Raw genomic sequence first — 140054 nt, 5'->3', positions numbered from 1 at the left:
TTTCCAAGCATGTTGCATCTCTTGGATCTCTTCACCTTTCCCCAGTACTCCAAATTGTGTTGTGACTTTTCATTTGCTAGTTCAGTGAATATTGTGTTGGAGAGGAGAGGGATGAACTCTGAGCTTGTAGGAGTGTGATCAACACAGCCTGGGAACAAATAACGTGGGATAATGCTCTAGCATCACATTGTGTTGGGGGGGGAATGTGTACAAATTTCCACTAACCAGGTCTTTAATGTCATTGGGGAAGAGCTATAGTTTTGCAAATCTTGCATGGGGAAGGAGCCAGCACAAGGAACTCAACTTCATGCAAGTGTGGTTCTTGGAGAACCAGGGTGGTCCCTCAGGGCATCCCAGTCCCCTATGGCCGGCAGGACTGGGGAGTCCAGATCCAGACCTACCCAGCTCCGGGTCCCAACCACCCCACGTAGCAGTGGCAGCCCAAAAAGCCAATCCAGGAAGTTCTCTGATTTCCACTAAAATCACAGTGAAGATTTTACCAGAGGTAAAATTGCTGGTGGTTACAATGGGGAATGTGAAGGGCATGAGAAAGCTGAGAGGAGAGAGAAAAGCATCTCATAGCACATCCCTTTCCACCTTCTAACAAGCACAGCAGCGAACTCACTGGTGAAATTATTCTGAAGCCATCCAACTTCCGTTAGAGTTTGATGAAGTCAGGGAAAGAAACGGGGCAGCTGCTGCATGCCTACAAACATAGAGCAGTGTTACAGGGATGCTCCAGTGGCTGGATCCCCTGGCAACATGGTCCTCAGGCTTTCAATCTCAAAGGAAACAGCTAAAAAGAAAATTAAAACTTGCACACATCACCAGACAAAATATATTACTGTAGTCCTGGTTTAAGCTAATTAATGTTTGTACAGTGTTTTGAAACCAAAAAACAAACAAACAAAAGCAAACCAACCTTACATTAAACATTAATAGTGTCACCTTTCACTTTCTAGCTGGTAGTCCAGAGGAAACTCACTTCTGCCTGAAAGCCCTTCTGTCTACCTCCCACATCTTCACGGTGAATTTATCCCATGACCACCAGTGCTGGGAATCAGCTCGTTATGAAAAACTCCTCCTCAGCTGTAGTGTGTTGCAAAGCTGAATGTTATTTTCTGCATTTGCAAAGGGCTTGCAAGCACAGAACAGTTTTCAAAACCAGGCAGCAAGTTGGTTTGCATTTGGCTGTAACATCTGGATCCTGGTAAATCTGCAAAGCTGCCAGCCAGCGCTGCGTTCAGGTAAAGCTGGAGCTGCTTAGTGCTTCCCAGCCCTTGGGCAAAGGCTACGTTCCCAGCTGGGAAAACAAAACCAGCAGAAATTCAGACCAGAGGAGATTGTGCAGCATCTTGCCGAATGTGCAGGAGAGCTCAACGACCTGAGCTCGGAAGCTCAGCCCTGCAACTTAATCCTTTACAGGTTTCTGCTTCGTAGCTACCAGTTCTTGCTGAGGATTCCCCTCCTTGCAGAGCCCATTTCTGAGAAACTGGCAACTCACTCTGAAATTCCCTCCACAACAAGAGTCATTTGCAATGAGGAAGACACTGAAAGCGGGAGGGTGGCAGACATGTCACTGTGTTGCAGACAAGCAGGCAGACAAGCCCCTTGTTGGGACCCAGGGGTGTGATGCTGGGAGCTGTGTGACGGGGTAGCACTGTCCTGCCAGATCACCCATGGGTGCCACAGTGGCTGCGTTCATTTTGTTGGCCAGTGGTCTTTTGGCAAGGCACAAGCAGGGCTAGTAAAAATGAAAGGGATCTGCTAGCAATTAACACAAGATTCTCTCAAATGATTTTTCTTAATTAACCTGCAAAGCAAAAGTAAAAGCAACTGCTTTTTTCCGTTTCTCTAAGCCCCAAATGACAAAGCAACCAACTGGGGGATTTTTTTTGTGAGGGGTCTTTTTACAGTTTCGCCATTTGCTTTCTTTTCTCTGATATATCAGGAAAACCAGGTCCTTGCTCAGCCTGGGGACACCAGCAGGGCTGATCCGCTGTCACCTGTGACAGTAACCCCAGCAACAGTTCAGCAGCCAGCAGAGGCAGGAGAGGATGCTGACTCACTGCCTGCCTCGCTTTCGCAGCTCACCCTTAATAAAAGGCATTGCCAGAAGAATCTTGCTATTCCTTCCCTCTCTGTATCCCCCAGCTGCCTCCCATTCCCCTCCCCCCCCCCAAAAAAAAAGAAAAAAAAGAAAAAAAAATCTCACTTATAAATGAACACATGAAAAAAGTATCAGTGCACACCAAGGCAAGTTCAATTTCACAAATGAACTCATTTCAGTTCAAAAGGCAGTACCCACCATTAATACACTAAAGTCATTAAAAACAGAAATGACTGTCGAGATGGATGGTTTTGCTGCAAATCTAAACCACTGAATTATTAACAGCCTACATATAGCAAGAAAAGGGGGGAAACTTGAGAAGACCATCTTAAATAACTTCAAAAATAACTGAAGGTCCCTTCTGTCCTTTTCTTTGACCTTATTTCTTTGCTGCTTGCTTTCCTTTTTAATGCAAATCTTGCACTTTTTCTGCTGCTTTGTTCCCCTTCCTCTCTTGCAGAAGCACAAAATGAGAACCAGAACAGCCGAGAGAGGAAGTCAGAGACTTCATCATTTCTCACAGCTTTTCCTCCTGGTGAAGTCATTTTGGATGGAGAGTAATGGGAGTCTGGCAGGAAGGGAGGGAACAGGGAGGGAGCCACAGGTCCCCACCGGGATGCACTCCTGCGGGTGCCACCATGGGAATAAAGCTCAGTGACACCCCTTGTAGGAAATACCAAATCTTGGAGATGCTTTTGGAATTGCCAGGATTTATTTCTGCTTTTGTAGGATCCAGTCCATCACGAGGAGGATGTCTAGCTGCCCCCAACACACTGTGAAACTGCTGGCAACTTCGCAGTGTCTGAGCTGGTTCCCCTCTTACTCTGACCCCAACTCATACCACCAGCAGCAATGGCAGACTTCACCATTCACTTGGAGGCTGAGTTTCTAGCCCTTGTGCAGAGCAACAGAACAAACCCAGCCCAAGACATTATTATCCTCCTCCAAAAGCCTCCTGTGGTGCCTGACAGTTTTGGGGAGGGGGAAGAGCAGAGGGTGAGCTCTGACTCACAGCTGGGGAATGCATGAGGGTGGCAAAGCCCAGGCCGTAGGGGTACGGAGGCTCTGGGGATTTGGGAGAATGCTGAACACCAGTTCTGCCTCCCCCGTGAGCTCTACCCACGCCCTGGGTGGCAGCAAGCTGTGATGCCACAGCCTGTCCCGTCTTTACAGCCACCGCTGTGATGGGACACAATCCTCCTTTCTCCCCTGTTCACTGGCTGGTGACAACCATCACATATTGGGAAACCTCCATAGGAGCCCCCGTGCTGTAAGGCCAGGTTCCTCTAGCATCCGCGCCAGGGAGCAATGCTGCCAGGAGATCCAGCCGCCTCCTCCTGCTCCACGCACGGGGACGGGGCGAGAGCACGCGTTGCCTACCCCACGCTCTCTGCGGCGGGGTTTCAGCCTGTACTCGTGCATGTCTGTCTGCCGCCTGCTTGACACGGGAGCTTTTAATAGCCCTATTATACCAGTGAAGACAGCGCGAGGCCTCTTTGCAACGCTGAATTGTAAATGCTTTTTAATGAGGATGATTCATGGCAGCTCCTGGCCCCACTGCCAGCCGTTGTGCTGGTGTCTCATCATGATGGAGCTGGGAAGGAAAGTTTACGGCTCCTGCAACTCCCAGCCTTTTGCAGTGTGATGGAGAGACTGAGCAGCGTTTCGGTTTGGACCTGAGGCTTATCCGAATCTCCAAAGCAAAGAGATGAAAGGGCTTTTGAGCTCTGAAGTGTGCAGGAATGCCCCAAAAGATGATGTGCAAACACCTCCTTCACCAGCTGGCCCAAGGACAGGGAGAAATTCAAAGAGCGGGGATAGTAGGAGCTGCTTGGCCATTTCCAGATGCCTGAACTACAAATGTTTGCCTGTGCTCTGCTTCCAGGGTCGGGGAAAGGCTGAAGGGCTCAACCAAGTGCCCAGATCTGGGTCTGGTTTAGTTCATTATTCCTTGGTCCATTCGACCTAAGGCTTTGGGACTGTTTCCAAAGGTGATACACAAAATCTCTGGGAATAAGGAGGAAACCCCACGTCCCTCATGCCTGACTGCCGTACCGGCTGCCAGCCATCACCCTACTTCCTTGTTGCCACAGACACTCTGTAATGACTTGGGGAAATGGTGCCGCAGTCTCCCCACATGTAAAATGGGCTGCAGCTGTCGATGGTCCTTTGTGGAGTGCACTGAAACTTAGGGAAGACATGGTGAGGCTGGTGGTGGTTGTTATCCACATGTTGTGGTTTAACCCTAGCAGGCAGCTCAGCACCACACGCTCGCTCCACTCTCAGTGGGATGGGAGAGAGTATTGGGAATGTACAAGTGCAAGAGCTCATGGGTTGAGATGCAGACGGTTTACCAGGTAAAACAAAAGTTGTGTGCGCAAGCAAAGCAAGAAACTTCACTACTTCCATTGGCTGGCAGGTAGTCATCCTCTTCGGGACACAGGGCTCGTCTGGTGTAAGAGTTTCTGGGGAAGACAAATGTCACCACTCTGAACGTCCCCCGCTTCCTCCTTCTTTACCCTAGCTGCTATTGCTGAGCACAACGCTACGTGTTCTAGGGTGTTCCTTTGGCCAGTTGGGGTCACCTGTCCCGGCTGTGTCCCCCCAGCTCCTTGTGCACCCCCAGCTGGCAGGGCAGCATGAGAGGTAGAAAAGTCCTTGCTTGTACGGCTCTGCAACAATGAAACTGTCAGTGCGGTATCACCACTATTTTCATCAAAAATCCTACACACAGCATCATATGAGCCTCTGTGATGAAAATTAACTCTATCCCAGCCAAAACCGTGACACTGCACACCTTAATTGCATTTTAGATCCCACTGTGGGTGTGGATGGATTTCAACATTTATTAGAAAAAATAAAAGCTTTCTTGCTGGTCAGTCCGAAGGCTTTCAGGCCCTCTCTGATGTGCTGTGGCTAACAGCCCCTTTATTTGATTCATTTTCACTTCTGCTGTCACTCTTTGTGAGCAGCCACACAGACTTTGTGAATGGATGGGAAAAGCCGGAGCTGCGATCCTCCTGAAAGCTGCTCCAGTTCTCATTAATGCAAATCCCCACGGGGCAAACTCTCAGCCCTGCACTCATGTGTGAGGAAGCTGAAAACAGCAATAATAATAATAATAATAATAATAATAATAATAATAAATAACAGGGTGGATGCTAGAAACTGTGAAGTGCCTCCAACAGATTTTGTGTGCGTGTGCATGAAGGTCCCAAAACACAAGTGACAGCAACAATCGAGGCTTTTGTCAGAGTGAGAGTGCTAGGAATAATTAAATCACTGCCTTGTTACATACAGACCGATTTAGCCCCTCATTATGCATTTGGCAAGTACTTAGCATAACGAATCAATTTAAAATGGCAGATGAGACTAAAGTAATTTATAATAAAGCTCCAAATCAGGATTACAAGGCCAGACTAAACCTCCCCAGCTCATGCTGATGGGATGGTGAAGCAGGTTGTGATGAGGGTGGGGAGAGTTTGGCACAAGCCTTGAAGACTCTGCCACCACCTCCTGCGTGTCCTTGGGTCAGACACTTGGTGTCCATTTAGTGTCCTGTGGCTTTGGACCCTTGTACCCCAACTGCATGGGTGATATCTGTGTTTCAGAGAGTATTTCGTGTCCGGCTCCTTTTACAGCTGAGGGAGGCAAGGCTGATCTGTGATACCTATTGGGTGGCCCTGGCTGTGCACATCTCCTCTCTTGCTATCCAAAACCAGCCCCAAATCTAACCCAGTTTCTTTTCCTGAATTTGCCTCCCATAAATCCCCTTTCTACCATGGCATCTGAGCTTATTGAAGCTCTGCCGTCCCTCTCTGTTGAGCAGCAGTACTGCCCTGCCTCCCAAATATTATGCAGTTCTATGGGCTTAAAATGGTGAGATGGGTAAGAGGCATCAGACGTGGGTGAGATGGGAAATCCAAAAGAGTATTGAGATGGAAACAAAGCACATAAACCCATAAAGGCTTTGCCAGCATCTCCACACATGCAGCACACTACAAGAGGTGCAAAGCAAGGTAGAGCCCAGTGCATGCAGTGCTCGACATAGGCTTTACTCATGCAATGCGGTGGAGGACTGCAACAGCATGCTTGTGAAGCAGCCGTCTGCTAGGGCTTTACCTCCCTGCCTTTTAGGAATTATAAAGCCACGATTAAAAATTACTCCCACTCCTTCATATTTAAATATAGGTTTTCAGGCTAAGGAAAAAAAAAAAAAGTAAAGGCAGAGACAAGGCTTTGCTCAACTAGATCTGAATAATTCAGGATGACTAATTCAATGTACTGTGGGAAAGTGCCGAAGAGGATCTTACCAGGATGCATGCAGACCCTTGCTGATAAAGTCTATGACATCCACAGGACAGGTCATCAGGGATTTCTGGGACATTGCTGTTTGCAGTTTTCAGCCTGTCTTCCTCCTGGGACTCCAAACAGGCTGCTTCGCCCTAACACCATGGGTAAAAGATGAGTTCATGGGGAGTTTGCTGGGCTGGGGCCACCTGTTTCCTCTGATTTCTTTGAAGAGGTCCCAAAAACACACCAGAGCCCCATCGGTTCTCTGCAGCTTGCAGGCAGAGCTGGGAGGGCTGGAAACTCAAATTTGGCTGAAGCACTTGGGTTACATGGGGAAAAGCAGAAAAGCCCATCCGAGCAAGTGCACAGCTGGCAAAATCACCTGGGTGGCAGCCCGGGAGGCTGCTGCACTTGGGGGATGTAACACTCCTTGCATGGGGAAGATGTTTCTGCAGAATCTCTTTGCTCCGAATGGCTCCCAATCAACCCTTACTCCCTACACAGAAAAATGAGGACAGTTTTCACAGGTAATCCCAAATCTGCTCCTCGTGTTTAGCCTAACATCTCGTAACAGATTCGGGCTTAACAGCATGGATCAGCTTTAAGGTATTTTCCAACCTTGCTGCTCCATTGCAGCAATTCCCATTTTTACAGGGATGCTGCTAGAGGATGACAAAAGAAAGTTAGTTCCTAGGCTTACAAAAGGCAGGTATAATCCTTCGTCCCTGTATAACAATGTAAATCACACTGTGAAAAATTTTTAAATATTAAAAATAACCTCTGTTATTCCCACCGTTGCAAAGCTGACACAGTGCTACCCATATAGCTATTGGATATGTACAGTAGCAGCTCCAATGTTTTTTTCTGTGATTCTATCATTCTATATGGCTGGGGAACAATTTTAGTTGAAAGACATCTCTGGAAGGATTTGTGCAGGAGCAGCAGTTCATGGTAACTCAAAGCAGTCAAGCATTGTGCAAAAATATTTATGGAAACTAGTTATATGTTGTAAGAAATCAAGCTGCTATTTTTGCTTTCAGTTTACCTATGAATATATATATATATATATTAAATCAATGCTAAAGTCCTTAGAGGCTCAGGATTTATCCCAGGAATTGTAGGGATGAATTTACAAAGTTATTTTGTATGGTGTTCAACATATAGCAACAAAATATTCTCTCCTTAGTATTATCTCTACTATGCAATAAGCTATACGGGTCATTTCTTACACAGTATTCTCAAACCTCTGCCATGCTATGCCGCTGCTGCATGTTACAGTTAGAACAGAACAACAAATATTTTAGTGCAGAGCATAAAGTTTCGGTGGGATAGACCCTGCAATCTCCAAAGAGCTGTCCCTGAATTCACAGCAACTTTACCAAATTTTAGCAAAATTAAGGTTCTTGTTTGCCATTAGGACAGTTGGATCCATAGGGATCTTTACATCAAATATCCAAATCCAAGTAAGCATCTCCTCATTTGTCCCAAACTATTCCTTTCTTGCTGAAAATTCTCAGGTTTTTTTTTTTTTCTTTTTTGGCTAAAGGCAACTTTTCCCCCTTCTTCTGAAATCTGATACAACTCAAATAAAGGTCTCGAAGATGAGAGACGTTCACTCCAAAAAAATTCATTCATAATAACATTATATAAAATACTTCATGGGAGTCAAAACCAGAAGGAAACATTCTGATTTCATTAAAGTTTGCACACCCTTATAAATTGATGTGAAAAACCACATTTCACAGGAAATCCCCCCAAAATCTCTAGGAAGACTAGGGAGTTTCAATGGAAAAATGTGAGCTGTTATCCAAGTCAGAGAGGGAGGGAGGTGCGTGTGCATGCACGCATGTTCCCCAAGCAAGATTTCCTCCCCAGGTAACTGGGGCAAGAGGAAGTGTGCACAGTAATTAATTGCTCCGCTGACAGTTCTTTGTTAGCATTTCGTTGTTTCCTGGGGATCTGCCTTCCCCAGCACCGGGGAGCCGGGGCCCTGCGGACATGCACAGCTGATTTCGGGACAGCGATGCCAGCTGGAGGCCGAGGCTGGGCTCTGAGGACGGGTGCCTCTCCCGAGCGCCGCCACATCCCCTCCGGCCAGGCTGTGCCTACGTAGGACGTGTGGCCTCCAGGGAGGCTCCATTGCTGATGCAGCATTCCTCATGGCTGAGGTTTGCAACATGTTTATGGGCAGATGGATTATCTGTGCCAAATCCTGCACACGGGGCTACCCAGCACGTCTCTTGCTGACTTCATTAAGCCTCCTGATCTTGCCGAGTGGCACAAGGTCTGTGTCCCCAGCCAGCTGTCCCTGCACATGATCATGGAGCACGGCAAGGGGACACAGGGGCAGGGGGACACCGCCACACATAGGGGATATCCCTTTCAGCATGACAAGGAGCATGTGCTCCCCCAGGCAACCAGGAGAGGCGGGAGGGAAAGAAGGACTGCAGGAGCACACATCAGCTCCCCAAAATATAGGGGTTTTGTCTGTTTGTTTGGTTTTTAGTCAAAGAATGAACTGGTCAAGACAAATTTCATCTCCTGCATTTACCTTGAATTGTCCCCAGATCCCAAATCTTGAGAGAAGCCAGGTCCCGGCTGCATAAGGTCAGCCTGTAAGTGCAATGATTACAGACTTTACTGAGGAGAATCTACCTTTCCACCCCCACCACGGCACAGTCGATGTGATCTATCTTGCTGACCTGGTTTCCAGCTGTCACCCCTCTGGAGCAGTGCAGGGAGGTGACACAGTTTGGAGACCCAGCTGTGGCATGCAGTGTATGAGCCAGTACCTTGGGCATCCTGCAAAAGTCATACTGAAATCTAGGAGGGGTGAAAATCTCAGCACTCATCACTGCAGTGATCTCTTCTAAAAAGCTGACTTGTTATTAAAGCACCCAAAAAGAGCTTCACACTACCAAAAATTCCTGTTCCTGGTCAACTATTGCTCAAAAATGCCAATAGCTTAAGTCTGGCTATTTTGGGGAAACTTCCCCCAAGCTGTGTCTCCAAAGCACAGAATAAATCCATTTTTATTTGACAAAGAACTTAAGAACATGATCTGGGCTTCCCCACATCTGCTTTGATGTTAGGACAAAACACAGACTTAAAGGGCAGCAGGAAGGCTTCTCCTTGTGTCCCCCTGATCAACACAGAACCAATTTTTTGCCCTGTAATTCCCAAATCAAGCCTGATTTGCGGAGAAGAGCATTACACCTCATCTCAGTGCAAAACTTCCTGTATGTTTTCCATTCCCTCTTTATTCCACAGCTGAGCTTATTTAGCTACACGCTGCAGGCACTCCCTTAAGGAGGTCCCTAACAACAGCAGAGGACAGTCCCTGAATTGCAGATTTTAAGGCTGCAGCTCAGAATATCATGGAAATGGGCCATCATTTTAAAGTAAAAGAGATGAGGAGGAGTCTCTCTCTGCCAAGTGTTTTAGCACTTGAAGCTAACATATAAAGTGCTGGGCACACAGTTTAGCCCAGCCCTGTACTGATTCTTTTTGAAATGCAGATTTTGAATGAAAGATGCAATTTTGCTTAGGAAGAAGGTTTTATCTCCTCAAGCCAGCCATGGCCCTTGGCATTGCCTTGGAGCCAACGTGGCCCTCAACCACAGCAGTCTGAGGTCGAGTTTGTTTCTTGTCTGTTTTTTTACACCAGCTGGGCCCAGGTGATGGAAAGACAGAACTAATGTAGCTGATCAATGCCATCGATTTAATTTCTTTTTGTCTCCTTCACTTTTGTTTGATGCTGGACCTATTGTTTTGAAACATCCCATGAAGACACTGCAAAGCTGCTGTCAGGAAGTGCTCCTGTGCGTTTTCAAAGCAGAGCAAGCTCAGCAGTGGCTAAATCCTCTCTGGTTCTTGTGTTAATCCCCACTCTCCATTTTCCCGAATAATCTCTGTATTGCTCCATTTATCCTACTCGGCTGACCTCCCGCTATACAGGCGCTCCTATACTCCCTGTCTAGGAAAGCCAGGGATTAGGTTTGTGAGTTCTTCATCCACGCAGTCAAAGACCAAGTGACGTGCTAAAAATCCTGGCTTCACACTCACAATCTCATATGCCCCCTTTTCTTTTTCCTTGTTTTCACAGGTACCAAGAGTTTGGGGGACGTCCTCGGACACATCCCCACCTGCACCAGGACTTGCTCCCAGCCCTGTCCGCAAGGTGGGCACCCAGGGGTGACAATGGGGACAAAGACCTGAACATCCCCAGGGTTGCCTTCTTATCTCAGATGGACCCAACCATATATGTAGAGAAAATAAGAGGAAAAATGGCTATTTCTAGTAATCACTGCATGGATGGGAAGGTTCACTTTTAGGAAGCATAAAATAGCCAAGCATAATGAGCCCATGCAGAAAGTCTTCTGCCCTGGGTTATTAGCTCTGCTGGAATACAAATGCTGCAGGACACAGCTCTGCTGAGAGTCAGGCAGTCTGCCCCTGGGGGGGCTGTGAAGATACCCAGACACCAGCTTAGTCTCAGAGCCGCGCAGTCAGACACCTCCTGGTGCACACACGCCAGCCCCGTCCCCTTCCCACGGTGACATGCAGAGCCTGTAATGACTCCAGGTTTCTGCTCATGTGCCTGTCTATGACAAGCATGGAGATGTTTTGCAGAGGGCAGAAAAGATCACTGATTTCACCCAGTCTTCCCCCAGCCACCTCTAGCTCCCAAACAGGACCTTCTAGAGTCATACACGTTAAAATCAGATGCAAATCTCCCTGCCACAAAAATATTCAACTGATACAAGCCTTTGTTCCTTCCTAGGCATAAATGTAATTTGAGGAATGCTCTTCTCTGTGAGAAATGCCCGTTTAACCTCTGTGCTATCTAGAGGTGGTTGAACCCCACGTGTCCATCTGCAGAAGCTGATAGTGAAACACTGAAGGAAGCAGATATGGACTTTCATTTCTCATCGGTAACCCCACAGCCAGCCTGCTGCCAGCCTACTCATTTTGTATTGTGCAAGTCACCAGCTGCATCCTTCCAGGTCCTAACAGCCCCCTTTAATATCCATTCAGAGCCTGTCAATTCTACCAACATCATTAATGAGAAGATTTGGGACAAAATGTTTTTTGCACCTTGGTTTTTGTTCATTTTTTGAGTCACAGCTGGGAGAAGGCAGCTTGTTTGTCACTTTGTAAAGGAAGCTGCTGGAGAATGACGAGTCTTTGTTCTTCCTGGGATGCTCAGAGAATAGGCACCTCCAGCATTCAAGTCCTTAGGAGGCCATTCAAACACAAGGCTGTTAGAAAATGGATTACAGAACCCATTCAGCAAGTCAAGATGAAGCAAAGCTGGCACTGTTGATAGCCAGCCCCGCTGCTCTCCAGCTCCCCAAACCTGAGACACCTAGGCACTGGCTTGGAGAGAAAACCTTTCTGCAAAGTTCAGCAACTCGGCTGGAGAGCCCCAACACAGAGACCCCAAACCAAACCTTAGGTCTGTCCCCAGCGTCTATGATATATCTTTTATTGGGCTTCCTGACTGTGGCAGAGCCTCCACCCAAGCCCATTTACCTCTTTCCAGATTAACAAACCTTCTTGCCAATCCTCTAGCAAGAGATGGATGATGAAGGGCAGCAGACAAGCAAGCCCACCGCCATGTCCTCAGCAGCAAGTCTCTCACTGGGACGAAGACAGAGCATTGAATGGCACAAACTGGCTGCAGTGGCTGCCCCAAGCTCCTGCCAAGGACCCCACCCCAAGGAGAGGCTCTCCCTCCTCCCCATGGGTCCCGTCTGGCCACGAGACATGCCCATAACTCCTGGAGAGCCTTCCACAGTGCAGCATGCTTGGAAAGCACCGCATCACCAGCAGTACTTCACATTGCACCCATCACCATCATGGTAAGGAGGCATCTCTTTACCTTTCAGCAGCCCTGCATGCAATGGGATGATGTCTTCTCCTGCAGGCTGCTGCTGGTAACCCCCCACCACAGTAAGAGCGGAGTGTATCTGTTCTTACTCCATACCTAAAAGTCCTCTGCCAGACTCTGCTGCCCACTGTGTGAGGTCTTGCCCACGGACCTACCGAAATACCATTTTCATTCAAAAAAGTTACAGTTAAAAGTGTTAACCCTATTTAGAGATAGGAAATTGAGGCATAAGGTTTCCTCCATCAGCTTCATCTCAGAAATGAGCAGCAGATCTGACCTCAACATCCCTGCCACCGAACCACAGGCACCTCCCAGCCCAGAGAGGCACACACCTACAGCAGCAGCTGTTGGAGCTGAACAGCAGCTCACTTTGGTTGCCTTTGCCCAAGGATGACTGAATCTCCCCCATTTCCATCACTGGGGCTGCAGCAGGATCTATTTCCAATCCAAGAGCCTGGCCAGCGTCATCTCCCCAGGTGAGATGTGATGGGGGATGTGTGACACACCAGCATGTCTCTATTTTAAGGTGCTGCTGTGCGACTGTTGGAGAGGTGTTTTTCTTTTTCCAAACCTTCAGTGCTGTGAACACGGCAGCAGGGAGAAGGTGGAGACAGCCACCTCATCAGAGCACAGCCAGGTGTTCAGCTGCATCTTTAACCCCTTCTGTCCAGGGGAGCACCATCTTCAACTCCTTCCATCATGGAGACCAGCATCTTCAACCCCTCTTATCCTGAGGATCATCATCTTGAAACCCTTTTTATCCCAGAGACCACCATCTGAAGACCCTTCTGTCCTGGGGATCACCAACCCAAACCTGCAGGAGCAGATCTCAGTGCCTAGCTCAAAGGTGCCCATCCCTATTCCATCACCTCTGTTTGTCTTTCTGCCACCCCAATTCACACCCAGCCCAGGGCTGAGCTCACTCTGGGCAGGTGGTGTCCCCTCAGCCCTGCCATGAGAAGGTACATTGTGCTGAGTTCCCTCCTGTCAGGCAGTTATTTGTCTGCAGGCACTTGGGAAGGTTATAAATGCAGAAGCAAAAATAAGCAGACAATAACCCCACAGTGCTAGAGCTGCAGCACATGTTCTTTCAGGAAACTTAAAAATCCTTCTTCAAAACCATCCTGGGACTACAGCCCAGTCATGGTTAAGCTGGATCTGTAAACATGGTTGTGTTTATTTTTAATATTAATTCTTCTATTAAACTTGCACTGACTGGTGTTTGGGAAGGCAGGAAAGTAAAAAAGGGGACATTGAGCCTTGGAGACAGGCTCCACTAGTTTCCTTATCCTGATCAAAATAATCCTAAAAACAAGGAAAAGCTTGTCTCCCCAGCATCCCACCCTTTCATTTGCAGTGGGATCCACAAACCCTCTGGCAGACCCAGTACAGCTAAGGAGAAAGCCCTATACGCCGTGTCTGATAATGAAGTAAAAGCACATTTATGGGATTAGCTGAGCTAATCTCTGGTAAACGCAGTTTTATTGACCCATGCTTGGAGTCAGAAAACAATCAACCATAAAAAAAACACACAAAAAGTGGAGGTGCAGGTATTCAGATCCAGACAGGGAGAGGCTGGGAGAACAGGCGATGATAAACACTAAAAACTAGCAATCAACCAAAAACTGAGCCTGGAGGAGAATTTGTGGTAGATGGAAGCAACTGAGAGAAGGTTTCAGGGTCTCTTAGGGCCTGGTTGTGCATTCAGTGCTCAACTACGTGGTTCTCATCGAAGAAGAAAATTGGGTCATAGGGATTCATTTTAGCTTGGATTGGACTTGAAGCCCACTGGAAATATGTTCAGGTGGGGCCGCACCACAGGTGCGAACAATGAGATGCTTCCCCAGATCTTCACGGCACACTTCAGCGGGGAACGCCAGCAGTGCTCAGTAGCCCTGTGGCAGCACTGCGGCTACTGAGCGGGAAGGCAGGTACCCGGCCCACAGACCAGGCACCAAGGCTGGCCCTGGCTCCCCACAACACCCTGATCTCTGCTGTACCCCAGCCTGCGCTCTCCCCTAAGGAAAGCTGCAGCGAGGGATGCTCCTTCCCCATCCCAACGCTGAGGCTCTGGAAGTGAAACAAGGGTGACACTGTCCAGTGCAACCGTGGCTAGACCATGAACACAAACCTCCGCTGCAAGCACTGCTGGATGCATTTCAAGCCCCAGACAGCGCTTTCGTTTCAAGCCTCCAGGAACCTATTCTCTTGCTTTAACATGACTTGACATGATTTTTCCCAGGTACACCGTCTGTCTGCTCCTCTCTCTTTCTGGTTCCTTGAGCGCTGCCAAGCTGTCTGCCTAATCCTGCGCTGCAGCAGGGGCTGACCCAGCTGTTTGGAGAGGGCAGCGATGTACAGGGGCACATGGGGGCTGTAGGAAGAAGACCTATGAGATGATGCTTTCTTCCCTTTAATTGCCAGTAGTGGGTCAGACCATGCTTCCATCCTTCCCTTCATGTGTTGACACAGCACCTTGCAGAGAGATACCATGAATCGCAGCTAGCTCTCCCCCAAATCCAGTCCCTACTTACTTCAGTGCAAAATAGGGTGATGAACAGCAAGAAGAGATCCTACGATACTCTGGTTTTGGCAAAGGGCTGCAGCACGCATGGTGCAGGGCTGCACTGAACAACTCGAAGTGCATGGAGAGCTTGAGACAGATGTTGAAGCCAAATGCCTCTCCCAGTTCCCAGCTCCCATGCCCTTTGCCATGTCCCCTCTCAGCGGCAACAGCCCAGCAAGCCCAGGCTCAGTATGCCAGATGGAGGGCCTCCAGGCAAGCAAGATCTAATGCACTAAGCAATCCCACAGAAATCCCAGGCCCAGATCCTCCATCTGCTCTAGTAGCCCCCCAGTGCCTGCGGTCAGCCTCCATGGGGTTCCCTGCATGCTTGGAATCCCAGCACAACACCAATACCCCAGGTGGCAAGGGAAAACAGGGCCCTGGTGGGGAAATACAGCTCTTCCCAGAAGAGTACCTTGGGGACATACTACGGTAGCCTTGCAGCTGATTTCAGGGAGGCCACCAGCCAGCGCCAAGGCCATAACACAGGGCTAGGCTGCTCTCCCCTGGCAGTGGCTGTGTGTCGGCTGGGACGCAGGTGACACAGCTGGATAGGGATGTCACAGCACCATGCAAGCTACAGACCCCAAAACACACCTGCATGAGATGCCACTGAAGCCTGCACTTTCATGCTCCATGTATACGTTTTCTAGTCCACTGCAGCAGGGCAGAGAAGTCCCAGGCCAGCCAGGTCTGGCATCCTTCCAGCTCGCTAGGAGCCGTCACAGAGGGAGGGCAATGGAGTTCTTGTGGATGCCGAGTGTGGCAGGATCCTTGATGCAAGCCCCAGCATGCTATCTTTAGAAGGAACACATGCTATGCTCAATTTCTTCTGCTCTATTTCCTCTGTGAAACCCTTCCCTGTGCACGCTCGCAGGGGCACAGACAGATGAGGGGGCTCTCTGTGTCCCACAGCCAGTGCTAACAAGACCAGTCAGTGACTACCAAGCAGGTTGATGTGTGAGCTACGATACCGCAATGCATCTCCTCCCACTGAGGACTTTGTCGTTGCTGTACACAAGCCATGGGGACACACCACTCTGGTGGGGCACGGAGCAGAGCCACCCTCTGCACGGCTGCTCTGTGGCCAGCAGCAGGCTGGTGTAAACCCTGGTGCAAAGATTACATAGAATCCATCCCCAAACTCACATCCAGCATACGGACACATCTGTAGTCTGGGAGCTGGTGGCTTCCATCCCTTTATACACTCACAGATGTCAACCTTTTAGTAACAACCATACAAGCATGCTCTATGGAAGTCTATAGTGCCAGTAGGTCTTTGAATGAAAGAACCACCCAGGAAATCACATCATCTCATTTGCCTGTGTGCCGTTACATAGGGTAAGCTTCTCCATCCTCGGCAGAGATGAATTTCAATGCCCTTGGCTGGGGAAAAGTCCTGGAGTCCTACCCCTGCTTCCTGGCATAGGGTTTTCACTGCCAGACTGCTATAAATGGGACCAAAGTGTATTGCCTGTCTTGCAGGCTCTGCCAGAAAAGTGCTGATGGTTTCTGTGGGATATGAGTGTGATCTCAGCCTTCCAGCTCACGGTCCTCCTGAGATTTAGTCATACAGTGACCCAGTTTGCAAACCCCAAAGAGGTCAATGCACTGGAGACGCTCTGAGCTCAGAACAGCTTCTCCATATTCCCTGGATTTTAGAGAATACCAGGCTTTATGGAAATCTGCCCCCAAAACCAATGTCAGGAGTAAATGGCAAGTATTTTCACCACTCAGAAAGGGCTCAGGAGAAGGAAATTAAACGCAAGTGCAAACACAAAGGAATGAAGAGACACACAGAACATCCCTGCACACTCCCACCTCTTAAAGTGTTCCCAGTCTTCCCTCACCTCTGGGGGTTATGATCCAGCCAAACCAGGTGAAGTAGAAAGGAGATGTTTGGAAAGGAGTTGGAGGCTACTCTTCTGTGGTGGCAAATCCCATCAGAGGTGCCAATGGCCAAAGCAGGGCTCTGCCAGCCCGGTGCAGGTCGCACATGGCCACCCACTGGCCGTAGACCCAAAACAAGACCATTTTCTCTATTGGGAAAAAAATAAAAAAATAAATAGAGAAATGGCTCATCTATTGCCTTCAGTGAATTTAAAGCACGATCAATACCACACTGGTGCATGATTTATTAGGGGGTGACAAGGCTGTCACCTGTACTAACCTTGCTTGTTGTGTGTGACAGTGACCCAAAGCAAGCACGCAGCCCCATGTAGGCAGGTGACAGCTCCAGCAGCTTCTGAGCTGCCGTGTCGGCAGAGGGATGTGATCACAGGAGCTCGTTGCCGTGAGAGCCATTCAGCAGAGTTTAAATTCCTCTTTTGCAAGATGTTGCTCGCTGCAAGGTGTCAGCTCCTGATTGTTTGCAGAGGTTAAGAGAGGGGGAAAGTGGGAATGCTGCAAAGGGATCCAAACTGCCCCAGATCTGGGGAGGGAGCAGAATCCATCCTTAGCCCTGGCAAAGCGGAAGTTTGCCTCCTGTCCTCCCTGAAGCAGTGCATACAGAAGGGGTGCAAATGGCTCAGCAGTTTGCATTACAGCATCCAGAGCACAAGTCTGACAGACGCTGTATCTCACTGACCCCAGGAGGGATGGGGAAGAACACAAGGCGCCTTGCAGACATTTATTCCTCCTTTTTAAGAGGAATAGGAACAAAAAAAGCCCCTGCAGTCTTCTACAGAAAGCCGCACAGCAGACCCGCCAGCCAGGCAAGCAATTAACACATTGTCAAGGAAGCAGGAGAACAGGCCTAATGACAGCCTCTAATTTCTTCCTTTTTGTTTTGGAGCCAAAGGGAAACAGAAGAAGAAGATGCTCACCCCGTAGGCCACAGGTCCAACTCGAGGTGGTGGCATCAACACAAAGCAGCCTGGTGTGCCCCAAATCCCAAGCAGAAATGGTGCAGGTGGCTGTGGCCAGGCAGTCAGTGCCGCTGTGACAAGTTTCCTCTGCCTCTGCTAGGGCCCGTACATTAGAAAGGCCACTTTGTTATTCCAAGATGTACAGCTGTGCCTCCAGCCAGCTGGGGCTGCCCTGACTTTTCTTGCAGCTTCCTCCAGGAGCTCCAGAAGCACCGCCAGAACTCCAAAGGAATAGAAACAAAGTCTGGAGGTAGGAGGAGAGGAGTCATTTCTCTAGGCGTTTCTGCTGAAAGTGTCTGAGGGAATTCTGGTTTCAGATCTCCTCCGGCACCAAGGAGGCAGCCAGCAGACCTGTTCTGGGGGACGCACAATGACAGCTGAAACTTCTTACAGAAAGCCACCCTGACCCACCCTGTTACTGGCTTTAATGTCAACATCCTGCTCCATCTGCTACAGGGGCTGTGAACAGGACTTCAAACTCATTTTCCATCTCTACAGTGGTAAAGAAACTCGGACAGCCTCACGGGGCATGAGCAGTGTTTGCAAACAGCGCAGCTGCTGCCGGGGAGCAGGACGGGCAGTGCTCACCCCAGGGTACTCTGATCCTTCACGCACCCGCAATAAAAACCAGAAGAATGATGGAGCCACAGAGGAGAATGTTAAACTCCTGAGAGAAGGAAGATCACAACCCAGGACTGGGTTTTGGGATGACACAGCAATGCTTTTGGCTCCTTCTGCCCAGGAATGCTCTTGAACATGGCTGAAACAAGGAGAAATTAAACTGGGGGAAGAGGGCTGTTTCATTAAATATTCATACAAAAAAAGCACTACTCTCCTTAATAAATAACAGAAGTGTATTCCTCCTCGATTAATATGCATCACTACTTACTTCTCTAAGGAAGCCAAGCTCTATCCCAGGGACTGAACACTAATGCTTTCTGTCAGCAACCCATAGCAGCACTTTGAGATTATTTTTCAGTCTTTTTTTCCACTTGTCCTCACAAGGTGATAGTTCTCAGCCTGATTTTTTTCTGAACAGCACAAGCTAAAGACTCATAGGTACAATATTTAAGAAAGAGCATCATGCTAGGAATACAGAAGCAATTTTGCTGCACCAGGTAGTGCTACCCATCCCTGGTGGGCTGTTCGTTTTTGTGTTTTTTGTTTTTGTTTTTGTTTTCTTATCTGGAAGTATAAGCAATACCTCTTGCTGATCTATATTTGGACTGAGATGTTTAAAACCTTGAAAAGAAGAAGACACAGAAACCTCCCTGTAGAAGGAGGTAGGTATCACAAAAGATGAAGACTGGGGGGAAGCAACACAATTTGTATGCCATAATGCCAGTTTGACAGTTCCCAGGGGATGCTGAGCAGGTGATGATGCTGAGGTCCAAGCCCAGGAGCACTGTAACCTACCCCAAGGCAGAGCCCACACCCAGCTCTCCAGACCCTCGCAGACGGGGTCTCAGGATGTTCCTGGGGAAGTCACAGCGGTACCTGAATACGATCGATGATGTGGGTTATGGTTCAGCTGAGACTCGGCTGCACATCTCCCCACAGGTCCTCCAGAAAAGGTCTTTGACCGGTTGCTTGCTTGAGCTTTTTACTTTGTGTCTCCTAGATAAGCTACTCTGGCTCTCTCCAAATCCTCTCTGATTGCCTGGATCTGCCCTTTCACAAAAGGCCAGCATGCTGCTGCCCGCAGCAGCTCTCTGCCCTGACACACATCTGGCAGCTCCGTCTCTCACCTCCCCAGCTGCTGTATGGCACTGCCCAACCTCAGTCACTGCTGTTCACAGCTTATGCTAACGGGGCAGGCTGTAAAATGAAGCAGGGGGTGCAGGCACACGAGCACTAAGCTGGCTCTGCTGTGTGGACAGTCACCCTCAGGCAGCCAGAGAGGTAACTCCTTCCACAGCACCAGCAAGGTTCAGAGTCTTCATGTGCTGGAAATCAGAGCTGCTTCACATTCGCTGATTTCTCCTTAAACCATGCCAAAAGCTCTATGAGTGCAACTTGTAGTGCAGCATCGTTCCTGCTGGTCACAAATCCCCATCGCTTTGGTCGCAGAGAGTTGATTCTGACAAACATCAAGCTGGTAAGCCATGTCCAGCAGCACAGGACCATCACAACAAGGTCATTTGCTTGGAACATTAGGAACAAGGGAACATTACAAATAAACAAAACCAAAATGACTTAAAACCTTCTTGAACAGGTCCTGCTCAGGAGTACCTGGAATTGATGGATCCCAAATTTTCACTTCACTGAGCTGCCAAAACCTTGCATCTACTTGAGAGTCTGCAATATTACAAAGTCAGAGAACCAAGAGCAATTCTTCTAATCCTGCATTAACAAACATGACTCACCCATTTATTTTCACTGGTATGTTCATGGTTATTTTAAGCTTTGTCTAAAGAATGCCAGCTACTATATAATAACTGGAATAAAAGATGGCAGTGTTTTTATTTTGCTTTACAACTAAAGACTTATTTTTTTCCCTATTAAAAAAAAAAAAAAAGTGAAACTGGCCTGTAAATTATTGTAAATGCTCTGGCACTGATTTGGTAAAGTAGAACCACATGAGGAAGTGCCGCCCCCAGGCCAGAGCCACTGATGGGAAAATTGGTGGCCCAGCTGCCACCAGCTCTAAATCTGCCTTTGCACTTCCCCGGGAGTCAGCCTGGCTACTGGAATACCCCAAGCAAATCCCATCTCACAAATGAGGGCTTCCGAGAGAAGGCTTCGGCTTGCAGGATATTTAGTTCACACCCAGCCCCAAACAGCCCTGATGAGCTTCCCCAACCTCACCCTGGCAGGCCACCTGCACAATGCAGAACCTGCTGGTTACACAAATACAGCATCAATTTCAGGGAGGCTTCTGAGTTTAAATATCATATGAGGAATTATCACAGAATCACAGAATGTTAGGGATTGGAAGGGACCTTGAAAGATCATCTAGTGCGATCCCCCTTCCAAAGCAGGAACACCTAGATCAGGTCACCCAGGAACGCGCCCAGGTGGGTTTTGAATGTCTGCAGAGAAGGAGACCCCACAGCCCCCCTGGGCAGCCTGTTCTGGTGTTCCGTCACCTTCACTGTGAAAAAGTTTTGTCTCATATTTAAGCAGAACCGCCTATGTTCCAGCTTGCACCCGCTGCCCCTTGTCCTATCATTGGGTGTCACCGAGAAGAGCCTGGCTCCGTGCTCCTGACACTCACCCTTTCCATATTTATAAACATTAATGAGGTCACCCCTCAGTCTCCTCCAAGCCAAAGAGACCCAGCTCCGTCAGCCTTTCCTCGTGAGGGAGGTGCTCTACTCCCTTAATCATCCCCATGGCTCTGTACTGGACTCTCTCAAGCAGTTCCCTCTCCCTAATTATACACAGTATCCTTGTCTCTCACAGTATCATTCTGGAGAAAATGACCACAATACCATTAGGTAAAAGCGTAAGATGGGTGAACAATTGGTTGACGGGTTGGACCCAAAGGGTTCTTGTAAATGGGCTTACATCAGGATGGTGACCTGTCACTAGTGGGGTTCCCCAGGGCTCCATTTTAGGACAAGTCCTCTTCAATATTTTCATAAATGATTTGGATGTAGGACTTGAAGGTTTTCTGAGCAAGTTTGTGGACAATACCAAATTGAGTGGAGCTGTTGAGTCCATCGAGGGTGGTGAGGCCTTGCAGAGAGATCTAGACAAATCAGAGAGCTGGACAATCACCAAAAGTATGTAGTTTAGTAAGAGCAAGTGCCGGATTCTGCACCTGGGAAGGGGCAACCCTGGTTATATGTACAGACTGAGGGACAAGATGCTGGGGAGCGGCCCTGCAGAGGGGGATCTGGGTGGGGGTTTTAGTAGATAGCAAGCTGAGTATGAGACAGCTGTGTGCCCTGGCAGCCAGGAGGGCCAACCGTATCCTGGGGTGCATCAAGCACAGCTTGGCTAGTCGGGCGAGGGAAGTGATTGTCCCGCACTGCTCTGCGCTGGTGTGGCCTCACCTCGAGTACCGCACGTGGTTTTGGGCACCACACTATAAGAAAGATATAAACTGTCAGAGTGTCAAAAGGAGGGCAACAAAAATGGTGAAGAGTCTGGAGGGGAAGATGTAGGAGGAGTGGCTGAAGCCACTTGGTTTGTTCAGCCTGGAGAAGAGGAGACTGAGGGGAGACCTCATCGTGGTCTACAGCTTCCTCACGAGGGGACAGGAGGGGCAGGCGCTGATCTCTCCTCTCTGGCAACCAGCGATAGGACCCGAGGGAACAGCCTGAAGCTGCGACAGGGGTGGTTCAGGATGGATATCGGGAAAAGGTTCTTCACCAAGAGGGTGGTTGGGCACAGAACAGGCTCCCCAGGGCAGTGGTCATGGCACAGAGCCTGCCAGAGTTCAAAAAGTGTTTGGACAATGCTCTCAGACACATGGCCTGATTTTTTAGGCTGTTCTTTGGGGACCCAGGATTTGGATTCGATGATCCTCATGGATTCCTTCCAACTCAGGATATGCTGTGATTCTATGAACAGCATGTGCAGGCTATCTGGGTCCCCATTTCTGTCTGTTCCTAAAAAGAACACAGTGCTGCTCCGCCCTGGGCCACACCAAGCTGCAAAACCCCTTTTGGTACAACGCCTCCTGCTGCAGCACCGCCGCTGATGCTGTCCCCAGGTCCAGCTGATGCCGGTCTCACCAGGCTCCAGGGGGGTAAGATGAATCCTTGGTGCACTGGATCCATCCCTGCTCAGCTTTCCATTGTGCCAGCTTGTGACCTGGAGCTGATACTTTGCATTGGGCTCGTGTCTGGCCCTGCACTTCCCCATCCCCTCCCATGGTGAGTGAGAGGGTGCAACCCGGGGGTACAACAAAATGGGAAGCTCCTCGGGACACTCTGCCGTGTACCCCTGCTGATCAGTGGTGGTTTGAGTGTCCCAGGACTGCAAGGCAGGATATAGCTCTGCTCCCTCTGTCACAGCATTTTCCAGGACAGTGCACTGGTGTGAACCACGGTCCCTGCTTGGGAGCTGCTGGAAGCAGGAGAAGCAGCACGTTCAGGACAAGAGGGGCTGCACTGTAGGCAAGAAAGGGAACAGCTAGCCACACTACTGTGCCCGCCCATCACTTCTCCACCATCCCGCAAACCTGAGCAAACACCCTCACATCTTCCACAGCTTTGAGACAGAGAAGATAAAGGATGTTGATTCCTAGGTCTTAGCTAGCACAATTGTATGTTAACGATCCGAAGATAAGGGAGTAAAAGGCTGTATGCATAGATAATGGAACCAGCAAGAACTGGCTTGACTGCTGAAGTCTGTCAAAGACAGGAAAGGTCAGAAGATAAGCAGCGAAGAAGACTTCTGGCTTTCAACAAAAGACCACCAGAGTATCCCGGAGGACCGCCCAAGGACTCCAGTACACATCCGAATAGAGGTGGAACCTACTTTAATGATTCTTCGGAGACCTGGTGAATATGCAAGAAACTTACGGGAAATGAAATGAATAGGTGTCTGTCCCACTAATAGAAGCATACTGACAGTAACACTTGGTGCGCAAGTTAGGTGGAGCTATCCCCCTTGCGCCCAGCGTGTGTGCGCAGCGCTGAAAAAACATACCTGCTTTATAACTATTCCGAGGTTATAAAGTCTGATTTCTGCAAATCAGCTTCATTTCTCCTTCCCCTTCTCCCCCTACTTGTGTCTAGACCAAATCCCCTCTTGTGAGTGGGGATGGACCTCGGTGTCCTCCCCAGGAGACAGGGATGAGGGCAGCTGTTCCTCTGCTCACACAAAATGCACTTTTCATACCGGGCTGCTCACAGCGGGGCTGCTTCAGTTGTTTTTTCTTTCTGCTACATGTTTATGCCAGCTCTTCTGGTGAATCCACAATACACTTCTGCCTCAGAGCAGACCAGAAGGTCCCCAAGAATTTTCCATCAAAGTCGCTGTCAGGCTCCCAGAGCCACATGCGTTCCTCAGCCATTTTCTGCCCTCTTGTGAAGGTCTGCAGAAATCCAGGGCTACAGCAGCACTTGCAGCTCTTGCAAACCCACGCTCCCACGCTAGCTTGTTTCCAGGGCAGAGAGCTGAAGAGGCTGTGTCAGTTGCTAACTCACATCACTAGAGATTTCCTGAGCATGAATGAAGGGTTTCAAGGACCACTATCTCTCCTAAACAAAGAGCCTGGATACCAGTTCTGCAACAGCCTGCACTGTGCTCAACTCTATTTTATTCCATAATTGATCACTTTTTAAAGCCCTGAGCCAGGAGATTCATTCCCCCTTGCACAGCTGGCCTTGTCTGGCACAGAGCTCTCGCTCGCTCCATCCAGCCTAGCCCAGGGCTTCCCAGATATCCTGTGGGAGGAAAGGCTGATCCATCTATTGGCTATAAAGAGTCCAAATGTAGCCATGTGCTCTTCTACCAACAGCTCCCTGGGCTCACTGGCCAGCACATTGCAGGGTTCATCCCTCCCACCTCTTTTCATGACCTTATTTTGTGTACTGCCTCCACAAGACTCTGGGATTTGGTGGTTTAACCCCAGGTTTAACCTGGAGATGTGGTCGGGAAAGAACAGGGGTGTAGTAAGCAACCTGGTCTCTGCATGTTCCTGCTTACTGAAGATAAAACACTTTGTCCAGAAGGAGCAGGAAACTTTGGCTCTAATACACGTTTTGTGCCAGGCTGGGCCACACCAGCATGGCCCAAGTTTCCATTTCAATCCCATCTCTCTCACCTTGGCTTAGTGTAGGAACAAAAGGGATGTGACTCATCCAGGAACCAGACAGACCACGGAGAGAAAGGGAGGTCTGGTGCCCTGCTGCACACCCCCCCCTCCATCTACCTGAAACCTCGCTGCTCCACCATCTGATCTACAAGTGATTTTCTTGTTCAGAGAAAATGCTTTCTTGCACCAACCCTCTGTAAATCTGTATCTGCAACTCCTCCTGCACCTACAGCAGCACTGCCTCTACTTTACAACAGAGGAAACTGAGGCACAGAGAGGGCTGTGACTGGAAAATACCAATCCCCATTAGAGACTACTGCATTAATCCACATGCGCCAGCTACAAAAGCCACCCTGAGGCAAACTCCGCACAGCAACTGGTATTCTCCTTCCCAAATGTGTCAGTGACAGATGCCAACAGCTCCCCAGGGCCCCCTTCATCTTCCCTGATACATTTAATGCTCTCATAGATTGTTACCAGTCCCATCAATTACTCAGCTTTGGCATGATGACGCAGTATGAGACACAGCACAACCCATTGGCTTTTAAATGCCACAGACATAAGGAGAACAAACTATTTGGTCTTCTCCAGTTATTTGTCACAGCCATAGCAATACTGTTGCTTCAAATGAAAGGTTTTATTCTGGACTGCATGATCGTATGCAATGACAATGACAACACCATGCAAAAGACTTTTTCCTTCCAAGAGCCAATTTTATCACTTTTTTTTTTTTTTTTTTTTAATCAGAGCCTTAGGCTCTGAACCACAGGTGCTGCCAAAGAGCTGCTTGTATCAACAGTGGCACCATCCCAAAAGATGACAATCAGCACGATTCAGTGTGACCAGAGCCATGAGCCAGATGGCACGGCCACCCCACTCCGCTCCCCGATGAACACTCATCACCTCACCGCCCAGCCAGCTCTGACAAGCATGGCAGGAGGAAGGTCAGACCATCTGCTTGTTCAGAGCTCAGTGCCGTATTTTAGTGCGAAACATTTAGAGACTGGAAAGCGGATCTTAGACTTCCTCATTATGTAATTGCTTTAGTCTTGCTTCTACCCAAATTTCCATGAGCTTACAATCACTTTGAGTGATAAAGCTGAACAGCCAAAACAGGAACAGGAAAGCACCCAACACTCATGAGAAGCAGCAGGGCAGTTGTCCCTCCTGGGCTGATGCTTCCTCGGTAAAACATTACGCTACAAGACAAAGCCAGAACTGACTGTATGCCTGGCACCAGAAAAGTACCTGTTTTTCATTATTTAAGGTTCTGAAACCTCTATTGCTAAAATATTTTGAATTCTTCCTACTGTTGCCATCCCCTCCCAATGCAAAGCAGCTGGTGCCTTTCCTTACAAGCAGCTGTATTTCATAAGACTGCAATTACTGCCAGGGTTTGGGGGAACCCTGAGACACACGGGCCCATCTACTCATGTTTATTAATTCCTCCTGCAAAGCAGGCTTCTTTTTGAAGCCAGCTGTCCCACAGACCTAAGGCTCAGCTTGAGCATGTTATAAATGACTGAGTCCCAAATAGGATTGCAATCAAAGTTTACAATTTATTAAACGAATAGAGGCAAGCAAGCAGCGCTGGGTGCGCCGGGAGTCTCTGCTCCCCCAGGACGCACACCCGTTACGTAAGGCGGCTGGTTTTTATGCTCCTAGGCTAATACATATTCGTTACTACTTCTAGAAGAGGCAGGGTTATTATAATTGGTTTCCCGAATCCGAAGTCCTCCCAGGTGCGCCTGCTTATCAGTCTCTGTTAGTCTCTCGGGGGCCGCTCGGACGGGGAGGCTCATATTCTTCCTCCTTATCTGGTGGTCTCTTGGCCGGCTGTCAGAAGTTACTGCACCTCCGTGCAGAGTCAGTAGTTTTTCTCTGAAGAAATCCCTCTGTTCTCTTCTCGCCTAAACCCAGGCCTCAATGTTAACCCTTCACACCCCTTAGTGGCACGAATTGCTGGACCATCCCTTACAAGCACTTGACCTGATCCCATGGCTGATGCTGCTTAGAGCAGCACAACGGGACATGACCTTCCAAGCTCTCCCTCATTCTGAGCTTTCCTGCTACCTAAGAAGATTGTCATGGCTGAACACGGAACTAGCGATAGGACTACAGGGAGGCCTCAAGTTGTGCCAGGGGAGGTTCGGGTGGGAAATGAGGAGACATTTCTGCTCAGAAGGAGCGGTCAGGCACTGGGACGGGTTGCCCAGGGAGGTGGGGGAGTCACCGTCCCTGGGGGTGCTCGAGGAGAGGTCGGGCCCGGTGCTTGGGGACAGGGTTTAGTGGGTGACACTGGTGGGGGGGGGAGGGATGGCTGGAGCAGATGATCTTGGAGGGCTTTTCCAACCTTAACGGTTCTGTGATTAGGTACGATTAACCCTGAGAATCGATCTCAGGCCTGCAAATCTGCTTGTTCCTTTGCCTTCAAGGCAAGCCACTACAAAATCCAGGAAGCATCTACGTGAGAGGCGGCTCCGTTCGCTGCCCAGGCCCCGCAAGCGCCTTGGTGCAGCTGGGAGCCCCCAGGACCCCGCTACCCCCGAGCCTGCAGCAGGGCACGTCACTGCCTCCGTTTCCACGGCAACGCGCGCACCCGGCGCTGCTCCGGAGCGAGACCCGGCGCGCGGCGCCCACCGCGTACACGAGGCCCCGCCCCCAGCACAAGCCCCGCCCCCTCCCCGTGACCCCGCAGGTCGCGTCGCTCCCTGACGTTCTTTCGGACGCGCCCGAGGGGGCGGGGCCTTGAGCGCTTCCTTTTGCCCTTTTCCAATATGGCGGGCACGGGCAAAATCCGCCGCACGCATGCGCAGCTCAGGCGTTTTTAAACGCGCGCCGAGCTTCGTCACGGGCGTGCTGCCGGCGGCGGGGCCGGGCCGGGCCGGGGCATTTCCCCCGCCGCCCGCTGTGGCACCGCGGCCCTGCGGGGCCCCGCTGCTTGGTTAAGCTGCCTTGTTTAAAGGTGCTCGGATCCTCCCCCAGGACCTGCAGGCTTCTGCACCTTTGCGCTGGCAGTGCTCTGGAAATTTTAATCGGCGACATCTGACTTGTGGCTGGGCTTTTCTCTTTCCAGAATACGCTCCGTGGCTGCGTGCCCGCTGCCCCGGCGGCAAGAGCTGTCCCTGCGGCCGTGCAGCGGGCACCTGCGCCAGAGAGGCTGGCTGCCCCCTTTGTGCGACGGGGCCGGGGCTCTGCCCAGGCGTCCGCTCCTGCCCCGGGAAGGGGGGTGATGTAGCTTGACCCTGGCGTTGTGCCGCGCGTAGTGCTAAGCTGGCTCGGTTTTGTAGCAGGGTGGTCTGACAGCTCTGGGAAAGCTAAAGAGTCACTGCTAGCCTGAAGTGGAGTAGTGTTTGCCCTAATTCCCTTAGACTGCAGGTAGCGATCTGCTACAGATATACCTGGGCGCTCTCCTTGAAGTCTTCGGTGAACAGCTGTGAGCAGGAAAGCGTCTACAGCAGAGAAGGCTCCGTATCACCCATGGCAGCGGGCTGTTTTGGCTGCACGCATCACGGCCATTGCCTGTAGCTGTAGGACATCTGTGAAGTCAGTGGTTTTCATCACGATCAGCACGGTTCATCCGTGCCAGCAGCCCTGGCTGCTGTGGGCAGTGACATCATACCATGTGCCTGGATGAGGTGCTTGTCGCATGAGCAAGGGAAGGGTTTCTGCAGCTGATGCTAAATATGGTATAGGCTGGAGTTTTGTATATGACGTTCCTGTTACAAGAAAAAAAAAAGTATGATGTGGCACCTTCTGGGAGCTGCCAGAGTCACAGAAATAACTGCGGTTTGCAGAGGAATGATTGATCTTTTTTCCTTATAATAAAGATTGTCAGTGAACTCTGGCAAAAACGTTGATCAAGTCAACTCAAGTAAAATTACGTTTTTGGAAGGAAGATGAGCAGATGGGAGCGTAGTTTCTGGGGCTGGTGTTGGCCTTTTCTGGTGATTAGGTGGTGTTTCCAGGTCGCCACTGTGTGCTGATACAACACCTGAGCTGGCTGAGAGGTAGGCAAGGTGTATGGGGTGAGCACAGCACACACCAGTGAACTGGGAGAAACAGTATTTCCCTTCCATTGGCTGGTCCAGACCACTGTGAGAGCCATGTCATTCTATCAAGCTCCTGTCGAGTGTGCTTAGCGAGGGAGGTGCCAAGGAAACTCCTTGATTAATCATTTTTACAGACTTTAGACAAAAAAAAAAAAAAAAGAGAGAGAGAAAGAAAAAAGCCTTCCAGAAAGACTGTCAATTGACTTTTGTCCAGATTTATTTGGCTTTTACATGAGAAGATTTCAACCCAAAATAAAGATATTATCTTGAATTTCTACAGTGATTCCACCCCTACCCCCTTTGCTTTTATCTCCCTTGTATCTGTTGGGAATGTCCAGTTTTCATGTTCTGGATTCGGCAGCACCACAGATTGCTTCTGGTCATTCACAGAAGCAGCAGGGCGATGAGGTTAGGCTTGTTGCATGTGGGAAAGCAGGGCATAGACCACAGGCAAGACTAATGAATCCTTTGGTGTTGGGACAGTCTCGCTAATGTAAATGGGAATACAAAGCAAGAATTTGTACCCTTTTTTTCCAGGAACCCTGACCAGAGGATACAGCCTAAACAAATCCCTGCTGACCCCGAGAGAGGAAACATGCTCCAGACAGCAAGGAGCAGTCTGTCTCTGCTCTGGAGATCTCAGAGTAGCTTTGCTTTTCTGGAAAGCCACGTGCCCTCTGCAGCTCAACATCTTGCAGTCTGAGTTCTTTTTTTCAAGTGCCTTTTGCATCAGCAGCTTCAGGGTTCAAAATGCTCCCAGATCCTGCACACTGTTTGTCCCTTCCAGGGGTCTTCCAACTGTCATGGGGGTTTTTAGATCAGTGATGGGCACTGCTGCAAGTATAGGTTGGTTAGGAAATTTTGGGAGGCGATTTGACACAGCTTGTCTGAGCTCAGCCCTTCCTAACCTTTGCCTTTTGCCCTGAACATCCTGACCAGCTAAAAGCTTCATTGTCCAGGATGATGAATTTAAAGTAGCTGGACACTGCTGTCTAAGGAGAGTGAATGTGTCATATATGGCCTACTGAAAAAACACTCAGGATACGGCTTTTCTGTTTTTTCTCAGTGGCAGTCAATGTTTCGGGACATCCAGTGCTCTGTGTGGGAAGCAATGCACCTACAGCTCACAGCTAGTTAAATCCTGCAAGGTACAGCAGTACAGGCTCATCTGCTGTGCATTTAATGTATTTGACAAATCATGTGCTAATGCTTAAAGTCTGACAAACCACACATCCGATGCAAGTGCTTCGCTGGCCCTCAGAAATGTACAGAAATTACTTCCTCAAAATCTCCTTCCTGAAATGACTTGCACATCGGAAACCATGTATGGGTTAGGAACACCACTGGATTCCCAGAACAGTGCAGCCACAAAGTCACAAGTTTTCATTACAGAAGATCCGTGAAAGAAACATTTTGCTCTGGCTTCAGTTCCGAAACATGCCATCTTTGGGAGCCAAGATAACATCTTGGCAGCCGTCAGCCTGTTCCCTGCTGTGTCCTGACTATAGGTAGGGTGTTGGGTGGGCTTGTAATTAGTTTTAACACCATAGGAAAAAATCGTACTTTGTGTATTGCCACTGTCATTCCTCTCATGAATGCACGTTTATGTCTTCTCCATTTGTCTACCTGAAGAGGAGCTTCAAACTGGCACACCCTGGATGGCTGCTTTGCTCAATGCCAAGCTTGGCTTTGTCCCCAGAGCTGGGATGAAGAGGCAAAGGAGCAAGTTTCCTCTGCTAGGAGCTGTTGCTCACCCCATGCTGAAGACGTGGCATGTGCCAAGCAGCATGAGGGCGTTTGGCCTGGTAAAATACAATGGGCCTAAAACTCAGGAAATCACACAGAGATGTACACAGATGTACACAGTCTGCACCCTGTGCTGTTGCCGGGCAAAGAGTGGCCATGAAGTACCTTCTGCAGTTCCACAGCAGGACTTCTCAATTACCATCAGTCATGTAACAGTAATTCTATCTGGGTCGCAGCTATTTATAGGTTACCTGGATTTCGCCTACATTGACAGCCCCGCTGATGAGGTCTGGGTACCTTGCACTCTGACACCCAGGGCTGCGTAAACAGTCTTGATTTTTATTTTTTTTTTACTAATTCTTGCTCTTTTCAAAAGCCACCAATGACAGTCTGAGGTTCTGAAAGACAAGGAGAGGTGGCGGTACCTGCTATTGATGGAGTAAAAAGGTGGAGACTTGACTTTCCTCTACTTTTCCATTGTAAACACTGTTTACTTTGTTCTACAAGACTGGATAAGAAGTTAAAACAAATGGATCTACAAGATTTCTCAATAATGCAGAAATGCAATTGAGTAAAATGTGGTCTGTGTGGCCTGATTTGTGCATTTGGCTTGTGATTTGAGCAATATACTTGTCTAGCTGTGTTTGTAAAGTAGTGTGATAATCTGTCACATTTCTAGCTCCCTATCCATGCTGCTGACTTAGGGGAGGAGGGCTTGTACCCAGGTCTGGAAGCAATGGCAATGTTAGTGCTTTTGCAAGGCTGGAGCTATTCCCCCACCCTCCACCCTGTCCTAAAGTTGTAAGTCACTTTTTCTTAATCTCAGAAGCTTTCTTCACATGGCTCACCAGTGGATTTCAAACTCCAAATCCCTCTTGCATGTGATAAACAGCACCGTCTGGAACTGACTCTTCTCGTAGAGGTTACACTAAAGGGTAGACAGACAATTATTTCCCATACTTTTGGTTCTCTTTGACGAGGCGTAGAATATATTCCTGTCATCCTGAATTTTCCATTTTTCTTCTCTCTTTCCCCTTTGCAGTTCAACACTGGGATCTGCAATGCTCATAAAGGTGTGTACAAGGAGCTTAGTGGCTTGGCTGCTGGGTGGAGCTGGGTGGTGACACACACAGCTCCCATGTGGAATTGAGGCTGGATTAACGCTGTGTCAATGGTGCTCAGACAGGAGTTAAGGGTTTAGTGGCGACAACAGCCCTGTTAGCACCAGCATGACCAGCACAGCTGCTATGCTGACACGAGGGTTGCTTTGCAGTCCCCTTACATAGATCAGGTCTGCACCCAGACACAAAACTAAAAGTACTACATCAACACACAGCAAAAGGAAAACAAACCTCTCCTAGGTGGTTTTGGAAGCTTTTGCACAAAGACATTGGATAGATCTTCATGCATCTTGCGGAGAAACATGTCCAAATTTTGTTATTTGTTGGACAGCTGCCTCTGCTCTTGCCCAGCTTTCGGTGCTGCTTTTCCACACGGTAGTTTCCCAACATGTCACCAAGCTGCAAGACTAAGAAGGCCTTGGTGGATTATTCCCGGGTGGATAATCAATAGATCACCATGTTTGTTGGACTTTTTCACCCTTTTTACTTTCTTATTGACTTACTGCTCTACTGAAACCTCAGCCATTTAGGAGGCAGATTAAGCCAGGACTTGTTACGTGTACTCTGAATTTTTACCATTTGTGAGCAAACTCAAACCCTAAAATTGTGGAACTAGGAAAACAACTTGAATTGTGATTTATTTCATAATCCAATCACCTTCTGCAAGTTCTCTACTCCATAGGACAGGGTTTGGTAACCTGTGACAAATGGGACGAGACAGTTTTGAGTAGCATCTTGCAAGACACTTGTATACCAGGGAATATTTGCTGCTTCCTACCTACCAATAGTCTGGAAACTTAGGCCAGGACCCCATGGTACCACTCACGCCATTCACCATTTTAGGGAGTCAGCTTTTCTCTCTGGAGAGCTCAGAAATGAGCCCCTGTTGACCCCCGGGCTGCTTCGCTGGAGACATGTGGCCCTCCACACTGCCTGGGGCTTTTACCCAGCAGCTCAGTGCACACCTTTCTTAGAAACATATTGCAACACAGTTCATTTATTTTAATGAGTGGCCTTAGGTATTAAAAGACATCATCACGTCACACGTTTCTGCCCACTTTTGTTGTTTCAATAGACATTTGTCTGTGAGATCTCTGTCATATAGAGAGATAAAAAGACACCAAGAGTGTGGCCAGAAACAGCCAGAAACGGCAGCAGGCTGGGACCAGCCAAGCATTGTCTGGCTTTAGGAGAGACTTGTGAGCCTATCCTGTGCAGCTGCTCTCTTGTGACTTGAGCATTTTGTGTCAGAAGAGGTAATGAAGATAAAGAGAAACGAGAGAAGATCTTTCTCTTTACTGCTGAGAGGCTGCAGTTTCATGCAAGTGTATGAAGCTGGAGTGTTAAAGGCTTTGCAGGAATTGTCACCTGAGATACTGAAATCTGCATCCAAGATCTATGGGGCATCTTCAGGATCGATTTTAGCTGCATTGGTATTGTGCGAGTGTGATATGGGTAAGGGCTATGCACTTCTATTTATTCTCTGTGTAGAGAGATCAAATGTCTAGATAAGCTGGAGCTGCAAAAGATCTTTTTAAATTGTTATCCTTAATCATCAATTAATTCCTCAGACTTTTACAGTAGTTAATTCCTCAGAATTTTACTTTGTTTACATCTTTAAGATTGAAAGACATGGAAAAATTAACCAGCACAGAGAAAATAAGCAAGGTATAGTTATCAAATAAGTCGTTGAGTCTTATTAATTTGAATTAATGATAAGTCTACCTAATATAAGAAATAAAAATGCCCTGCGTAATGTTTGGGGGTTTTGGTAGATTCATAAAACAGAAGGGAAAGAAAATATTGAATGTGGAGAGGATCGGTATTACTGTCCCATGAATTAAAAAGAAATTTATAGTCACATAGCTCAGAAATACACTAAGACATAGAGCAAACAAGATTTTCTTCCATATCTCCAAATTTTATTTTAAGATGGAGGAAATAGAGAGATGGGGTTAGAAAACAAAATACTTCTGCTTTTTGCAATGTTGAAGTTATTGGAAAATCTGGGTCCACACATGAGAGCTTCAGCCCTACTGAAGACAATGGCTCTTTATCAGTATTTAACAGCGTGGTGAAATGCCCTTTTTCCAGGTGGAAATACATCTGAGAAAGTACATAACTAATAATCGCTTTGTCTTGGCTTTAGATGAGTTGCAGAAGCAGTTCATCAGTGGTGATAAATACCGTTTCAAAGGGCTTTTATCCAGACCAGGGAAAATCCTTCACATCCTAAAGGATACCTTAAATAAACTTCTGCCTGTGAATGCCCACCAGCTGGTATCTGGGAAACTGCATGTTATCCTCACCCGCGTACACGACTGGAGAAGCGTGACGGTTTCGGAGTTTGCCACAAAGGAGGACCTCATTCAGGTGAGAGCCGCCCAGGTCCCCCAGGGGAGAGAGGAGGCTGAGTGCGATTTATCTTTGCCCCACGGGCATCCACGAGGGAAGCCTGGCTCCTTGCTGTGATTTGTCCTCACTGGCCTCTGAAGCTGTGGTGATTTTGCTCAACTGGGCAGCTGAGCTCCACCACAACCGCTGTCTCATTTCCCCTCCTCAAAGAGAAAGGGGGAGAAAATGCAACGAAAAGGGCTCAAGGATTGAGATAAGGACAGGGAGATGACTCAGCAATTATCATTATGGGCAAAACAGACTCATCATAGGGAGATTAATGTAATTTATTACCTACTACTAACAAGCTAGAGCAGTGATAAACTAAAAGCAAACTAAAAACACCTTCCCCCCATCCACTGTCTTTTATATGCTCCCCCTGAGCAGCACAGGGGAACGGGGAATGGGGCTGCGGTCAGTCCCTAGCACGTCTCTGCCTCTCCTTCTTGGCCCCCCTGCTCCCCGTGGGGTCCCTCCCACGAGATGCCGTCCTTCCTGAACCGAGCCTGCGGGGGCTGCCCTCAGACAGCAGCTCTTCAAGAACTGCTCCCATATGGGTCCGTATCATGGGGTCCATCCCTCAGGAGCAAACTGCTCCAGCACGGGTCCAGCATAGGTGGCCGCTCCCTCCACGGGCTGCAGCGTGGAGATCTGCTCCGTGTGGGACCCGTGGGCTGCAGGGGGACAGCCTGCTCCACCAGGGGCCTCTCCCCAGGCCGCAGGGGAATTGTGCTGCGTGCCTGGAGCACCTCCTGCCTCCTGCTGCACTCACCTGGGGGCTGCGGGGCTGCTTCTCGCTCCTCTTTCTCCCAGCTGCTGCGGTGCGGCAGGTTGGTTTTTTGTTTGGTTGGTTTTGTTTTTGTGTGTGTGGTTTTTTTTTCCCCTTCCTTAAATCTGCTCTCACAAAGGCACAAACAACATCGCTTATTGGCCTGGCTCTGGCCTGCGGCAGGTCCCTTTGGAGCTGGCTGGAGCAGGCCCTTATCTAACAAGAGACAACTTCTGGATTCTTCTCACAGAGGCCACCCCTGCAGCCCCCCACTACCAAAACCTTGCCGCATAAACCCAATACAGAAACCAGACAGGGCGGCAAGCTGAAAAAAATCAAAAATGATCCCTTTTGATTCCTGGCTGAATTATCTACAGGCCTGCGTACATGGGGAGCATAATAAGGTGTTTCACAGGTTACCTTCCGCCTTCTCTGCCCCTGGCTGTGGCTATCCTCTGCGGTCTGGTTTGCAACAGTCAGTGGTGCCCAGTGACCAAGCAATGGGTCCCATTTCAGTATACACAGATGAGCCACTGTCTCCAAAGCCAAGACATTTTCATGGCTCTTTGCACACCAATGCACTTGTTTTCTCTCCCGTAGGCCCTGTTATGCAGCTGCTTCGTCCCTTTGTGTTTTGGCTTCCTCCCTCCTCTGTACCATGGGGTGGTGAGTACTCCAGTGGTCCTGAGATCATGTCCTAGGTCAGGCCAAGGGCCCATCTCGCCTGTGTCCTTCCTCCTTTGGTGGCATTAGGTGTGTTTGTACCCGTGTTTGCCACCAAAGTTGCTGAGTGCTGTGCAGAGGGAAGAGCTGAACCCAGATGCCCCACTGCCTGACTACAGTACAGACCCAAGTGACCTCCTCATGAAAGCAGCTACCCTTAGTCTTTGGGGTTTGTGGTGTCTTTCTGCTACATTTTCCCACTAATCTGTTAAAGAATAAATGTTCAACAGGGAGACAGGATGTGGTGGTTGTAGACCTGGAGCACGTGAAAAGGACAGTGCTCAGGGCTGCTCCCTGGGAGACCTCCACAGCCCCCATCCCTCAGGCCTATTTGTGACTGGGTGGGGAAGAAATGCAATATGCACGTATGTGACACAGCTCTCCCCTCTTGGAGAAGGTGGCTCAGGGTTCCTTCTTTTCTCTCCTAGCGTTACGTTGATGGGGAACTCGGCATGTGGAAGGCCAACTTCAGATCCCAGACCATGATCACCGTGTCTGCTTTCGCTGGCGAATATGACATCTGTCCCAAAGATTGCCCAGCTGCCTTCTTCAATTTCCAAATCTCTGATTGTATTTTACAGATATCAAAAAAAAACATCTACCGTTTCCTGTGTATTTTCCAGTGTCCCACAAAGCAAGTGAGCTACTTCTACAGGTACCCAGAGCCATGAGGTCCCTATAGCTAGCTCATCTGTCCTGACTGCTACCTCCCTCCTGCAGGTTTGTGACCAGTTTTATGACGACGGCTACCGGGACGCAGTGAGCTTCTTAAAAAACCTGAGTAAGTGGTTGGGAATGAGGAGCAGGTAGGTCAGGTGATTCTCTTACAGTGCTGGTTTTCTGACAGAGGGTAAGGGATATGCTGCTGGCACATATAAAGTGACCGGAGGAGAGACTCCGGCATCTCTGACGTTGACAGGATTACTTGAGTCTCATCCTTCTTGTGTCCAATGCTGAAGCTCCCTGTTTACTCCTTCCCCTCTGAACGTGTTAGGTCACCTCTCTTCTTATGCCATGCTGGGAATGGTAGTTTTCCAGGGAACAGACATGAGAAGCATGGGCTCTGGTGCCTTGTGTGATGTTAGACTTATCATCCACTGATGCACAAAGCTGATGCAAACAAAAATGTTTGGTGGTCCCTAACCCAGAAACCCAACTCAGATTAGCTATGCACTGTGGTCATCAGTCCTCTTGTTTTCCAGTTGCCTGTGGTCATGCCTCGCATTGCTGAAGTTGACCCATAACCTGTGAGAACTGTCTTCTCTTCCTCCAGGTTTATTTGGTATAAATTATCTTACTGAGGACTTTACGCTTCCATTGGACAAGGAATTGTGTCAGAAAGGTGAAGGGACCCTGCACAGGAAGCCAGAAGCAAGAATACTTCACTCCAGGGCCACAGACCCTGAGGACATCACCAAAGAGAACATACTAAGCATCCAGACAGCACATGAAGTGGAGGAGGAAGACCCACACCACCCTTTGCAACCATCAGGAAGGTAGAGGACCAACCCTTTTTTTATCCCATCAATTTTCATTAGCTATGTGACACTTGCCCTGGCCTGAAAGGTTATTTGGGTTTTTACAGGCTCCATGAGCTGAAAACATCTGGAAGGGGAGAGATTCCCCTCAGTGGTTATTAGTGAAGCCTTGTGCTGAGCTTGTTTTGGGTGAAGTTTGAGGGCAGGTACATTTCCCCTGCTTCTCCCTGGCAGACTTCTGACAAATAGCACCCGAACTCCCAGCTGCCCACATTATCATTTCCCCCACAGATGAAGTACAGATCTTAGTCCGTGGCTAGCTCAGAAAGACCCTTTTGGAGGAGTAGCTCTTTCTTATCAGAAGGTGACTTACACTGTGAGGTAATAACTGGTTCTGCCCACACATCATTTAATTAAGGGTAAGGGAAGGAGCAGTATGTCTCAATAGTTCGGGCTGGCTTTGCTATGCCAGTCAAACCAAAATTTCTACTTAGTTATTCCAGCGTGCGACCATGTGCAAGAAAAGATTTTTAGAGCTGCAGATAAACCTCTGCCTGAGTAGGTTTTAAGCAAAATAAGCCAAGTTTAAACCCAGAACTTCTAGTTTTCTGAAATCCTGTGCAAAAATAATGCTCAATCCCACTTCAGTTTTGACAGGGAAAACTGTTGAACTCTAAACATTTGAAATTCCAGTTTGTATTTTTGTTACTAGCAGAATACAATGAACTACATGCTAGGGTGCATCATTGCTTTTCCCTTTATTATTTCTTTTGTTTTTCAGAGTCTTCCAGCATTTCCAAGTTTGTCAGTTTAGGGGAAATTACACAGCTTTTCCAACATGGTGATGATTTAAAATGTTACCACATACATTGAAGAAAAAAATGAAAAAATATACAAATATAGTGGCTTCTACACCTAGGAGGACCATACCAGATGAGAAATAGAGAAGGGGGAAACAGGACCCTCACCATTCCATATCTAAAAATAAAACCTTGGAAAATGAATGCAAAACCTTAAATGAAAGCAAAAAAGACATTTCATTTGAAAACCAGTGTAAAGTACTGACAACTCAACCTGTGGAAAGAGACCTACTGTGAAAATGCATAATAGTTTGCATGCTTGCTTGTTTATCTCAATCAGTCTGATCTACATGTAGCTTTTGAAAGCAGCAGAGTAGGAAACAGGCTTATTTGGATGTTGGACAGGGTCTGGACAATCAGGGGTTCCTTTGTCTCTAGTTTTGAGGGTAGGAATTAAAATGAGCTTTCCCTAAGCCAGCAGCTGGGCTGTAACAGTTTTCACTAACCTAAGATCACCTGTGGTAGGAATCAAGACTTATTTGTTAGGCCAGATAACAACCAAGACATTAGTAAGGGCTCAGTCTCCTGGGGAGAAGTGCCTCAGATTTTTCATGGCTGGGAAGGAAAAGCCCTGATTTAGGTCAGAAAAAGGCTATTTCATTGTCTACGTGTACAACGCTGTAAGGTCATTGGTGTAACTAAATAAGCAAGGGTATAAACCTGCACACAGCTCTCAACTGTGCTCCTGAATAAGCCAGAATAGCTCCAAAACGACTATTGTTTGTGTAAGGCTTGCACAGGAGCAAAGTTCAGGCTAGGTTACTGAGTTAATGACAAACATTTGCCTCTTTATCCATCTGCCCAGCAGGACATTTTGCAAGCCCTTAGTATCTAACATAGAAACAGAGTCAGTCCAGCATAAAACATCTGCAGCAAAAACCCTGAGACACAGGATAGGACACATTTGTTTTGTTTTCGCTCAGTTGCATGGATCAGGCCCCAAGACTCCCCTCCCACTGGATCTAGGGTGGGATCTAGCCTCAGAGAAAGTACCTACTGCTTGGATTGCGTCCAAACCTTCATCACAGCTACCTTGGGCTTCATATCTCTACGGGATTCAGTGTAGACTAATCCAAGCAGCAGAACAGGAATATGGGGACATGATTTTAAGGATTTCAAAACATGCTTATCCTATTACATTGGAGATAACAGGAGGGAGGGAAGCAGCCCTATCAGGTATTTGAATCCAGTTTGTCACAGAAGGGTCAGAAGAGTCAGTCAAATTGACCAATGTTGTTTTACTCCCTTTAGGGCTTTGCCAGCTACAGAAGATTGTTCCTAATGCATCTGCTGCCTTTGACCCCAGTTTATGTTTTAAAGAGAAGCGCGCAACTTGCAACCCAGCCTGCTGACACACACCACGATGCATCGAAGAGCACACTGGCAACAATGTCACCAGCACAGGCTGGGCCACAGCACTCCTCCTATCCCCCCAGGCCTCATTACCCTACCCTAACAGAGCTGTTTGAGGAGAAATACAGAATCTACTGCATGGTTTGAAGGGGGTGCATCTGGCTTTCCCAGCTTGTACTGCCAGGGGTGAAACAAGCTCCTGCATGAGATGATTCAAAGAAATGTCAAACTTTGCCTCTGCCCCTTGCAAAGACTCCTTTGTGCCATTAGCCCCAAGCTTGTGCAGAGCAGACAGCACCAGATGTGCTTGCTTGAAAAGATGAAGGCTTAATAAAGCATAAAGCAGCTGATATGTATGATGAGTCACTAAATACCTAGGTCCTAACACACCTCTGCAGGCTTGTGGTATGGGAGTTCTGTTTTAGGTGTTCCCTGTAGGCTGTTTTTTGTTAAAAGAAAATTCCTGAAGTTTTGCTAGCTTTGATCAAGCATCATACCACGTAACTGGGGCAGGTGAGATGCACTTGGTAGTTCAAGCTATGCTCCTGTTTTGTGGCTGCGATTTGCAGACAAACTTAGTGGATTTGGATATCCAGTTCTTATATGACAGCTTTCTTTGGGGGATTTTAATTCCCATTTGAGTGAGAGATACTGTAACTGTCTGAGGCTGACTGAAATGGCCCTATCCTGCTAAAGGGTGGTGGTACTTGCTAGAGAGACCAGGAGCCTGGTAGAAAGGCTGTTGCACAGTGGGGCTGTCTGCCTGGAAGGGAAGGCAGAAGTGCAGTATAAGGTAAAGCAGATGACAGGCTGACCAGCTCTGCTCCTGCCTGGGAGTGGTGGGTGTCTCTGTCCCACCTCCACTTTGACCTGTGGCGGGGTAGATGGTCATAGTTCACGAGCTGGTTTTGAGCATCCCAGCTTTAGCTGAGGGGCTTGAGTTATATAAATCTGTCCAGTATGGAAGGGAGATAGGAACAGGTTTTGATGGATCCAACGAAAACAAGCACCCAGGTTTCTTTTAGCAAGCTCAAAGGTGCACATTGCAGAGATAGTATTTCCAGGTCATTGATTTCAAGCAGAGATAGCAGAATGTAATTATATTGATCTTTGACTGCGCAGTCATAGTTAGCTTTGAATCTGTTTATATCAGTGCAGCTTTCAGCTATCCCACACTCAAGCCTGCAGTCCCCAGAGCTATTTGTATGAAACTTCCATCTGTACTATTTCCCTTTGTGCAATTAAACAAGCTGTTTATTCAAATAAACAGCTTGTGCTGTTGTGCTGTTTACTGCCCATCGGGAACCAACAAATGCGGGAGACTTGGTTGGGGATACAGCCAATCCGTCAGCATCTGATGAGCAAAAGCTGTTTGGAATAAGAGTGCTGCCATTTTTTTCTACTTACAGATCAGCAACAAGAGGTGTGTTTGCCTAGATTGTACACTGCTTGTATCAGCAAATGACAGAACGATAGAAAGAACTAATGTATTTGTGAAATGTCAGCTCTCCCTGTGTAATAGATACAGTCTCCAGGACTGCAATGCTTTGAAGAAGGAGAAGAGTTAATCTTTAGGCTTCTCCATCCTTCCTTCTTAATCGATGCAAATTCAGTGTGGTCCAAAGGTGCCCCTACATCCACTGGCACGAAAAGCAGGCCTCCAAGTGCATTTGGAGCTAAAGAGTAGGTAGTTGGTAAAATAATTTCAGGAAGCTAGATAAAAATGAATTCATGCCCAGTGCTATGCTCCCTAATGCCTTCCCATCTGTGTTTCACTTTGAAAGTTTTTGACACATTTAAAATGTAACATTTCCTGGCAAATGTCTGTCCTGCAATCTGGATTAAAGAAGGGAGAGGGATGCTTCTGGTGGTCAGTGGCTAGGTAAAACTGGCTGGGTCATACACGCATGCAAGTAAAGATGCTGGATCCCTCCTGTGCAGCCTGTGGTTTGGCTGCAGGTGCAGCACTGCAGTGCTTTTCCTTGGCCATCATGTTAAAGCTGGTCAGGCCTGGATGGGGAGACTGCAGCAATAACTCTAGAAACAAAATCAGCCCATTTCCCCAAGTGAAAAAGCCATCCCTGTAAAACTCCAAAAAGACAGCAGCCACACAGCCATGTGAAATGATCTCTGGTGTCACCCACTGCTTCCTGGGATGGAAAACTACTTGGCGTTGGAGAACCCCAGGGCCCATCCGGGATGGTTACCTATGGGAACAAGTGGGTGGTTAATTGAGCCAGGGTCAGTTAACCAGTATGGACAAAAAAAATAAAATAAAAAAATAAAAAACAGGGATATCTGACACTGAAGGACTGTTTCTTGGATGAGGAATTGCACAGCGATAGCTGCCTGCAGGATAAAATCTTTCTGTGTCAGTCCCTTTCCAGCTGCCTGCAGAGTAACTTGAAAGCAGACTTTAGGTAGGCACGGCTAAAAAGTCTTTGGCAAGTTAACTGCCTTGAATACTTGAGAGTTCAGTACCAAAATGCCACTTGGGATTTTGGTGGACATGCCTCACGTGTCCTCCTAGGACAGAGCCCAGCATGTAAATGTTCTGGAATACGTTGTCATAGGAAAGTGGCGCTAGGCTGTTTTGTAGCTTTTTTCAGATGTTACTGAATAAATAGCACAACATCCCAGGGTAAAAAATAGTTACTTTAAAGATGAAGTACCCCAGATTGGAATTTTTAGCCAAACTCAGCTTCAGTGACCCATGGGTGAGCTCCCCTGGGGTTTCCCTGCTCTGCACCCTGCCCTCCCTCTGCCCAGGCATCTCACCCCCTGGCCATGGCTCTCTTAGGCAAGCCAGGCACCACAGTTTGGAGGAGCTTCTGGAACTGTTTTGCCAGGGAGACGATGTCTTCCAGCAGCTTCCACAGCTGCTTCAGCCTGCAAAAGCAAAATAAGCAGGTGGAGTTTAAGGTCTGGTAAGTACAGCAAAAGGGGGAGAGTCAACAGCAAATGCACGTGGTGATGCTCTTTTCCATACCCAAGTAATCCTATGCTTGCTGCACCCACTCTCTCAGGGCTTGGCGTCAGAGAATACCAAATCTTCCTGCAGAGGAAGGAGCTGCTGCTAAGTTTACCTTGCAAAGGCAGTGGGTGTGCATCAGCTTGCCCTGGTTCATAGTAAAACAGGGACTTACTGCCAGCGTGCACTGCCCCAGAGGCTGCTCTTGGTGTTTCCTGTAGAGCTGCCACCTGAAGGATACTACAGCCTGTTACACACCCCAGCACCAGGCTTGCAGGGGTGCCTGTCTGCCCAGAGCTAACCTGGCACTATGTCCCTTCAGCCTCTCTTGCCACTGCTGAAGGCACAACCAGTTGTTTCTCTATCAGTCTCAGCTTTGATGCCTTTTTCAAGATGGTCTTACCCCTTCTTGACAAAAGCCGGCAGCTTGTACGGCTGCAACAGGACCTTTGACAGTGGATCCTGCAGTCTGAACATCTCCTGCTTCTTCCACTGAGCCAGGCCTGCTCCTATGGGTGACAACACCGAAGTAAATAAAGACCAGTCATTAGAAATAACCCAATAAAGGCAACAACTCCTCCTGTCCAGCCACTCTTGCTGCAGCTCAGCCCATATGTACCGAGCCCATGCCAGGATCCAGCTTGAGCCACTCTTACAAAGCCTCTTTGCAATGGCTACTGCAGCTATAGACATAGTTACCCTAATAAAAATCTCAGTAATGCCTTAAATATAATATTGAACCCCTTAAAGCATTTAGTGGCCTCAGCTACCCCCAAAACCCAAGGTCAGCACCCTGAATGCTCTACCTGGAAGGGAGTGTGGCACCAGGTACTGTGGCACCCATTTGCCCAGGCTGTTCAACATCCCACTGGGCTGCGGAAAGTCGCTCTTCCCACACATGCTGGCAAAGCGGAAATTGCCGTCAAAGTAGTTAAAGCCAAAGGCATCTGTGAACCATGAAAAGAAAGGGCTGATGTTTGGCCAGCCGCATTGGCTATGCGCTGCTGAGCAGGTCGTGCTTCTAGGCTGCGCTTCGGGTCCTGGGGTAATACTTACTGTTCCTGCACAGGAAAAGGGCCGTGTCCTGGTACCCTTGGGAAAAAATGTCGTTCAAGATCTGCAAAGAGAAACACTAGAGGTCACTAAAGAGCTCTCCATTCAGGAGAGAGAGGCAGAATGTATGCAAAGCTCTTTTGCTGTGGAGGGTTGGGAGTGACAATTTGGGACAGAATTTGGGTGGTTTCCAGCCACCAACACACTGGTCCTTTGCAGGCTGTCAAACGAGGCGGGACCCTGTCCCAGGCTGGTCACCCACCAGCAGCGTCCACTAAAAATACACTGCAAAAGGAGTGGGGACTGCCCCAAGGCAGTCAGGGTCCGACTCCTTCCCGTGAAATCCAATTAATTAATGACGGAGACTGATGTGAACCCTAAAGCTTGGGAAGGTAGATCCAGCACTAATTTGTTTTAACCAAATCAAAGGTAGGACGAGGGCCTGGTGTGCTTACCATGGTGCTAGGTGGAAAGAGGGCATAGCTGATCCTGCACAGGTTTTCTACCGAGATCTGAATGCTGCCATTAAAGATCTGGAAACAGTAGAAGATGGCGGGACAGTCCCGTGGACAGATATCGAGCTCTCCCGTGAATGGAGACACAGTGATCACGGCTTCCTCCAAGCTGGAGACAGGCTGCAGACCTGTGAATCCTCCATCAACGTATCGCTGAAGGGGAAGAGCAGAGGCAGGATTTGCTCCAAGGGTTGCTACAAAGCACGTGTGAGGGCAGCGTCACCTCGCCTAGATGCCAGCATCTGCCGGCTCCTTCTGCTGGGTGCCCTGCCCGCAGCACCTAGATGGCTCCCCAGCCACGTGCTGTATAATCCACAGCACTTCTTAAAACGGAAAAATTATTACTTTAGTTCATAAAGCTTTATAAAGTTGTTAAGAAGTCATACAGGGTCATATAAATTTAAAGTCTTGAATCTCAGGTTTGGTCTTTTTCTGTCGTTACTGTGAGCCCAATCAGTAGGGTGCCCACATTTAATAAGTGTCTGCAAATCCCTGGAGAATTACTCGCTGGGCAAGGAAAATGTTATTCACTGTATTCCAACAGGAACTGGAATTTAATGCTCAGCTTGGTGGGATTTGAGGTTACAAGGACTGCAGCATATCAGATTACAGGCTAGTGAAATACCAGTTCAGAGGAGTCTCATGGAATGATAGAAACACAAGGTTGGAAAGGACCTACAAGATCATCTAGTCCAACCGCCAAGTAGCAGCATCACCGGGCTCTGGGCTCTGCACACACTGTACGCTTTGTGTAAAAGCTCTGCAGCCTGCGTCAGCTCTGGAGGCCTGGCCACAGGCAGCCATGGACACCCACGGACTGAGCAGGGCCCAGCAGTGCAGATCGACAAGAGCTGAGGAAAGGCCCTGGCTTAAAACCAACTGCAAACCAAGTATCATGGCTTCGTGGGCTTTGACACACAAATGGGTCGTGATGCATTAACTGCTCTGTGGTCCGCTGCCACGCTGCGTGGAGAACGCGCGGTGCTGTGCTCCTCCTTCACTGAGGCTTAGCAGGAAGTCAGACCAAATCTGTTGACTTCACTGCAGCGTTTCATAGCAAATGAGCGCGCACATGGTTGAGGGAGGATCCTCCCACAAACTTCTGATGTTTCATCCATGCAAGTCTGCGCTTGAGTGAATGGAGACATCTGTGCTGCAGACAGATCCTGCCTGGGGTGACCGGATTGCGTGTCAACGTCCCGAGTGTGGGCGTCCTCTCATCCCACTCTGGAGACCTGTGAGGCAAGATGTAGTTATCCAGGCTCTGTCCGTAGGCAAAGCATCAGGGGGCTCTCCAGATGGCCATTCACCCTAGCTAATCATGGGATGGTACAAAGAGCATGCTAAAAGGCTTTATCATCTTCCATTAACAAAGGAAGATGCCTGGACAGGTACTAGACAGCCTCCCTGCTGAAGGGAACATGCGGTTTAAACCCAGGAACATACTGCTCCAAGCATATGTTTTCTTGAAAATATCACTCACCACACCTCGGTAGGATGGAGGGATGAACCCACAGTAGATAGGAAGAAAGCAGCTGCAGATGAGAGCCTGGGGGAGGAGATGAATTGCAGAAGTAAATGTTCTTATCTAAGTTGCCCTGAACAAAGGCTGCTCAGCTGGGTGCCTGCAAATTCAGGCTTGACAAATCATCTGGAGCCGGGCTGTCAGCACCACCTGGGCTTTGCATGTGACTGTGCCCAGAAGAAATGTTTCAAGAAGGCCAAAACATCTAATTTCAACACAGCTTCTCTGGATAAGGGCATACCACTTCACTTCTTATTTTGTAGCTGCCAGCAACATTAAAGTTGTATATCCATATATCACTGTCCAAATGCTGCTACTAGCAGTGGCAAGGCGAAACTTTGGGGTCATTTTTCAGACTTGAGGTTTTTGGACAAAACCAAAACATCCTCACAATGCATTTTCATTCTGCTGGGTGTATAACCATTTTTTACCAATCTCATCAGCTGGGAATGAGTATCTCAGGCTCCTGGGTTCCTCTGGGACATGCACCACAGGGTGAACACCAGCAGTTCTGCTGTCCTCTACTGGGACAAGCAAGTCCATGATCTCATGGTCAGCTTCATTAAGGTTTTACCCTGGGATTCTTTCCCTGGCAGCCAATTTGCTAGCTAATTAGCTATTTGTGGTTCGGCAACAGAGGCACTTTGTCCAGATATTTCCTCCCAGGAAAGCGCTGAGGAAGTTAGAAAAATTACTGCCAACAGGACTTGGCCAAGAAGAGACCTGTTCAGGAAGCCGAGAGGTCTTGTTAGCATTAACAGCACTCTTTGCAAAAGGTCATTAGCACTTAAAGCTGGCCAACATGCCAGCATCAGTTTTTTGAGGCTGGAAATAAACCTTCTTCTCTATAAGAGCATGATTTATTCCTGGCTGGCTTTGGACCTAACAGCATCCTTCTCCCTCCCCTCCCTCCCTCCAAGCCTGTAGGAGCTGATGGTGATGGGACCATGGCTTTGGCAGAGCTTCCTGACACTCTTCCTATCTTGGGTAGAAAATAGTGCAGTTAACAGCACCGATGTTTAGGTACTTCCACCCTAAGAGGTGGGTAGAAGTCTTCCTATGGGCATCAGAGGAGGGTCCCGTTACCTGAATGAGCTCCTCCTTGGAGCTGAACTCAGAGACCATGACGTTTTGGCCGTCCACTACCCGTGTGAGTGAGATGTGCAGCCGCCCCGAAGCCACCTGGTAGGAGTCCTCTGGCAGCCTCCGTTGCAAAACAGCCCTGATATTTGCCAGCAAGCTGCACTTGGGAGAGAGGGGGCCCAGGATGGTTTTCCTGGCTTCCTTGGCAGTTGCAAAGAAAAATTCCTTTAGGTCATCTGATACGGGGCGTGGGGGGCGGAGGAGAGAAAGACAGAGAAACAGTCAATATTGCCTCTGCCCCTAGAGTTATATTTTCAATCCTATTTTTAACACTGCACACAGTTAAAGTATTTTATGGATCTGAGCACTATACCCTGGGATGACACTGCTGCTCTAACTGGGGACACGGTGACGAGGTGGAAAGAGGAACTTCACCCCATGGTGTCCTCAAAGGACAACATGCTACTGAGCACAGCCCCATTGGTGACTTCCTCATGAGTGCTGAAGAGTGCCTGTCACGGGCTAGGGACAGGATCCAAAGTGCCCCAGAAAGGGGGAGGCAGTGCAGATGTGGGGTTGTCAGTGCCAGTGTGACTTGCACAACATACCCCTGCTCTGTGCAGGGCTTTCCTGCAAGCTGGGCATCCTGTCTGCAGTGTGCTGGGCCTCCCCCCCCATCTGAGCCCTGGCGACATCCCAGCTGGTGTTAAAAGCCGTTGCAGACATTTGCACATACCAGAAGCTGGATTAAAGGAGGAGAACTGCAGAGCCCCAGATGAGGGGGCAGCAGCCAGAGGTTTTGGAAGTAGTGGGAGGAAGAGAGTTTCAGTAAACCCCGTGGTCAGCACTGCTGGACTGATCCTTGGTCTGTTTGATGAAATGGAGAGGTTACCTGGGGGAATACCCCACCTCAGGCAGCTAAGTTGTGGCCTTGTAAAGCTTTTCCAGCTCCACAATCCTGCAAAGAATGATCCTTATGCCTGGGCAGGCTCACCAGGACTCTGCACGAGCTTTTGTAGGGGCAGAGGTGCTGTCTTGTGAGATTGCTTTAAAAGCACAGACAGACAGACGGTGTCCTGAAGGCAACTGGAGCAACACAGGTATTAAGAGGTGTTATAACTGTTTGAGCGGATGTTTAGGCCATGTGGTGCGATGATTAACTCTCAGTGGGTTCATGTAGGGTCCTCAGGGACAATGAAAGAGCTGGAGACACCCCAGGCATTGCCTGGCTGCTCTGCTCCCTGGCAATGGGGAAAACCTGAACAACCAACCTGTGAGCTGCTGGGCAGGCAGTGATAGCTGGCTGCAGCTCCGGAGGCTCTGGCCAAGGGCATGAGGTTGCTTGGGCTGACCCCCACATGCAGTGCCATCGCTGTCCTGCTGCATCAGCTTGCTGGTGATAACCACGTGCCCAAGAGGTGAGTGGTGGGATGGCAGGGGACAGCCTGGCTTGGGGAGCGCTGAGCTCCTCACCCAGCCCAGGCATGCAACTGCATCCACCCCATGAGACACCCCTCCAGGGGCTGAGCACGCCCTTAACCCTCATTCTGCACCTCTTCTTGGCTAGAAACTTGGCTAGGTTTGGGCCTCATTGCATTTCCCTTATTAGAAACCCAACCGGATACATCACTACTCAAAAGATCTTTTCTTCTGGAGAAGGTGCTTCGGATACAAGATCATCTGAGCATCTCCACTAAGGGGCCAGTGCCCAGCCAGCCCAGTGCCGCAGCCCCCTGTTCCAATGCTGATGCCACTGGTGAGAGCAGCTGGACCGACCTGCACTTGTGGGAGCCCCAGCTCCATCCCATTGCACCAGAGAGGAGAGCACTAGGGCCCTTGCTGATTTGTAGGGAAGTTCATCCCCACATGGGCAGAAAGGTTTCTGACAGAACATAGCCCGTTGTTTTGTCTAAATTTATTTGCCAAGTTCTGAATTATTTTTAGCTCCAGCTGAGTGACTCTAGTGCCCATCAGAGGTTATAAGTGTTTTACATTTCCTCCTTGCTTTCTCTTTTATTATTTTGACCCTAAGAAGAGTGCCTGGACCCTGATCCTCCTGAACATCCATATCGCTTGATGCAGAGGCTGGATCAGCATTCAAAGGCACGTCTTGCATACACTAGTTTACATACAGACTGCAATTAGAAACATGGTAGGATGTGATTATTTAAGTGGATTAACTGCTCTGAATTAATTCTACATGCAGATTTATTGCTAAGGGGGCCTATTTCCACATTGTCTAAAGTGGTTCAGAGTAAAAACCTCTTCTGCACCAATAAGAGCTCCAGCCAGGAGTGGGGACCGCCGTTCCCCTGGCACATCCTGTCCCACAGATGAGCCCTGGTGCTTCTGCCAGCAGGAAAGTTTCTCTGCTATCTAGAAACAGGCATTGAGCGACATCTTCCCTTGTGCTGGATCAGTTGGTTGGGCTGACCCAAGCAGCACGCAAGTGGGGCTGTTAACCCTATAGACACCCATGTGGCTGCCGCTCGCATCCCTAAGGACGCTAAGGGGTCTGACCCATAGGGAAAAGTGGGGGTATTATGTGGGCATAAGCACATTATATGTGCATATTATAATATGGCATAAGCTCAGCTGAACTTGCCTTGGGACACTTCTCGGCACTCCCTGGAACTGGCAGCAGAAGGGAAGGAGTTCTGCTCCTTCAGCAGAAGCAGGTGGATGAGCCCATGCAATATACAGGTATGTCCAGATTTGCCCATGTGGTATCTACCCAACCACCTGAGACAACGTTCAGACAGCACTAACTGGCTTTTTCAGCTGACACCACCCAAAATTGCTTCAGGGTGACTGCCAAAAGTGACATCACCTGAGGATTTCTTTTATGCCTTATAAGTGATATGAGTTGCACCAGTAACACATCCCGCCTCCCAGCAGTGCTTAAGACATTATCACCTCCCGTTCCATTCTGAAATAAAAATTCTGTAGCAAAGAAACCCAGGCGGTCATTGCCTTACCGAGGCTGATGCCACACACCACGGCGGCAGCGATGAGTGAGCCGGCGGATGAGCCATAGACCTTGCAGGCGGATTTGAGCAGCTCGGGAGCCAGCTCCAGGAGGGACTGCACCACCCCAACCTGGTACAGGGCAAGAAAGCCACTGCCTGAAAAGGATAGCGAGAAAGGGGTGCCCGAAGCCCGCAGATCCTCCACAGTCATCTTGAGGTCAAATTTCTAGTTCAATGTCACAAGCCGTCCTTCACCATGTAAACGTCAAGCTCTTATCTCCTCTGCTTTCCTCAGGCTCCTCTCTGGCTGCAGCGGAGTTCAGAAAATGGATTTTTTGCCTTTTTTAATGATCCCAAGGTGTTTACATTCACAAGCTACTTCAGTTGCCTCCTGTGCTAAAACCAGATTTCCCCTGGTCTAAACAGCTCCTGCAATCCTCAAGGACGGCCAAGTCCACTGCTCAGGGCTGAGTCAAGACTTCCCCTTTATAACGAGTGATCCTACGGCCCGTCAGCGGCCACCTGGAGACGGTCCCCACACTGCTGTGCCACCACGCCTCAGAGCAGCCACGCAAATTTTCCTCTTTGCTTCATGCTTTGTTCATCAAGGGTGTTTTTCTAAATTGGATTCACCTTCAATCCTGGCTTAGGCACAGCTCAGTACTGAGTGAGTAAGGGCTTGTATAAGACACTTAAAGCCAGAGGGTGTTACACAAGGAGTGGATGTGGGGTGTTACACAGAGTGCTGTGATAGGTTTGGAAATAGCTCTTGTAATTGCTCCGTTGGAAACTGTTTGTCTTTGCCTGACTTCTGGATGTTCTTTGGCAAGAAATCCAAGGAGCTGGATTTTCTTTCCTCTTCCCCCTGGCTCTGTGCTTTGTAAGGCCCCAGGAGGATCCCTGCAGCAGCGCTGTGCTCCCCAGAGCCTGGGATACCGACCCAAAGTGCAACTGCCTTCAGGCTGCCTCCATTAAAAATTAAAAACAGGGAAAAACTTAATAGATTTCTAGTGCCTTTTTTTGCCTTAATAACCTAATGCTGCTGTCAACATGCAGAATAAAAATTGTCATTTTAAATAGATTTATTAAATATTACTAAATAATGCGTCACTTATGTTGTCGAAACACATATGCATAGTGTTTAACGAATAGTACATACGTTACCTTCAAGGTTGTGTGTCTATTATACCCATATGCATAATATGGACACGTACATAACAGGCATGCTTCAGGAGAGACTTCTCATTCCCTGGGCTGGTGTGAAAGCCTGGCCAAAACACTGCAAGGAAACAGGACTGTCCCAGCATCCAGAGGAAACCTTCGCAATGCTGTTCCCCCCTGAATCTCAAGAACTTTCCTTGTCCTCTCCAGCCACGGCTGAGTCCCCTCTGTCCCGCTGGGGGCTGTATGCTGTGTGGTGGGAGCAGAAGCTCTGACCTCAATGTGTAAAATACTTCTGGATTGGAGTTTTGTTGGTAGCTGCCATCAGCAGATGAGCATCAATTGCAGGTACCCCTGGATCAGTGTCACTGCATGGCCAGGGATGCCCTGGGCCACAGGACGAGAAGCAGCAAGCTGCCAGCTCATAAACCTATTGCAACATGATCTGGCCTGTCCCAGCAGTGAACAACTGCTTTGCAAGAGGGTGTTTGCACGTGACCACTTCCTACTGCAGATATACAGTCTTACCGGATTCAGTCTTCTACATCCATTCATTGTCTTTTCTGTGTTTGATTTTTAGCTCCTCGACAAGTGAGTGTCCCACCCGCATGCCCCGTCCCATCCTTCCTGCCAGCTCATTCAGCCGTACCATGGCTTTGATCTGTGTGATTCATGCCTCCAGATCTTGGGAAAGGCAATTTGTTCACTAAAAGGCACTGGCAAATATCTGCCAATAGAAGAAAGGTAAAAAGCATCAGCTCTCACTGCAACTGATCTGAGCACACGAGTGCATCAGAAGTACATAAGTGTTTGCACACTGAAAGAAATTGTTTCCGTATGCTCTGTGAATTAAATCAGCAGTGAGTGTGAGAAGGTCCCCAGCAAAGAAAAGGAGTACAGCCCCACACCGAGCCAGGGCCAGTCCAGGAGAGAGGCAGAGGACATCGAGCAGGATGGAAAAGAGGATGAGGGTCCGCGCACAGGGAGGACAGGAGACACCCAGCCTGGCAGGGCAAAGGCAGCCCCTCGAAAGCTGGTGGCTCAGCCCTGCAAGGACTTCATGCCCAAATGCCCTGGGCTCCCTTTGGCTCAGGAGGAGACAGGCTTTGGGGGCGCACCTTGGGGTCTGCAGCCAAGGGGTGCACAGCCACATCCCAGCATTTCCCACCCTCCCCCAAGCCTGCAATGAATTATAAGGAAGATCCTCAGGGGGATGGGGGGGAGGCAGGGAGGCATGCAAAATCTGCCCTTACCCATTGCAAATGCTGCGGCCCCAGAAAGCATCCTGGTGGACAGAAGCCTACTTGGCTGGCTGCCATGCTCCCGTGAGATGAAGCCTTGTCATCATCCTCTTAGTGACAGCGAATTTTGTATTAATTGCCTCCTTAAGTGCTAGGCTGATTTTCTAAACCACCCTCCCCCTCCCGGCACCTGGCAAAGCAGGATTAGCAGGGCCTAACTACTTGGGACAGCGGGGTTCGGGCGTGCTTTCAGGAGAACCCTGTGTGCGTGGAGCACCAAAGCCAGCGTTTGCCTGGGCAGGATCAGTGCCCAGATGGCCAATGCCCATGATCCCAGGGATTTTCAGGAGAAGCGAATGCCTTAGCTTTTTGAGACCATAGCAGGGAGTTTAGGGTAGGATGAACGTAATACCCAGAGCTGGAAACTGTTCAAAACTCCAGGGGTAATAACTTGTCCTGCTCTAATACCTTCTTTAATATCTTCAGTGGCCACAGGCAAGCAGCGTCCGTAATTTTTAACCAAGAGATTAAACAAAGATGCCGAAGTCACTTGGGAGAAGAGACATGGGCTACACAAGCCACTCCTGTCTTCATTCTGCCTTGTCCTTGATTGGGATTTGGTTATTTGGGACCACAAGCCTGTTGTGCTTGGGGCTGAGAAGGTTTCACTCCTTGTTTCCCTGGCACCACAGCCCCAGCAATTCCAGGAGGAGGAGATTTGGTTCATCTGACATCAGGAAAAGCACAGGAAAAGTGAACGGGAGAGGGAATTCATTTTTCTTGACGGCATTTTGCCTGCTGGGCACATCCCACATGCTGAGGTGATGTCCTCTGGGAAGCCAGAGTGGATACGAAACCCACTCCTGCTCCACGCAAATACAAACCACGCCCGGCCGCGGGTGCAAAGCAAACAGGGGCACTGCGGCTCCTCCCGCCAGCCCCGCTGCGTCCCTGGTACCAGCTCACCCCAGGCACAGCCTCGGCACCGCCCCAGGCGCTGGGTGCCAGGCAGGTGACGGTCTGCAAACAGGCGAGAGCAGTTTCGGTTTCTCCGGCAGTAAATGTCACCCCAGGCTGGTTCCTGGCCAAAAGGAAACACGGCGCTGGCAACACTGGGCAGCGGGATTTGGCTGTTCTTCGAAATGTTTCCTTCGAGGCTTTGCAAGCAGGGGAATGGGACACGCAAGGCGGAGGGCTGCTTCCCTCTTGCAAGGACTCTGCTTCCCCAGATAGTTCTAGCTGGGGTTTTACAAGGACGGAGAAGAGCAGCTACCCCAGGAGAGGAGGGTAAGTGGGGGGTGCTGGTGGGAGCCCATGCAGGACCATCCCCCAGCATGGCACTGACCCCAACCACGGCTACCACCTTCAACCCACCAGTGTCCCACCGCTTGCACACTGCCAGCCCCCGGATTTTGTCCCCTTCACCCCAGGATGGGTCTGAGCCTAGCATGGAGATGCTGCTGCCATTCCCACCACCCAGAGCACCAGCACTCCCGGCTCCAAGCCAAGTGCACTGCCTTAATCCAGGTCCCTGCTTAGGGGTCTGGGCAAAGATTAACTGGGAACATTCCCCCTGATTAGGGTTTAATCTCTTAGACATTTCACATCTTCTTAGACATCATAGGTGAGACCCCAGCAGCTGTAAATCCCTTAGTCCTCAAGGGAGCTACAACAAGTGCAGTTTCTGGGCCACTTGGAACAAGCTTTACCCAGGTCCTGGTGTCAGATCAATCTGCTTTTGTAATTAAATCTCCTTTTTCTGGAAAGGGAATGGCCATAAATAGACAAAAGGGGAGGAGCGCACCATGTATCTGCTGTAAAACTCGAATTATGTCACTCTGAGTGGCTTGAAAGAAGCAGCTCACAACAGCTATAGCAAAGCAAACTTTATTTCATGTATAGCACATCTCCCACAGCCTTTAGACAAGCCTGGCCGTCACATGGGGACCAATTTATTTGCCTTTTATGTTTTTGTTTTCTGAACAGGACCCATGGCAGAAACTATAGAAATTATATTGTACATTCACAGATAAGTATAGAAAAGTAGGTAAATAAATACACATACACACACATGAACAAACCCTGAGGTTCAACACGTGAATTTATGAGGGCCAAAATGGAAGTATAGGGCAATCTCAGACATTTGGGCTTGACAGACTAGGTTGCCCTCAGATCTGCTGGTTTAATCACTTCATGCTACGGTGGCAATTGCTGTGGTTTTCCTTCGCAGATTTTAATTTCATGGCCCATGAAATCATACCACATCCAGGCCACCCACAGGGACTGTCCCCCGTCGTTACTGTGCACCCTTCAGTTCACAGGCACAGCCGGTGTCAGTCCGGGCTCTCACAATTGTCTGTGCTGAACTTTGTTCTGTCCTGCTGAGACAGAAGGAAACTTCTGTGAGGTCCCATCCCAAACCAAGCCCATGCTACTGTTCTCCTCTGTGGGTCAAGGAGGAATTTTCCCTGCACAGTCAAGGAGGAAAGTTGTGGTTATCCCAGATCACAGCAATGTGGTGCGCTATAGGCACCCCCTGGCTGCAGAGGTGCAGCAGGCAGAGAGCAAATCGCAGCCTCATAGACCAGCCCAGGTTGGAAGGGACCTCAAAAGATCACTGGATCCAACCTTCTGTGGGGAAAGGAAGCCTCGATGAGATTATCCAGCACCCTGTCCAACAGCACCTTGAAACCCGCCAATGACGAGGCCTCCGCTACGTCCCTGTGGAGGCTGTGCCACTGACTGGTTGTTCTCACTGAAAAATTACTTTCATATAAAAATACAAAACTTCTCCCACTGCAACTTATACTCATCACCCCTTGTCTTCTCCATGTGACTCCTTGTCAAAAGAGAGCCATCCTACAAAGGTAGCTACATTTCAAGTATTGGCATACAGTGATGAGCCCCCCTCACGAGCCTTCTCTTCTCTGGGGTGAAAAGACCCAACTCCTTCATGCCTTCCTCTCAGGGCAGGTTCTCCAGCCCTTTGATCCTCTCCATGGGCCACATTGAAGAAAGACTGTCCTGCAGGACTTCCAGCCTCCAGGAGCCTGTCCCAAAGCCCCTCCACCCCTGCGTGGGGCACACGCTGTCCCCACACCCACACTAGCAGCACAGGGCAAAAACCAGCACCCTGTCACCCCCAGCAAAATCCATTTTGCCTGCCACCCACTTGCTTTGTCCATCACATTCAAATCCCAGCCCTTGCCCTAACTTGTTGCTGGCAGTTCAACCCCAGCCTCGCTTCTCCTTACCTGGAGGATCTTGCTGTAGGACAGGGGTGCAAATGAGTCTTCCAGATAGCGGGTGCCAAAGCCCATGATCCTGTTCACTGCCTGGTTACAGATGCCGGCCACCTTGGCGGTGAGGTGTACTGCAAAGGCAAACTGGATTTCTTGGGGGTTGACGTTGGGCCGGGTGGCTGTCATCTCCTTGCGGACGTAGGCATCAGCCAGGTTCTTGAAGGAGCTGTAGGACATGTCTCTGAAGAACATCTGCAGCCGTGCATCTTCCTTTACCTGTTTAAGAAGCAAACAAATGCACACATTAAGAACAAATAACCTGGTGTGTCATTAGGTTGATGCCTTCACATCTCACTAAGACTGCAGATGAGAGAGGACAGACGGGCAGACATGATCACACCCAGTCGGGGAATTAAGAGGTGCCATTTCCTTGATTTTACTGAGCATTTCCCTGCACCAGGGAAACGTTGCACCATTTTAGAGCAGTGATCAGCCCAAATTCTCCCAGCTCTATCCAGCTGACCGCAGTTCCCTTCTCACCTTTCTGTCCAGCTCATCTCCGGCACTCTGGAGCAGGGCCACGATTTTCCTGATGGCTTCATCTGTAGAGAGAACACAGTCACTCCCTTGTTACCTCCAGCCCTGTGGCTGATCACCACGCCTGGATGTTCTCAGGGCAGTGCAGCTTTTTAGCCCGTCTGAAAAAACTTCCCAAGCAAAGCGTATCATCCTCCAGCCCTGGAAAGCCCATTTCAGCCTACAGCTGAATGCCTTGCTTTCCTCAGTCAGGAAAAACACCCCTCTGCCTTTGAATCTTTCCCTCCCCAGATCAAGCCCTGCTGCTGACAATCCCCACAGTGGGTTCATACGACTCTTTGGGTTGTATTAACTGCTGAGGCGAGACTGAAGCGGGGCTTGGGTCCCATTCAGGCTCCTCACGGGGACAAATCCCATGTTAGTGTTTTCTGTACATGCAAGGGGCAGCACTCACCAACCCCGTCGGCACTGCCCGACCTCGGCAGCTGCTCGCCCCCGCACTCCCTGCTGCTCTGGCTCTCGCTGCCTTGCACAATCAGCCCAATCTCCTCTGAGACGCGCGTGTAGTAACCATCCGGCTGCTCTGCCTCTGCTGGAAGAAGAACACATGTTCAGAATCAGGGATTTTTCTCGGCCAAGTCACTAACTGATGGAAAGGGGAACACAGACGCTGCTGGCGCGGTGCCTGTGTCCACGCCAGGTCAGCACACGCTACTGTGAACCACGCGCTGTGTTCCCTGAACCGTAGCCGAGCTTCTGCAACGGCCCCAAACCAACCAGGCTTTCACAAAGATCCCCTGGCCAGCTTTGTGGGAAGGGCTCAGCATGGGGATGAGGGTGTCACTGCCACAGCAGCTCCCACCCTTCCCTGCAGCAAAGCAAAAGCAACAGGTGATAGCCCTTAGGTGGTTTCAGGTTCCATCTCTGGTTTCAAATGCAGATTTAAACTAAATCACGATATCCCTCATTCGCTACAGGGGGAAAACCTGCGCACAGATAAAAACTGTGTATGGATAAAACCTGCATACAGATAATCACTATGGAGCAGGTTGCAGTAACTGGCTGCACTCATGAGTCCCAGTAATGATGCAAGCTGGTGCACCTCACCCAGGGTCATCTTCAACATGGGCAAATTTGACCTGTTCCTGGGGCAGCACGTCAAGAGTGGAGCCCTGCAAATCCAGCCCCAATGCCCCATAAAGCAACACGTGGGCAATGCTTAGTAAGGATTAGGAACTAGCACTCCACACTCACTGTTGCTTTCCCCCCCCCAAAAGAAACAGCTGAGGTCCCATTGGTGAGGGCAAGGGGGGGGGTCCCACCTGGGGGGGCTGGTCCCTGGACATGCCGCAGGGGCAGGCAGCTGGGGCGCTTGGCCCTCGCCCCTGCTTCACCCCGCTCCTCCTCTGCGTGCTTCTTGAAGGAGAAAACCCTCTTGAGGCTGGGTCTCCTCCTGGGGGCTTTGCCCAGTGGTGGGGACATGCTTGAGTTGGCTCTGGGTCTCCTGGCTCCTTCTGTTTTACTGCTGTAAGGAGTTTTGGCATCTTTTTCCTTTGCTTTCTGTCCTGCATTTTCCTTCTGGTCCTCAGGGCTCTTCTTAAAGAGGAAATTTAAGAAGCTTTTGAACCAGGTGCGCTGGGTTTTGCCCTGGGAGGAGATTTTTGTGCTTTTCTTCTTGGTCTCCAGTTCCTCCTTAGAAGCCTCCCCAGGTGCTGACGCTTCGCTCTCCTCAAACAGAGCCTGTTCCAGCTCCAGCACCTTGGGTGCCTCTTCCTGGCCCTTCTTCAGGCTGAGCTTGGCACATGAATACTTGCAGAAGTCGCTCTCTGACCTTTGCAGCCCGACTGCCTTCCTCCCTCGCCCTCTGGCTCCCTCTTGAAGCCTTTCCTTTGCCGCCTGCGAGTTCTCGCAGCAGCTCAACGAGCGCCTGACATAAATCTCCAGCACCTTCTTGGCCCCTTGCCTGTCCAGTGAGAGGATGGTCCTTGACGGCTGTCGCCCTGCGTCCCATGGCTGCTGCTCTGCAGCCAGAGCCTGCACCTTGCTGTGAAGGAAAACAACATTTTCAGCCTGGTTTTGCGGTCAGGTTGAACATGATGGAAATCATCACTGTTTTGGCTACGACTGCAATCCAAGAATGCTTTGGGTGTCCAAGGGTTCTTCTGTTCCAGCTAAATGATCAACCCCTTTTACAGTTGTTATCTAAGTGCTGTTTATGTAGACTGCACACTTGAGGTTTTATGATGGGCTTATAGACACTGCTAATCAAGGAAGTGAAACTGCATGGAAGGAAGGATAAGCTTAGCAGGTCCCAGAGGGGCTGCCAGGTTTGCACGGGTGTAATCCAGATACCATGCTGCTGCATCTTCCCATTGCAACATATCACCATACTATAACAAAAAAATTAAACAACCTCTAAGCCCAGATCTTTGAGCATCTCCCTTTGAAGCAAGGGCTGCTAAAAAAATAAAACAGGACCAGCCACTCCTGTGCTTTGCGCTGGTTCTGCACCCTTCAGAGAACCAGACTCAAACCAGACTTTCCCCAGCTGAGTGGCACACGGAAATCCCACATGCTCAGCCCTACAAACCGCCCAGAGCTGCTCAGTGCAGATGAGCACACGTAATTCACAAGCACACCTGCCCACCGCAGGTTGGCCATTTTTTTGGATCAAGAAGACAATTTTCATTAATCCAAGGCAACACCAGAGCCAACCAACCACCCAAGCTAGCACCAGTAACAAATCATTCAGATAGATTTAATCACAGCAGAGCAACAACCCTGTTCTGCTTCGACTGATTCCAGCCCCTTGGCCACATCATTCTTTACTTGCTCTTTTGGTATTTACCTTTCCATCAGTATTTCTGTCCTTCTAGACATATGTCAAGACAAGCTCCGCAGCAGTGGGCACTAAGGGTGTTCAGGCTCCCTCGGGAGCTGCCTGTTTTATAGCCAGGCTGGTGACCGGCTGACTCAACCCTATTTTTAGCAGCCACTCAGGAGTGCGGCCGGCACTTCCAGGTGCGTGAGTTTCACCGGAGAGGAAAACAATTTCCTTCTGATAACCAGCAGCAAAACAGCATAAAACATTCATGTCACCTGGCATAAGCACTGGCCTTTGAAACCAGCTATCTGAGCCAGCCGTTTGCTGGATTTCACTTGTTTATTGCTTTTATTTTTCTTGTGTGTGATGGCCTATAAGGGCTTTTCCAGGTTGTTTCTGTAAGGAGAAGCCACGACTTTTTCAGGGAAATGGAGGCTTAATACAGCAACCAGATCTCCCCAGTCACACCCCAGGGAAGCGGACGTCATGGGCTCATGCATGAGTGCAGACACACTGGAGCACAATGCTAACAGGATGTCTCCAAATGCCAACCACGACCAGGCTGCAGTGTCCTTGAAACCCACCCTGGGGTTCTTCAGACAGCCTGCTTGCCTACCCTAAAAAATGAAACAGGACCTGCTTTGTGATCCAAACACTTCACACCCACCTCACTCCCTGTCAGCCTTGTCCAGGGACAGAGCATCTCCCGGAGTGAAGCTGCAAGGCACAGCTCTGCACCTTCAGTATCCACCAGCCCCCAGGACAAAAAAAATCTTCAGTCTTGGTTGCACCAGATCCGCCTGTGCCCGTTGCTCCCTCCTGCAGGCTGCTGCCTGCCATCCTCACTGCTGTTTTGCCATCTGATGGCAATATTTCGCACTGCAGCTTACCGCAATGGTGCCGCACGTGGATGCATTTGCTGGGAGGTGGCAGTGACCTGCGTGACTGCTAGCACTTTGACTTTGGAAAATCCCACGGCGAGATTTCCGTGTGAGCAATGCTTTGTTTTCTCCAACTTTCAGCTAAAGTAATATGCTGTCCTGGTCTGACAGTCTCAATGGTCTTTTTGATAACTGATTCAGCTTGAAATTCAGTGGGTCCAGGATTATTCTCCTTGGTTTTCTTTCTACAAACTTTCTGGGCCATAATTTCTTATTGCTTGAAGAGACGCAGCCACTTCCCTCCTTTTCTCCTTAGCCTACACTGATGATTCAGCCTGGCATTCATTAGGAAATACCCAGCTCTGTTTTTCAGCATCAACATCTACTGCTGATAAATAATTAATCAGCCCACCAGGAACCCCATGGCGTATGACCACAATGGCTGAGAAGGACTTTCACAACCAATTTAGTTTGCTTTTTCTGCAACATCCCCATAACAAACAGCCACATCTACTCTGGCAATGGAGCACAGTTTGGCCATCTTCTTTTTGGAGCTGCCGGAGATCACCCTAGGCTGAATCTAAATGCTGGCCCCACCAGAAGTCCTGGTCAGGACTTCTCCTGACTAAATGGGGAATCATCACTGACTTACGACCTCTTACAAGCTTTTCGTCTTTGTACCTGCATTCCTGAACACATCCTGGAGATGGGCCACCCAAAGCAACTTTAGGGAAAATATGGACCTGAACTGTGATTCAGGAACCAGACCTTTATGCAAGTTCAGGCCCCTTCTGAGACTTAGGACATGCTTAAAACAAATGGGACAGAGGCATATGAAAGAGATGTTTGCAAGAAATGTGAGACAAATCAAAAGCCCATTCCCAGAATTGACAGGAAAAATCTTAATGTCTGGATCCAAATTTGTCCACTTTTCTCACCAAAACCAGGAGAGAATTATGAATGGTCACATCATGGAGGGAGTGTGCAATGCTGGGGTTGGTATGGAGATACAGCAGGAAGGAAACTGGATCATTTACTAGAATAGAATAGAACAGAACTGAACAGAACAGAACAGTATAGTTCAGCTGGAAGGGACCTACGAAGATCATCTGGTCCAACTGCCTGACCTCTTCAGGGCTAACCAAAAGTTAAAGCATGTTATTAAGGGCATTACCAAAATGCCTCTCAAACACTGTCTGGCATGGGGCATCAACTGCCTTGCCAAGAAGCCTGCTCCAGTGTTCGACTGCCCTCACAGTAAAGAAATTTCTCCCAATGTCCAGTTTGAACGTCTCCCGGCGCAGCTCTGTGCTGTTCCCCTGCATCCCGCCAGCGCCGACCAGGGAGCAGGGACCAGCGCCTCGCTCTGCGCCTCCCCTCCCCAGGGAGAGGCAGAGAGCACTGAGACCGCCTCTTGGCCTCCTTTTCTCCAGACCAGACAACCCGAACGCCCCCAGCCTCTCCTCACAGCACATGCCTTCCAGCCCTTGTACCAGCCTCATTGCTCTCCCCTGGACACTTTCAAGGACCTTAACATCCTTTTTACACTGTGCACCTCAAAACTGCACCCAATATTCAAGGTGAGGCTGAACCAACATTAAAACGAAGGAAACGTATTCCTGAGGTGAAACTGCAGGGTGCTGAGGGTTACAATGTGCTCAGGAAATAAACCCCCCGAATTTCTTGGCAACAAGACAAACAGAGGCCACAGCTGGGGAGGCTGAGGCTGGACATCAGAAAGAGCCTCCTCTGCAAGAGCTGTCCCACCTTCACACGGGTACCCCTGAGGGGTGGGGGATCACCGACCTTGGAGGTCTTCAACATTTGGATAGACAAAAGCATGGGTGACCCAACCAGGTGTTGGTGGCAGCTGTGTTTTAAGCGTGAGGACGGCCCATAGACCACAAAGGTCCCTCTGAGCCACAACTAACCGCCTGGGCACAGAGACATCTGCAGCTTCGGACCTGAACCAAGAAGTGAGTGCTGAAGGCAGCCACCTCTCCCCACACAGGCCATAGCTGGAAAAAGGACACAGCCAGCGCGTGGCACCCTCGTGGCCTCAGTGGAAGCCTCTCAGCCCAGTTGTGCAGTGCCTCTAGCCCAAGAGGTTGGTGGGCACCAAAGCTGGTGTGGGACACCCAGCTGTGTGTCACCACCCCTGAACTACAGCCACAGCTGAAGTCTCCGACTCGTGCACTCTCCCTCCCCACACGCCCACATCGAACAGCCCCAGCACAAGCAGCAGTTACAGGGCTGTTAACCAAAAGGGATGGGTCCTGTTCCAGGAAAGCAGTGTGCTTACAGTCATCCCACCTCTGCTTACCGCAGGAAGAAGAGCAGCGGCCACATGCTCTAGGATGGACGGACACAAGCAATTCCTGGAAGCTGAGAAGGAGCTTGTCATTGCAAAAGTGCCCTTTGCTTTTTGCTTTCCAAGATCACTCCAGCATGTTGTGTGCATTTGGCAGCTTCCCAGGTTTTAGAGGAAATCCCCGTCCAAGTCCAACACGATCCTTAGTCATCACTGGAGGAACAGGTGAAAAGCAGCAACACGCATGCTCCCTGTGAGCACAGCACAAGCACTGGGGTCACCACCAGTTCCAACAAAGCCACCCACACAAGCTTGAGAAGCAATGGGCTGCTTGGGAGTCGTCAGGTCTGTTTTCATAGCAAGAAAGTGGGTGGGATGTCATGTTAGGAGAAAAATCAGGAAAAATGCACCCAGGAGTGACACATAGCTAGGATGGGACGGTTTCCAGGGAACGAAGTCTGCTCTCCTACAAAAGCTGTCCCTCATAGGTGGGCAGACCTTACACTGACTCTCTGCTGGGTTTTACGCCAAGACCTGGTTTTAGGCTTCACTGAGACAAAACACCGCCTCTGTGCAAGGATGTGTGAGCTTCGGGTGCTTCACTACACCTTCCTGGGGTGGCACACCCCCGGGCAGCAGCTTGGCTGGTGCTGGATGATCTCCAGCCCTTGCTCCTAGCAGAGATTTTGGCATCACTTCCTAGCTAGCACCTCCCAAAGGCAGTGAGGCTAACACTTCTTTACCCCAACAGAGCTCCTCATTTCCTCCTCTGCCATTGTTTGACTTGTGTTTTGCTGACAAGCTACTGAATTTTCCGGAAGTGAAACTTTGCAGGCAGTGTATCTGGAGGTGTGTTGTGCTGGAGCAGGGATGTTTTGCCAACCAGCCGCTGCATGTCCCACCACTGTCTCCTGCTGGATGCAACCCACCAGCATCTTCAGGTTTCAGTTAATGGAGATACTTAGGAGGAGTACCACCAATTTACAGCAAAAAGGGCTGTGGTTTCAGGATGGCAACAAATACCTTTGGTGGAAAACTCAGTCACAAAGCTGTTAGTTCCCAGACCCACTGACAAGCACTCCTGCCCCAAAAATGGTACCAATGCAGCTCCGAGATGGCAGCCTAGACGTGGCAGCCAGAGGAATGATGCAAGGCAGCAGGATTATTTCTGCACTGGTGCAAGACAGGTGTTGGAAGGAACTCACCTTTTCCTAGCATTGTGTTCTGTGGCTGATACTTCACAGTGTGTCTCTGTGCTTGTCCACACAGCTATAAAACACCATGTGTTGGTGCAGTGTTCACCCAAGAGCTGCTGCACGCCATGCTGGGGGCTGCCAAGCTCAGGGACAAACCCAGGTGTCCACAGGAGCCAGTTACTTGCAGTCTGCTCATAGAGCTGGTTTTCTGGGTAAATGGGGGAGGCCTGCGTTTCTCAGTTTCAGAACTTCAACCAGAAAGATGCAGTATTTTCAACCATGCAGAGTCACAGGATTGTATCTCCTCAACTGAAAGCAATCTGAAACTATCACTGGATAATTTCAGATTTAAAAATGCATGCACATTGCTCCTTCCAGCACTCAGCAACAGTACCTGGGGTTGCAGGTATTCCTGCTTCATTCTCAAAGTAAATAACGTCTGACAATAAATGTGATCATGTACATTACTGGCCTGTTTCTTGTCACATTATTTAGTCAGCTAATTACAAAAAGCATTATTAAATGGAGGGAAAGAGTTAAAGGGAGTTAAAACAAGACACAGTGCACAGCCTGAAGTTCCAACCAGGCCGGATCCAGACAGATGCTTCAGCACATTCCCACCCTTAATCACAGGAGTGGCTCCACAGGAGGCAGATTACAACGTACAGCATATCTGCAAGGTAAGTCTGATCTCAAATCAAGGGAACATCTCAGATTCAGAGCAGCACGTCCACATTCAGGGCCACCACTTGCTTTGGCAGATGTTCAACCCAGAGCGCATGCTCTGGTGCTCTCTGCTTGGCACATCTCGCTGCAACAACCAAGCAGTCTTTAGCAGCAAGTTTGGACCTTAAAGACGACCATCAAGATTTACAGAACAAAAATATCATGGTCCCTGCTAGAGGAGGAAGAAGCAGTGAGCAGAAGACCAGCACACACATTCACCTGTGCTTTCTGGGCTTGGGGATACTTTTTGGGTGTGTTTTGCTGGTGAAGCTCCAAAGATATCACAGCTATGGCTCAGGGCAGGTTTTGAAATCCAGGACCACCTCTGTGGCCTTCTGTCCAGGAGGGCAGGAGATGCTGGTTCTCCCCAGCAGAGAACAAGTCCCTCTGCAAAGCACTGCAAATGCAACCTTCAAAGACTTCCTATGATGAAACCTCCAGTGGGTCTTCTTTGAGATCCTCATGGTCCTCATTCTCCAGCTGCTCCAGTTTGCTGGATTTCTCATGGACAATCTCCCCAGGAGTCTTCAGAAATCTGAAATCCATTTTAGTTGTTTTAAGTGCATGTCCAAACCAGGCTGTAAATGTTGGAGTCCTTGCCCTCACCAGCTGAGCTCTGGAGCTTACTGAAGGGTGTCTGACATCCCCAAGACAGCTCTTGCTTTGCCCTCAGGACGCATGGAGCCCACAGAGGCAAAGCGCAGCACACATCAGCCTAGCACTGGCATTTTAAGCTCAGGATAGTCCCAGAGAAGCAGCCAGCACTGAAAACGGGAGGCTCCTGACTTATTTCCACCTCTTCTGTTCAGAGGTGAACTTCAGACCCGATGTCAATGGGGAACAGGAGGGACATGTCCAGCTCAGATGGGCTCAGGGACATTTCCACCAGCACTAACTGGACCCCACTGAGGACAGCAGATGGAGCTCATCCCTGGGCAGATCGCTGGCCCACGGGGAGCAGATCAGATGGGATCCGGATCACAAGCATCCCAGCTCCCCACTTGTACAGGACACAGCCTGGATGCAAACCTGCCAGGGTGTTGCATTTGCAGGGGTGGATATAAAGAAAGAAATCAAAAAGTAACCACTGAGGTTTTACAAAATCAAAACCAGCCCAAGCTTTTTATCTCAACATGAAGGCCATTTCCAGTTCTCAGATAGATGCACACAGCTGCTGTTGGATGCCTGCATGCACAGCAGCATGAGGCTGTGCTGGGACCAGCCCTGATTTCCCCTCCAGCACCATAAACCCAGAGGACAGCCCACATTCCCATGCTTTTCCCCAAACATACAGCAAAGATGCTTCAACTTCAGCTCAGCTCTGGACCGTCAAGAATCCAGAGAGATGAAGCAGCTGCCAACATCTGGAGCCCTGCACCTTCCTATGCCCCATTTACACTGTTTCTCTGATCTGTTTTCTCACCTGAACAGCAGCTTCTGCCCCGGCTCCTTTCTGATGATGTTAAGTTTGTAGTAATGCCTGAGTGCTCGCGACATCTTTTCATACGTCATGTTCATCCGATTCTGGAAGGAGAAAGAACTGGGGAGGTTGAGTAAAAGCAAGCACCAACACCTGCCTTGAATCTGTCTCAGGAGGAACAAGTGTGGGACATTCAAGGTGGTTTCTTGCGCATTGCAAGCATTAGCATGGGTCTCTAACCCAAGTTTGCTTCCAGCCCTGCAGCTACCATGATTTGCTTTTCAGAGGATGATAACATCTCCCCCTTTAATGACCAGGAGGTTGGTGTCCCTCTGTAGCCCTGTGCCTGCTCTCTGTCTCATCCTCCCCAGTCCCTATGCCATTGGCTGGGAAGACCAGGTCAGGAAGGTGACAAGAAATTCCAGAAATGACAAGTTTGTTCTCAACTGCATTTACCTTGTGGTTCCCCCAGAGCTGGGCAAGTCCATTTGGGTTAACAATGCGGAAGACCTTGGCTTCCTTGTCTTCCCACTTGATGTAGGGCATATAGCGGCTGTCAGAGAGGAGCTGGTATACGTAATCCCACAGTAACCTGCAATCTGAGAGGTGGCACACAAGAAACAGTCACAAAGCTCACACTAAGGCACCTGTGCTCCAGTGGAGGTCGGTCAGCAACAGGACATTAGCAATAATAGTAAATTATGTATAAACATGTTAGCAATGATAGTAATTACAAGAAGAGCCCAGAGCTCATGTACAGCACTTTTATTGCTTTTCAGGTACTGAGGTACTGAGAGATGCACACTGTACTCAGCTTCGGTGAGGCTGCACCTTGAGCACTGTGTTCAGTTTCAGGTCCCTCACTAAAAGAAGGACATCGAGGCCTTGGAACGTGTCCAGAGAAGGGCAACAAAACTGATGAGGGGTCTGGAGCACAAGTCTTATGGAGAGCGGCTGAGAGAGCTGGGGTTGTTTAGTCTGGAGAAGAGGAGGCTCAGGGGAGACCTCTTTGCACTCTACAACTTCCTGCAGGGAGGTTGTGATGAGGAGGGGGTTGGCCTCTTCTCTCAGATAACTAATGATAGGACTGCAGGAAATGGCCACAAGTTGTGCCTGGGGAGATTTAGACTAGCTATCAGGAAAAACTTTTTCTCTCCAAGAGTGGTCAGGCTCTGGAATGGCCTGCCCAGGGAGGTGGTGGATTCACCATCCCTCGTGGCGTTCAGGAAGTGCCTGGACAAGGTGCTACGAGATATGATTTAATAGCTTAGTGGGCAGTATTGGTGATAGGAGGACGGTTGGACTATATGATCTTATAGGTCCTTTCCAACCTCATGTTTCTATGATTCTACGATTCACACACTGACACATGGAATAAATAGAAGGGAGACAGATGGGCAGACAGGATGAAGCACAGTCTCATTTTCCCAAGGAACGAGGCAAAAAAATCATATTCACCTGCAATTTTCCCATCCACTGGTGCTGACAGGGCTGTAGGAAATGAGCAGATAGAATCTGCCCTGCAGCTGCCCTCAGAGTTGTGATGGGAGAGGTTCAGGGGCTCCTCACAGCTGCGGGATGAGGACAGCTCTGTGTGGCCCAGGCAGGATGAAAGAGCAGCCGGGGCAGCCTCCACACCACAGTCCATCCCTTCAAGAGAAAAACCCATGCTACATTATGGTGGGTTCCAGAAAGTCTTTCAAAGGCCTGAAACAGGCAGGGAGGGCAAGCCTGGGGATGACCTGGGTCAGCTGTCAGCCCAGGCACCAGCCCAGCTGGATAAGGCAGGCGCTAACAGAAGACCAATGCTTTTCCAAGGCAGAAGCAATAGCAGAATGAGCAGAAGCTCCAGTGAGATTAGAGGAGGTGCCAGGTGCAATGAAGGCAGGACGTACATTCCTTAAAGGAGAAGAAAAGCTAAAATAAAGGAGTACACTGGAGGACAAGCATATGGCTCTCTTTGAAACTGACCCCACCTAGCTACTGACCCCACCAAACCAGACCCTAACCTGCTGACAGACTCCCTACCCTGGCCATGGCCTTATGTGGTCACCACAGACTCACCTAGTGACCACCAAACCTAGTTCTGACCTGTAAATTGATCTCAGACCCACTTGTTCACTGTGAATTTTCTTGATGACCTGGATTTTGTCGGAGCTAGCTGCTATCATCACGTATGTCCTACTTGCCTTGCTTAGGTACAGTGGGATGGGTTCAGCTGGCTGAGCTTCAAACCCCAGATGTGTGCTGATGTGACACCCAAAACGTTCCTGGTAGCTGAGGGAAGGCATTGCTTCATAGACAGCCACCATTCTCCATCATACCTTCCTCTGTGATCCTGGCATCTTGGAAAGGTGAGTTCAGCAAAGGGCTGCACACCAGAGCTCTTCTTTGAGTCTTAATGTACTGGAGTAATTCATATAACACATCACCTGCAGGGAAGGAAAGTGAGCTCAGATGATCTTATTTTATAGTAGGGACTCTCTCATGTAATATTGTTGCTTATATTTCTGCAGTACTTGCAGAGTAAGATGTTATTCCCCATCCCAAAGAATTTGCAGTCTATCTAGTTAAAGGAAAGAGCTTTTTCTTTGTCTCCAGCACCCAACTGGCCACACAGAGCTAACACCAGCTCTGCCAGCAACCATTCAGCCCACCTCAGCCTGTGCTGTACTCAGTCCTCATTCACACCCTTCTTCATCTGACCTGAGCTAGGAGCTCGGTATCTGAAGTCGTCTTTGGTAAGGATGCACAGGGCTTTGCCATTCATTTCAAACTTGCTTTCTTCGGTTTGTCGAAGGGAATACTCTTTCTCTGCCCATCTGAGCCAGTGGATGACATCGTCCTTGCTCCACAGTGAGGGCTGGATTCCTGAAACAAGGGGCAGTCCCATCCTCAAAACTGGTGAGGGGCAGTGTGGAACACACATCTTCTCCATCACCAAACATCCCCTCTAACATGGACCAAAATACCCCAAAGGAAATGAACCTGGAGGGCTGGCCCATCTTATATCCCAGCCTAGACAGCAGGGATATAGACAGTGGGATGCCACGGCTGCGCCCTCCGTGTCCCACCCTGTGGGAGCTCCCTTGTAAGCAGGGTCGACTTGCCCAAGAGCTACTCACTCAGCCTGCCTGGTAGCCTGAAGATTTCCCCTTCGCTGATGGGCGTGTGTCTGGCCTGGGGTGGTAATGAAGCTGTAACAACCGAGCTGGAAGAACCAACTGTCACCTTACCCTGGGGAAAAGAGATTAAACACATCACTGGGTGGAAATTCCCAGCTGTCCTGCTTTTGCTTTGGAAAGACCTCCACCATGGCAAACACTGCTCAGATTCATCAACCAGGATGAATCTCTGGTTGCCCAAGACAGTGTTAGAAGCCAGAGACCCCCTTCCTCTTTCTCCCCTTCCTTTCTTTTTTTAGCAGAAAGACGTGTCCTCATCCAGGCTGCAAGTGTGGGCTCCCAGCCACCCTCTGACCCGTGGCTGCAGGGAAGCAGATGAAGCCACGACTGGCAGACCTTCCTCTGATGCTCACCGGATGCCCGCAGTTTTAGGACAGTACTTCAGTCCTTTAGAGTTGCAAAAATAAAGCTTAGGTTTTTGTCTTGAAAATGCCTTATGAACAGATCTCTTATTTTTTTCCCTAGTTGTCATGCGGACATCAGTGGAAATAGCCACCTCATTGGGAGACAACCGTTCATCTTGCTCTCCTGCTGTCAAGTTCCAGCCCTCTCAGCTGCTCATCAGGGAGCCCCCCAGCCTCTCTGAGAGCTGAGACGCTCCCGGAGCCCTCAGAAATAGTCAGCACTGAAGGGAAAGGCAGCCCCAGCACCTCTGCAGGGCTGGGGAGGTGGCATTGCCCCCACGCTGCCCTCACACTTCCATTCGGGAAACTCCGGTCCTGCTTTCAGCTCTGTCTGCATCTTGAAATATTAGTGGCAGCCAAGCAGATAATGTTTCCCCTTAAAAGTCTATTAACATGAATCCCAGCAATTGCTCAGCATCATTCTCTGGAAAATTAACAATTTTGCTTGCAAATGTAATTTTCTGAAGCGGTTGCCTACTCTGGGCGCTTCAGTACCCCCTCAGGCAGATTTTCAGAGGTGCATAAAGCAGCTGCTTTGTAAAGGAGCTGAGCCCCCGGAAAACCAGGGGTGGAGAAAATCCCAGGGCGTACTGAAAGTAGGCAGTGGTGCTTGGGCACATCTTAACTGCGAAGCTAACCGCAAAGCAGAAGCACGGGGGACAGGAGCCGAGCGCCCTGTCCCTCCCAGGGCAATGGTGCCTGGGTCACACCAAGGTGCCTGGAACAGCTGGAGATTCCCCAGGTTCTTTCTACTGACAGAGTGCTTCGTATTTTGGCATTGTCAACAGATGACTATGAGGAACTAGGTTAACTGCTCAGTCTTTTTATGAAAAAGATGAAAAAGAGCTGAATCACTCCAAAACTTGATCTCAGAGGGTGATGGTGTTTTCCTCACCAGGACAAGCGTTAATTTTTCTGATAGTGGTGAAATAAATCGCCGCTAGCTGTTGGTCTTAGCAAAGCAAGAAGTTGTATGATATTATATGAGGAAAACAGAGAAAAAACAGTGAAGATTCTGAAGAAGCTTTATAGCAATGCAAACCGTTTCGGATTCATTATAAGCAATAAGCTACAAAAAAAATAAAAGCGAAAGAAATTAGCCGTGCATTTTGTCTAGAGCTGCCTGAAAAAGCTATTTTAGTTTTCTCTCATTGGCATCGTTCTATTACAACGAAATTTACCGGAAAAAAATCACGTGCTTGATACTTCTCTTGCTCCTAAAGATATCGAGGGCAGAAGAGACACATTCTTATATTTTATTACTTTGCGCCGATTCTTTAATATTGCTGGTTTGGCGGTATTTTTTTCCTGCTTAGCTGTTTTCAAGCGTATTTCTGAGATGGTATTTGTGTGCTTCGAGAGGAAATATCGTTCTCGGAGGTTTCAAAGCGGGAACCCAGGAGAAGAGTGGTGCAAAGCAGCCCCAGGTGCGCAGGAGCAGCACCCAGAGCGGTGCCGGCCGGCAGCGACCGAGTGGCTCCGCCGCTCCGGCCTCTGCCCGGTGCGGGGGGGAGAGGGGGGGTCTCCGCCGGGCCTTCAGGTGCCCCTCAGCCCCAGCGGCGAGCTCGGGGGGAGCGGGGGCTGCGGGCACTTACCTGCATCCCCGCTGCCGCCGGCTCGCCGCTCCCCGTGGCGGTGCTGGGCGCTGCCCCGGTGCCCCCGCGGCTCGGCGCTGCCCCGGCCCCGACGCCCCCCGGTGCCCGGCGCGGGCGGGTCGCGCTGCTGCGGCCGCTGCGGCTTCGGCGCGATCTTTCCGGGAAACGAAATCGAAACGAGCCGGAGCGCCGGGAGGCCGGAGAGCGGCGGGGGCAGCGCCCAGGGCCGCGTTCCCCTCCCGCCCCCCCGGGCCATGTCCCCGCCACACCCGGGGGCTCCCACTCCGCCCCGGGAGAAAGTTCGGCTCCTGCCGCTGCCCCTGGGCCGGGCCAGTCCGTGCCGGCCCGTTAACGGCACTGAACAGCGCCGCAGGCAGCAACCGAGTCCCCAGGCTCCCCGTGTCCCTGGGGGCTCCCCGTGTCCCTGGGGGCTCCCCGTGTCCCCGTGCCCCCCCCCCGTGTCCCCGCTCTCGACCCGCAGCACGGCTCCGGGGAGGTCCGGAGGAGGCTTCCGGGGCGCCGGGCCGGGGGCAGCCCTCGTGCCCGCTTTTCCTTTCCTCCCCTCGGGGACCGCCTCCGACCTCGGCCGGGCCGGGCCGCGGTGGGGAGGGGAGGGCCGAGGGGCGCGCACCGCCCCGCGTGCACCGGCGGCGGCGGGGGCCCGCAGGCGGCCAGGCCCCGCCTCCAGGCGGCGGAGGGGAGGGAGCGGCCTCGGCGGGGACGCGGTGAGCGGGGTCGGGGGCGGCGGGTCGGGGGGCTGCGGGGGGCCTTCCCGGGGCCCTGCGGGCGGCGGAGGGTCCCTCCCGCCCCTCTCGGGGCTTTTGGGGCCGGCTCGCGGGCCCGGGGGAGCCCGGCGCACGGTGGCGGCCTGCGCGTGCCCAGCGGGGCGCTGCTCGCTGGGGCTGCGCCTGGGGCCTGCGGCGGGGGCGGCCGCCGGGGGGCTGAGGGTGCCGGCCCGGCCCTGCCGAGCTGGAGGCCCGCGAGGCCTCCCCCGCGCAGCGCCTCACCGGGCCGGGGCCGCTCCCCGGGGGTAGCGCTGCGTCCCGGCCTCCGCCACGCGCTAGCCCGTTGCCCAGCGCTCCGCGGGGGCCTCGGGCCGTGCCCGGTGCCCGCTGGTGAAGCCGCTGCCCGTGCTCCCCCTGCGCTCCGGTGCCGGCTGGGCGCGGGGCCGTTGCCCGCGGGTCCCGGGGCTGTAGGCCGGTGCGTTATTATTGTTCTTGAGGCGTGCTTTTAGGCTTGAGTCTGCCTTCCCTTTCCTCTCTCCTTTTTGGCCCCGCAGTGCTCTGAAAGGGAACAGGAGTTTCTGAGGAATGTGATTAATTTTCCCTGATTGATTACCATGTGAATGACTTTCCCCTGGAAGAGGAGCAGTGGGTGAGACGTTAGCCTGGCTCTGCTTGCAGGCACCTTTTCGTTGCTGTGACTCCCTCCCCTTTAATCCCACTCGCTCTCTCTGTGCTGCCTTCTCAGTGACCTTAAGCTGTTCAGGAAAGGAGTAGCAATAATAATACTGAAATGTTGGACTGGGGGTCTGAGAACACGCATCTGTAGAAAGAGCACTTTGAATTGCTTTGCTAGGGTTGCTGCAAACCCAAATCCCATTCCGGCTGTAGGTTATGCCTTTAAAGAAGAAAATCCCCCTGTGTTCCACGTGTCCTTTTATCCTCACCGCAAAGTCACAATCCTTCCTGCTGGCATTGCCAGCAATCACAAACCATTAGTAGCAAGGAGGTTGTACCTGGGGAATTAACAGAAAGATATGGCTCTCCCTTTCGAGGTGTGTCCTTGTTTACCCCCGTCCCTGAACTGAGAGTCACTGAGACTTTGTGGGTTATAAATACTTATATCCTCAGTTCATAGGAATGTTTTTATTCATGTGAGCATCAAGATAGTGAGTTATCGGGCAAAAAGCTGCAGGTTAGTGTGTAAGCAAAACTCCTTGTAGGTGTCATTAGTTATTCTTCAGACTGGATTTATTCCTGTTTAGGAAAGCAATCACAGTTCAGTGAAATAAATGGAGTGATGCTGTTTACAACTTGTGTGTATTTACATCACTTTTACAAAGCAACCTGTGTGTCGATTACTTCTACTGGTGCAAATATTTTATGTAATAATATCCACACTAGAGGGTCTTCTGTGGTTCTTAGGGTTCAGATGGACCAGTTTATGTAGACTAATCGTAAGTGAATCCTGTGTATAAGACTTATGTCCAGAATTATTTGAGCTTATCTTAATGAAGTTAAAAGCAGGTTGAAGTAAGTTATGCTTTAACGGAAATAAGCGTGTGCCGAGTTAGCTAAATTGGTGTTTGTTTCAGGGTATACTTACCTTATTTGCAGCATGTGAAATGTTTCATGATCTTTTTCAGTGCCGTTTTTTGTGCTGCTTGTGTTGAAGTTGATGAGTTTTATGTTTTGGTCTGAAAAAGAATGTCCTTTCAGATAGGAGTTTATGGAGGAACCCTCTTATTTTAGCTCATTTAATCCTAAATCTGATCCTCTCTTGGTCTTTTTGTGGTGCCTTCGTGTCTTGGCATGTTCAGTCTTGCCTCCTCAGAATCCAGAGGTGTCGTAACCATCTGCTTTGAGTTTTCTGTTAAGCATGTTGTAAACGTTTTTCACGTGGCTCTTCAGTCTGTCTTTACAGGTCATGAGAAGTAACAGTAATGCCTGGTTTTATTACTTGATGCTTTCAGCACGAAGTTTGGGGCATGTTAGGATGTGTTTGTTGCTTGAACTCATCTTGAGCTCATACCATGTGCCCATGATGGGCAGCCAAGTGTTTGGTTCACAGTATAAGAGCATAATCAAAGGAAGCAGACTATAATATTGTTTAAAAGTGATGATATTAACTCCATTTTAAAAACCTGAGAAACTCCAAGTAGAAAACTTGGGTGTTGAGAAAGGTAAATAATATTTCAACCATTGTGACGAATTTGCTATAAGACCGCAGTGCTGTATAGCAGTTAACAACACGTTAGTCCCCTTTTGGCAAAAGATGTTATCACATAGAAATATTGGTCAAGAAAGGGGTAGCCATAGTACAGTATTAATAATGACATCACAAAGTTGCAGTCCTGTTACGAAGGTCCCTGCGTGATGATAGGCCAAGTCGGCAGCCAAATAGCTTGTGAAAGGAGACTTGCAGAGCTACCTGAAATAGCATCTTCCCATGCGGTCTACTGTAGCTATGTATCATTGCTAAAAACAGTCTCAGAAACTCTTCCTTTTAGTAGAAAATAAACTACTGTTTAATGAATGCAGAGTGGACCTCCCTAAAACGTTAGCTTGGGAACAGACTCAGGGACTGCTGTGTTCTTCTTACAGATCCCAGAAGAGCATGTAGAGGGTAGACAGGTAATGAACTCTTTCCAGGAAAAGACGATTGAAAGCCATTGATTTGGATGTTGCACTAGTGAAGAAAAATGTTGGTCACACAAATTCCTTGGGCATGCATTAGCAGCAGGTGGTAGAGGACCTTTCACATTACCACCTCCCAGAATAGTTCTCGTTTCAGATCCAGTGATGGGGACTGGGAATATGTCTACCCCTGTCTCTGCAACAGCATGTCCATTTTCAAATGGATGTGTAAGGCTGTGGTCAGACATGCTGTTCTGGCTGCCCTTGAGTGAAAAGGTTACCGTGACTCAGCTCTGCGTCATGGCTCCCAGCCTACTGCAGATGGTAGTCCCCTCACAGGACCATACGACGTGGCTCAGTCAAAAATGCACAAATTAATGTATTGGACAGCAAGGAAATGAGTTGAGGTGCAGTTTTGCTGTCATACTTGAGAAGCAGTGATAAACAGATGATTTTGAGATGGTTCACTTTCAATGTACTGTGTAAGGTATTGAAACAAGAGCAGGCTAATTATGCCTGTTAGCTAGTACTGGATGAGCAAGGGGGAAACTGGATTTCTGTTTACTGTCAATTATAAAGCTGTAGAGAGCTTAGTGCATTAGGGCTGTGCTATATATAAGTATATCCCGTCTGTCTGTCCCTATTACAAAATGTTCTTTGATAAGATCATGGAATGAGCTTCTCTCTCCTCTTAAAAGCTGGTTTTGAAACTCTCAGTTGTCTTCAGAAAATTGTTTAATATGCCATGGCATCTGTATCTGTCTTCGCTTTGCTCTGTTAAGTCGTTCCGATATCGTTTTGAAGGTGTTATGAAGATCTATGGGAAATGCCATTTCACCAGTTGTAGAGTGGAGTTAGTGCGCTTCAGAAAGATGAAACTGTTATTAATGCAGCAAATAGAATCTTGAGTCTCTCACCACATTTGTTTCAGCCAGCGTTATCTTCAATTAGGAGACTGTCACAACGGGATTAAAAACAATTCAAAACAAAACCTCTTGTGAACTCAGGCCAGCCAGTTTGACAGTCATGAGACTTAAAGGCTTTGCTTATCCCTGGAGCAGTTGGAGCAGTGACAGCGAGCGTTCTGGCACCCTCGTGCTGCCCTGGCTGTGTCCCGTGGATGGGGCTGGAAGAAGCGTTCACCTGCTGCTGGTGAGTGTGCTGAGACTTCTGCCCGTAACTCTGGAGTTTTGCACCAGGCTTACCACCAAGAGGGCCACTTAATGATGGTGGTTTCTAGTAAGTGTCTTGCTTAGTTGACGGCCACCTTGAAAACAGGGAACTCCTTTCATGTAGTCCGCATTAAGAGCTCTAAAACGTCAAGGTTTTGGTCACTTCTGATCTGGATTGAGTTGAAATCTTTGGGTGAGAGAGATCTTTTTTGTACATTAATAGACCCTTTAATTAGCAGGCTCTGCAGTGAGTCCTATCTTCATCTTAAAGATAAAATCATGCGTAAGCTCTACTATTGGAATAAGATTTATTTTTGAGTCTTTTGGATTATTCAGGAGAAGAGTAGAATATTCCTCACAGGGACAGACTTTGAAGATTTTCCTTAAAACAAATAATAATAAAAAATTCCTAGCCTTTCTTTTGCTTGTTGTCTTTGAGATAAACACTCTGAAAGCCAGTTGTAATTTTGGTTACAGCATTGATGGGTGGTTTGCTTGTCAAATAAAAAATGGGCAGGAGTGGACTGTTCTGGAATACATTTCAATTTTAGAACTTTTCACTTTCAAGAGCAGCCTTATTCAGTGCCCAAATGGATACCTTTTCTCTGCACAAACACCTCATTATGTGTGTTGAAATAGGCATCGTCTCTGCTTTTTCAATTTTGTATTTTCTGTGGTTATTTTCCTTTTTAAACCTCCACAAAATATGTCTATGGTTCCTGGCTAATTTTGCTGAAACATAATACTAGCCAAATATTTTTGTGAAAGTCTTATTAGTCACATAAGAAAGAATGTAATGGAATATTCTTAGAAAGTGTTTTGACTATGCTTGGTGTGTAAGATATGTATCCAGACGTGTAAACAAAGCAAGAGGTGTCTTGCCAACATCCCATCCTAAACCTCAGTTATTTTGAAATCTTGAGCAAGATGTTTTTCAGCTCTTGGAAACGGGGTATGAAGTCCTCTGCTGACACAAATTGACTGAGTACTAATGATTGGCTTTACCCAGCTGAAATCATGGCCCCCCACTCTTGCATCCCAAAAATAACTCAGGGATGAGCTTTCCTGAAGAGCTGCAATTGTGCTAAATAAAACTCTTCTGTTTGTTTTGGTGTAGGATTGCTTTAGTGTTACTTGCAGTTTACTAATGCAGCCACTCTCTAAAATGTAGGCTTATGTAGATCTGTTTTGCTTTCTGTTGTTGTCTGTGGCTTAATGTGTATTAAACAACTTGCTTGATTCAGTGAACTCAGTTACTTCCACAGACAGCACAGCTGCCCTTTGTTTCGCTTGTACCTCTGCTTGCAGGGAGTGTCCTGGTCCTGCAGCTCCATGGTGCGGCAGCAGCTTCAGTGGCTTTATCTGAACTGGTGGTTTCCAGCTGCGTGTCCTGCTGACTGTTGTGGTGAGATACGGCAGCGCCTGGTGGGGTTGCCAGATAAGTACCCCAACAGGGATCCCACACCAGCCTGCCTCTTACCAAAGTTAGGTAGAGGATCTGCTGTGCTGGGTTACAGTGCTTTGAGTTTTGCCTCATTTCTCGGTGCTGCCCTTGTAGCCTGGTCCTGCTCTTCTCCACTGGATGCAAGCTGTCCCTGGACCTCCAGTCACAGGCCGCGGACCCTGGTGTGGAGCACCAGGAGCGCCCCGGGTGCTTGTGCCGTGGGCAGTGGAGCTGGCTGGCTGGGCCGGCTCCCGTTCCCGTCTCCATTGTGCAGCCTGATGTCAGGCCTGGAAACAGGCAGGGCTGTGGGTAGATCAGAGCTCATTTGGGTATGTCAGTAACCACCCATTTCCTCCAGCTTCGGTACAGACTAACTACTTTTTCAAGGCAGGACGCTTTGAAATTTAATTGCATTTCATTACTCAGTATTTAGTTTTGTTGTTGTTGTTGTTGTTTTTATGCTGTGTTCTCTGTCTTTCTGAAATCTCCTTAGTTAATAGCTACTGTAACTGCATTCAACTTTCAAAAATCTGCTATCTTATTAGTTTCCTCAAGCTGCTGCCATCCAATTGGTTAAAAAGGAATGGCAGTTGGAGCTGTGGCAGATGAGCTAGGAATGAGTTAGCAGTCACTTGTTGGGATCTTTCCCAGAGCAGGAAGGTGGAGTTTTAAGCTGCTCACAGCATTTCCAAAATAAGAGCCATAGCAAGTAGGTGTTTTGTGTTACGGGTGACATAGCGAGTAACTTTCTGTAGGAAAGGGACAGAAAGCTCAGGAGTGAGGGGAGGAATTTTTCTTTATTCTGGGTATTCTCTCTAGCAATAAAGCAATCCACTTACATTAAAACTGTTACGTATTTCAAAATACACTGACTGACACGCAGGCCAAAAGCAGATAGGGTAATTTAAGCTCCATGGTGCTGCAGGCTGGATGTTGGGCTGCAATATAGGGTCCTAACACCAAAACTGCAGGTGGTGGCAGCAGCTCCAGGTTATGTGCTTCAGGTGCTGCCTGCGGTTCCTGACGCTGCTACAGGCACTGTGCTAAAGGAGAGCAGAGGGGGTGATGGTTCAGCCCCTCGGGTATGAGCTGAAGTGTTAGTTTGTACCCTGCTGTGTATCCTCCTTGCTGAGTTTGGGGGTGAATGCTCTAGTACTCGTTGCGTTGCTCTCGAGCACTGTGGGCTCTATGTGGAGTTTCCACAGTGCTGAATTACGACCACCCATCTCACCTTGTGCGGTACAATGTGCCTTAGGGTCTCGAGGCTGCTGCTCTTTCTTTTAATGTCCCCCAGCCTCCTTAATAGAGTACAGGTACTCTATTGCCCTTCTACCTAGATAGACTAGATAATTTGATTATAAAGAATTAAATGCTTGCCCCCGAACTAAAAATAATACTGAGTGCATGCAATACATTGTGTGTGTATGTACTGTGTAAACATGAGTTACATGGCGAATTAGTGATAAATTACTTTTATTGTGGTGGGTGTTTTTTTTGTGTGTAAAATATCTCTTAAGACGTTTTTCATTAATCAGGTGCCATGTAATGTTCAGACTTGAAAGCTTGTTAGTACGTACACATTGCCTTATCACTGGCATGAGTCAGGATAAAAACAGTTTTGTACTTCATGTTCTATTTCCATTAAAGGTGATATATTATTGATGATGTATACTACAGCTAATTCTGATCTGTGTAATTGCATTTGGAGCAATTTCTGGGCAATCCAGATAAATCAGTAATACGTTCTGTTGCTCTTAATGTTAAGATCTAACCTGGTAGAGGGTAACATTTCTAGACCACGTAAATGTCTAATGCTTCTGCAATGCTGTGCATAGACACCAGAGCTCTGAAGGCAGAAGGCACTTGTTTATGGGCGCTCATTAGCAGTAAATATTGAAATGACTTGTTCCCAGTTATTGCAAACTTTATCAGGCCCAAATCTAAGGTCTTCTAAACTGCGGAGTCTTTGTGCACATGGTTACGTGCGCATTCAGAAGTTCAGGTAGATGATTCCTTTCTGTCTGTCTCAGAGATGTGTGGCAGATGATTGGCAAGAGAATGTTTAACCACACAGCATCAAGAGTTTAATGAAACTGTACCTTTTCTACCAAATGATTCTTGCAAAAAACAGGCAGAACTGGGAATCCGGAGAGAGAGATTCAAGGTGGGGAGGAGAGTGGGTCCTGAAAGTAGGAGGCATAAAATAAAGCTATTTGTGACCATTTGGATTTGTATATTCAAAGTTTTCATGGATCAGCTGGGGAGGACTTTTAAACTGAAATATTTACGTGAATCAGACATCTGGGCTTTGGGGGAGTGACCGTAGCAGTGCAAACTGTTTAAACTCTGAAGCTTTGCGGTGACTTGGTGCTTCCCTCTATTAAAGAAGGATTTCGGGATATTGGTGCTGGTAGCACTGAGAACGTATGAGCCGCCAGTAAGTAAGGAGCTGTGTTGTTTGGGTATTGTCAGAGGGTTTGCTCCGGAATTACAGTAGGAAATGTGGGATGTTGTCCGTTCAGCAGTTCTGACTGTTGCAGGTATGTCGGACTTGGGGTTATAGACTTCAGAAATGCTGTTGTCTTTATGCTTTTTTATATAGCTTATAATTCAGAAGACTTGACTTCTGTGGTGTAGATGTAGGAATTCATGTGAATTTGGGACAAAGTTAGATTTAGCTGCTGAAGAAGAAAAAATGAGAAAGAAAATAGCATTTTAAAATCTTAATGGATAAGGGAGGTCTTGCTTATATACTTTGTTGAAACATGTTTTCTTTTCTTTTTTTGAAACCTTTCTAAGTAACCCTGCCGAAAATTGCGGAACAGAGAATACAGGGTAAAACTGTTGGCTGCTGTTGTTGCTCCTGTTGAAGATTTTTGTCATGTATTTGTAGCTTTATCTAACACAAGCGAAAACAAAATGTAACTCTGGTGTCATTTGGCCTAAAAACTTATTTAGCACAGTATTATATATGTTAAAAAGGAAACATTTATTTATTATCCTGCTTACGACCTGTTACAAACATCTTTCACCAGGTTTTTCCCCCTACCCTGGTCAGATCTTCTGCCTAGAAAGGAAGTCTCTGTTGGCATGTCCAGCTTTATTTAAATTGCTGACGGAATTCAGTTGGACAGCACTAGCAAAGCTGTCATTACCATAGTGTTAAGATGTTCTTTATGAGGATCAGCTATCATTTTTCATATAACTATTTTTAACCGAATAGTGAAAATGGCTTTTATAGGTCACCTGGCCATGCTCTCTAATGCTTGTACCCTTGCACCTCTTGGGGAGGGAAATAGCCCCAGCAAAACATTAACCGGTTGCCTTGTTCAGAAACTGTTTCCTTTTGAGACACCCAGTGGTAGGACACTATTAGATGCTCTTCGTCATTCCAGTTAAGTCTGCTATAGTATAACTTTCCTATTTTGGAAAAGTCTGTAATAGGGTGCTACTGCAAGTTAATAAATCGCAGTGAGGTTTCTGCATATATGAGTCCTGCTGCTGATAGTTTGGCAAAAGATATGATGCTGTCTGTGTTGGGCACTGGTGTGGCTCAGTGCCATCAGCAATGATGTGAGCTTTCAGCAAGTAAACCAGTCGCTTTCGGTTATGGAAGAATATGGCAAACCATGGATATTATATCAAGGTGTGGACGTGCAGTGTTAAGCCATTAAAACCATACTGCAGACTGCAGCTTTGAATTGCAATTGTAGAAACAGTAGATTTTTGTGAAGACTCAAGTAAACGGGTAAGACTGTAAACTTTGCTCACAGTGAAGCACTATGCACAGAATAGGAGAAAACAATCGAGCATTTCATCAGCCTTCTTGCTGTCTCTTGCCAGAATTTGCAGGCTGGCCTGCGTTGCATCAGTCCTGCTGGACGTTATTTTCCATCTATAATTCAAAACCAGATGGAAAATGAGTCCACTATATATTGATAGAGCTATTTCATAACAAGGGAAAAGCCTTTTGTAATGTGTTTGTGCTAGTTCAACCTATAAATCACTCATTTATTGTCTGGTTATGTTTGTACCTACAGCAGAAATTGAAGTGAAGATCATTAGTAGGAATGAGAAAAGCACGTTAAAGGCTCCAGGTTGTTTTTCTTTCTGATGCAATTTGGTCGAATGCACTTTTATGTTGTTTTCATATAGTACAGGCATATCTACAGGTGCAAGTGAGTGGGCAACATCAGACCTGCCAAATCTCACGTTGCCTTGAGCATTTGTGTATGAGTCAGCCTGGGCAGCGATGGGGGCTCAAGACGATTGTGGCAGCAGAGTCGGTGTCTTTCCTGCTCTGTAATCCAGCGTGCCAGATGCAGCTTGCTGACGGACCTTGGCTCTGACCAGTGAAAGGTGTCAGAGGCTACAGGAGCGCTGGCATTGTGCTGTGGTGGAGAGTCCATGTGGCAGGGTGCGTTCCTCAGGTCTGTGCACTAAGGTACCCTTGCCCCGGGCAGCCAGGTGACCCTGGCTTCCTCGCTTATGTGACACCTTCCCGTGGCACTTTCTGAAGGAGAAGAACTGATCTTGTAAACAAGTCTTATACTCAAAAGAGAGGTAGGAAGCGAGGAACCAGGTTTATGCTTGACAACTGAAAAAAAGCTTTTGGGGGAAGAAAAAAAAAAAACAACAAAAAAAACAGTCACTGAGAGACCTTCAGAATCTGCAGATGTTTAAAGACTATAGAATTTGGGCAAAAGCAGGGAGGACAGATTAAAAGCAGGGGCCAAAAGGGTTGTATGTCAGGGCATAAAAGAGAATTAATTTTTGTAATTCATTGGAATTGATTACAAACCCTTATGTTAGTTGTCCAGAGTTGAAGTGAGGTGTTAGAGAAAATCTTGTCAATTTGGAACCATGCGATGTCTAGAACAAATGGGAAAAAAACAGAGTTACAATGCACGGCATGTGAGAGAAGATAAACATAGAAATAATAGGACTTTTTTCTTGGAAGAAAAAACACTGGGTACTAATTTGAAAAGCTTTATTTAAATTGGAAATTGGCAAGCTAAAACAATACTAAATTGGAAAATCTGTTCCTGCGTGTGCACATGATATAGATGCTTCAATAGCAGTAGCTTCAGGCCTGTTGCAAAGTTCATTTTTGCCAAATTTTTAAGAAGTAACTGATGCTTTTCTTGTCATGTAAATTGTGCAATACTGACAATGTGGGTTCATCAACCCCTTCTTTATTTTTGAGTAGGTAAAGAGTTAATAGGATTGTGTTTATTTTCAATGAACTTGTAAAAGGAAAAGCAGCTTCTTGCAATTTAAACTCTAGATGGGTGTTATACAAATTACATTAAGGATGTTTTAATAGTCAGTTTTCATAGTTACTTTGTCTATTCCAATTTGTTAAAGGTGCTGTGATTCCCTCTTACTGGGAATATAGAAGGGAACAAAGCAGAGCATGAGAATCATAGAATATCCAAGTTGGAAGGTACCCACAAGGGTCATTGAGTCCAGCTCCTCGGTCCCCGAAGGACCACACAAAAAATCAGGCCATGTGTCTGAGAGCATTGTCCAAACACGTTTTGAACTCTGGCAGGCTCTGTGCCGTGACCGCTGCCCTGGGGAGCCTGTTCTGTGCCCGACCACCCTCTCGGTGAAGAACCTTTTCCCGATATCCATCCTGAACCACCCCTGTCACAGCTTCAAGTCGTTCTCTCAGGTCCTGTTGCTGTCCCCAGAGAGCAGAGATCAGTGCCTGCCCCTCCACTTCTCCTTGTAGACCATGATGAGGCCTTCCCTCAGTCTCTTCTTCTCCAGGCTGAATATACCAGGTGACTTCAGCTGCTCCTCGTACGTCTTCCCCTCCGGACCCTTCACCATCTTTGTCACCCTTCTTTGGACACTCTTACAGCTTTATGTCTTTCTTATACTGTGGTGCCCAAAACTGCACACAGTAGTCAGGGTGAGGCCACGCCAGTGCAGGGCAGCACAGTCCCTTCCCTCGCCCGGCCGGCGGTGCTGTGCCTGGTGCACCCCGGGGGACGGCTGGCCCTCCTGGCCGCCGAGGCTCTCTGCTGGCTCCTGTGCGAGAAGGGAAGCTCCGTGAAGGATAGAGCAGGCACAGGCTAGCAGTTTGTCTTTTTTCCTGTGCCTTTTTGTACAGTTTTCTTTCCATATTTTCTCCATTCTATTTTTTAAAAATCTTTAGAGATTCCCAAGTTAAACGTGGAAATGAACAGGAGCTGGAGCCAAATTTATTAGGGTGTGACTCTGATCGTGCCTGAATGATCATGCAATTTCAAGCCCACTGTTTTCAGGGATATATGAGGGATAACCCTCATATTTACAGAATGAGACCCCAGATGTGATCTCAATCTTTAAGAGAGCAGAAACTTACTTTCAGCCTTTCTTAATGACTGGATTATTCTCTCCTGCACGGTCCTCTGGCATGGTTTCTTGCAACTGGGGAATTTTTATTGCCACTGAACTGAGCTGATGAGCAGTACACCTTTTTCTTCCTCATTCTCTCAGGGGAAGTATGTATGTGGTGATCAAAGGCAAACGTAACTGTTTTAATGAAAATTAGAAACTTGGACTGCTGCCTCCTTACCAACATGAATTTTTTTTCATACCAAGTGTGATTTTTGGAATTTGGTTAAGTAAAAAAATAAAAATGCATAGGGGACACAAGAGCAGATCCATCGGAGTGAAGGCGAACGCGAGTTGCGAGTACTACATGAGAGAGGCCGGGTTTGCCAGCTCAGCCGTGGTGCAGGGCTGACAGCATCTGGCCTCCAGCTGCGGGCTCTCCCCGTTGTGTACGGCACGATGAGGCCTTGGCCCGTGGGTCTGTCCCAACGCGAGTATCCCTGTGCTCTGCTACCTCATGGCTGAGGCCTACCCGATGCTGACTCGCCAATCTTTACACACAGGAAATGCTTCTCATTATTTATCCTAATTATGCCAGTGAGGTTTCCTCTTCTTTTTCTCCAGAAGAGGAATTCAGTCATTGCTAACTTGTTTTTCTGCTTTTATGTTTTAAGAAACGTTTTGCATGTTGCAAGGATATGTTTTAAGAAATTGAAGCGAGGCTAAATTTTTCTGAAAAGTATGCCATTATATTAGAAATACATCTTGTTCTAAACTCGTAGACTGTAGAATTAGGTCAGGCACACCCTGAATGTGTGTGTTTCCTGCTTGCTCATGTTTCTGAGAATTGTACGTGGGAATGTTTTTGTAGATTTAAAGGAGTGTTGTCACCTTAAAAATGAGTTGTTTGGAGTTTTATTTCAGTCATAGTGGTTACGCTGTGGTTTAGTAAGAGTGGAAGACTGCTAACCATCTGATTCACTTGTTCAGCATGGTGGTCATTCTTCTCCATTTTCAAACCATGTGATGAATTAAGGTTACTTGCTTCTACTATTTCTACTGTCTTCTGACTTCTTGTCATGCTAGACAATAGTGAAGCAGTGCTTAAACTGTCAGTAGTTACAGTAAATGGTTTTGCTCTTGAACAGAATTTGGCAGCTCAGCTTTTCATGATTTTTTTTTATTTGAAGTTTCTGTGAAGTTCCCAAACTATTTTATAATTGCTCTTAAAATAAAATAAAAAAATAATTAATTAAAAATAAATAAATAAAAAGCAGGGGTAAGGATGAGGAACAACTCATACAATAAGAGGTTACAATCCAGCAAGTATGTACTGCTGGTTTTATCTTTTGCTTAATGAAATGGTCTGCAACTAAATCTTTTTTTTTTTTCTTTTCTGGGAATGTTCCTGTATTTGCATTCTTCCTTTGCTCACATCACCTGCATGCAGTTTATGTTGGTCTGAACAAGTTAGGCCGTTTAGAGTATTTCACTCCTAATAGCTGGGTGAGAACTACACCTTGGGAAGTACGTTTGGATGTCTGTTTGATTCATTAGGGTGGGGAAGGATAATCTTTTGAAGACTTTCCCAGCCTTTTTACGTTTTGGTATGCTTACTTCTTTCTTAAGGATTAAGTAGAACAAGGATCAGTCTCTTTATCTCTGCAAAAGGCTTATAGCATGGGTTGTGTTTGCCACAGATGCTATGTCAAATAAAACTTTGTTTCGAATTCCTTTGAAAGAAAAATAAATATCCCTGCCATATTTTTCTCCTGACAAAATTGTTAGCTTTAAACAAGCCCTAATAAAGATGACTTCACCCTGACACTCAGCATGTGGTTTGGAGAACAGAGGTGCTTCTTGGGTTGCACAGCTCATTCTTAACATGGTCTTGTTCTGGAGGGAGGAGAGACCTATGTGCTCCAAGCTAAGCAAAACCGGCACTGGGAGTCAGATGTGAATTTTGATTTTTCATTGTGACGCTGATTTGCTTTCCTAAAAATAAAAATCACAGCCTGTTTAGATCTGATCTTCAGTGCTGAACGTGATGCTAGGCTTTTGATGTTTGTGAGTTCCCAGCTTCTAAATCCAGCTGTCTGTGAGTCCTCAGCTCTTCTGCAAAGTGGGCCCTACCTGGCCACTCAAGGTCTGAGCATACAATTGAGTTATAGAGAAATGAGCTAAGGCAGTAAGGGTATTTGTTTACTGCTTATCATCGGTTCTGTGGTACCAGCCTATTCACACTTAACATGTGGTAGAAAGGTGCGTGGAAACAGACCTCAAAAGAAGATGGCACCCTGCAAGTATCTGTCCTGCTAACTGGGAGTTAGCTGCCTGGGCACAGCCAGGGAGCAAGGGCAGCGTCTTAAAAGTTAGAGTAGCGCCTGGTTAGCGGGCCTGATGCTCTGGTTGCTCCTGCAGATTGTCTCTTCTTTGTCCTTGTTTTCTCTCATAAAAGACTTCCCTGCAGTGCTTCCCAGGGCTGGTAGGAGGAATAAGCAGATAATATATGTAAAAAGCTTTGAAGATGAATAGTGCTAATAATTTTGTATAGGTATTCATTCTCACCCTGGGTAGTTCACCTTGATCGTAGGCATGAAGGGAAACCAGGATATTTGTAAGCTGGTCAGGTTTGAGTATGGCCTTTTGAAGTCTATGTACTAGTTTCCCTTCTGGGTTATGAGCATGACTGCAATGTATTTGTCATGCTAAACAACTAGTTTGGGTATTTATTTTATCAGCCAGATCCAAGGCATTAAGGAATGCTTCCTTGTTTGCCATAATTCTTCTGACATGTAACATAGGATTTGGACGTGCTGCGAGGGGACAGAAGACAGGAAAACAGCATTAGCCGGGCCCAAGTGTGATTATCAGCATGGCTGAACATTCATCTCTCTGTAGATCAATGATGAAAATCAGGCTTGATGCTGATGAGAACCACCACAGTTGTGAAGAGCATTTGTTTCCGAATCTTCTCTTAGCTTGTGCATCTTTCACTGGTGCTAAAAATAGTGTAGTGGAAAAGAATGAGGAGAAGGGTGTTAACCAGCGGAGGCTTTTTTTTTCCTAAAATCCTGTTAGGCAGATTAAGCAAAAAAGGGGGAAAACTAAAGTAACGTAGTGTCTACATATCTAATAATACTTGTGTTCAGGTGCCTTAGGGGGGGCTTTTTGGCCGAGCTGCATTGACAAAGTTGTCTTGACAGAAAGAGGCATAAGTACATTTTATGCTTATCGAGGTTGCTTCATAGAGTTCTCACTTCGCAGAGCAAAGTCTGTTCCCAGGCGAGCATGGTGGCACCTCAGTTGTACCGGGGAGCTTGTTTCTGTATGGAAAAGGTGGGGGAAGGGGGACCCAGGGTGCTGTTTGCCTTCCGCTGTGTGAGTAGCTAATCTCAGGCACTGATCACGTGAAGGGCTTTCCCAAGAAGATCCCTTATCTGTGCTACAAAGACCTTGCATTTCCCCCATCTCAAAACACCTTTGCCTAGGTAAATCAAACTGCAGCTTTTAGAAATATGTTTAAGCTTGCAGTACCAGATTTTAAAACATTTTGGTCAAAAAATAGAGCATAACTATGATGTATGCCATTCAGTGAATGTTTCAAACCACAAAACCCACAACATTAGTTGTATAAATAGGTTAATATCTGCAGTCTGGACAGCTCTGCTTCCTCGCAGTAATTACAATAGGCTGTATAAAATAGAGGAACGGTTTGTTTTTTCTGTTGCTTTTGAAATTGTCAGTTCTGAAATTGATTTAAAGTCTTTTTTTTCCTGAGGTTTTGTACAATTGTTTGTTTTAAATTGGGGGTAGAGGGCTATTCCAAACTTTTTTCTGCATGTTCTCTGTTTATTCATTTACGCAGATTGTTCCTCGGACGGTTGGTTTATCCTGTAGTTGTGTGAGTGGGACAGTTTGTGCGACGTGCATGCAATTCTTACGGTAGTGTGTTCTGCTTAGATAGTGGGGACTTTATCCTTGTGGGTCCCTTCCATCTCAGGATATTCCATGATTCTGTGACTCCACAAACCCATGGCCCACAAGAGGGCTGCTGGCCTTTCTTACTACCTCTTTGCCGCTCTGACACATGAGAGAAGAGGGCAAAAGATCGCAGGGGCTTATTCTAAGCAGGGTTGTGGTGCCCTTTGCTCAGGCAACAGGAGATGGGTTTGTGCATGCGTGAATGCAGGCAAGGCAGCCTTGAGGTTTCTGATGAGACTGCTGAGGGGGCTCCCTGGGGTGCACACAACCACAGCTCGGAAAGTAGTGGGAGAGGTTTTTTTCGGGATGTGATGACAGCCCCGGTCAGTGCTTGGTAATTGGTGAGAGTGGGATAGCGATGTCATGCAAGCTGTTAAGTTTGCTGGAGCTAACATGAGCCTTGTAGGCTTCTCTTGTTGCTGTTCTTACCAGCCAGGGCCTTTTTTTTTAAAAAAAAAAAAAAAAAAAAAAAGCTTTTCATGTGGTTTTGCTGTTGCCTGAAGTCTTCCTTCTGATGAATATCACATGATGTGTAAGCAACAGATTTTCTAAAAATATACGGATAATAATGCTGACAACTTAGTATTTGCTTTAGGCAACAAGAGGAAGGAATGCTATCCCTTTTAAAATTCCTAATTAAGAATGAAATGCTTTCACAGACTGCAACTAACAGTGGGCTTGAAACTGACCACTGAACTGCTCATACAGTCTTTATCGCCAGTATGTTTTGACCATAAAGCTTGCCAACTCTTATTTATCATTTTGTTTTATTAGACCTGTTTTTTGTCTGGTTTATGTTGAGCCATGTCAGTGCTCTGCCATGCTTTTTAGCTGGCACCTGTGAGCACAGGAGTCTTCAAGCAGCCAAGAAAAAAAAAACATGGGAGTTGGGAGAGTGTTACTGGGTAAATTCATTATGAAGAAAATCGGTGTTTTGTGTTTGAGAGAGTGAAAAGAAAACACTCGGAGCCAAGGAAGGAGAGCTATTTCTTGTCCAAGTCAATAGCAGGGGGAAAAAACGTGCAAGGGAGAGAATGAGGGAAAGAGACAGCAGAAGCAATCTGTTGGGAGATACAAAGTAATGGAGTGAAGTGAGAACAGAGCGGAAGAGAGTCTTAAAAACGGGAACAAGAAAGACGAATTTAACTGAAGGGACCAAAACAGTAAAAAGGAAGACGTCTAAGAGCATATTCTGGAGTGATATTTAAGATTTGAATAGCAATGGTTAAAGTGCTGTGTATATCAGGCAAAGCCAAGGTGTGATATGTATAAGGCTGCTGCAGTCATGGCTGTTCTGCCTGATGTTTTATTGTAGGTCTGTATTGGGTTCAGCAGTGGGGGTGAGCCCTATGTGACAGGAGGGGGATAAATCGAGGAAGAGGAAGACGAGGTGTCTGGGAGTAGGGAACCTTCTAGCCAAACCTGAATGCCTGAACTTTTATCTGGGCAACTGTTACAGTCCACGCTACAGCAAAGTTACAGAGCTCTCTTTTGCTAGTCCTGGGAATTGAGAGATTCATAAATATTTTGAAGAGCTGTAGTTGGCTGGAGTTCAGGCAATGGCTAGTAAGTTAGTTGCAGGAACGCGTGTGATCTGAAGACATCAGTGGTTTTAGACTTTAAAAAAAAAAAATTAAATAAAAATATCAAAGGGCTATAGGTGAAATAGACCCTTGGTTACTTTAACCCCCTCCTCCTTTTTTCCCTCTCTAGGTTAGTGTACAGGCATGAATAGCATCACAAGCCTCTCCAAAGCTCAGTTAAGACAGTAGAAGTGCCTTTTGACCCTGAGGACTTTGCTCGCAGTACCAGATACAGGGATTTGAGCTTTGCTGCTTGAGAGCTCCTTCCAAAACTAACAACCTGATGTTTTCCCTCCTAGCTCTTCTCTTAGGAAACGCAGTCAACACCTAACATCACGGAGGCCCAGCATGAACGTTAACTGTGCTGGTGGGACAGACTGGTCAAGAAGTCTGGAGTCCAGCTGCTCTGTGGAAGACGTAACTGCAGCAGACCACGAGTCAGGAAAAAGTAATGTGGTGCTAGGAGGTCATAGCCCATCTGCAGGTCCTAGGACTGAGGGTGAGGATAATTCTTTACCTTATGCTAATCTTCAAGGGAGGTGTGGTGGGTTTTTTTGTTGTTTTTGTTTTTGGTTTTTTGTGGGGTGTTCAATTTTTAGCTATGTGTTAGTTGTCAGTATCAGGCATACTGTGTTCATGTATTCCTGGCCTTCTTTAATTCCTGTGCTCCTGCTCTTTAGCAATGGAATCCATCTCGATTTTATAAGTAGCATTAAGCATGGGGTAATTCTTTATCCACAAGGCAACTCCTGACTCAGTTTGAAAATACAGCCTAGCCTTATGTCATATAACATCATTCTGACAGTTAGTATATTGACATCCTTTGTTACTGTATAATTCGGTTTTCTCATTGCAGTAAGAAGCATTACTATTAAATGAAGTTCTTCAGTAAACTATGTTTTACCTCTACAGTATTTGTCTCTATCAGGCTTAGATTCTGAATGCCGACATACTGCTTGTCCAGTGAGTCCCCAGATCAGCAACATGTTGTCTGCTTCTGAAGATACACACAACTGCCATTTTCAAGATGGAAGTAAAAGACAGACTGAATATTTTAATACCCAGGAACGCCATGGATGCAGCGCTTTGTCTTCAAGCATCAACTCACAGACAGTGACTCCAGAGAAAGTGACACTTGTGGTAGATGGCACTCGATTTGCAGTGAACCCACAGATTTTCACTGCTCACCCTGATACTATGCTGGGAAGGTAGATGATTTCCACCATTTTCAAGACACCTCAAGAGGGTCAAATGTTTGCTGAAGTGTAATAAACCTGTAATGTTTGTGTTATGATCTCATCTGTATGCACAAGTGGAGCAAGTTTGACTTCATTCAGAACCTGCCTGTTAGTAAGGCCTTGAAGACGTGACCAGATGTAGAGAGAGCGAGCGCCTTGGTAGTTCTCTAGATAATGTTTGTGTCTTCAGTCATCTTCCTTCAAATTGAGCACTTCTAGCTAGACACGGTTTGCTTTTGCCTTCTCCCCAAGTGTTTGCCTTGCTCATAAGTAGTACACCTGTTGACAACTGGTAACTTAATTCCTTCCGTAATAGGGAAAAAGATCATGCTTCATCTCCTTCTCCTGCTGTTATCTTTTAGTACTCTCCCACGGAAGAAGTCATTCAGCTCCCTGTAAGACGCATTACAGATTGGACTCTGTTAATGTAAAAAGAAGCATTTATTTTCTGTATAGCCAGCACCTTCACCCCTGTCCCTTGACAGAGAGTCTGATTCTGTTGGGCTGATGACTCTTGCAGGTTGTAATGTAAAGCAAGCGATCAAAAGGCATGTGAGCGTTATCTTGCATATCTCCAGTGAAAGGGCTTTATCCACAGGGAGTTTTCTGACCCAGGGTTGAATGGTCTGTTTCTTTGAGCTATGACTTGTTCCATGCAATACAGTAGCTATAGCAACAGAGTCCAGCTGTAGCAAGATTTAGCTGAGACAGCTCTTTTGTTTATTTACTATGTAAGAGATTCGAGTATTGGTTTCAAGTTACTGTGTATAGGTGTCACTCCTGGTTTTGTTTAAACTCATTGCACCTATTGGTCTTTAGAAAGAATGAATTTAAATTTACTTGTGCACTTATGTAAACTTATGTATATCTGTTCAGAATGTTCGGACCAGGAAGAGAATATAATTTCACCAGGCCAAATGAAAAAGGAGAATATGAAATTGCAGAAGGAATTAGCTCAGCTGTGTTCCGGACTGTGCTGGTAAGATGATTTTTGCAGAATAGAGGGGAGGAAAAAAAAAAAAGATTGATTTGTCACATGTGCAAAGCTGAGCTATCTCCCAGGCAGCTGCATACCCCCAGGACATATTCTTTTATTACTGTTTTGCGTTGTGATGATGAACAAGAAAAAGTAGTCAGTTTTGGTGTGAGTCAACATCACAGATATTTGCTCATGTTGCCTTTTACTTTTCCCATGTCATGCCGTTGTAGTTCCTGGGCTCTGTTCTGCCTTTGTAGTACTTATAAGTGCATATTGCATATGAGATGTTATGAAACTCTACGTCATGGGAAGTTTTAACTGGAGCTCACAGTTTATCAGACCCTAGAGGATCTGTGAAGAGATGTAGGTATGTTTTCAGACAGGCAGGGCTGTTTCTACTGTTTACAGAGCTATTTACAGTCCCTGAAACTCCACAAACAAAAAGTGTTCATCAACAAAACAAAAAGCTAATTAAAAATGATCAGTTCACACTATTTTTATTTTTCTCACCCAAAACTGGCCTTTTATTTGCAGGATTATTACAAAACCGGAATCATTAACTGTCCTGATGGAATTTCCATCCCAGACCTTAGAGACACATGCGATTATCTCTGCATAAACTTTGACTTCAACACAATCAAATGTCAAGATTTAAGTAAGTATAAAGATAAAATCAGCTCTTATGAGATTATCTGCATGGTGTTGAGCACTATCATACTGATTCAGTGTGGTTCTTACATGCTTTAGTCTAAACATGAGGGTGTGGACTCCACTAGTGTGTGTTGCATTTAAACAGCTTCCTTTTTTTTGTTGTTTCATCAACCAAAAGTGAACTGATTTAATCTTACAGAACAGACATTTTGCTCAGAAAAGCAAACTGAAATTGTAAAAATTCTTCCCAGCCTCTGTTATGAGAGGAGAGTAGAAGAGCTTGCTGTTACAGCCAAGTAAAATGAAGGCTAAAAGCAGGTTTATAATCCCCATCTAAAACATATCAGAAAATTGAGAATAATTTAAGCAGAAAGATGAATGGGCAGAGTAGGTGTGAAAAACACTGAGGTAGGAAAGCAGTAGAGAGTTCCTAGTTGTGAAGGAATCTGATTGGGAGAAGCTTTTTGGAGGGTATGCTTGGGGGAAAAAAAAAAAAGTACTTCTAATGTAGGCAAATCGGTAAAAGGCCCTATGCTGGAATGGGACATGATAACATAGCACAGGCCTTGGAATTTCCTACTGTTCTGATGAACAATCACAGACAAGGCAGAAAATGTGCTTTCAAGGTCAGAGATGGTTGCTGGAAATTCAAGTTAAGTATAAAAACTAACTTGTCTCTTATTTCACTTTATTGATTGGACCTTGGTGTTTTTTTATGGTAGTGTAATGGTTCTACAGTATAATTTGCATCCCATTCAAAATGCAGTCTCATATTTGATTTTTTTTCCGGTTCTGGAGACTATTGATGCATCTGAACATATGTTGAGGAGTTTCTGTAATGAAGAATGAGGGCTATGCTCTTGAATGTATTAGGAAACTGTAGGTCTGGAACATATTTTCGTACTGTATGCATATGTATACATGCATGTGTAAAAAAAAGAAAAAGCTCATCATGTGATGTACGTCTTATTAGGTGCTCTGTTACATGAGCTCTCCAATGATGGTGCTCACAAGCAGTTTGACAGCTACCTGGAGGAGCTAATTCTGCCTATAATGGTGGATAGTGCCAGGAAAGGGGAACGTGAATGCCATATCGTCGTGCTGACAGATGAAGACACTGTGGACTGGGATGAAGATCATCCACCTCCAATGGGCGAGGAGTACTCACAAAGTAAGGACTCTACATTGGAGCTGCTGGCTGCTTGTTCAGTTCACACACAGACATATGGCCACTAGGACCCATTGTCTAAACAGTAGTCTTTCTCCAGGAGGAGAGGCTGGCATATGATGTCCTGTTTTGTACATTCCTTCTGAATTGGCTGCTGCTAGAGTCAGGATACCAATCTGTCTAGTTACAGCTTTGGTTTGAGTGCCTGCAGTTGTAACAGACAGCACTCACTGCATCTTTTGCATTTGTTTACTGCCTCCCCTCCAGCCTTTTGCTGGCTCCCTGGTGACTCTTTTCTTTATACACCCATCACCACCCGTCTATCCAGAATGTAATGTGTATCACTACACTGCCACCAAGGAATCATAGCTAAACCTAGTGATGAGAACAGATACCTAGTGATGAGAAGCAGTTACTGGAAATCAGACCTGCTTTTTTGTCACCCCCACAGCCGAGTGTGTAACAGGGTGAAGGTCCTTCCTTGCAGGTTCTGATTACCCTCTTTATTTCTCAAGTCCTTTACAGTTCCAAACTGTACAGATTCTTCAAGTACATTGAGAACCGTGATGTTGCAAAAGCCGTGTTAAAGGAACGGGGCCTCAAAAATATACGCATTGGAATTGAAGGTAAAGTATTTCATCAGCAAGGGAAACTGTAAAACTGGTGACTGTAGTGTGTAAAGCCTATTTTCCTCCAGGTTTGTGTCAGGGGAGGGCTCCCATGGGGGTTCTGTGGTGTACTGCAGACTGTAATGCGTGGAGGGGTACCAAAAGCTCTCTTTTACTAAGCATTATTTTTGTAAAATTACTAAAAACTGAGCATCTTCCTTCACCTCTATCATGTTACACAGAAATTGGCCAGGAGGCTTAAAAGCTAAGGGAAAATATCCTGTACCAGTAAGCCTTCTCTCTTTAGGAAGATAATAAAACTAAAACCTTGCATCCAGCATTCCTGCTGATCCCTTAGAGAGCTTTGAGAACGTTGTGCTACATCCTGGGAGACTGTTGTACTTTCATGCTGTCACCCAGCACTACAAAGGACAGGCAGGTTCTTCTAGGGATCCTTGGCAGAATGAGTACTGGTTACAGGGTTGCAGTTACAGTTAAGAGATTTAGTATTAGATAAAATGTTAGCAAGCAGCGTAGCTTATTATTAGTGTAGCGCAGAATTTCTAAAATTCATAGTTACACAGACATTTCAGTTACCTGGACCAGATCAGGTCAAAATATTATTAACCAGTGTGTGAAACAGTAATTGAAACCTAGACCTAGATTTTACCTAAAAGAACATAAATTACTCAGTCCTCAGATGAAGCTGGAGGTGTCCCTGGTCACAGGGGGATCATAGATTGTGCTGTCCAGTAGCAGTTTAGGTCTAAGTCCCACGTGCTTGATGCTTCTTGATTTTATAGGCCCTATCTCATGAGCTTTTATGCCTTGGTTCCATGACAGGCGTCACCACTTTCTGACAACCCAGCACCTGGGCTTTGATTACGCTAATGGCTTAATTACCCTGTTAATGGGTGTCCCCATACCCTGGCAGCAGAAAGGGAAAGAGAAAGCAGGGAGGATGATGCATGATCAGCCTGCTTACATGTTATGAATGTTTGTCTTATCATTGGTTATGCTAACTGTATTACCAGGGGTCAGAAGCAGGGGATACGGGTCACATATGCCCACAAAATGGCTAATGCTGTGCAGCCATTGATTTTATGATTAATCACAGTGCTACATCATCTTTTCAGGGGAAAAGAAAGCAGTCTTGTAAGTCACTAATGGTAAATGTGGAATGTGAGCATTTGTCTACTCAGTTCACCATGCCCCTGTAATCGCTCCTACGTGGCCGTTCTTATGTGATCCTTTAGTGCAACTGACTGGCTGTCTGTGTTTTCAGGATATCCCACCTGTAAAGAGAAGGTGAAAAGGAGGCCTGGCGGTCGGTCGGAAGTGATATACAACTATGTTCAACGGCCGTTCATTCAGATGTCCTGGGAAAAGGAAGAGGGCAAAAGCCGTCATGTTGATTTCCAATGTGTTCGGAGCAAATCTCTAACAAACTTAGTCACTGTGGGTGATGACGTTTCAGAGGACCATGAGGTTATAATGCATCACCCCCCACAGGTAGATGAACTCGATAGGCTAAATGCACCATTCTCCCAAATGGCTGTTAATGATCTACCAGATTAGTCATGGCTCAGGGTGCATAGCACTGCTTGATGTGGGAATATCTCAGCATAGTTTCATCCCAGGAGACGGAACACAGACTTCTTGCAAGGTGCTTTATTCTCGTTCATCCTCTTACTGTGTTGTCGTATTTCATTTAAAGCATGTTAATAAACATCCACACTCCCTAATATATTTGTGCAATCAAAAGGAACATCTCATCAAACAAAGAGAAATTGTCATTTGTTTCCACTTAAAAAGCTTCGAGACTGGTAGGTGCTGAATATTTTGCCTAAACTTCTAAAAGAAGAGCAGAAGTATTTAGAAATGACATGAGAGAGGAAATTCTGGGCCCCTCAAGACAAAGCTTTCCTTTACCAATAGGCACTTATGTTTGCTCTTGTGATAATCAGCACCAAACATCAAAGCAAAGTAGATGATACTCTTTCATCAACCAACAGAAATGTTGCATGTTTATGGCAACAAAATACTGAGTGTGGGGGAATCTGTTTACACTGACACCTGGCTTTGCATCCAGCGTATACTACTGTTTTAGGGAAGGATGGAACTAGTTTAATAGGAATATATGCCTGCTCACAGGAATTTCCTGTATATACTTCTGCATAAGATGGAATCACTGTTTTCTGAGAAATTGTGAAATTGATTAAAACAATGAGACTATACTGAAGGAAAAAGCCAAAATGAAGACTAGTTGATTTTTAGCAACAAAGTCTGTTTAGTAGCCTAAAAGATGTAAGAAGCTTTTGAGAGGTGGCTGTGCATATTAAAGATTTTCAGTTGTATCCCATCCTTGCTAAGACAAAAAAAAAAATCCAGTGGAGCTGAGTAAAATCCCTGACAGCATAAACCTTAGTCAAAATTTCCATGGGCTCTCTAAGAAACACTCTACTCACAGGACCTGTTGCACCTTTAAAAGGCCAGCTACTTTCTTCCCAGTTTGGAACTGATCGGACCCTTTTGCAGTCACGCAGGTAAGAAATATCAGTAGTAAATGAGACTTCAGTAGAAAAAAATGCTGGGAACAACTCTACTCTGCTTCTCCAAATGTGTTATAAGAGTCTGTATTTAAGGCTCTGTTCATTTTAGATTTGAGGCCAATGAAGCTGTGACTGTAAGTATAAACACAATCCAGGATTCTCTGAATCATAGAATGGTTTGGGTTGGAAGGGACCTTAAATATCATCTAGTTCCAGCCCTCTTGCCATGGGCACAATACCTCCCACCAGACCAGGTTGCTCAAAGCCCCATCCAACCTGGCCTTGAACACTTCCAGGGATGGGGCATCCACAGCTTCTCTGGGCAACCTGTTCCAGTGCCTCACCAGCCTCATAGTAAAGAATTTCCTCCTTACACCCAATCTAAACGTACTCTCTTTTAGCTTTAAGCCATTAGCCCTTGTCCTATCCTTACACCCCCTGACAAAGAGTCCCTCCCCAGCTTTCTTGCAGCCCACTGTAGGCACTGGAAGGCTGCTGTAAGGTCTCCCCAGAGCCTCCCCCTCTCCAAGCAGAACAACCCAAACTCCCTCAGCCTTTGTTGGAGAGGTGCTCCAGCACCTTCATCATCTTGGTGGCCCTCCTCTGGACTTGTTCTAATAGGTCCATGTCCTTCTTATGCTGGGGGCCCCAGAGCTGAAAGCAGGACTCCAGGTGAGGTCTCATGAGAGCAGAGCAGAGGGGGACAATCCCCTCCATCACCCTGCTGGCCACGCTGCTTTTGGTGCAGCCCAGGGTACGGTTGGTTTTCTGGGCTGCAAGCGCACATTGCTGGCTCGTGTTCAGTTTTTCATCCACCAGTACCCCCAGGGCCTTCTCTTCAAGGATGCTCTCTTTCCACTCATCGCCCAGCCTGTGTTTGTGCTCGGGATTGCCCCGACCCAGGTGCAGGCCCTTGCACTTGGCCTTGTTGAACCTCATGAGGTTTGCCCAAGCCCACCTCTCAGTCCTGTCCAGGTCTCTCTGGATGGCAGCCCTTCCCTCCAGTGTGTTGACCACACCAAGCAGCTTGGTCTCATCAGCAAACTTGCCGAGGGTGCACTCAATCCCACTGTCCATGTCACTGACAAAGATGTTAAACAGTGCTGGTCCCAGCACTGACCACTGAGGAACACAGTTCTTCACTGGTCTCCACCTGGACATCGAGCTGTTGACCGCAACTCTGAGTGCGACCACCCAGCCAGTTCCTTACCCACTGAGTGGTCCAGCCATCAAGTCCATATTTCTCAACTTTAGAGACAATGATATTATGGGGGACAGTGTCAAGTGCTTTGCACAAGTCCAGGTAGGTGATGTCAGTTCCTCTTCCCCTATCCACCAGTGCAGTAACCCCATCGTAGAATGCCACCAGATTTGTAAGGCATGATCCGCCCGTAGTGGAGCCACGTTGGCCATCACCAGTCACCTCCTTACTTTCCATGTGCCTTAGCAGAGTTTCCAGGAGGATCTGCTCCATGATCTTGCCAGGCACAGAGGTGAGAATGAGTGGCCTGTCTTTTCCTGGGTCTTCTTTTTTTCCCTTTTTAAAAATGGGTGTTATGTTTCCCCTCTTCCAGTCAATGGGAAGTTCACTGGACTACCACAGCTTCTCAAATGTGATGGACAGTGGCTTAGCAACTTCCACCAGTTCCCTCAGGACCTGTGGTTGTATCGCATCGGGTCCCATGGATTTGTGTACTTTCAGGTTCCTTAGGTGGTCTTGAACCTGATCTACACGGGGCAGTTCATCATTCTTTCAGTTCCTGCCTTTGCCTTCTGGGGCCCAGACAATGTGGCTGGAGCTCTTGTTGGTGAAGACTGAGGCAAAATAGTCTTTAGGCCTCAGCCTTCTTCATATTCCAGGTGACCAGGTATCCTGTTTCCTTCAGGAGAGGGCCCACAATTTCCCTAGTCTTCCTTTTATCAGTGATGTACCGGTAGAACCCTTTCTTGTTGCCCTTGAAGTCCCTGGCCAAATTTAATTCTAAATGGGTTTGGGCTTTCCTAACCTGATCCCTGGCTGTTTGGCAATGTTTCAGTAGGCTGGTTTAGCTCAGTTATGCTAAGGCCTAGCTGGTCCTGTTCCTGCAGTATGGAGTTATCTCTGGGCTTGTTTAACTCCCTGCAGAGTGCATGGTGTTCAGCACAACCAGAGCCAAGCTGCCAGGCAAGCAAGCACAGGCCTGTGCTATGCAGCCACCATTTCTGGAGAGATTTTTGCATACCCAAGGCAGATTTGTAGCCAACTTTGGCAGAGTGCTGGTGCAAAGAAAAACTGAAACCGATTCAAAAAGATCAAGAGGAAGACAGCTCCCATATGTTCAGCACAAATGACTGGTGTTGAAACCTGTGCCGCTTATGCACCCAGTCATAACCTGATCATAATTAGCAAAATGGAGGTAGCTATCAGTCTGCCCCTAGAAGTTTAATTTTTTGTTGTTGTTGTCAGGGTTACATCAAGCAAATTTTTCATTATTTGCCACCCGTACAAACTGTAATACTTAGTATTGAAGTTTGTTGTTACTGTTTTGCTTCTACAGCTGTTTTATTTGTTTATTTTCCTCAGTGTAAGAAATGTGAACGCCTTTGTGGTTAAGAGTAACAAAATGATCTCTGCCAAGGCATGTACTTGCTGATACATTTAGTTCCCATTTGTATGGATATAGGTTCCATTATTTGCAGTGTTTCTGTTGTTAGCTTCTTTCCTAAGTGCAGCAAATAGATTTCTTATTCATTCTTATTCATAAGTGCCTATGGGAAGATTTCCAAAAGTGCTTCAGGCCCTCCTGGGAATCCCAGGGGTTTTGATGCCTGGGTCCGCATGACTACTTTTGAAAAGTCCTGCCCATGTGTTATCGGAGAAGTGTCCTTCAGTGTCTGCACAGAGGTGGTTTAAGTTGTGTGCAATCACTTTCCATTATTGCTGTAGATTAATTTGTATTCCTATAGTAGAGAAAGGAAGATGTGGCACACTAATCATCTAGCTAAGGGCCAGACCAAACCCACTACTTCCTTTAGTAAGTGAGATGTTCCACAAGTTGAGTAAAGGCAGTGCTGTGAGATTGTCGCTCCAACAGTGATGGAGCTTAGCTCCAGGCCCTATGGATTTTTTTTATTTATTTTTTGTGTGTTTATTTATTTTTACAGCAGTGTAAGTTTTAAGTAAATGTGTAGTGGTATTTACTTGGAGTTTACATTTGTTCTTCTCTAAGGACCTGAATGTGCTCGTTGTCGAGCACTACCCTATACTTCCAGGACTGTGTCAAGGAATCAGAAGCTGATCATCAGACAGCTTAGTGCTGTATTCTGCCAAAACAAATTTCACTGTTGTCTGTCCTTGATTCCAGTGTTAGCTAGGCCTGAAGGATTCAGACAGTTTGTTAGAAACAGTGACCCCAGCCACTTAAGTGAAACAAGCCCTTGCCTAAGGGCTAAAGGGTCAGTGTCTTGTAGGAACTTTCTGGTACTGTGTAATCAATTGCACTTATAGTAGGGGATGGAGTGATCTGTCTTCTGTGCAGTGTTTTGCAGACACTCCAAAAATCCTGTGTTCTTTATTGGCTTTTCCAAGTAATTAGAGATGCATTTTAGTTAGTTTGTTTAGTAGAGTGAATTCCATTGGAACACTGCGTCAAGTTGAGGAAATAAGCATTTGCTTTTTGTCCTTTTTTTCAGTTACACACCATTCAGGTACAACATCATTTGGTCTTATTCTAGATATGCTGAAACATTTGGTCTTATTCTAGATATACTGAAATGTTGACCATGGCATTTATGAACTCCTACAGATGTATGGTTTCTTCTGTGTATTAAAATATAAATTATACATGGCTTTTTAGGCTCTTTTATATGTTGTTTTAAATGTGGAGAATGGGTGTGGGGTAGATCACTAGGTGGTCGTGTTTCCTTGCTTCATAAAGTAAATGTGGTTTGTGACCCAGTCTTTGCTGTATATTGAATCATACAGAGCAGGGCTGGTTTGGCAGGGACCTCATCCAGCAGCTGCACAGAAGTATTGCTACCCCTTGTACTGAGAGGGCCTCGAGAAAGTTTGCCAACTTGATGTAGTGATGTCTTAAAAGCAGCACATAGCACAGGTACGAGACAGGGGTACTTAACCCACAAACTATGCAGCACATATGAAAGTGCTATTTTGGGTTAATATGCTGTGAAAGGAGCTTTCCAATTCTACCTTGTTCAGGAAAGCAGGAACAGGCCTGCCTTTTATTCCCTTCTTTAGTGTTAGATGTGTTTCAAGAGTTTTTTCAGTGGAGCTTGAGAAAGGAGGTGGAGTTTGTGAATAAGGTAGCATTTGTGAATAAGGCTGGAGGAAGCCCAGGGGGCATTTCATGGAGTTACTGAGGTAGATAGTAACAAGATCAGCACTTCCCTCTTTAATAGGGTGTTCCCTTATGTCAGCTCTGCATCTTTTAGAAATGCAATCTGCAAACATGGTCTACTATTGTAGTCTTATGCCCCAACAGCTGAGCCTAAAACCACTTTCAAGTCTGCCAGATAATCAAAAAGAAAGATTCCTTCCCTCAGGATTCCAGTTTGTAAAAAACAAACAAAACAAAACAAAACACGCTAGCAAAATTGTGTTTGCTCAGAGGATTTTATTTACACACTACAATGTAGAGATTGTTCCATAAAAAATTGGCTCCTCCAGCATCACACAATACATCTGCCAAGTTTTACAGTGCAATTTGGTAACAGTTTTTAAATATTTACAGAACACTTTTTCAAATTATAGGGTTAAGGCAGAATCAGGGCACAGTGATAAGAAACACTTAGTGCAGTTTTGTGTTAGGCATGATACAAAGGTGAACTGGCATCAAAACTCAAGTTCTGATTCATTGGAAATCCAGATTAGAATTATTCCTAGAAGTCCAGCTAAAAAAAAAGGGCAAAAATAAACCAAATAAACCCTGCTTGCAGCTTGAAAAAGAACTAAATACATAAGACAATATGCATCAATACGTAAGCCAGCAGCTAATAAAAATGTTTGGCTAACACACTGGTGAGGGAAGAGGTATACAAAAATCTTAGTCTGTTAGCAGTGAAATAAGGATCCTGGAAACAACAGGTTGTTGGTAAATGCCTGTAATAGGAAGCAGGCTTATGATGCAACTGAGATAAAACACCTACCACTGGAAAGTGATGTCCAAGGCTTTCACAGGATTATATGCAGACATCCAGCTCCTACTGAAAGACACAGGAATGAGGTACCCAACTGTTGCTTGCACTTCTGAAAAACTTCACCTTTTTACCTCAAAAAAAGTGAACAATCTGAGGTTTCAGAAGATCTTAAAACGTGTACACTAAAAATGCAAAATACATATTACTATAAAGGCTTTCACAGCACATTATCACAGCTTATAATTGTATAGTTTCTCTTATCTTTGGTATTTATAAATAAAAATTCCAGTCCCTTTACTAAAGGGCTATAATGCAGCTACTGTCTCAAAATCATTTACTCCTAATCCACAGCAATTTTAAAAGATTTTGCTTTGTTAAGTTTTCAGGCAGTAACTAAGCTGTTGTTTTGTTTTGTTTTTTAAGCATTTCAGTATTAATACCTCTCAATTTTCCAGTGGTTTATAAAGCAACATTTTCCAATGGTTAAAAGAAACTGCAGGATAAGGAGAGAGAACAGTTTGAGAAGTAGCTATCAGCCCTCCATGAAAGATAAAGAGGGTAGAGTAGGGTATTACTGACTAGCTGATAAAAAGCCTGATCCTATAAATCATTACCCCAGTTAGCCCTTATTCATATGAGTAATTGCTACTGACTACAGTATTCCTCGTACTTCTATTAAGGCTACTCTTGCAGTTCAGGTTTTTAGGATCCATGTGGTATCTACCATCTAATTACGGCAATTCATTTAACTCCTAGGACACACAATAAGCACAAGGAGATGGTTAGGGAGATGATGCTAATGAGTTATCACCCTGTCTTAGCTATATACAGTGCTTTCTGTCCCCCCGAGTCAGTCCTTCATGATGGCACTCAATTCAAAAGACATCTAGGTGAAAATTCCCTAAAAGCACCAAAAAAAAATTCATAACAAACCCTATTTTCTTCAATTTCCTAATCTAGAAAGTTAGGACTAAACATAACTGAAAGCCTTCCTATTACTATGAAACACTGCTCCAGCTTTGTTTTGTTTCTAAACAGCTTTTCTGTCTGTGCTATGCCTTTAGTGTTCAGCACCAATAAAAGTTTTCAAGAATCTTAGTTCAAATTGATAAATGCTTTTAGAAACCTCAAAGTTTTAAAAACTTCTAATTGCAAATTACAGGCTAGTACCAGGCAGGCCCAAAGGTTAATGCCACCTGCCACTGGAACTGCAGAGTTAACTACACGACGGATGCTCATGATTATAAATTATTATAAAAATTAATCAACATTATAAAAAGCTCAGCTGAGGCAGAATCCTCCTTCCCAAAATGCAGCGATGTTCTCAGAGATGTTTAGGCAAGGAAAGGCACCTTGGGGCTCTCCTGGAGAGCATCCTGACCATAACTGAATGTACTTTTATAAGTTGCATTAGACAAAATTCCAAGAAGAACATAGTGGGTCCCACCACTCCAAAGCTGACCCCATGAAGCACTGTCTCAGAGGACTACAAGGACAGCTGGTTCAGTCACGACAGCAAGAGGAGTTCTAAAGGAAATCAAGGAGGCCTTGGTCAGCAAGACTTATGGAATAATTTAATACTGTTTTGCTCAAAACGAAGAGCAAAAAGGCCACAGAAGACAGTTTTGTCTAAAAAAGATGAAGATGCCAATCTTAAAAGTGGCCAAAAGTTGGCAGCATCAGGATCCAAAAACCTCATGGCTGACCCAGCTGTACCCAGCATGCCTACTACCAACGATCAGGTTAAATGAGTTCTCCTCCCTTTTCGCTGCCCTTATTCCAGATCCACTTGTGTTATTAGCTGTAGTCTTCATTATCTGCATTGCTTATAGATCCATCTTTTCATACAGCAACTGAAAACTGCTGGTGCTTGGTGGAGGAAGTGGCCCGTTTCTCTTATTACTGTATAGGAAAAAAAAAAGTGTTGCGCAATTTTTTTAATTTAGAAAAATATTAAATGGCTTGAGGGTCACTTTTAGTACCAAAAGTAAAGTGCACTGCAACTTGAGGCCACTGCAACAAAATTAAGAAAGGCTATTGAAGAGGATTCCACGTAGCATTATAAAAAAAACACTATTACAAACTAAAGTTAAGGCAATACATGTTGTATCTTTCCACTAGATAGTTTACCGGAGAATTGTCTGCCTCAAGCTGTAATTATTGCTTTATTGCCATTATACTGAAGTCCACCTGGAAAACAGTGCTGGTAGAACTGGCAGACTGAATATGTTACTTAATGCAGGACTGGCAAAATCATCCATATAAACATCACATGCTTTGCAATGTCAAAGTGAAGGCCTTCTCAGATCTCCTGATGGATTGTACAGTCTGGCAAAGAATTTAAAAGGAAAACTCAAAACTCTTGCTCCTGAAGCAGCAAAACATGCTTGCAGCAGAGATGACATTTTGTGGAAGTTTTCAATGGTGCAGAAAGAACAAATCCTTAGTAACAGCCAGAGTGTGTAACAAAAGAGGGTCTTGAAGTCGTCTCCAAGAGGCGATAGCCCTCAAGTTTTCTTTAAGAAAATGATAATAATAAAAAAGATAAAAAGTTCTTTTATGGGTTAAAAAAAACCCCAAGGTACAGAAACAAAATTCCATGGTTCAGAAGTTGTCCTAGGTAAAGGTTAATTACTTTCCTGTTTTCATATAGGATGGTATTGCTCCTCGGGCTGTCAGGCCCTCAAAACGCTTGTATGTATAATTGATAAAAACCCAGTCTTTGTTCTTGTAGTCAGTATCTGGATGGTTACTTGTTGCCACTGAAAGACATAGGAAAAACAAATTACTATTTGGAGACTGCAGTTTATTTTCACACAAAACACTGGATGCAGAGCAGGGAAGAATGCTTCTAAAGAAAAAAAAGTATCATAGAGGTAGGCACTCAGTTTCATTCTACAACACCAATCAAAAACTGCAATAATGTGTGTTTTTTAAACACTTGGACAAATGTTTGAATATGCTTGGATGTGCAATACAAGGATCCTTAAAGATTTACACCAGAACATATTGTCCCCATCTGTCCCACCCTCTTCCCACCCATATTAACTGTTAGACCTACTAGCAAGAATTAGCCAGTGCAAGGAGGTACTTGCAGCACTGGGCTCAAAGGTCCTGCTGAAATCTGAATTTGCTGGGAGCTTTGTTGCTTCTTAGAGATGCCCATTCTCAAATGGCTTCCAATTCCCTCACAAGTCTGCATCCCAACTCCCAGTACCCAAATTAATAGCCTGCACACCCCTACATCAAAGACTACCAGCTAACAATTTAATCATGCTTAAAAAAATAAAAACAAAACACCCTAGGATCTCACTGGTAGGATTGTGTGATTCTCAGAATAACAGGAATGTCACATTATTCTACTGGAGAAGAGGAAAAATCAAAAGCATTTACCTGTTGGTTTAAGGATATCAGATTCTGGAAATTCATCGAAGTTTGAGGTATCATCAATGCTTTTAATCTCTATCGAAATCGCAGCAGGTCTTTCCCTGCCAATAAGAGCAGATTCAGCATCAAAATTTCAAAGGCAGGAGAAAGCAGGATTCATATGCTTCCCACTTCTTAACAGACTCAAAGACAGAAGGCGCCTAGACCTCCAGCAAGCTTCAGATAAGGCCAAAAATATTCTCAGCCACATCTAGATATGATAAACATCAGTCAAGTTGTTCATTCCTGCTGAACAGGAGGACCAGCAGCTAGTTTTTCTGCAAAGCATCTTACCTTATATGCTCCCAGTCAACCCCTTCAAAGAATGGGTTACTCTTTATTTCCTCCACACCAGATGCACCAATTCTGTGCTCCCATTCACAGCAAAATCTGGGATGGAAGGAAGAATGAAAATGAAGGAAAAATGAAAGCATTCCATCCAGAAATGGAATGGCTTTCCAAACTGATACTACTGTGGTTTCCTAACATATACATGGAAAAGGCTAAGAACTGCCACTTCAGAAACAGCACATGAAGTGTGCTTAGCAACATCATGCCAAATGCTGCAATTAAGATGCAGTATTCCTTCAAAACTGGATAATGTGCCCTTTCTATTTCAGGACAAGCATAGATTAGGAGAACACAAAGTCTGAAAAGCTAGACATTTATATTTTTGTCCTGAGAATGGATAAGTGATTGAAAATACTGGATGTAGAAATAAAAATGAAAGAGTCAGCATGCATTAGAATGTGTGTATGCTCCAGTACACGCAATGCCAAAACTCTTGCTATGTTAAAAAGCTGGCTCTGGCAAAAAGAGTAAGTCACTTCCAAGAGAAGCTTGTAGACAAAATAAAAAGCAGAAACGTTCACATTTTGCCAGACTAGCAGCACTTACATGGGTGCTCCTTTTTTAGCATAGTTCAGTCAAGAGTTCCACTAAGAGACAAATGTATTTGATTAGGGAGTTCAGCATTTGATTAATGTGCTTAACTAAATATGTAGCTGTCAATCATTTTTCCCATGTGAAGCAGGCTATTGAAGCTATAGAACAGTTTGCAAGACAAAATTAGTATTGTATTAACTGGCAAACCATATGAATGGCACCTTAAAATAAGATCCTTTGCTTTATCAGATATTGGAACCTCTGGAGGAAATGTGAGTGTCTCTTTCCAATTCATTACTTTCTTGTACGTTTCCTGAGGAGTCTCAGAACAGAAAGGTGGATAACCTGAAAATAAAAATGCAATCTTGTAAAAAGCAAAAATAATTCTTTTAGTTACTGAAGTCTACGCTGCAACAGTCAGAAGACTTCTCATAAACTATGCAAGCAGCAGATGCTTTGAGATCCTGATCCCAAACACATAAATACAACTGATATCCTGCACCACGATTCCTCCTAAGAACTTAGGCATTGCCTGTTTCTTACCGATCAACATCTCATACATGATGACCCCAAGTGACCACCAGTCACAAAGCTTGTTGTAGCCTGTCTGCATGAAAACTTCAGGAGCAATGTAATCTGGAGTTCCCACAGTAGAAAAAGCCTGAAACAAATAACATCAGTTACATATCTTTAGAGAAAACTTACTGCTATGGAAGTGGAACTTGAGCAACAATGGTTATTTTGAGAAAGACATCAGATTGTCTGTAAGATCCCTATAAAATAAGATCTGTAAGACCTTATGTCTGTAAGATCACTATAAGATAGTCAAAGTTGATTAAAGGCTTTCTTTCAAAATATGTAAAGAAAAAAAATACAACATGCTTACCTCAAGGAGTCTTAAAATACCACCAGGGAAATAGGTAAAGGTACCTTTGTCTATATATATACACACACCTCAAAATGGATCACTAGCTCATTGTTATCTTGCAAATGGCAAAAAACATTAGTTTCAGCTAGGAGGCATCAGCTATTAATGTAACAATTACAGCAGCACTATCTCAGGCACAGCTGTTCAGCAGCTGGATGAAGGACAAACAAGAGTTACTCCTCTTTTAAAAAGAAAGAGGTGAGTTTTTACTCCAGCCTTGTTCAAAATTCTGACATGGATTAATGCCTGTTGTTTAACTGTATGTACTGTTTGAAAGCAATTAGCTCAGAGATCATTTCAAAACAGGTAAATTGTCACTTACCAACTGCCGTCTATTTCTCTTCCATGTTTCTGCTTTCCGTTTGGAATTCATGTTCTGGAAAGCTAAAGGAGATTGGAATATGGATGAATGAATCCTACCAGTCATCCAACACACATATTTTTTTACTCCAAATCCATCGCACTACTTAAGAAAATCGCCCTTCCAAGATCAAAAAGTTTGCTGGGGCCCGGACAAACAGCTCATTTTGTATTCAGCTGTGCCAGTAAGGGGTTACAGTCCCGACATGCTCATCAGCATAGACCAACATGCTAACCTGCCTCAGCCTTGCCTTGCTCAGTTTACCTGGCACAAGTTAAAGGTGCATGCAGAGGCAGACCAGAGTGGTCAGCAGCCTCTAGGAGGCAATTGCTAAACTGCAAGTTATTCCTCTTGAAAAAATGACTGAATATTCATAGACTACATGCACATTTCTTAATTCAAGTCACACGTGTGATACAACTAGCATCTACGAGTTGCACCAAATTTTCGTTTGAGGTTTACTATGCATGTTAAGAAGGGCTACCTCAGAATCCATCTGAAAAACAAACTTTTGGAAATGAAGCTATGTGTGTACAATAAAGTAACTGAGATTATTTTTATAAAAGAAGTCTTACAGAAAATCAAAGCTATACTTCAAGAGGCAATGTTACGATTACACTCAAACTGCAGTCTTCTATCTTCACATTGAAATGTGTTTTATCAGGCACCAAGAGCAGGTATGCAAATACCCTTCCAAAGCCAAATAACTTACTGAAGTCACTAGGAAGACTATGGTTCAAGTTTCTATAAAACTCTGTTCTGTGGGCTTTCTTTAGTCCAGTGCACAGACCAAAATCTGAAAGTTTCACGTGGCCCTAGAAACAAAAACGCCCAAAATACAAAAACAGTATGAGAATTATCATAGCAAGTAGTTTCATACTTCTTTCCAGTCCCTTTACTTTTCTGTAATAAATAGATGCACTCTTTTTCGTTACTCGTTTTAGCATAAGACTGGATACATACACACAGAATCAAGCTATTAGTATTTTCTTCACTACTGTCCAGAGAAAGACTATTTATTAGCACCAATTTACTTCAAGAAGCCTCTGCTCGGGCAAACTGACTGCTTCAGAGTGAAAGCAAATGTCTCCAGAGGGAGCTGTAGTCCCTGGATTGTGCAATGACTGCTAGATAGAAGAAACAGCTTGGATCTGTCCCAGGGCATATTGTCACCACACTGATTAGGTGTGATATTTTTTTCCTGTAACCGAAATGTCCATCCTTTCTGAAGTCTTGAATTTATCTGTGCCTAGATGTAGACATACTGAATTACAGCAGTAATTCCAACAGCGCTGGCTGGTCTGCTGGCTAGCAGAATATAATTATTTATTGTTGGCACTGTTCCAAACAAGCTAATTTTAAGCAAACTTGTAGTGAGCAATAGGACAGCAGAACAATCAATCTTTCTGTAAACTACCTCCAGTAACCATCTAGAAGCAATCAGGTAACCTGATGAAATAAGTCTTCAGAAATACATCCTGATTCAGAGGAAGATATCTCTGCGTCTCACTAATGCAGCACTTAGATCCTTCATATTTGATACTATCGTGTACCCAGTAACTGGCAAGGGTGAGCATAACAGATGGGAGACCAAAAGGAAACATCTTTGACTAAGAGGGGAGAACTGAAACTGTGTATTTCAAATTGCAGCTGAAATAACCAACAATAGTTTAAACAACTGTCACAAGAGAACTCAGAAGTGTGGTATGAATACAACAGGACGCAGAGGTGGTCTTTACTGGCTCTTCCCCACCACCCCCAGCAATATGGCAAATACGCCTTCAAAGACGAGGAGAAACAGGGCTATGAAAACAGTACTGTTTTCTTTCACAGTTCTCAACACTAGTTTAGGTCAATATTAAAAATTACAAGACCTATTTACTACTACCAAGCCATTGGCCAGTGGTTAGTGCATACCTTGCTATCCAGAAGAAGGTTGTCTGGTTTGATATCTCGATGGATAAAACCTAACTGATGAATAGAATCAATGGCTAGCACAGTCTCGGCTATATAGAACTGCGTCTCTTCTTCTGTTAGTGTGTCCTTTTTCATCAACAACGTCATCATATCACCTAGAAGCATCAACCCCACCCCAACAGCAAAGGTAAATACAAATGACTTTGTATACAGACACACAAACTCCAATTTCACTGATTTTGAAGGCATTTACAAAGAAAAGAACTAAGCTTTGAAATCCTTGGGAAATCTAAATTGATTTAATATAAAGAAATACATCCAATTTCCCAGCACTTCCAAGAGTTAAACTTGTATTTTCCTTCATATCACTGTATGTGAAAGGCTTGTATTGTAGTTGCATTACGTTTATTGAAACAGCTAAACAGCACAGAGATGAGATAACGGCATAGAAACATCCCTTAAACAAGAGTCAGCTGTGGACAGCCACTCTTGACTACACATCTGAATAACTGATTAAAATACATACTTTCAGCTACAGAGCTGTGTACAAAAAAAACAGACTGCGTTTGTGCAGCGTCATTTCAGAAAGCATTCTTGTTTGTATTCACATACATGTATTACAGGCTTTCAGTACAGCTTAAGTGTTACAGCAGTGTTAGCATTCAAGGACAAACATTCATCCTCTGAAAAAGGACCTTAATTGTTTCTGCTGCAGGCCAGCTAAAAGCAAAGGGTTAGGAAATCAAAAGCTGATGATGGTTCTACAGATAGCTAGGGAAGAGTAAGAATAAGAACTAGCAGACTATTAAGGCTGCATCTCAAACATCTGCAGCTAGTACACACAAGCAGATAAGCTAAAGCCTGACCTGAAGACCTTAGTACTCTTAACTCTTAAAAAGAGAAATTTTTAGGAATGTCTTGTATCCTCACAAATGTGCAGTACAAACAGCAGTGTACAGTAACCACACATACTCTAGTCCCAGCCCGCATCTGTAATTAAGAGATTACAAATTCAAAAAGAAAAGAAAAGCAGCCTTTTCATTTCATGTGATTACCTCCAGGCAGGAACTCCATGATAAGGTAGAGGTTTAGCTTATCCTGAAAGCTATAGAACATTTTCACAACCCACAAACTGTCTGCCTCCACTAGAATGTCTCGCTCTGCACGAATATGGCCAACCTGTAGATATACATATGCATTTGATTAATTACAAGCCTGTCTTTTTATAAGATGTGTTTACTTCACAGACAATTCAAGTATTATATTAAAAAGCATCAAATATTGAAAAGACAGCAGCCAAACTTCTGCATGAAGGCAGAAACACCATCTAAGTTTCAACAGTTTCACCCCTAGATATTTTCAGGTAGTAAAATACGGTAACATTGAAGAACAAATCCAAAAAATATTCTTTTGACAGAAAAAAAGATGAGCTTTCAATAAACTGCTATATTTTTCTGGACTGTTTCTTCTTCCCTCCCCCGTCCAAATCTGATAAATCCCAATGAGCACCAACTCGACATTAGCCTTGATCAAGATCCAAAAGACCCTTTTACGCTCTGAAGCTTCCACTGGAAAGTTTACAGGGGCTTTTGCCTTCATTCACACTTGAATAACTTCTATATTTCTTGTTAGACTTCTGCTGCCATACGTTAACGTATATAGAAGGGCAAGAATGCACAAACCTCATTTTTTAAAGCAAGAAATCAAGCTAGAGAAATTTAAACTACCAGCCTGAACAACAAGATTCTATACAGAAAGATAACCTACATTTACATTTTTATTCTTTCAACTCTTACAGCATCTAAGTTGTCTTCAAGTCAGAAGTGTACATGTGATACTATGAAAACATTTGTCTTGAAATTAGTTAAATAACAGACCACTCCAAACACAATTTATTACCATGGGAAGATCCAGAAAGAGAAACATATGGTTTATTATATAAGCAGCTTAATCCTATACGAAGAAAATTTAAATTTTTGTGAAAATTTCTAACAATTAGATCTCTCAAGAACTAGCTCTATTCTAAAAAGTTAACTCATCCTTCAAGATAGAGCTTCAGCTTACTCCAACAGATTTAGACTCAAGCACTAATTTAGCAGCGCTGCGTAAAGTTCCTGTGCGAGAACACTGCTGTTTGTTTTTTTGAATGAGTACTTCCCGAAATGGAAACCAGTTCCTAATTTTTTGAAACACACAGAGTGCTTCCCAGATTCATCCCAGCGCTGAACAAGAAATGATTGTGTCAGACAATATTCCCACAAGTACTAGCAAAGATAAGCCTTAAAAACAGAAAATGCCATTACTTTATGTACATCAGTTGAGTCGGAATTCTAGTTGCCATACCACTTTGATATTTATATCTGATTCCATAAATCAGAAACACAGTAAACCACCTATTTGATGTCTGTACTGAATCATCTACACGTAATGGTAAAAGCATATGTAACATACTGTTACATATATAGGTATCATCAGATGTATCATCGCAAACTGATGAGGAGGAACATACAACCATCTTTATGTATCTGATTTCATTTGAGGACTGACCTAGTTTTCGGAAGACTCCTCTGCTTCCCCATGCTTTCAAGTAGAAACTGGGTTCAGTCCTACCTTGCTTCAGTATGAAGAGTCTCTTGGAAGAGAGTTACAATTGCAACTTCCATGAGGACTAAGCACAGCATTAGAGGTTGTTTTTAAAACGCTATTCCAACCATTCAGCAACATACAACAGTATTTATTTATAGCCTGTCACCACTACTATAATCCCATTTATTGGAAAACTATATATTCAAACTTTAGCATTGTTACATGGAAAGGCGTAATAAAATAAATAAGCAAACAGAAAAGGCTTGACCAAACCCACTAGAAGACAGTCCTTATGAGTTCATACAACAATTTTCTGTCCAATTTCCTCCACACAAAATGGGGAAAAAATCCATGTAATTTTTTAGATAGTAAACCTAGACACCTAGATGCCCATTACTCCTCTCTACACATACATCACAATTACCTCCCAAAGTCACTTAAATCACAGACAGTAGCACCACTAGTTAAGGTGGCTATTCACCTGCTCTTTTTCAAGCATATCAGCTTTACGGAGTATTTTCATTGCATAAACATGCCCCGTATCTTTCTTCTGGACAAGTCGCACCTAGAAAGTATGTAAAAATTTGAGTCAAACCAAGTATTATCACCACACATCTTCACGGTTTTGGGTAGGAAGCCCTTGGCCTCTGTTTCATGAAATCTTATCAGACTATAAGAACAAAAAAGCGTTACATAGTATATGGTAATGGCAAACAAGTTCTCTTAACTGGAAGAGATTAAATCATCGTAACAGAGATGACATTCAGCAACCACGCACCTAAATTAGATGGTCCAAAGCCACTTTCTCCAAAAAAGGCCACTAGAACAGAGCATTGCAAGTGACCCTCCAGCCCCCTCTGTTCTCGAAGACCAGCCCCAGGAGATCAGAATGAAAGTACACTGCCAAATTTGTATTTAGGTTGCCCATCAAGTTCTTTTCAACTGCATTAATGTTCCTTTAAAGCATGTAATGTTTTTAAACCAGTATTTTGTAGGCATAAAGACGTTACCACATCTTAAGCTAAAACTACTCTGCAGTTCCTACAACATTTATCTTTCACTTGTGTGAACTACATAAGATTTTGGCAAATACCAGCGTTATTTGAAAATACTTGTAGTCATCTTTTCTACACTTACCTCTCCAAATGCTCCTCTGCCTATTACTTTTAAAGATTCAAAGTCTTCCAAACCAAGCCTTGTTCTCTTAAGGCGAAGAAATTCTGTTTCTTTTTGTGCGTGTGCTGACCTCCTGATTCTCTTCTAAAGTTTATGGAAAAGATAACAAGGCTGCAGTTAGACTCCATGCAGATCAAAGCAATTCCAAGTAAAAATGCTAGGTGTATAAGCAAATCACTTGTACTACTAAACCATTAAAATAATTTTCCCATATTAATTACCTCTTCATCTTTTAAGCCTTCTTCTTCCATCATTTGTTCTAGCTTCTTTTGTCTAAAAGAGACAAATTAGAAGAAAGTTGAATCTTTTAACATTTTTTTTAAAATCACATGCACATATCCAACACCTTTGGGCTGTGCTTGCTGTGAAAGGAGGATGTAATGCCAGCAAGTAACAGTATATCTGATTCTCCTTTATATATCATTTACAAGACTAATCTTCAATAATCTAGTGTTACTGTTTTACCATTCTAGCCAGTTTACCATTCTAATTTCAATAATCTAAATCTCCCTTGAGTTTCACGTCTTAATCAAGTATGTATTCTCATTGTATAGGAACATAGATCCAGTTCCTGTCTCTCTGAGAGCTGGATAAGTCACTTAAGGCCAAAGCCGTAATAAATATTGAATCACCAAGGTCTCACTTATTCCAGGGACAATTAGCTATCTAAACAGCTTTGTGGAGCTGTACTGAATTTCTCAGCACCTCAGACGCATTACATGCAAAATGTTACTCTCTATTTCATAATACCTGAGATATTCGAAATATTTGGGAAAAGGACACATCAATACATATTCTCCCACCTAGAAGATCAGAAATTATTTGGGAGCAAAGAAAGAAAGGAAATAAAACTTCATGGGGGGAAGAGAGGGAAATGCCTTAAGGGATCATACGTTATTATTACCCTGTGGGAACTTTTTCCCAACAGTGATGATCACATTAATAGCTCTGAAACTCCAGAACAATTGGGGTTGTGTTTTTGTTTTTTTCTTTGCTCCCCCCACTCCTCTCCTGCTCATATTGTTTTGCACAACATTGCAAGTGTACTAAAATATTCCCTGTCTTTATGCAAGTCATCCATTGCAAGATCCTCTTCCGGTCTCCTGCCACTACACAGCTGCTGTGATGTGATAATATTTTGAGCTATTGCTTCAACAATCAGGCACATTTAAATTGCTCTGCCTTTATTTAAGTATCCAGTCATCCAATTTCATACTCAAAACAGTGATTCCAGTAGCAAAAAAAGACTGCTGCTGCAACACCCATAATTAAGTAGCTCAGCATGACTGAGTGATGCTGAAATTCCCCTAAACATCCTTAATAGGCCCTATCTGTGCTTCAGTGAAAATTTTATCAATAGTATTTAAACTCCAAATTGCAGAGCCACAGATACATCAATCTTTTTTTTTATTTTTTAAAAGAAGTATACCTTAGTACGTTTGTTCAAATTTTTAGAAGAAAACTGTCATTGAGGTTTTTGAAGTACACACTAACACTCATAATAAAAAAGCAAGAACTATGCAAAGACAAAGCAAGGAATTAAATCAGTAACATCTTCTGTTTTGATTAGGCCTCAAGCTCTCATTAATTTGAAATTTTGGAGAAAATATGTACACAAGATAGTATTTATTTCTAAATTGCTTCCTCATTTCTGCAGTTATTGTAGTTAGCAGGCAATCCTCTTGGAACAAGTTGGATTTTTGGCAGCAAGTCTGCAGTCAAATAAACACTGAACCTTTTTGAAAATTCTGATTATAGACTACATGGCAAGCTGGGAGCATGCCAGAAGTCCCAGTGCTACAGCTTGAGGGTATTCAGCAAATCAGAGGGTTCCAGCCAAAAGAAAACAAAAATAATATTTCTCAGATAAATTACTTGGCATATTTTGGCCAATATATTTAGAGAGATGTGATAGGTTCTGTTAACTCAGACAAGAAGTAAGCCTTAGGTGACAGCTCTTACAGCAATCTTTCATTGCCTTTCAGATTACCTTCCCTTATCAGGCAACTCAGTGACAGTTTATAACCCAAGCTGAAACTGATGCTATAAAATTGATTTTAAATATTACAACCAGGTACGTAAAATGAGAACAGGCAACAGAACAGACACAGGCGGGACAAACACTTGTAAATGTTGGCTTTCAGCTTCAGAATTGTATTTGAATGATGCCAAGCATATCTTAGGGTTAGTTTCTACTTAGTCAAATAATCAAACACACTTTAAATAATAAAATAAAAATTGATAACAGTCCTATCACTTTTGCATTTGCAAGCACATTTCAATTTATTCCAGAAGAAACTCCAGCCTAAATTACCGTGGGATTCAGAAATCCAGCAGTTGCCTCTGGATGCTCATGCCAAGCCACAGCCAGGTACCCATCTCAGGAGCTTAGGTACATGCTCAGCATAGATTTTCTATTTTTGCTCCAGATCCAGACAACTAAACGCAGTTAGTATGTGTGTCTGGCTCATATCCAGGAATGGAAGCAAGAAAGATTTTTACCTCATCTCCCGTTCTTCATGCTGTGCAATGAGATTGCTATAGAAGTTTTCTAATGTCACCTTTGTCATTGTGACTCGCTCCTTGGTGTGGTTGCTCATGGATGAGCACGGTGTTGGGCCTGTCATTGCCATGGCTATTAGGAAAGAAAAACGGAGGAAACATTTGACATAGTAAATGACAAATAACCTTCAAACAAGAGATACAATCAGTTAAGAGATGCTTATTCACAGAGACCAGAATTACGATTTTAACAAAATGCTGGCAGCCCAGTTGCCCAAACGAGGACTAAACAGGGAAAAGTCTTGCAAAAAAAAAAGGTACAAGTCAAGCTTCCTGTTTTGAACATTTTTGATCTGAGAGTAAGAGGGAAGGAAGCTTAAGAAACGCGATGCCTCAAAAACCACAATTTCAGGCACCACTGAAAATGTTTATTTCTCCCAATATTTTCTCTCTTTCAGCATTTCTCCAATGAACGCTGAAAGTTCAGAACATCACACCAATCTACGCAATCCAGAAGCTCCCTTTGACCCTTGCAGAAATAAATCCAGCAGTTGCCTGCCAACTCCTTGGCTATGAAATTCTGATTCAAAATCCTGAAATTCTGATTCAAAGCCCTGAAAGCCATCCTGCTAACAGAACAACTGAGGAAGGAGAAAAAGGTATTCAGCGGATTTTAAGCACTCTCCCTTTTACTGAATGACTTCACACAGAAACCCAGTAAAACACAGTCGCTGCCTTTGAGCAAGCTGGAGTCAAACAATCCACACTCACCGAAGACCTAGTTTAAGTTCCCTACATTTACAAACCGGATTCTCTCAAGAAATGTGTCAGTGTGCCCCTCGCAACTGGCAGCACAGCTTCAGGGCATATTTGACAACCTAACTCTGCTTTCTAAAACGCAACTGCGGTTCAAAGATTCGAAGCGTAAATCTACATCTCAGCCGAGTTTCCCCGGCGGCAGCGTACCTGCCGGGGAGGTGACCGAGCTGTGTCACCGTTACCAGGCAGGTTGGACGCCTCCCGTTTTGCAGTACCGGGGTGCCAGGACCGTTTCACGAGCCACCCTTTGCCGCTTACTTTCCGCAGCCCCTTGTAAGGCACCGCCGCGCCGCTGCGAAGCGCCCCCCCCGCCTCCGAGCCCCTTCGGCCACGTTGCCCGGGGCGGCGCCGGGCCCGGCCGAGGGGGAGCCGCTGCCGCCGGCGGACAGAGCGCGGAGGCGACCTGACAGGAGGGGGCTGCGGGGGCCTCACCCGCGGACGGGGAAGACGAGCGAGAGCGAGAGGCTGCAGCGCCGAGCCGAGACAGGTGCCGCGGGCTCGGCGGCACCCGCGGAGAGCGGCGGGGCCGGGCGCTCCCGGACGGCGGCTCGGCACCGGGGAGCGGACGAGGCGGCCGCCGCCGGCCCGGGACGCGGAGGGCACCCGGGCCCCCGGCCCGCAGCTCGCCCGCCCCCAGCCCCATCGGAGGCGGAAGCCCGGGGGGGGAGGACGGGGGCGGGGTGCGGCCGCTCTGCTGCCCACCGCCGCCGCGGCAAAGGGCCCCGGGGGGGGGGGGGGGGGTGGACACGGAGCACCGGCATGGCAGCAGTGGGCCGACGAGGCGGCGGCGCTTACCGGAGCCCCCCGGGAAGGGGGTGGCGAGGCGCTGAACGCGGCGGCAGGATGCCGTCGGCACAGCGACGGCGGGGCGGGGCGGGGCGGGGCCGGCGGGCGGGGCCGGGGCCAAACGGACCGCGCGCCCCCGGGGAGCAGCGCCCCAGCTCCGCCGCCGCCCCCCCACCCTGACGGCGACGCGGACGGGCCGAGCTCCGGGGACCCCTAGCGCAGCGCGCATGCGCCACCATCCTCCCGGCCCCGCCCCCCCGCCCCGCCCGCTGCCCAAGGGCGGGGGCTGCCGCCAGCCCCACGCTCCCCGCCCACGACGCAGGCGCGCGGCGGTCTCGGGGGGGGGGGGCGGAGCTCCCCGGCGCTTGCGCGTTGCGCTGTGGGGGCGGGGAGGTGCTGTCGCCTGAGCGGGGCCGGCGGGGCCGTGGCCGGGGGCTGTCTTTTACCAGCTGCGGGCGGCGATAAAATCCGCGTATTCTGGTTCAAGTCGTTCTTTGAGCCCGCCTAGAGGAAAGGCTGCTTCAAGCCATAAGGTGGTGGCCTGCCTGCAGTGCTCATGCAGGCACGGGAGGCCCCGTCCTCCCGCCTCTGCCAAAAGGCACCGTAACCTGCAGCTTCTCTGCGGTGGAGGGAAGGTTGCTGTGTCCTTGCCCCCTCAGGGGTGCCATACGTTCCGTCACCATGTGGTGACCGCAGCGGTGAGGCATAACCAGGTATAGGTGCTGGCATCCCAGGGCCTCGGCATCCTGTAGCTCAGGCGCAGAAAGTGGCCGTGCGGGCTGAGGGAAGCACATCCGTGAGGGCAAGTCGACTGACCTGCAGAGTATGGCAGGCAGGACAGGGCCTTTTCCCAGAAGTTATGAGCTTTTCAAAGTCAAGTCGTCTCGGTGTCATTGCCTGACTGAAGTCTCCAACAGTCTGGAGATTTGTTCAGGGGAAAAAGGGCTGCCACGGCCCAGCTCAACAAAACTGTTATTTGGGCAGTACAGTCTGTTTTTCTCTGAGCCTGCTTCTGCTCCCAACCCTTGCTTTATCATTAACATCTGAAATTACCCATTTTAGTAATGGTTTGATTGGCCTTGGGGAATCTAATGGGGAGAGCTCTGTGAAACAGCACAATGAAAGAAAGGTGATTCCGTATTCATCCCAAATGTGTGGAGATTAACAAAAGATTATTTCATTTTATTTACATTTCTACCAAAAAAAAAAAAAAAAGCAGAGGGTGAAAAGGTTTTTATTATTGACAACATCAAGGAGTTCTTGGGGTTCGAATCTATCACTGAGAAATACCCTCTGCACATGCAGTTGAAGTCCATCAGCAGCAGAGGAATTTCAAGATTTAAAATGGTGTGTATAGTCCCTATGTAATGGAAATGCAGGTATATTTGTAACGCAATTGACAGATTTCATTTCTGAAAGACTGATTTTGCGGTTAAACTGGTCCTTGCTTTGCTTAGGCAGAGCTGGTCACTTTGACATTAAAGGTGAATAGCAAAATAGAATCATGTGCTATCTGTTTCTCCTTCAGGTAATGCAGGTCGCATCAAAAAGTTGTTTTTCTGCCCAGAAAATGTAATACGCTGTGGGAGCTCTTAGAGGGGTTTTCACAACGACAGGGAAAAGGTAGAAAGTCTTCAAATTAAAGGCTCAAATATGGAATCTGGAAGCTGATTCTCATCTCTTTCACCAGCAGAAGAAGGTGAATGTCTAGTGCTTAGGCTGGGAATGGTGGGATGAGCTGCCTCTGTGGCCTGGCAAAAGTTTGCCCCCCTGAAGGAAAACATGAAAGATAAGAGAATTCTTAGAACACTCTAAACAATGGAGAAGCAGGAAAAAAATAAACATTTAGACCTAAAGTGTGAGGAGAGTCTTACTACTGCAGAGCAGGGGCAGAACTTCAGGCAGGTGTGAAATAGAAGACAATCTTACTAGGAGATAACTGCTTTCTTAGAAGTCAAAACAGTGAACTGCAAATGAGCCTGTGAACATGCAGATTAATGAATCAGACTTCCTGCTATGCCTGGGCTGTAGCTTTGGGTCTACAAAGAGCTGCCACAGCCCTAACATACTGGTAACAGACGGACAGGACCCTGGTATAGAAAGGAAGATTTCTGGCCTGTTAAAAATCACCGCATCTCACAATCACAGTACTCAAACTGCCTGCTAGGGAGGGAACCCAGTTCCTTAAAAGGCTCTCTGTTCAACACTTAGGAATAATTAATGGAACAAACGGGCAACATTTTTCTTTTGCAGTTCACCTTTGCACTAGAGTTTTTCCTTACAATATCACATGTCTAAAGCGATAGACTGAGTTGGACTGAGGCTAGTGGGAAAAGTTCTGTGGCTGGATAATAGGATTTCCCTTTCTGACCAGCTCTTTGATTTGAAGGAGGTCAAAAATGTCTTGTGGGTTCCAATTACCCTTTGGGGTCTTCAGATACTGCAGCAAATCCATCTTCTTCAACAGGGGGAAGCCTTGCTCATTTGCTATCAGTTCAAGCAGTTGCTTCATCAGGCTTGAAGCCTCATCTCTGCCGATGCTGTCGTAGAGATCTGAAGTATCTTGGCTCTTCTGTGAATCCCACATGGCATCTGAAAGTGAAATATCCCTGCTGCTGGCTGTGTGCACACTACCTAGAGCATTGTGGAGCCACATCAGGCGCTTCAGCCCTTGAAATGCCCTCCCTTTGTCATGCATGAGCTGATGCTCGGTCACTGCTCTTTTACTGCAAAGAAAGGAAAAGTTCAGTTAGCAAACAAGCACAGCTGGGTCTAAGCTTCTATTTCAAAGTCACAGCTTTGCATCCATCAATCTTAGATTCTTCCCTAAGCTGAGGAAGGAGCACTGATGGTGCCTACACAGGATATGGAGGACAGCCTTGAGGCCACATTCACTGCTAGACTGGTCGTGCTGGTGCCCAGAGCCAGCCTGACCCATGCAAAGCCCGCAGAGTGAGCACACCTCCAGGGGCTGGCTCGGACAGCCTGCAAGGCAGCCAGGTAGTTCCTGAAGATGGGAAGCTGAAACGATGTGCATACAGCCATTCCCAAAAGGTATACTTTGAATCGCCTTTAATATATACATATATACAATATGTATTATATACATATATACACATATAATATATATTATATATATACACAATATATATATATATACAATATATACATATATATATATCTCGAAACTGAGGAGACAGTGACAAAATGACCTTAGCAGGCTTAGAGGGCTCCTTGATCTTTCCCAGATTTGAGTTCTTTTCAGAGGTCTAAACACCAGAATAAACTTCCCCTTTCATAGCTGTAATGTTCTAGGATTGTTGAATTTGTCTCTTTCCTTTAGAGCTATAAGTCAGGAGCAATTTAATTGAAATCAGTGGTGTCCATGAAATTAAAACAAATCCTTATTTTCTTAAGACATACCAAAATTTTTGAGCCAGGGAAGGCAGGCTAATTCTAGGGTGCAAATATTTCTGGTTTCAGACTGTTTAGATGGAGCTCGCTGCAGCTATAGGCTTCCACTGTAGATTTGGATCTGAGTGGGGACCTAATTAGGAGATTTTAGTATGTGCCATTTCCATGGCTTGCCTTGAACATCCTTGCATGATTTGTTGCACCATGTTTAAAAACATCACCAGAAATGTACTTAACGTGGTATAACTGATGAATCTAAAAATGTAATTGTTATAAATCTGTACTGCATAAAAGGTAGTAAAATGTTGCAGTATCAAATGCATAGAACTGTTCTTCCGCTATGCCTGGAGTAAATGACAGCAGTGAAGAATACAACCTGTTAAATCAAAGGCAAGCAGTCTGCTAATGATACTAAGTAAAAGGATGATATTGCTTACTTTTCAGTGTCTTGAGATGTCGCAAAACAGGCAAAAAAAATAATTGCCAAAAATGTAACCATCTGCAGAGATCTCTGGGGCAGGAACATTTTCTCTCTTCTTCAAATCTGATCAACAGGACAAGAAGTTGATAGTATGACCAAAAATCTTTCTTTCTCTTGTCATTCGTTCACCTGGCAACATGAATTTCAGCCTTTAAGCACTAGTAAAAGTGGAGCAATATACTATATTACATCATCCCAGGACCTCCCAGAACATCACAGGTGGACTTGTAACATACACCAGTAAACAACGAACAGATTTCCTGGTAAATTTCTACATTTCTTTGCTGAGAATCCTAAATATCCTTTCCCCATTTGCAGGCACAAGAGATTATTTCATTTGGAACTGGCAAGAGATCTTCATGATAAAACTTAGCAGAAATGTAACAAAAAGATCAGGATTGCTGCATAAGAAATTTGTCATAAAACAAAAAGAATTTGAGACTGGACCATGCTGATCAAGTTAAAAGCAGTCCTGGGGATTCGGACATTTAATAATGCAACCTTTTCCATGAGCAATGCAAGTATACAAGTGCCGTTACTGACATACAAATCAGCCATTGGGCATGAGGATCATAATAGACTGAACCTTGATTTTTTATTTTTTTTTCCATAAAGAAATGGATTTCTAGCTCAGGAGGCACAACTGCAAAATGTAGAAAGATTATTCTCATCTAAATTAAAACTGTATTAAATTATATATCTGCCTCTGCTGTTGGTATGCCTGTATTTACCCATCTTTTCAACCCTGCTGCTCCTATAGCATCAGGTCTATCACTAAAATTTTGACACCCTTTACACTAAGGACTGTACCCTGCTTTTAGGATTGGCTTCAGCTTGTCCCTTTAGTTATTTAATAGCATATACTGTATTAATTTCTGTATCAAAACCTAGATGGACAATAAAACAAAAATTGCAGCATATAAATGTTATGTAAGAATAGTACAGATATCTTCACATATAATAAGGCTACTAATTTTTTGAAGAAATACATTTTTTTTTATAGAAGCAGTTTGTGTTAATAAAAAACTCCATCAGCATCTTCCCAAATGAATTTTCTTTATACAAATTTGGATATTAAAATATCAATAACTGGATAAAAAAGCCAATTATGTCATACATTTGGTTGGAAAAATTAAGCTTGTTCTTTGTAAGTCTACTCCACTCCTTTCTGTGTAATTTCCTTGGACAATATCAACTTAAACTAGACATTAAAGAAAAATGCATACCAGGTCTAATTAAAATATGTATTAAATACAGATATATACACTTACATACACAAACAGATACATACACGCTTACATGCTGTATGATATTTTAGTCTATGTAAATGTAGAACTCCTGCTCACACACAGTGGTTAAACTATGGTAAAACATTGTGATGAACAGTAAACTATGTAATAACTAAAACGCATCTTCAACTTAAAAAGGTAACATCATCTACTTACTGTTGATCTTGTAGAGATTGTGGTGAAGTCCTGATCTGCACAGATGTGTCTACTTGCCAGTCTTCTTGTGATGTTGCAGTTGCTATTACAGCAAGTGCCTTTCATCTTCTTTTATACCTGCCCAGAAACCACAGAAACAATAGAAATGATCACTACAGCACTTTGTGACTAAGACTTTTCCTCTCATGTCAGTGAAATGAGACAGCTCCCTGTTTCCAACGATAATAAATCTTGGATTCTAAAATGTTCAGCTGTGACTAAGGAAAAGATCACAAGCTTGTGGAAAGTATCTTACACTTTTCCTGGCTCTCCTGATTTTGTTTGTTTTTATTGTTGTTGTTGGTTGGCTGGTTGGTTTTGTTTCTTGAGAACTTTTCATTCTAACACAGTGTTACTGTACCCCAAGGTGATGGTAAAGCAATATTCAAACTTGTTCCACTATTGATCAAGAAAAAGATCTCTGGTATGCAAAAGAGATGACCCTCCTTTGCTGTCCTCTTGGACCCATGTATAGGACACTAATATTGCACAGGAGGAATCTGAATCAACAATACTGATGAATTCTGTAATGCAAGTCATCATACAGTTAGCATGACAGGACAATTACTAGCAAAATATCTGAGGAATTTGTAAATAACATCCCACTAGATTTTAATGCTCAGTACAAATTTCATTTAAATCAACAGTTTGTGCAGTAAAACATTTGTTTTAAAACTCAGAAAATGAGGAGATAGGGAGAAGACTTATCATCTCATTAAACAATAAAAATGCAAGTAGTAGCTCAGGCAAAAAGCCAAATTTTGATATGATTTGAAACCATGCAACTTAATGAAATGTAAACTTTGATACTCACTTTATAATCTCTAACCAGATAATTTTAATAGAATTTGGATGCTCAGGATGTGGATGGACCAGGCCATTAGGCTGAACCACTAGTCTGTTTAGGAGGACCAGCCCCTATTTCTCAAAGTGAATGCATTTGTCATCTCTGAGGAAAGAATCCCTGGAAAGACTGAAGAGAAAAGATAATTTGCTTAGTGTTGTTGTAAGCTACCCATTCATTTCACACAGGCACAACCTTACCTTCCTGTTAAACTCGGTCTCAGGTGAATGCAAATGCATTGTCTAACAGAGACAGGCCCTGTTAGCAGTGCTCTTGCCACCTCATACTTTCTTGCAGCTTCTGTGGACATTAACTTGCTTTTTATAATATTCCTCATGACAGCATATTTTGAGCCCCACTATTTCACAGCAATCAAATAACCATTCCCGATTACACGAGTCTGAATTGTTAGAGTGTCACTCATTAAAGAATACAGAGTGTATCACCAATTAAAAATGACATTTGTTAAATGTTGCTGAAGCAGAGGTCTGCTTCTTATCTGCTTCTTAGTTTCCAGGGTAGCTTGCAGTTACACTGAATTATCTGTCCATGAAGCCAAAGCTTTAGTTACATCTTCAAGGAGTAATAATAAGCATTGATCAAAGCCATGTCCAAAACATCTGGTCTAATTTATCCCTGAACTTTTCAAGTCTCCATTACATAATGGGCTTTTATTGAATGCAGTTACTGACGTCTCAACTAGAAGAACTAATATTGCATTAATCCAAGCGACTGCAGGTAGATCAGAGAAACTGACATGGGATCAGTAAATGGGCACTTGAAGCATTCTATAATGGCCAAAGTGCATTGCCGTGGCTACATGCTTCCACTGGATGTTTCTTTGCACCCAACGTCTTACAAGGAGTTAAAGTAACTTTCCAAAGAGGTGTACATGAGGACAGACTGTACTGAAGTAATGACACATCTTTGAGAATCACCTAGTGCAAGGACTTATTGGCACTTACAACACAGAGGGAACAGATGCTTGCAGGGATTAATTTCCATGGTTTGCAGTATTTCTAAAGAAAACATAGGATGTCTTGATTGCACAGCTTATACCACAGCCACACACATACTTAACATTTCTGACTATGATGGAAACATTGCTAATTTCACAAGGAGAAATTGTACAAAGAGCAGCATTACTAGGTGAAATATCCAGATGGTATAGATAATTCTCTCCAAGAGCCCTGAGAAGTCTAGTGCAGAAGAGTCCATTTTTACCTGGGAAGCAATCAACAAAGCCATCTGATTGGAATTTGTTTACTTTGGGCCTCCCTCAGAGCCATCAAAGGTTTTAGTCCTGGCTTCACAGGCCTTTGCTCCCACCTTCTAGCTTTTCCTGGGCTCAAGGCCTGCTTCACATTCACACTCTGCTGTTTTGTCACCTTTTTCAGTAGGAGCATCTGAGTGAGGAGAGCTGTGCAAATTACGGTTTCCTCATGAGCGATTCTTTTGTTTTGCTTTCCAGTCCTTTCCCCAGGGAGCCAGGTGGGGGAGGAAGGGAATATGGCTTGCTGCTCAGCATGAAAGAAAAGGGAAAGAGAAAGCCTGGAGGCCCAGCTGAGGGGGAAGAAAGAATGGGGGGAAGGAACAGAAAGCAAAGAAAACATGCAAATAACTTTGTTAGGGCAAGGGGGATCCTCATGCCTGGAATTTTAAAACTTAACGAAACAAAATTGTACTGCCTCAAGAGAGATCCTCTGTAGGGAGATGGACAGAGGAATCTGGTGCATCTTTTCCTTTTGCTATTTTCTATTATTCACCAGCAAAAGAAGACTTCGTGCTTCTCTCATATAAAAATCCACCTTGTTTGCCACCGTCCCCCTCAACTGCTCTTAGCCTACCAGACTAAAATTCGTATGAGCTGTTCACTGTGGTGTGTGGAAAGAAAGACACCACCCTGTTGAGAGGAAACTGTTTGACCACACTTGGATGGTAAATATAGTTCCCCTGAGCTGCTGGTGAAACAGCTGCTAATGAATGGCTGCTCTCCCTTCCTGGCCTCTTTAGTTGAGAGATGAGAGGAAATAACACCTCACAGCAAACCCAGAGGCCACAGAGATTTTTGCACTTCCACACCCTCATCACTACTGCTGTCACCATTCCTTTGCCCCCGGCAGGAAGGAGCCAGCAGCAGCATCACCTTGGTAACCATTTAAGGGAGATGAAATCCAGTTTCTTGAAACAGCAGGCTCCATCCAAGCCTCCCTTCTTCTCTGGTGGAGGGAAAGGGGAATTTTGTGCAAGCCAGAGAGGTGTAAATAATTGCATTTGCAGGGGGGTAGGCTCCAGAGTCAGCAGGTAGACTATGTGAGCAGTTGTAAATCTCAGCCCCTAACCCACTACGTACTGCATCATCACAGAAAGAGCTCCCATCTTCTAGGGGATTAAAATTAGAGTTGAGCAGCAGTGAGTCAGGCTTACAGATCTAATTTTCCATTTACTGATTTCAAGTCAGACTTACAGAAGTGCCAGAGACTCACAGCTCTATCTGAACATAATATCGAAGGCAATGATATTGTCCTGTAAAATCTGCCCTGGAGCCATGCCTGGGTCTGATTCTTTTTCCTTCTCCCAAAAAAGTCTCCAATATGGAATGTTTTCTGCGTGCAACAAATTCAGGTGAAGCTGAGGCAAAGCCTCCAGTCCCTTGTGCCACTTCTGTAAGACCCGCTGCGCTCTGTGAGCTTAGCCCTGTCTCAAAAGGGTTGCAGCACACCTGGAGAAGTGCTGGGAACCTCGACAAAGCAAAAACAAAACAAGAGGAGGGGTATCTCCCGGTGCCAAGGGGCCTGCCTCCCATGGTGGGATCTGCCCCTGCCAGCCCCTACAGATGGGAATGCCGCCATCTGGTGCCCTCGTCCTGGTTCAGCTGGGCCAGGTGAGGAGCTGGGCAGGCAGGTGCTGACCCCATGTCAGTGAAGGGCTGTGGCTTAGGGGCAGCCCTAACTCCTGCCAGAGAAGTGAGGGAGCCCTGAGTTTACCTGAGAATCAGCTATCTTGTCTCAAGACCAAACGGACCGATGCTAGAGGGGGTGCCCAGTCATTAATGCCTGTAGGACCAAGAAGGTGTTTCTTAATGGACCAAACGGGCCAAGAGCTGGTCAAGGTTTCTTATTTCTTTATAGTGGCAGCAAATGGTGTACTGGCCCGGAGGGAGTGGTGTGTCAGTTGTCACATGCAAAGGTCATAGGGCTCCCCGCGGCAGGTTCTGGGGTCATAATCAAAATCTTGCCCCCAGATGTAAAATATGCAGAAGGAGATGGGATCTCAGCAATGGCAGAAAGTTCACACCTGGAAAGACGGGGATGAAGACTGACCTAAGAGTCTCCAAATAATTGAGACATGTCAATCAAGTAAATACAATTCTCACCGATTAATTCACAATTGCTGAGTCTAGTGGGCATGCTCTGCCTTTGCACTGGATGATGAGTATGTCTAAGTTTAGGTCTATGGTGTATAAATTAAATTGTGGCCTGTTTTTTCACTCTCCCTTTAACAGAGGTCTGACACGCAACTAAAAGCTTTTACAGGAGTATTAATGTGTAAAATTTTATGTTTCAAAAGTGAGGGAATAAGGAACAGGAACGTTTACCCTGTAAACAGAAGAGCAGCTGAGGCAAGAATATGCCCAAGAATATGCAAGCTGGTTTTAATATATCTATAGACCAGACCAGTGTAAGTCACTTATTTTTATTTTTTTTTTAAGAAAATAGCCTTTATCAAAATTAATCTATTGGCAGCATATGAAAATGGGTTGAATTCCACAGGAACTTCACAACAAGCTAGCTCAGACATGACTGTGTGAGGCTTTATGGCTGAAGTGAAGGCTTATCCCCTCAGGCCAGTTCTCGTTGTGTACATGTAATGACATTTTCTAGCAAAAGACCTTTCTGTAGATACAACCAAACCAGTAAATATGTATTTTTGTTAATGTTATCTAGCTTCACATGAGGAGGAGCTGTAAGATCCTACTGCTGATAGACGTATTCTGCTGTAAATACTGTTTGTCTTCCTAAATATCCCTTCCATTTATCTCACATTGGTGAAGTTTCTTCCAAACCATAACGGCAAGAATATGTTAATTTTCTTATGTGAGATTTAAATCTCAGAAACAATGATAGCACCTCAGATGTAACACCTTACTTCATGTTGGTCTGGTCTTAGATTTTAGTCTGGCCACATTTTAAAATGGAAGACTGTTTCACAGTAATCGTGCAGGTGTTAGGTGCCTTCTTTTGGATCCTGTCTTGGCCTGACTGTTTAACGTAGAGCTGATTAAATACTGATATTGACTGATAAAGTCAATGATCTCTCCTTCCTTTTATAGAAGATCTGATGAATGTAAAAGTTAACACGTATCCTACAACTATTGCACATGAATCGTACCTTCTTACTGCAAAACCAAGAGAATTGCAATGCAACATGATTTTTCATATACATATGATCTTGGAGTAGGGAAGAAAGTCATGGAAGACAATGTTGCTTTCACAGATGTGTGTATGTGCACTAATATAGTGACACAGAGCGGATTCAGGATTCAGTGGATTTAATCTTTTTTGGGAACAATGAAAATGCTGACTTTGTGCTTTTGAATAACTAAAATGTCGTGCAGCTGTGTTCAAGCATCCTAAAACTGTCTGTGGAAATAGGTTTCTTTTTTTTGGCAGAATACGATTGCCTCTGTTCTGACCTCTATCTTTTGTCATAGATATGTCACATAATTTCTTTATAAAGCCAAAAGCAAACTGAAAATGGCAAAGTTATTATGTTGGGATGACATGCTTCTTACGGTTTGTGATTTTATAAAGCATCGTGGTGGGCCAAAGCCCATGTAATAGGTGCCTTGAATAGAACAAGTAGTGTGTCCAAGACAAGTGCTGAATACCATGTTTACTTTGCAGGAGGTGAACCTATTCTTGAATAAATCCTTTATTGCCTTTATTGCAGAAACAGTTCCGGTTGGGTTCCTCGTATTATCTGATAGCCCAAAATAAGAGGTGTGTTATCCAAGGAAAGCCCCTGTGGAGCAAGTTATTTTTTAACTCATGTTAAAACTCATGTGGTATGTCTTAGCTACATGCATGAATTCAATAAAGCACATCAACACCACTGACACCCTCTGTAACCAGAATTCCTTGGTTCAAATCCTCTAAGTTTCTGCTGAGTGCCAAGTAAGTCACTTCTCTCTTTTGTGCTTCAGTCTGTGCTTCAGAATAAGGTTTACCAAAAAGTATGGCTCAACACTGGTTTGCCCAATGCATTTATTTAAAGCCTCTTCCCTTGGGGAGAAAGGGCTATTAGTGAATTGAACCTTTTCTAAGCATAAAACCCTAATGATTAGGGGAAGATGCTAAAAAACATGACTTAAACATTGAGCAAATCCCACCTGGGTCTGAGAGAGCAATCAGGAAAAATACCTTTTTCCTTTTAGCCAACAAAATAGCCTGAGTCTGTTGCCGTTTCCTTATTTCTCAGGTAAAGATAAGTCTTCCCTCGATAGTCAGTTTCTAAATAGAAATTTGGGGGCGAGAGGAGAGGAAGGCCTCAACAGGAGGGGCGGCCACCGGCCTGCGAGCTCCCGGAGCTGAGGAGCAGCCCGCGGGCGGCCGTACGGGCCCGGTCGGCAGCGGGAAGAGGTGCGCTGGGCGAGGGTGGGACAAGGCGAGCTGTCAATCAGCGTAACTGCGCCTTCTGATTTGCCTCTGGGCGGCGCCGTGTGGAAGTGACTGCCTATATAAAAGGGCGGGCGGGGCGGCTGCCAGCCGCCATTTTGTCCAGTGAGGAAAAGCGGAGCGGGAGTGTCGTTGAGGGTCGAGTCGGCTACGAGTTTAGCGCGGGCTCCTTTCGCGCGCCCTCCCTCTTAGTATCGGTGAGGACCTTCACCTCGGAGGGCGGGGTGGGAGCGGACCCGCGGTCCCGTCTCCGGCGGGGCGGATGGAAGCTGCGGGGCCTGGTGGCGGCAAACAAAGAGCCGCCGCCATTTTGTAAAGCTGGGCCGCGGGCGGTGGCTACCGCCGCGCTGAGGGCGGCCGGGCGGGGAGGAGGCGGGTAGGCTACGGATCGCCTCGGAGAGCCCGCTCGCCGCCCTTTCTCCGCGGCTGTGGCCGGCGAGGCGCGGTGTGGCTAGGCGGGAAGCGCCGCGGGGTGGTGTGGTGCCGTCCCGCCCGCTCCGGCGGAGCGCTGCTTCCCCACGCCGCACACACGGCGCCGAGGAGACGCTGTAGCGGCGTCCGGCGAGGCTTCTCGGCGTGGCCTCTGCCGCGAATGGCGCTGCTTCTCGCCCCGGCGTATGCAGCTTGCCCCGGCTCCTGCTCGGAGAACAATGGAGCACTGCTCCAGCGCAGCGCTCCCCCTGCAGGCCCTGCCCTCGGGGCTGAGGAAGGGGGCTCAGAGAAACATTTCTTTTCGCAGTAGGTGACCGTAGACTTAAACTGAAATCCCCGAAATAGTAAGCTTCACTCACGATGATGATATGCAGGCTACCTTCTTTACTTGCTTTTAAACATGCCTTTGCCCATCACGTTCACAGAGGCTAATGTTTCTATCCTATCAGATTGTCATTGTTGAAACTTTTAGGAAAAGCAACTCACTGTGTTATTTCTCCTGCAGATGAATAAATGCTTCCTGGTTGTTAAGTATATGTGAGCTTTTTTCTTTTTTCTTTTTTTTTCTTAGCAATGCATCGTGACTCTTGTCCGCTGGACTGCAAGGTTTATGTGGGTAACCTTGGAAACAATGGCAACAAAACCGAGCTAGAGCGAGCTTTTGGCTACTATGGACCACTGCGCAGTGTATGGGTGGCAAGAAATCCTCCTGGTTTTGCCTTTGTGGAATTTGAAGATCCACGAGATGCAGCTGATGCAGTAAGGGAACTAGATGGAAGGTAAAATGTGCTTCTTGTGAGTTTGGTTTGCCTAATGAAAATAAGAGAAATTGTGGCTTACGGTAGTTTAAAATGGGGAAGCTTCAACTGGCAACCAAGTGCTTGACGCATCTGTTATGCAGTATTTATTTGTGGAGTGCTGCAAGAGTAGTTTTATTTGATAGTGCAGAAATAGCATTGGGACAGTTAATTTTACATTTTAGAAAGGAACTCTTAAGTTAGATGTGACTTGTACTTAGTGGTCTGCATTAGTTAAATTCAAGATTGTTGTCCAGTAAAGAGGCAAAACTGATCAGACACTTCCTAGTTCCTTCTCTGCCTGCCTTAATAGCACAGTGAGCTTTCAGAGTTGGACAGACTTTCTGTCTCTTATGCCGTAGCTACTTTTGTAGACTTTGTATCCTGCATACTTGGCTAATGTGTATATACAGAGTGCTTTTAACCCTTGTTGTCTATTTGTTTTTTCCCCTCTGACTTTCTAGGTGTGTTTTTTTTTAAGATAGAGCTGTCCCTGGAAAGGTAACCAATGTCAACCTCTTTTCCCAGAACCCTCTGTGGGTGTCGTGTCAGAGTTGAGCTCTCCAATGGTGAAAAACGGAGTCGGAACCGTGGTCCACCTCCATCCTGGGGCAGACGTCCTCGAGATGACTATCGCAGAAGAAGTCCTCCTCCTCGTCGCAGGTACCCTAGGTCAAAGTACACTCATAGAGCTGTTGGCATTGTTACCACTTAGCATCATAGAAGCAGGCATTTTAAAAGCATGTGGATGGATAACTTTCATCTATCTGATCACAATTTGGAGATGCCGAATGCTTTAAAAAAAAAAAAGGGGAGGGCACAAAATCAAGGTGAACATAAGTTGTGTTGAATGTTGGCTTTTGTCCTTAGGTTCACTATGCAAGTTGATAGTCAGCGCCCTCTGTCCTGGATTTGTCCTCATTCCTTCTAAAATCTGCTCATCTTCTAGTCACACTTTCCCTTTCTTCCCCATACTTCAACTTAGGTTGTTCCTTTCCTTTATTCCATAATGGCAAAACATGACATACAGCAGCTAAGCATTTTCATGCAGATGTTTCTCCACTTTGTTTGCACAGTTTAAATACTTTATAAGTAGGCAGCTGTTTAATAATAGATCAAGTAACAGTTGCTCTAAACATCTAGAATCTTTACACTTTTGCATCAGTTTGAAATTAAAGCATCATGTGACAATTCCGTCACTTGAGGTTTGCAAATTCAGCTCTAAAATATAGCAGGACTTCTGGTAACTGACGCATTCTTGGACCCAGACTAGCTTGTCTGGTGGTTAAGTCTGCAACGTGGTTTTTACAGGACTGAATTTACCTGTTGCAGGTGAGTGAAGTCCTCACAAGTCAGAGTTTCAAGCTTACCCTTTTGCTGTTGAAAAATAACACATTAGGAATATTTGTTAGCTAATAGATGGTTGTACTGATGGCTTGTTTTTCATTTTTTTATGCTTTTTGGTCCATCTATTAATAAAAATGAACCCGTTACAGAGTCACCATCATGTCTCTTCTCACCACCCTCTGAGTCTGCATTAGCCAGCCAACTAGCCCTTTCAGCGTCATGTGACCAGCGCGCCCCATTCAGCTTGGCTGGTGTCGTTTCACATGACCCAGGCATGGCCAGTCGTCAGGTTGCACCGCCCTTTGGTTCCCGAGCATGCTGTTTTCTCTCAGCCTTCTCTCCAACCTTAACCAAATCGGCAGCAGCCACCTCGACCGCCCACACATTCCCGGCCAATCAGCTCAGCTGTTTATTTACCAAATGTCTTCACAACAACTACAGCAGCAGCCTTCGGCTAACAAAAAAGCAGGAAAAATCCACAACACCCCCTTCGCCAACCAACTAAATACAACGCAACATCTGGCAAAACCTTTTCAGCAAATTCTTCTTGGCAGTCAGTCCGGCAGCCTCACCTCACCATTTCTAGCTTGTTGAAACCAAAAACTAGTAAGTTTTTCCTGCTTATACAGTTTACTGCTGGTTAAAATAAGGAGTAAGCGGCTTATAAGTAATTACTTTTCTCAATCAAAGGCTGGCTGTGCATAATTGAATGGTAACGTACATATGTTGCTTGAGAAAACTTTTAAGGGTGATATGGAAACTCTTACACCGTGAATAATGTAAAACCCAGTATATTTGCATGTGAGATGCCAAACTAAATTTTAATAAAGCTCTAACAAACTTAGCTTTTCCTTGCCAAAAAAATCCTATCACCTTTAAATGGTTTTACTAACAGTTTTCAGAACTTAAAACAATTACTTTTTGGGATGAACTGGGCCAAGCTAAGTTTCTTTTTAAAAAAAATAGTCTAAACACACTATGGCATTAAAAATGACAATCACAAATATGCAGTTCTAATGTAGCACTTAATGGCGTTTATCAATATTTACACTGAGCGCATTTTCACTTTTTTCCACTTGGTATCTCTTATGTCTTGTCATGGACCTTTTTGGCTTGCATGGGTTCCAAAACATTTGGTCTGTGCTATTTTTTGGAACCACTTGTGGGACTTTGGTGTGGTGTTCTGGGCAGTGTATTTAGTTGAAATGGAAGTGTTGCATTGGACAACTCTGCTATGAAGCATTCTTAGTTAAAGTGAAATCGTGGTTGGAAATGTGCTGTTCACACTGAGCTTTGTTTTACTGCTTAATCTTTCCATGCCTTTTACTGGATGATGGATGCCAGTTATTCTTGGCACGTTCCCAGGGCCCAACAGTGAGTTTGACAAGTTGGGAAATGCCTCACCCTATTAATGCTAAAAGAATTGATAAAAAGCCTCACATTTCTTTTTACGGTTCTAGATCACCACGAAGGAGAAGCTTTTCTCGTAGCCGCAGCAGGTATGCATAGCATCAATTACTAAGTATTGGACCACTTTGTCCAAGGGATTTAAAAAGAAACAAACAGATCAATGTTTGGATTGTATTAATTAATAGATTTCAAGATAGACATTCACTCAATATATGGGAGAAATTAATTTTGGTACTGCCATTGCTTGCCTAGTTAATATGATTACATAGCTATGTGAGATTCCAGGGTTATCAATTAAAGTCTATTAAGAATGGCAGTAGTAAGTTTTTGTTATGCAGTTGTCCAGCATCCCTTCTGTTTTTTTATGAAGTTTCCATGTTGATAACATTGTTCTCTGGATGCTGTGAGCCACAAGTACAGGTGATAAGCAAGAGACTGGCTAGTGACTGCGTTCTGCTGTCATGTACTGCAAAGTGTTAGGTGGTAATGACGCAGTTTGTGCAATTTTTTTCTGTAGTGTGGGATAGTGCATTAGGGTAAAGGATGTTTAAGTACATATTGGTACCATGTCAGTTATGCTGTGGCGGTGTAACTTGACATCTGACTGAACAGGCTTAAACTGCTGCAAAGGAATAACTTGTAAACAACAGCTTCATCTGTATTTTATGGCACAAGACGATTATTCTTACCATAACCCTTGAAAGGTTTTCCCTGGATGAATAGTTGAAAACTGTAACTTCCTGAAGGGAATGTCTTTGGGTAGCTGTGTAACTACCTAGTTCAGCTTTGTTTTGATGCTACAATCATCTTGCGTTGTAATCTCCAACAGGTCCCTCTCCAGAGACAGAAGAAGAGAGAGATCTCTCTCACGGGAGAGGAATCACAAGCCTTCTCGTTCCTTTTCCAGGTCTCGCAGGTAGGATGAGTTGTATAGTAGGCTTTTTGGGTAGATCAGTAAAAACGGATCAGTTTCCCTGTCTTAGTAATACTAAGATAAGTTGTGGTGGAGTGAGTTAGCCTGAGGGTTTTTACCTTGAATTAAATGCTATGTTTTAATAAATGGAACAGTATTTTAAAATGCTTATCTGTAATGTACTGAATTGGGCTGGGAGGTTTGGAACAAAATATGCTGCCCTTGGCACTCAGTAACTAATGTATTTTTTTCTTCAGTCGCTCTAGGTCAAATGAGAGGAAATAGGACTTAAAGGAGGAGCTGTGTACAGGAAGTCATTAGATCTGAGGACAGGAGTATGTACAGAACATTGTTTTGTTTTGAAACTTCATAAAGCTTGGTGCATTTTTAAAATGTTTTAGCTGTTGAGCTTTGTTCATTGTATCTTGTAACAGGTGGCAAATGTAAAGATGTGAATCTGTATATGGTTCTAAGCAGATCATATGATTTGTATTATTAATCACTTTTTACAATGTACCCTTATACATAAGTTTTTGTTTGTGTTGAATGGTAATCAGTCCTGCATAGATAGAAGAATGTTTCTGGTCTTGACATTTTGCGGTGTATTTTGCTGGGGTTCAGCTTGTGGAAGGAAGCATGCAATGAAGATGTTTGCAGAATGATGGCAGTGATTGGTGTATGTGTAGAACAAGGTGTAGATGCTTCATAGTACAGTTCTCAGAAGTAATAATGTTGAGCCAGTGGCATGTAAAGAGAATGTCTGAGCTGCAGTTTTATCCAGAGCTTTAGTTCCAACTTCCATTATCTGGAACTGAGCTACTTTATAATATGACATATAAACTTTTAGCTGTAGGGTCAGTTAATTTTGTACTTAATATGACTATAGAGTACTTCTTAAATAGATGATAGTGTGACTATCTGTTCCAGAATCTCTGAATAGACCAAATGTACCACAGAACTGACACCTGGAGTGGATGTTGAATGTGTAATGGTACATTGTAAAAGTTACGAATTAAACATTTCTTTACTGTACAAGAATTTTCATGTCACTTGTAAAATGTCTTTTTGTGAGATCCTTGGGATTAAAGTTTTGGTTACAACTTGTTGTTCAGTATTTAACTCAAGTACCTGCTATACCTTTGCACTACAGAACATGCACTTGGTTCTTAGAGTTGGATCCTGGTTCCAGTTAAAAGCACTTTGCAGTATGGAGAAAGCCTATATTCACCACATCTTGTAACACACCTGTAACAGTAAGCTGTTAAAAATGCTGTTCAGGTTGTAAGGTGCAGGTCACTGTCTCCATTTAATTTGAAACTGTGACTTTGTTCTATACCATCTCACATCTCGGGTGGGCGGGGCCTATTTTCCTATCCCTTGCATATAATTCCAGCCTAGGTGAGCTTAGAAAATGGCAGCTTGACTTCTTGCCTAATGGTGAGTTCTGTAATGCTTACTCAGAAAACTAACTGGAGCTTGAAAAGTTCATAACATTTTTTTCTTGCATCCTATACGTGGATTGGTAATAACTTGAGACGCGAATATCAGTTTTGAAACTGTTGGTCTATTAACAAGCTTTGCATGAAGAGTCTACTCTGTAAAAACCATAGCATGGCTCAAATGTAATGAGAGCTCCCAAACTGCCTAATAGCTCCTGTTTTCTGTATCCAAGAGATGAGCTACATCAGTTCTGATCATGTGCATTTAGATTAAATCCATCCTACCCAACCAACCCTGTGTTTAATTTCCTTCGCTTGTATCCACTTGGGGGTAAGATGATGGCAGCAGCTTTGGACTCAAAGCTGCTAGAAGGAAGTTGTGTTGCTTTGCAGGCTGCCTAGAAAGGACATAGGTGAAAGGGGATTATATGCAATAAGCAGTTTGTTGTCAGTGGCACCAGATGTGTTGCAAGCTTGGCTCCTGGTGTATGGTGTCTATCCTTTTTATTTTTCTGCAACTACTTAGTATTCTTGTCTAAGAGTTTAATGGAACCACTGGCCCAAACTCATGTGAGCATAAGCAACCTTGTGTTCACAGAAAAGCAGGAAAGGTGTGGGTTGTGCAGAAGGCATACACAGGCCTAAAATCACTTTACACATGGAGGGCAGGAAGCTTAAAAATTACAGATGTATGAGCTCTGCTAATTTTACGGTGTGATTATTCCTATGTGGGGGAGTGCTGCTAGCAGAAAACAACTGCTGTTGATCAAGGTGGAAGTTTAAATGTGACCTGTAATTCTTGATGCAGCGCTTTAAGGGATGGGTGAAGGGATGGGTGGTACGGCCTGTTCTGTTCTCTTCCAGGTAAAGTGGAGCATGTGTATCAGCTGGAGCTCACGGAAAGTGTCAGGCTCCAAGCTGAAGTGGAGCTTTGAACCTCGAAGAGGCAGGCTGGAGCGGGGTGCTGCCATGCACTGTTGTGATCCCCCGGCAGAGGTCAGGGTGGCCTCGTGGCTGGGTGGCGCTTGTGCCCTGCAGACTGACAGCTACTGATTCAGAATCAAGTTCGTTAGTAAAATGTTGTCAGACCATCTCCTCTGGGGATGTTTGTGTTAGATGAAAGACAGCCAAGGGCTGAGACGATATCATGTGCCACACACAGCTGTGTTCCCTTTTTCAATATGTGCTTCTACCAGGGCTTGATTTGTGGAAGGGTTGCACCTCTTGTTGCCTGGGAGCCAGTCTCTGCTGGCATCATGCTTCCTCTTGTGGTTAAGCTGGGGGAGGGAACAGCAGGGGACAAGTAGTCTTCAGTAGTTTTAGCTGATGATGAGGAAGGAGGGTAAAAAATCTGAAGCCCTGGAGATAGTGTGTGCTATGGAGAAGCAGATTGTGGTTGTCATGCGCAAGGGACTGCAGAACTGGGAATAGTTGTCAGTCTCAGGTTGATGACTTCATATTTTACTCATTTGAATGAGGAAGGTGGATCAGGACTGTTTGATATCATACTACTGTTTTTATCTAATTAGGTGTTTTTTTGACAGGGAACAAAATCAGCAGCTTTTAGAGAAAAATGGGAAACCTATAAAGGCTAAGCTGTGTACAGCCCTTCTCCTAGGGTATAATTAGCACTTATTTTTAATTCAAGAGCGCATTCTTGAATTTAAGTCTTTCAGTTTGCTTCAGTAAGAGGGTAGCCAGACTGGGAACACTATTTACAGGTAGAGAGCATTGTGGCTTGTGTTTAAAAAGTTTGCTTTGAAAATAAATTCACAAGGAAATATTTCCATTCACTTTCTAGTGCCAGGAACATCCCTTGCCTCTCCACAAAGATTACTAAAACCAGGAAGAGCCACTTAAGCAATCTGCCATGGTGTGAACAGGACAAGCACGCTGTCCAGTGATTCCTAGGTAGAATGGGGTGGCTTGTACCTGGAACCTCAAGAGACGATGCCACTCCAAAGCTCCAGGATGATGAGGGAATCTGCTACTCTGACCTGTTACAGGGTTGGTTTCATGGTACTCGTGCTAATGTGTAAAGCTGTGTTTCTAATTTGGGGAGAGGTTTACAACTCCCTCTTTTGCCTGTCAGAAACATCCTGAGGTTAGTATTATCTGAGTTCCTCAGATGTACATCAGTGCAATATCTAAGCACATCTGGAGGCATTTTAAACTATGTAACCACCCTGTGTTCATGTGTGGTTTGTTCTTTTCTCACACTGTCCCTATGGAGAGTAGTGTTTACAAATGGTTTTGTTAAGAAAGGGATGTTTTTTTCTTTTTATGTACATGCTGCTTTTTGCTTATGGCAGAGAAGATAATTTTAAGAATGTCTTGCACTAAGGAAATGGAGAGGTTAAACACACACTTTATTTCAATGGGATCTGTTCTGCCAGCCTTCAGATAACGTTCTGCTAGCCAGGTTCATGCTTGGGTGAGCAATTGCAGCCTTCTAAAATAGTAACAGGGATTCTAGTTAGCAAAACTCTGTTGCAGCTACATTTGGGGAGCTGCTGCAGTTCTCCAAAATGAACGTGTTTCTAGAGCTGTGCTACTCTATACTTCAGCCCCACCAAGAACTAAAATATATTCCTGAGAGAAATCACTTGCATGTTTGTACTCTCTGTTCTTGTGTTTCTTGTCATTTGGAGTCAAAGAAAACATCAGAAAAAATGCGCAGTGCTGTTGGGTCCTCCTACAGCAGCCCACATTGCCTTGACTGGCAGGTGAAGCATTTCATCTCAGTGTCTGCACTTTGGGGACCTGTCAGCAGAATTCACCAATGGAAGTGAAGAGTACCTAGCAGTTCTGCACTGTTTCTTTTGCTATTAATATGATTTCTTTTCAGACAGATTTCTAGTATTACTCTCTTTGACTTACAGTCCCATCACCACAGGATGTCACGATGTCCTGTCATCATGTGACATGAATTTCCACAAAGCATCTGAACATTTGACCAACTTTCTCCCATTTCTGCTGGTCTTAATCAGTGTTCCCATACCCATGTTCAAAATATGTCCCAAAACCTGGGGTCACAGTCACCATCATGAAATGTCCTACTTTGGTGCTGATGTAGCACAGTGTCACTTAAATAGAAAAAGGAAAAAAAAAAGGGAGTGCCAACCCCTTATGCAAACAATGCCAAAGGGCAATTCCAGTAGCTCAGGTTTGACCTTAGATCCCATGGGGAGAGTACCTGGCATATGAGAGAGACCTACCGTAGAGGGTCTGTTTCCCTGTCACAGCAATGCAGCTAGCTCCAGTTTCACAACTCAACCTGCCAAAAACAGACAAACTACAGTTTTCACTTGAAAACTATTAAAGTTATTTCATAAAACAATAGCTGAGGTTGAAGCAGAATCCCAACCTGCTGGCCTTTGCAGAAAGCATTCTGAGTTCCTAGAAATGCTGTTACTGTATCAGTTTTCTGTTTCATTTCTGAAATCTCAAGCTGTTCCGGGTTGCTGAGGTACTACCATTATATATATCCCGTTATTGCTGGTCAAACGAATGTGGGCTAAAACAGCAGATCCAGACAAATATAAAATTGACTGTGCAACAAGAACGCTACGTTCCCAAGTGATTCATACATCTATTATTTAACAGTTTTAGTAGCTGACATAGCTATTAGTTCAACAAATCTTCACACTGACTCAAGAGGTGTGTTTCTACTTGGTCCTTAAAGTAGGATTGTAGGACTGTAGCTGTTTTTCTTTTTTTTTTTTTTTTTTAGGGAGTAAATCCAAAAAGGGAAGTGTCCATCCTCAGCCACATTCTGCCACCACTTTCAGTGGTGTTACTCCACAGCTTCCCTGTGTTATCCTGGGATTAATCCTTGTACAATCAGATTAAGACTGTTCTCCACCTGCCTTGGGCATGCCCATGGTCAACACGCCAATGTGCTGCTGAGTTGTGAAGCAGATGCAGTGCCATAGCAGTGCCCGGCGCAAGCAGCCAAGCTGCCAGCCATTGTCGCAGCTCTGTCATCGTGCAGCGCCCTGCGATGTGTGCCTTTGTGGGAAAGGCCCTTGGAGAGCTGCAGCTCCTGCGTCTGGAGCAGCAGTATCAGGGTGGAGCGGCAGTATCAGGGTGGGGCACCCTGTCACCCTGGGTGTCACTTTTTAGCCGGCTGTAAGATCGCTGCTGCCAGCTGTGAGAGAGGAGCATTATCTCGGCCTTTTGCATAGGCTGCTTTGCTCATGAATATTCAGGAAACTACGTGAGCATGTTGACAGCAGTGTCTGCGAGGAAGCTCCGCTGCTCCACCCAGCGTTTTCCCCACTTCTGGAGACAGATTTGGAGTTCTTGTTTGCTCTAAAATATTTGCAGTCGCTCATTTCTGACTAATACTGACATTATTTGCTGTCACATTAAGGCACAGTAGGTTGCTGCAGAACGCCATCCAGCTGGACGCAGTGCTTCCTGGTGCTAGCAAGCGGTGAATTGATAGTCTTTTCATGCATTACTATTATAAGCTTTTTGGGAGGAGGTTTCCACAGCAAGAGATAGGGTTCAGGTGTGGTATGCTGGTGCTCCTGCCAATATTAATTCTTCTAGTTGCCTGGTTAACATGTCCTGCACAGCAACTCACAGTTGAATGTTCACCAGCTTTGGTATCAGGAGTTCCCCTGCAGCGTGTCGGTTTGATAGGGACCAGTGAGGTGTTTTTTGACCAATTGCATGGACATTGTCAGGTTTTCATGTTTCCTGTTTCATAGCCTCTCTTTGTCTCCCTCCTGCTGTCTTTTAGGAATATTACGGTTGTCTATAGATCTTTTGGTCTTCTACAAAGCCCAGGTTTATTACAGCAGGACAGGAAGGGCTCTGGCACAGGGTCACTGCTAGTAGGTAAGTATGGAATGTTTTTAACATCTCTGTTGCATTACTGACAGCAGCTCCAAGATTCAGCAAATTTCCTTTCCCTGGTTCAATATAAATTCTCACAGACAAGGCAGAGAAACTAGTGAGGGAGGCTGAAACAAAAAGGAAAAAGGTTTATATCAGCGCCAGGAAAACCCTCCTTTGCTGGAGATGGGCAGAACTCTGCCATCCCCACCGCCAAGCTCAGGCACAGCTTTGTGTGCCCATGCTCAGTATCAAGGCCATCAGAGGCTCAATCTGGGGTGTATTGCTGCTGTATATGATGGACACGTAAAAAGGAAAGTGTAACCAAGCCTTTCCCTGGCGCCAAGGTGGCGGTTGTCATGTCATTGCCGATAGCTTTATTGGAAGCTGTAAATGCACAGCCGTCCCCTCCCGTAACCTCTGCTCCATACAGGACTGTGCAGCTGAGTCCCTGTGCAAGACAGCAAGACAGCCATCTGTCTGCCTGTCCATGGTGGCTTCCTGAAAGGTGTGACACAAGGGGAGAGATGCTGACACGTGGTGAGATACTACTGAAGAGGATGAGAAAGCTGACACACATCCTCCAGAGCTGTGGCTTGGGGTTCCCGCATGGGCAAGCTCAGGTTGGGGTGTCGAGAGCTATCGAGAGTGGAGCCACTTCTCTCACAGGCGCCGTTCTGTTTGACTGGTTTGGGTGGAGAGTGCTCCACCAAATCAGGGATTGCTTTTAAAGCACACATTGTGAGCAAGCGTTAGTCAACAGCTCTCCATAGTAACATCCTTCTCATGCATGGCTATAAAGGGCCAGATCGTGCTCCTGGTGGATTTCAAGCAAATCCACGCTTTGCACAGAAACGCACCCTCCATTAGCAGCTCTGTGGTACACGTGTTGTCTGGTGGGAGGAGGTTGCACGGATCACCAGCTTCCCACATCCATGGGCCTGCAGCGGGAGATGCCGAAGGGCTGGAGTGGTCCCGGTCATCCTCCCACCCACTGCCACCTTGACGGAAAGCCGTGCTTGTGTGCAAGGAGAAGCTGGCTTGAGACTGGGAATCTGTGAACATTCTGGATTGACCTTTTTCCCTGCAATGATTTTTTCAAAAAGGTAAGTGTTGAAGAGCCAAAAGCTGGGCTCTGTCCTGGTATATCTGGGTATAAGCACTCTTGGCAGAGCAAGGCTCTGCTGTTAGCTGTGGCCCCAGTCTTTGGAGTCCTCTTCATCTAATGGGAACTTCAGACTCTGGAAGCAGCAAGCAGATAACAACTCAAACAAGCCTGAGGTTTGAAGCCAGGTACTCCCTGCTGCCCTTGCAGAATGATGAACAATGAGGCCCTTTGCAGCCAGTTGAAAAAAAACAAAACAAAACAAAACATAACAACAAACGAAACAACAACAACAACAAAAAACCAACAAAAAGTTTCCAAGCTGCTCATGGAAAGTCAATGAAGCAATTACGTTAATGACTATGAATGAGGCTAAAATCATTCTTGGATGAAAATGGGTGAGGGGCTAAATGAAATGAACAATTCATAGCCTAGCTCCCAGCATATTTCCAGTATGCAAAAGCCTTGTTTTAGGAACTGTCTCATCCCTCATTTGTGC

The 140054-nt window shown here is 46.1% G+C and overlaps 7 protein-coding genes and 1 long non-coding RNA gene across 20 annotated transcripts in view; 3 read left to right on the top strand and 5 right to left on the bottom strand.

The window, feature by feature from the left end:
* Positions 1 to 1020, bottom strand: part of LOC106048456 (uncharacterized) — a 1529-nt gene extending 509 nt beyond the window's left edge. Inside the window, exons 1-3 of the long non-coding RNA XR_001214197.3 lie at positions 923 to 1020; positions 626 to 706; positions 1 to 148 (exon numbers count right to left, since the gene is read on the bottom strand). The exon at positions 1 to 148 is cut by the window's left edge and continues 509 nt beyond it. This is a non-coding gene — a long non-coding RNA (uncharacterized lncRNA). The remainder of the gene's footprint in view (positions 149 to 625; positions 707 to 922) is intronic.
* Positions 1021 to 26570: 25550 nt separating this feature from the next.
* LOC106048434 (omega-hydroxyceramide transacylase-like) lies at positions 26571 to 38973 on the top strand. Its single transcript, XM_013200346.3, has 7 exons — positions 26571 to 32818; positions 33513 to 33736; positions 35127 to 35192; positions 35678 to 35887; positions 35970 to 36030; positions 36523 to 36745; positions 38839 to 38973. Exons 1-7 carry the CDS (start codon positions 32623 to 32625, stop codon positions 38867 to 38869), a joined length of 1011 nt encoding a protein of 336 aa, XP_013055800.2. The 5' UTR covers positions 26571 to 32622; the 3' UTR covers positions 38870 to 38973.
* Positions 37105 to 49825, bottom strand: PNPLA1 (patatin like phospholipase domain containing 1). Its single transcript, XM_013200345.3, has 9 exons — positions 49066 to 49825; positions 46091 to 46323; positions 44963 to 45028; positions 43420 to 43632; positions 42968 to 43028; positions 42718 to 42858; positions 42315 to 42420; positions 41719 to 41829; positions 37105 to 41147 (listed from the first exon to the last, which is right to left on the bottom strand). Exons 1-9 carry the CDS (start codon positions 49265 to 49267, stop codon positions 41144 to 41146), a joined length of 1137 nt encoding a protein of 378 aa, XP_013055799.2. The 5' UTR covers positions 49268 to 49825; the 3' UTR covers positions 37105 to 41143.
* A 3504-nt stretch (positions 49826 to 53329) lies between these two features.
* On the bottom strand, positions 53330 to 70917 carry ETV7 (ETS variant transcription factor 7). Of its 6 annotated transcripts, none has more exons than XM_066983148.1 (13): positions 70255 to 70390; positions 69366 to 69401; positions 67721 to 67832; positions 67302 to 67466; positions 66920 to 67027; positions 66054 to 66245; positions 65052 to 65194; positions 64599 to 64699; positions 56560 to 57281; positions 55692 to 55829; positions 55241 to 55302; positions 54713 to 54976; positions 53330 to 53839 (listed from the first exon to the last, which is right to left on the bottom strand). In XM_066983148.1, exons 4-13 carry the CDS (start codon positions 67363 to 67365, stop codon positions 53792 to 53794), a joined length of 1842 nt encoding a protein of 613 aa, XP_066839249.1. In that variant the 5' UTR covers positions 67366 to 67466; positions 67721 to 67832; positions 69366 to 69401; positions 70255 to 70390; the 3' UTR covers positions 53330 to 53791. The 6 variants fall into 6 exon arrangements, with proteins under 6 accessions (XP_066839249.1, XP_047910471.1, XP_047910473.1 ...); XM_048054514.2 differs by having other exon boundaries at positions 55692 to 55826; positions 69780 to 70364; XM_048054516.2 differs by having other exon boundaries at positions 69780 to 70363.
* On the top strand, positions 70381 to 98672 carry KCTD20 (potassium channel tetramerization domain containing 20). Of its 7 annotated transcripts, none has more exons than XM_066983150.1 (8): positions 70381 to 70504; positions 87948 to 88147; positions 88577 to 88856; positions 89763 to 89865; positions 90400 to 90520; positions 91490 to 91687; positions 92200 to 92310; positions 93578 to 98672. In XM_066983150.1, exons 2-8 carry the CDS (start codon positions 87997 to 87999, stop codon positions 93868 to 93870), a joined length of 1257 nt encoding a protein of 418 aa, XP_066839251.1. In that variant the 5' UTR covers positions 70381 to 70504; positions 87948 to 87996; the 3' UTR covers positions 93871 to 98672. The 7 variants fall into 7 exon arrangements, with proteins under 7 accessions (XP_066839251.1, XP_066839252.1, XP_013055812.2 ...); XM_066983151.1 differs by lacking the exon at positions 70381 to 70504 and adding an exon at positions 70867 to 70979; XM_013200358.3 differs by lacking the exon at positions 70381 to 70504 and adding an exon at positions 71067 to 71153.
* A 765-nt stretch (positions 98673 to 99437) lies between these two features.
* On the bottom strand, positions 99438 to 115580 carry STK38 (serine/threonine kinase 38). 2 transcript variants are annotated; one of them, XM_066983149.1, is made up of 14 exons: positions 115376 to 115580; positions 113762 to 113894; positions 111481 to 111532; positions 111221 to 111343; positions 110565 to 110648; positions 108553 to 108676; positions 107498 to 107652; positions 106293 to 106395; positions 105542 to 105603; positions 104835 to 104952; positions 104513 to 104636; positions 103701 to 103796; positions 103374 to 103468; positions 99438 to 102742 (listed from the first exon to the last, which is right to left on the bottom strand). In XM_066983149.1, exons 2-14 carry the CDS (start codon positions 113890 to 113892, stop codon positions 102612 to 102614), a joined length of 1398 nt encoding a protein of 465 aa, XP_066839250.1. In that variant the 5' UTR covers positions 113893 to 113894; positions 115376 to 115580; the 3' UTR covers positions 99438 to 102611. The 2 variants fall into 2 exon arrangements, with proteins under 2 accessions (XP_066839250.1, XP_013055810.1); XM_013200356.3 differs by lacking the exon at positions 115376 to 115580 and adding an exon at positions 114728 to 114890.
* A 2109-nt stretch (positions 115581 to 117689) lies between these two features.
* LOC125181055 (parathyroid hormone 4-like) lies at positions 117690 to 121796 on the bottom strand. Its single transcript, XM_048054531.2, has 4 exons — positions 121560 to 121796; positions 120707 to 120823; positions 119218 to 119390; positions 117690 to 118092 (listed from the first exon to the last, which is right to left on the bottom strand). Exons 3-4 carry the CDS (start codon positions 119304 to 119306, stop codon positions 117690 to 117692), a joined length of 492 nt encoding a protein of 163 aa, XP_047910488.2. The 5' UTR covers positions 119307 to 119390; positions 120707 to 120823; positions 121560 to 121796.
* A 5509-nt stretch (positions 121797 to 127305) lies between these two features.
* Positions 127306 to 133266, top strand: SRSF3 (serine and arginine rich splicing factor 3). The gene is made up of 6 exons (XM_048054530.2): positions 127306 to 127464; positions 128271 to 128478; positions 129025 to 129159; positions 131304 to 131342; positions 132083 to 132169; positions 132424 to 133266. Exons 2-6 carry the CDS (start codon positions 128273 to 128275, stop codon positions 132449 to 132451), a joined length of 495 nt encoding a protein of 164 aa, XP_047910487.1. The 5' UTR covers positions 127306 to 127464; positions 128271 to 128272; the 3' UTR covers positions 132452 to 133266.
* The last annotated feature ends 6788 nt before the right edge of the window (positions 133267 to 140054 follow it).

This window comes from Anser cygnoides, chromosome 25, assembly GCF_040182565.1.
Source record: "Anser cygnoides isolate HZ-2024a breed goose chromosome 25, Taihu_goose_T2T_genome, whole genome shotgun sequence".
Classification (NCBI taxonomy): domain Eukaryota; kingdom Metazoa; phylum Chordata; class Aves; order Anseriformes; family Anatidae; genus Anser; species Anser cygnoides.
The sequence above is the reverse complement of the archived record's forward strand: the minus strand, read 5'-3'. Positions and strand labels throughout refer to the sequence as shown.

Bases quoted from the DNA above. Each gene is read 5' to 3' on its own strand.
- LOC106048434 (XM_013200346.3), top strand. From the start codon at position 32,623: ATGAAGATAAAGAGAAACGAGAGAAGATCTTTCTCTTTACTGCTGAGA. The intron at 35,193-35,677 runs GTGAGTACTCCA...TTTCTCTCCTAG, and splicing joins CTCCTCTGTACCATGGGGTG to CGTTACGTTGATGGGGAACT. The intron at 36,746-38,838 runs GTAGAGGACCAA...TACTCCCTTTAG, and splicing joins CCTTTGCAACCATCAGGAAG to GGCTTTGCCAGCTACAGAAG.
- SRSF3 (XM_048054530.2), top strand. From the start codon at position 128,273: ATGCATCGTGACTCTTGTCCGCTGGACTGCAAGGTTTATGTGGGTAAC. The intron at 129,160-131,303 runs GTACCCTAGGTC...TTACGGTTCTAG, and splicing joins AGTCCTCCTCCTCGTCGCAG to ATCACCACGAAGGAGAAGCT. The intron at 131,343-132,082 runs GTATGCATAGCA...AATCTCCAACAG, and splicing joins TTTTCTCGTAGCCGCAGCAG to GTCCCTCTCCAGAGACAGAA.
- STK38 (XM_066983149.1), bottom strand. From the start codon at position 113,892: ATGGCAATGACAGGCCCAACACCGTGCTCATCCATGAGCAACCACACC. The intron at 111,533-113,761 runs GTAAAAATCTTT...TGTCTCTTTTAG, and splicing joins CATGAAGAACGGGAGATGAG to ACAAAAGAAGCTAGAACAAA. The intron at 111,344-111,480 runs GTAATTAATATG...CATAAACTTTAG, and splicing joins AAGGCTTAAAAGATGAAGAG to AAGAGAATCAGGAGGTCAGC.
- ETV7 (XM_048054516.2), bottom strand. The intron at 65,195-66,053 runs GTGAATATGATT...GCCACCTCTCAG, and splicing joins AGTGGATGGGAAAATTGCAG to ATTGCAGGTTACTGTGGGAT. The intron at 53,840-54,712 runs GTAAGGAGAAGC...CTTCTGTCTCAG, and splicing joins CCTACAGCAAGATCCTCCAG to CAGGACAGAACAAAGTTCAG.
- PNPLA1 (XM_013200345.3), bottom strand. From the start codon at position 49,267: ATGACTGTGGAGGATCTGCGGGCTTCGGGCACCCCTTTCTCGCTATCC. The intron at 46,324-49,065 runs GTAAGGCAATGA...GCCCCGTATCAG, and splicing joins GGTGTGTGGCATCAGCCTCG to ATGACCTAAAGGAATTTTTC. The intron at 42,421-42,717 runs GTAGAGCATTCA...TGTCACCCATAG, and splicing joins GGTGCCACACTCCCTTCCAG to GAGCAGGCCTGGCTCAGTGG.
- LOC125181055 (XM_048054531.2), bottom strand. From the start codon at position 119,306: ATGTTCCTGCCCCAGAGATCTCTGCAGATGGTTACATTTTTGGCAATT. The intron at 118,093-119,217 runs GTAAGCAATATC...CTTTCTTTGCAG, and splicing joins ACATCTCAAGACACTGAAAA to TAAAAGAGCAGTGACCGAGC.
- KCTD20 (XM_013200357.3), top strand. From the start codon at position 74,259: ATGGGGCTGGAAGAAGCGTTCACCTGCTGCTG. The intron at 88,148-88,576 runs GTGAGGATAATT...TGTCTCTATCAG, and splicing joins TGCAGGTCCTAGGACTGAGG to GCTTAGATTCTGAATGCCGA. The intron at 90,521-91,489 runs GTAAGTATAAAG...ACGTCTTATTAG, and splicing joins AATCAAATGTCAAGATTTAA to GTGCTCTGTTACATGAGCTC.